General features: G+C 42.5%; 2 protein-coding genes across 3 annotated transcripts; both read right to left on the bottom strand.

Moving 5' to 3' along the window:
• Positions 1-56,965: 56,965 nt before the first annotated feature.
• LARP4B (La ribonucleoprotein 4B) lies at positions 56,966-121,002 on the bottom strand. 2 transcript variants are annotated; one of them, XM_063452246.1, is made up of 16 exons: positions 120,877-121,002; positions 101,152-101,299; positions 96,153-96,314; positions 92,932-93,013; positions 92,426-92,562; positions 92,163-92,266; positions 87,385-87,495; positions 86,814-86,867; positions 86,478-86,687; positions 85,732-85,838; positions 84,831-85,082; positions 78,250-78,295; positions 63,075-63,239; positions 61,325-61,449; positions 58,178-58,286; positions 56,966-58,042 (listed from the first exon to the last, which is right to left on the bottom strand). In XM_063452246.1, the coding sequence occupies exons 1-16, from the start codon at positions 120,955-120,957 to the stop codon at positions 57,752-57,754; spliced, it is 2,184 nt and encodes a 727-aa protein (XP_063308316.1). In that variant the 5' UTR covers positions 120,958-121,002; the 3' UTR covers positions 56,966-57,751. The 2 variants fall into 2 exon arrangements, with proteins under 2 accessions (XP_063308316.1, XP_063308315.1); XM_063452245.1 differs by lacking the exon at positions 120,877-121,002 and adding an exon at positions 103,231-103,787.
• On the bottom strand, positions 103,793-106,185 carry LOC134608218 (uncharacterized). The gene is made up of 3 exons (XM_063450882.1): positions 105,054-106,185; positions 103,859-104,978; positions 103,793-103,796 (listed from the first exon to the last, which is right to left on the bottom strand). Exons 1-3 carry the CDS (start codon positions 106,180-106,182, stop codon positions 103,793-103,795), a joined length of 2,253 nt encoding a protein of 750 aa, XP_063306952.1. The 5' UTR covers positions 106,183-106,185.
• Positions 121,003-144,179: the final 23,177 nt, after the last annotated feature.

Raw genomic sequence — 144,179 nt, 5'->3', positions numbered from 1 at the left:
AGCCGGTGTGTGTATTGCACAACATGTCTAATAAAATTACTGTAGTAAGGCATGAACAGTAACAGTAACATTTAGATTCAATTCACAACAGGTGATAGCAAGTAACTGACATTTCTATCATAGTGCGAGGCCGTACATCTAGCCGCCCCACCCCCAGCTCCCCCTTCCCCCGCTGGTTCGCTTATCTAGCGTGTGTAAACCTCGTCCCTTCGAGTTACCTGTCCTATCACTCTCTAGGTTTGGGGGTACCCTTATCCGGGGTCAGGATGAAGGCATTCGTGTCCCATGGTCGCCGGATTCGTTTTAGTCAATCTGGGTGTGCCCTCATGGGTGGTCTCTTACTTATCTGTGCCCCCCTGTCCTGTACCTATAGTGTGTAAGTGCTCTACGGGTGGTTATGGGCTGTGTGACCCGATTGCAACTTCCCCCCCCCTCTTTTTTCCTTTACCGATGCCCCCACCCCGGGATGCACCCCCCTTGTCCTAGACATAGATATGTGGACCAGATTTTTCTCAACTCTCATTCACCCCTTGCGTTATCATAAGAAGTTCATAATCAGTCCAGTAGGCTACAGGGCTCCGCAGGGCCGGGCTCCTGCGCCTTTGGTGCTCCCCCCGGTGCTTCTCTGCTATTGTGACTGGGTGTGTCTCCCGTGGGAGGTATACTTGCGGTTCAGAGGGGTCAGCGCGGTGTGTCCATTGTCTCTGGTCCCGATAGTCGGAGAGGGTAGTACGTATCTAGTTCACGGGTGGTTTGAGGCGGGACCCCAGGATGGTAGGTAGGCGGTGCACGGTCCTTTACATGTTGGCGCCCGTAGGGCGCGTGGTCTGCTGTCTTGTTCTTCTTGGTCTGGTGGGCTGCTGCGTCTGGCGGTGTGCTTCGGGTGAAAACTCGTGGAAGGCCAACGGGTCCGGCCATGTCAGCTGTATGTGCGGTAGTTGTAGTTCCCGTACAATGTCTTTCACATCGCCGTCGTTCTTCACTGTGAAGGAGCCAGTGCTTGTGGTAATTTGTATACCAGTGGGGAAGCTCCATCGATATCTGATCTTGTTGGTTTGTAGTATGCGTGTGAGCGGGCGCATGGCCCGGCGATATGCCAGTGTCGCTGGAGATAAGTCCGGATATAGTTGTATTTCCGCGCCGTTGTGGAGGATTTGTTTTTTATCCCTAGCGCTTTTCAGGATGTCTTCCTTCACTTGAAAGTGCAGTAGACAGCACACCACGTCCCTTGGGGGGGACTCCGGCGGGCCTTTGGGTCTGTGGGCCCTGTGTGCCCTAACGAAGTCAATAGGCGTCGTGTTCGGCCGCTGTAGGAGGGAATTGAAGATTTCCGTGAGGGAATCTCGTATTGGGGTGGTCTGGTCGAATTCCTCCGGCAGGCCCCGAATTCTGATATTCTGCCGCCTCCCCCTGTTGTCTAGGTCTTCCATATGGAGGGCCATTTGGCGCAATTGCACTTCTTGCCGCTGTATTACGTTTGCGGTGGCATTTTGTGCCGATGTCACATGGTCACAGTCTGCCTCCAACTGCGCTAGCTTGTGTTGGATCCCCTGCATGTCCTCCCTCAAGGCATGGAGTTCCCCCGCTATGGACTTCTGGAGGGCGGCATTTGCCTCTTTAAGGTCTGCTTTCGTGGGTAGGTTACTGAGTATGGATGCCCAGTCTAGCTGGGATGGGGGTAGGTCAGGTGTGGATTGTACCTGCTCGTGGTGCCGGCCGCGTGGTGAGGCTGGGCGGGTCAGGCCCGAGGTCTCAGAGTCACTGGAGGCCTGGGAAGCATGGTCTGCCTGTGTCAGGAGGAATTGTCGCATGCCCGATGCTTGAGACCCTCTCGGGGTGTTGGCGGTCGCTGCTGCCTGCTGTGGCTTGTTGTTTTTGCCCATGTTGTGCTGTTAGGGGCTGGTGAGGCGGGTAATGGTGCAGAGCCTGCAGGGAGCTCCTGGTTCACGCCGACAATTCCGTCCGGCGTCCAAGCCACGCCCGGAACATATATATTTTTAATTTCTTCTTATTTTTTTTATATGCAGTTATAGTGGTGAAAAGGCATACACATCACAAGAAGAACACATAAAAGTATTGAGCAATACTTGCTGGAGATGTAACTTACCAGGAAGCACATTCGCACATGTCTGTGCTCAGTAATTCAGACATACTGGGAACTGGTGGTGTCGATGATAAACGCCATTAAGAGAATCCACATTACCCATTGCCCAGAAATATTAATATTCCTGCTGCTTCCTAACCTCATCTCCAAGCCACAAACAATGCTACTCAATCACCTATTCACTGCTGCAAACTTTCTCATTACAGTTAAATGGAAAAATGCATAGCCACTGTGATCCTTGTTTGCAGATAGCACGGTCCTCTAGGGTAAACAACAGGCACAGTCCTTTGTTTTACATATAATCCAGGCAATTTTATTGGCAAGTCCACACAGCAACACAACTAAAAAACATAAATATAACAGGTTTCCCCTTTAAACAAAAACCTAGCTCGTCTGAGCACTGACTCACTTTTAATATCCCTCTCTATCAGGGTTAAACTAACAAAAACATACCGTTGGGTTGCACCAACCTTATTAGATAGCAACACTCTGCTCTCCTTTCTGCACTCCAGTGCTCTCAGCTAGCCTGCTGCTTTCCTTTCTGCGCTCCCAGTGCTCCAAGCCAGCCTTAACTGCTTTCCTTTCTGCACTCCCAGTGCTCCAAGCCAGCCTTACCTGCTTTCCTTTCTGCACTCCCAGTGCCCAGTCTCCTTGACTCTCTCACAGGAGAGAACAGTGTCTCTCCTACCTGCTTCCAGGGAGGAAGCCAGCAATCCCCCTTTACCTGCCTAGCAAGGAGGGGTTTATTCCCACTGCTGCAGCTGATTATCTGCAGCTGAGCAGTGGGTTGGAGACAGATTAAAACTCTGGCCTGGACCTTATTTCTCCCAGTTGTATGTAAACTGCGGAGTGGAGCATTGGCCCACCCTGCTCTCCAAATGCTCCACCCCAGGGGCCCATAACTAAACTTTGGTTTGTGTTGCCTACAACACAGGGCTGCCATCAGAAATTTTGGGGCCCCTGACAAAGCACAAGGTCTGGGCCCCCCCTCCCCCGCCCCCTCCCTCCCGGGCCCGCCCACGCCCTACCTAGTCTGCTGACAATGATGCGGGACTGAATGTGGTGTGTATAGTGGAAGTGAATTAGAATGTGTGTAATGGATGGAGTGTATGTTAGTGTAGTGAATGCAGAGTGTGTGCATAGTTTAGTGAATGCAGAGTGTGTGTTAGTGTGTAATAAATGCAGAGTGTGTGTTAGGGTGTAGTGAATGCAGAGTGTGTCATTGTAATGAATGTAGTGTGTGTGTGTAAATTTGTAGTGAATGCAGAGTGTGTGTTAATGTGTAGTGAATGCAGAGAGTGTGTTAATGTGTAGTGAATGCAGAGAGTGTTAATGTGTAGCGAATGCAGAGAGTGTGTTAGTGTAGTGAATGCAGAAAGTGTGTTAGTGTAGTGAATGCAGAGAGTGTGTTAATGTGTAGTGAATGCAGAGAGTGTGTTAGTGTGTAGCGGATGCAGAGTTTGTGTTAGTGTAGTGAATGCAGAGAGTGTGTTAGTGTGTAGCGGATGCAGAGTGTGTGTTAGTGTAGTGAATGCAGAGTGTTAATGTGTAGTGAATGCAGAGAGTGTGTTAGTGTGTAGCGGATGCAGAGTGTGTGTTAGTGTAGTGAATGCAGAGTGTGTTAATGTGTAGCGAATGCAGAGTGTGTGTCAGTATAGTGGATGCAGTGAGTGTGTTAGTGTGTAGTGTATGCAGAGTGCATGTTGTATTAGTGAATGCAGTGTGTGTATTGTATTAGTGTATGCAGTGTGTTTGTTGTGTTAGTGTATGCAGTATGTATGTTGTGTTAGTGTATGCAGTATGTATGTTGTGTTAGTGTATGCAGTGTGTGTGTTAGTGTATGCAGTGTGTGTTGTATTAGTGTATGCAGTGTGTGTTGTATTAGTGTATGCAGTGTGTGTTGTGTCAGTGTATGCAGAGTGTGTTGTGTCAGTGTATGCAGAGTGTGTTGTGTTGGTGTATGCAGAGTGTGTTGGTGTATGCAGAGTGTGTTGTGTTGGTGTATGCATAGTGGGTTGTGTTGGTGTATGCATAGTGTTTTGTGTCAGTGTATGCATAGTGTTTTGTGTCAGTGTATGCAGAGTGTGTGTTGTGTTAGTGCATGCAGTGTGTGTTGTGTTAGTGTATGCAGAATGTGTTGTGTCAGTGTATGCAGAGTGTGTGTGTTGTGTTAGTGTATGTAGTGTGTGTGTGTTGTGTTATTGTATATAGTGTGTGTGTGTGTGTTGTGTCAGTGTATGCAGTGTGTGTGTGTGTTGTGTCAGTGTATGCAGTGTGTGTGTGTGTGTGTTGTGTCAGTGTATGCAGTGTGTGTGTGTGTTGTGTCAGTGTATGCAGTGTGTGTGTGTGTGTGTGTTGTGTCAGTGTATGCAGTGTGTGTGTGTGTGTGTTGTGTCAGTGTATGCAGTGTGTGTGTGTGTGTGTTGTGTCAGTGTATGCAGTGTGTGTGTGTGTTGTGTCAGTGTATGCAGTGTGTGTGTGTAAATGTGCTGGGGTGTGGGGGAGGCGGGGGGCATTTTAACATAATAAAAAAAAAAAAATTAAATTGTTTCTCCCCCCTCCCTGCTTACCTGTGTCTAGGGAGGGGGGAGATTCCATCCCTGGTGGTCCGGTGGCATGGTGGGGCCCCCCGGCTTCCCAGTTACTGCAGAGGGGGCCCAGGCAGCACACAGCCTCTTCTCTCCTCCAATAACTCTCGCGAGACCCGCGGAGCATTGCCATGGCAACCGGGTCTCGCGAGAGTTATTAGCAGAAACGAGAAGAAGAGAAGCTGTGTGCTGCCTGGGCCCCCTCTGCGGTAACTGGGAAGCCGGGGGCCCGGGGCTGCACACATAGATAGCGATATTCGCTATCTATGTGTGCAGAGAGGGAAAGTGGGGCCCAGGACTGCCAGAGCAGTCCGGGCCCCCCAGGGCCGCCGGGCCCGTGACAACTGTCACGGTTGTCACCCCCTGATGGCGGCCCTGCTACAACACATACTACACATACTCCCCCTGGGGTTAAATGTTATAGGCCTATCTGCCTTCACTTTATCACACCACCCTCACCAAGGAAATGGCCACGAAGGGTTTAATTGATCAGGGTGATGGAAGAAATTACCCTACCTTCACCTCCACCTGGGACCTGATAGATAACACCACAGTAAGGTGGCCATAATTTTATCTCACACACTTGTACAGGCAAGCTGACCTGTCTTCCACCTTGTCCCCTACCCTGCGGGATTTGCCCCATTCACTCATAGGTACCTATATTAGTGGTACAAGAAATGTCTTCATACTCTACACCCTCCAAAGGACATGTCTAGTCCTCAGTTATGTTAGACTACGGTGTTAACTTATATTATAATGAAATACAGGTGGTTCAATACTGGTTATTATCCATTTAACCCCTTAAGGACACATGACATGTGACATGTCATGATTCCCTTTTATTCCAGAAGTTTGGCCATAGTTCATTAACATTAGGGAGCTTTCTGACATGTAGAACATGCATCATTGGGCTTACCGTGTAAGATCAATGATCAAGAGTTCATGACCTTACCTCCCCAACTTCATTACATTACAAGAAGCTTTCCCTTCATACACTGAACATGTTTCAATGGGATTGGATGTGATGTTGAATGTACAATTATGCTCAATGTATTTACTTTGTATTGCTCTGAACATTTGTACTGCAAATCTAAGTACACAATAAACTTTGAAACTTGAGGGAGAAAAAAAAGGTATTCAGCAATGCAGTAAATTATTATTATTATTATTGCAATTTATATAGCGCCAACAGATTCCGTAGCGCTTATTCAATCGTATGAATACAGTAACTACAAATTTTTAAATAAACTACAGAGTACACGCAGGGCCGTCTTAACAGTGTTATAGCCAGGGTTGGTGCAAGGATTTTTGGCTACACAGGCAAAGATGCATTTTGTTGCTTCCCCATCCCCCCCCGCTTTAAAAAAAAAAAAAAAAAGTATCTTCACCTGTGTGTCTCGGAGCCCCCCCCCCTTTGAATTTCTTAGCCTCTTTAGCATATTTTATGCCCCCTTTATTATGTCTCCAATGTGTCTTCACCTGTGTGTCTCTTACAACCCCACCTTGTGTATCTCTTACTTTCCTGAGCTCCTATGTGTGTCTCTTTCTTTCCCCCAGCCCTTTTGTGTGTCTCTTTCTCCCCCACCCCAGCCCCATTCTGTGGCTCTCTCCCCTCAGCCAGTTTTTTTGTCCCTCCACCCCAAGGCCCATTGTGTGTCTTTTTCCTCCCATGCCACATAGACATAGATATATAGCAACAGACAACCATACAGGCACACATAATTATTCAGGCACACATTCACAGAGATATGCAGGCACACAATCAAACAAACACAGTCATACAGGCACATAGTCATACAAGCTACACATACAGGTCCAATGTCTTATAAACAAAGACATAGAGACACACACAGAGACATTCAGACACTGTCATACAGAGACACTCCTACACTACAGGGGCTGTGGTGGGGGGAGAGGGGCTGTGGTGGGGGGGGGCAGGGGCTAAGAGGGGACACAAGAGCTAAGAGAGGGGGCACAGGGGCTGTGGTGGGGGGCACATGGGCTGAGAGAAGTGACAAGGGCTGAGAGAGGGGACAGGGGCTGTGGTGGGGGGCACATGGGCTGAGAGAAGTGACAAGGGCTGAGAGAGGGGACAGGGGCTGTGGTGGGGAGCACAGGGGCTGAGGCAGGAACTGTGGTGGGGGACAGAGAGGGCAGGGGCTGGGATGAGGAGCAGAGGGGGACAGAGGGTAAGAGGCATAAGACAGGTAAGAGGCATAAGACAGGCAGATAACCAGGAGGACATAAGGGCCATCCTGATACTGCTATTTAACAGCATTATGGGCCGGCCTAGGGAGGCCCACATCCACATAGACAGGGCTCACAGGGCCCTAAAGCCCAAACCACTTCCAGGCGCACCCCAAGAGACATAATCTGCTGCATACAAGACTTCCTGCTTAAGGAAGAAATCAGGAGGAAAGCCCGGTCCTGGAGGAACGAGGGGCAGGTAATCGAGCTCTATAATGACCTCTCTCATCTAACTATACAAGCTCGGAGAGCATTACGGCCCCTCACCACCGCCCTGCAAGACTTCCAAATCCGCTACTGGTGGCATTTCCCATTCGCTCTCACAGCCCGGCGAGGTACCACCGAAGCCACAATTCGGAAACCGCTGGATGTCCCAGACTTCCAAGAAGCCCTTGACCTCCCATATTTTCCCATTACGGACTGGACCAACTGCCCTGTAAACGAGCGCTCCATTGGGAGACCGGTCCGCCGCAACACTCAACAGGGACCAGAAACCGACACTCTCTTTGCCCCTCTCCCACAAGCTGAACTCGAGGAATAACAAGGGACTCCCCCAAACACAATCCAGGGACCTGCGCACAGTATGATACCACCTAGCCTATATCGCTAGCCAGGGGACCTCGGGACTCAAATAGCCACTGCCCGTGACACTGCTGGGGAGATACCCCACCCAGAAAAGCCTACTCTACTACACACGGAAAAGAAACACTACCCTGGACCACCACCACCTCTTTTATCTCCCAAAATGTAAAAGTGAGGACTAGCAATGTGGATTTTTTTTGTGACCGTATGTAACAGCAACTCTCCACCCCACATGAGCCACCGCCACCTTGCCCTTTCTGCTGGTTCTTGACAGTCTCTGCATTTGCCCACCTGAACGCTCGATATATGGCTACCACCACTATGGCTACCTGCCTGCCTACGACAACACTCTCCAACGGTTCACCACTGCATCAGTGATGACCTTCCAACAGACAGATATCTCTTTCTAAAAGGGACACTAGGCGACTCCCGAATCATGCTTGCAAACTTATACCTACCAAATAAGGGGCAAAAAACGTTCTTAGCCTCCGCCCTACGAACGCTGGAATCGTTCAGTGAAGGGACCGTAATCATTGGGGGAGACTTCAACGCTCCGCTAGACCCCAGGATGGACACATTGAAAGGAACCTCCACGATACCGGACCATATCCTCGGAGGCATGAGGACTCTCCTCTCAAATCACCAGTTCGCGGACTGCTGGAGCGTCCTCCATCACACAGACAAAGATTACACCTACTTCTCGACACCGCACGGATCCTACTCTTGGATTGATTATTTCTTTGTCAAACGCAGAGACCTGGACACACTGGTCTCTACCCATATAGTGCCAATGACCTGGTCGGACCACGCGCCAGTGATCCTTACCATTGAAAACCCGAGGCCTTTTCGGACACAATGGACGTGGAAACTAAATTAATCCCTATTAGATGACCCGCTAATACTGGTGGACGTTCGCTCTGCTCTGGAGCACTTTTTCATCACCAAAAAGACTCCGGATAGCACACCGTCAGACATCTGGGTAGCGCACAAATGCGTCATCAGAGGGATTCTTATCAAACACGGCAACCGACTGAAAAAATTGCGCACACAGGAAATTGCGCCCCTAATCACTTAGTTGACCCAAATGGAAACGCAACATAAGAACACCCTAAACGATGACACACACAAACAACTCCTAGAGACCAAACTCAACTCCTGCTTGATGTCAAAAATTCAATTCCAGTTTCAACTCACTAAAAAAAACTTCTATGAATTTGGAAACAAAAGTGGCATTAAGGGCATTAAGAGCATGGAGGCAAAAGAGCCACGTCCAGAAGATCTCCCTCACAGGGAAAGCCCTCCTAAACCCCATGACTATAGCAGAGGGCTTTTGACAATATTACTCCTCGCTGTACTGCCTGCCCCCACACACCTCATCACCGGATGAGGACGACAGGACCTTCCTCGAACACGAGAAGTCCTACATCGCACGTCATATGACATCCAAATTAGCAGCCCACTCCGCAACAGCACTAGAGGAAGTCATAACAAGCGAAGAACTGAACCTAGCCATTAAACTGGCCAAACCGGGGAAGAACCCGGGATTGGATGGGTACATGGCAAAGTACTACAAGATGTTGGCGGACACCCTGGCTCCACACCTGCTAGCCCTATACAATACTATCCAACACGGAGGCTCACTGGACCCTAACATGCTCCTGGCCCACGTCATGGTGCTACCAAAGGAAGAGAAAGACCCCACCTCCTGCGCCAGCTACTGACCGATCTACCTGTTGAACGCCGATCTCAAACTCTTCGCAAAGCTCCTGGCCCTACGCATTCAGCCCCTACTGCCGGATCTCATCCACCCTGACCAAATGTGCTTTGTTGAGTGACGGGAGGCCAGGGATCATACGATCAAAGCCCTTAACCTGATTCACGCGGCACAACAAGGACCCTCGCCCGCCTTATTGGTCTCGACAGACGCGGAGAAGGCATTCGACAGGGTTGATTGGTCCTTCTTACAGTCCACGCTTGAATACATAGGCATGGGGCCGCACATGATGGCATGGATCTCGGCCCTGTATACCTCCCCGGCCGCTCGAGTACAGGTCAACTGGATTCTCACAAGTCCATTTAAAATGACAAACGGCACCAGACAGGGATGCCCGCTGTCACCCCTGCTCTTTGTTATCAGCCTGGAGCCATAAGAGCTCACCCCCAAATAGCAGGAATTGGGGATCAATGGGGGGAAAAGCAAAGTCTCTGCACACGCGGATGACCTGTTCACCATCACAAAGCCGGAGTCCTCCCTGAGGGAGCTTGTGCACCAATTCGACACTTACAGAAGACTGTCCAACTTGAAAATCAGTTTCTCAAAATCCTAAATCCCCAACGTGGGATGCCCCCAAGCCCTGGTGATCCCGCCTAGGACCGAGCTCCCCTTCCAATGGTGTGGGGAGGCAATTAAATATCTGGGGGTTTGGCTATCGGACATCTACCGCATCAATTCCCATCCCTCCTTGACAGGATACAAAAGGACCTGAGATCATGACACTTCCCCATATTACGTGACTCGGTAGGATCAGTGTACTCAAAATGAACGTACTCCCACGACTCCTGTATCTCCTGCAAACCCTACCGATCCACATTCCCAAAACGTTTCTCTCACAGACCCGTAAAATGATTACAGATTACATCTGGCACCGCAAGAAGGCGAGGTTGAACTTCGCTACCCTCACCAAACCCAAGCAACATGGGGGATTGGGACTAACAGACCTGACAAAATATAGGCAAGCTGTGCACCTCCAGAGACTGATAGAATGGACACACAGCCCAAAAGCCAAACTCTGGGTCTCTATAGAGGCGAGCTTCTCACAGACGCCCCTACCCCTCCTCCCATGGCTACCGAAAAGCATGGCTGGTGGGCTACCGAGTAAACATCCAACTCTGAACGCAACTATTACTGTCTGGAGGAGAATGTCAACACACAAAGATATGGCTCCAAAGCTGTCACCACTGTGCCCCATATCGCACAACCCACGATTTCGCCCAGCAACGTCCACCCACTACACTACGGCCCTGGGGCTACCACCTCCCTGTAGATTGAAAGATGTATACAAACAGGGGACGATCACACCTCTGGGAGAGCTAGTCCCAAACACCTCACACAACCTGCTGCTCCGTTTCAGATACCATCAACTGACGAGATTCTTGAGGAGCATCCCAGACCTAGACTCTGCGTCGAGAGCACTCTCCACTTTTGAGGCCATTTGCGCAAGCCCCCACCCCACGCGCAATCTCGATTCTATACTGCTTACAAAACACCCCTAAATCTGATGCACCTCTCCCTTACTTCACTTAATACTGGGAAAGGGATCTGGGACGCCCACTCTCAGCCAAACAATGGACTACAGTGTTCACACTCCTACATAAATCCTTTATATGTACCAAATTCCAGGAAACTGGTTACAAAATGATCTCCCACTGGTACAGGACACCAGAAAAATTAACCATGATGAAGACTACCTGCGACCCGGAATGCTGGAGAAGTGGGAGAGTACTAGGCTCCCTCTTTCATATCTTGTTCACTTATCAAGCCCTTCTGGGAGGCAATACATAAAGTCCTAAAGTCCATAATGGATGTGAACCTGCAACTCACACCTGAAACATATCTGACCTATCATGACACGTGGTACCACTGGCTCCAATGGCTATCCTTTGCCGCCACTACGGGAGACACATAGCTTCTGGGAGAGGCCAGGGGGCTACTGGGCCCAACCGAACTGAGCAATGAGACCACGAACAACATGTCACCTGATTAGAAGACCCACAGCGATTCCGCAGACACTGCTCCGACACCCCCCCCCCCAAATGACAGGGACACGACCCCTACGGCCACCAGGAGACGCTAGACCTGGTCCGGGGGAGAGGGGAGAGGGGGGGGGGTAAAGGACCAAACTCCCCTCACCTAGCTTTACCCCCCTCACCCTACCCCAAATAGACCTGTCAATCCATTCCCTCTTCGTCTCGCATCTTCACTCTCCCGCCATATGCTTACACCCCCCCCTTAGGGTTCGAACTACCCTCAAAATTCACTCTCTACCCAACCCACTAACCACACAACTGTAATGGGATACAAGACTACATGGAGAAACCCACATAAGCATCTCCTCTCCCCCACTCAGGGAGGAAACCCATACAACGCTACACACACATATGACCTTATACATACCCTCGAGCAATGAGCAAAGCACAAACCACCCTAATCTGGCCACACCAGAGACTGACACACAGACCCGGACACCTCTTGTCACAAGAAACCCAACCTGCTAAGTAGTTAACTAGCCCCTTAATATTGGGCGCTCAAGCTCTGCACCGCTGACGCTAGCTACGTCGCACCACACAACACCACACGTTCTCAACTACACACTACTTACAGGACATACCAAACAGCCCACAGCTGTGTAATGTTACCCTAGTGCAGCTCAAACCAAATGTCTGCAGGCCTAGCAATATTTTGATACTCCTACTGATATACGTTAGTTACCGATACATGTCTGGGACATGTATTCCAGCCCCACACGATATCACCTGAACCATTATATTGTCACTCCCAAAGCCATGTCATGTCTATCCTTTCAGATGTTGTAATAATCTCTCTCTCCATATGCTTTCGCCGGTACATTGTATTTTCTTAATGTATGTGATTTCTATATCAATAAACCTTGAATAAAAAAAATAAAAACAAAGTGTATTCCTTACCTTGGGCCAGGTAGGAGTGGAACAGGAGCTGGAGGCAGCACACAGCAGCCTGGGAAGTCGGCCAGCCTCTTCTGATGAGTCAGAAGGAGGGGCCCTGACTTCCACTGCTCTTCTCCCAGACTCCCCAGCGGACTGGTAGACTGGCAGATTCCACTTGAATAATTCAGATTTTTGCACTCCCCTGCTCTGGCGCCCTAAGGCAGCCGCTTGTGCTGCCTTATGGACGTGCCAGGCAAAGCAGTGCAATGGGGCCCTGCCTACACACCCACTCACAGGAATAAAAATGTAACATCGTAAAATATTAAGTTTGCATTTATTGGTACCTCCAAGAAATTCAGTGTTTAAACATTAAAATACATGCTGTGTAGCAGAGACAGGACAATATAACATGAGCCTTGAAGGTAAAAAACAAGAAATTCAACATAAAAATGGTACTCAGTTGGTAAATCATATCTTGTACCTCACATTCCTTATTTCTCACATACTGGGGGCATTCAACGCAGGCCATTTCAAACAGTGTGGCACCTGTTCTCAGGACTCAGATCCTGCTGCCTTGCTTCCATTCCTTCTTTTATTTGTCCTGGTACAGCCACAGGGCAGAGGGCGGCAGCACGTGGATGCAACACCCTTGCGCTGTCCTGGTGTGTGCCTGTATACCAGACAGGTCATGGAAGTGGTTCGGTACTCCTGCTGCTGTAGGAGCCCCCTCTTAAAGCGTACCCCCAGTCCAGACTCTGATTGGCCTGACATTAGTGTCTTCTGCTTCCAAGTTCGGTGGAGGGGTGGGTGGGGGGGACCAGGTGCCTGAATTGCCAGGTATAACACACTGCCTCTTCCTGAGGGCAGGGTCAGTTCATTGACTCTGGTTCTGCTGTTTGGTTCTGTAATGCCTAGTTTCCACTGAGCGGATCAGTTCGGGTCGGTACAGTTTGGAAGGTTTAGAATGAAACCAGCCCATTCTGGTGAGCGTTTCCACTGCAAGTTAGACCTTTCAGGGCCATGCAGGGCTTAGAAAAAAATGCTCTTCCTGTCCACCAATCAATGGATTGTATAGTAGCTCCACCCTAACCGAACTGTTCCATTTCCTATGGCCCTACATCTGAAGCAGGACCCTGAATGGATCGGTACGGTTCGCTTGTATGGACTACTTTCATAATGGAAACACCCAAAATAGCAAACCATACCGAACCGAACCGAATCGGTCCGCTCAATGGAAACGAGGCATTATTGTGTATCTTGATCCAGTGTTCTCCAGACTGCTTCTGGCTTCCGACCTGCTTCTGGCTTTCTTTGTTTACTCTGACGTCTGGCATCCTCTGACTATGGCTATTCCTCGACTATTCTTCAGCTTGTGTCCTTGCCTGTACTGCGTATTGGAGCACCTTTCCTGCACAGCCCCCGTGCACAGATTCATTATTTATTATTTATTATTGCCATTTATATAGCGCCAACAGATTCCGTAGCGCTTTACAATATTATGAGAGGGGATTTAACTATAAATAGGACAATTACAAATAAACTTATAGGAACAATAGGTTGAAGAGGACCCTGCTCAATCGAGCTTACATTCTATAGGAGGTGGGGTGTAAAACACATTAGGACAGGAATTTGCAATCAAATAAGGTGGGCTGCCCTTTAGGAGAGGGCAAGAGATAGGTATGTGAGGTAAGGGTTAGTCTTGGAGGCCACAAGCTTTCCTAAAGAGATGGGTTTTAAGGCACTTCTTAAAAGATGCAAGACTAGGGGAGAGTCTGATGGCGGTAGGCAGGCTATTCCATAGGAAGGGAGCCGCCCGCGAGAAGTCCAGGTGGCTTCTTACCTGGTCACCTTGGACTGTGTTTATCTGCAAGGGTGAGCGAACATCTCTGCACTTCAGACTCCAACCTCAGGTAAAAGCTTGACATTAAGTACCAGATGATTTCAGAGATGCTTGTTGGTGTATCTGACCCCGAATCTTCTCACACAGGTTGTCAAATTTTGTCATGGTCCTCTAAGTGCAGGCCTTTTTCTATCAAATATAGACCTGCAACCCAGCATGCAGCAATCCATACCTTAAACAGCCAACAGTCTTCATTGTGGGGACTGGGATAACCCACACAGCTCCAAAGGGGGAGGGGCGGCAGGAGACAATGGAACAAATTCCAGGACTAGGGAACTCAAGCATATGGCAAGGAATTGGTTATTTCACTGCCTAGGCTCAGCCAGCTCGGTATATAAGCTTCCACATGGGAGCAGGTGACTTTAGTCATCAGTACTCACGTTTTATAAATTGGTCAATAATATGACAGTTATCAAATATCAGGAATTCTCTGAGGAGCTCACATAAAAAGCAGCCGGGGGCATGGCTTGGATACTGAATGGAGCGGACGCATTTCGGCTGAGCTCTGGCTGAGCTCCGGATACCCACAGCTCAAAAAGCCAGTTTTCACCGGCATTCTACCCTGCAATTACCTGAGCTAGTGACTGGCACACGACAGCAGCATGGGGAAGAGAGCAAAAAAGCTCTGAACCATTGCAGGGGAAGGCTCCCGCAACATCAGCGTCCTCCCGCAGCCGGACCCACACTATTCCTCTTCTGAGGAAGAGACCCTCAATGCCCCTGATCATATACCCCACACGGAGGGCCTAATCTCCCCACTACAGGGGGAAGTTCTGACAGCCCCAGCCACCAAGGGAGACATCAAGGCACTAATGAACAACATCCGTGCCTTTTTGAATGCTGACTTAGACATAATACGGGAAGATAAACAAAATAGAAAAGTCGAGGCACTCCAAGGTACAAATCAGGCAATTTGCCTGATTTGTACCTTGGAGTGCCTCGACTTTTCTATTTTGTTATTCAGCATTTTGGTCTCTGGTACTGAGACTGTCTGAGTTGCACCCAGCTACATACTGCTTAAAGGGATAGAGTGCAGTTCCACACCCTACCATAATACGGGAAGATATCACAGTGGTCACTGCCAGAGTACAGGCTACAGAGGACAACATCTATTCCACACACAACAGCAGACGAGCACCAAAGAGCTGATGCGGGGGGGCGGGGCCTGACCGCCGAGCTGCATGGCTGCATGAACCGTGTGCTCCGAGCGAGAACTCTCTAAAAGCTAATATATTGCTAACTTTTCCCCCGGCAAATACGTTGATCCTACACAGTAGAGAGCAGGCGACACCCTGGATCTCAACACTGGAGGATTTGGAGCCCGGTCGGACAAGCTGAACCCGACAGCGAAATTGCGGCCTAAAGTCGGAGGTGAGCGTGGGAGAAGCGGCCGATCTCCCTGCTCCCAGAAAAGCTGGAAAATGCCAAAACTGGTGGAAACCCCGCTCTCCCCCCAGCCGGTGGGGGTTATCCCGGCTCATATCAGTCACCAGCGGAACCACGACATCCATCAGACCCAAATGCAAGCACACAGCATACAAGGGGCCAAGATGGCGTCTGCTGACCCTGCTGCAGAGACACACAGCTTACTAAAGCCACTCGAACAGCGACTGGATGATCTCTTTCGCAGATTCTGGCGGAAGCTGCAGAGCAGAAAGGACCGAGCCTTAATGGAGAAACAGGGACAAGCAGAGCACAGACACCTACCTCCTGTCAAACTGCACCTAGCGGCTGACAACCGACGGAGACTACCAACAGCACCTGAGTGTGCGACACCAGCAAGAAAAAAGCCACGTCCTGCAAAACCCAAAGCCCACTGCCGCCTTCCTGGGCTGAGGAGCAGAAGGGGTAGCACCCGATTGCCTAACCCACATCCTTGGAAGGTACCAACGACCACCAAGACCACCCGGGATATCGCCTGCAGCACTGAGAGCAGCTGGAGCGGAGGGACAGGCACAAGGGCTCCCGCGAAGGCCTGGGGCTGGAGGGGCGACCAAATCTGGACTAACAGGACACTATCCTCTATCATGCAAGACAGCAAGGGTATAGGGTAGCGACATGGCGCACCAGCGCAGGAGGGACACGCTCAGACAAGCTCTCCCTTAGGCTATATTTTGTTTTGCCTATCATCTGCCTAACAGGTCTATGTCCCCTATGTTTTTTAATTGCTTACTGCTTATTCATGCCAGGACCTAGACAGACCTCCTCACTAACTGACGGTGCTGTATTGTCTCACACTAGTAAACTAATGCTTAACGACCTATTACTGTCCAGAGGGCAACCTATTACTTTAAATAAGCGGATAGAAATTGTTACTTTGCATAGCCTGCAAACATTTATGCATATCAGATACTACCTGTCAGTTTATAAGCAATGTCCTGTTATATGCATTTTTGATAACGTTAATTAACCTTGTTACTGCTCCTACTACAAAAAAAAAAATGTGCAGTACATGCCACAGTCTCCTGCCTCTCGAAATGTCTACATTCACTGTGGTGGCATGGCAAACCTGTCTTATCATACTGCCATATCTATAGTGTGTTGCTCATGTGCATAGGGGGCTGTCTGGGGTGGTATATTCCTCTAGTATATGCTACTGTATTCCTCATCAAAACATGTCTACAATTAGTAACTATTGTTTATCAGCAATATACTCATCTAGCTTTCTCCATGACAAGCGTAATATATTACCATAATTTAAAACAAAGAGCTGATGCAACAACTCCTGGCAACAAACAAAGCCATGTAGATCAGAATTGATACCTTGGATTATGCACGGAGACGCAAAAACCTCAAAATTAGAGGTATAGCTGAAACAATTGATGAGCAAGAACTGCCACATCTAATTAGGTGACTCCTGTCTACTTTGCTGCCCCAACACTCCACAAGGGGCATCCAAATTGATGGCAGCTTCCGCCTCGCAAAGTCTAGTAGGGCTCCGGCTGGGGCCCCCCGGGACGTCCTGGTATGCTTCCTTGCACTTCGGGACAAGCTAGCAACCCAAGAAGCTGTGAAAAACAAAACACTGCTTCAATTCGAAACAATGCAGCTCCAGTTTCTGCAAGATCTATGCTGATCCACCTTAAACTGGAGACAAGCCTTTCAACCAGTCACAAGGGTCCTATGAATGGCGAACATCTCCTATAAATGGGGTCAGTCTATCAACCTCATGGCTACCAGAAAAAAGCCGCACTTACCAGCTTCTTTCCGCGGAGGGCTCCTCAGCCTTCCTAAGGGACTTAGGCCTGACCTCACCTCCAGACGGCACTGCCAGGCCCAACCGCACCTGGGACGTGAACAAGATTGTACCCTTTACTTCTCGCCCCAATGCAGATACACACCTGAAGAGGGGATGGACTCCCCGTGGCTCCTACCGTACACAGAAGGAACCCCTGCAGCCACGCAGGGACGGACTGACACCTTAACCAATCCCATTTGCTTGATAATTATGTTTTTATTATTTTAGAGTATCGCTTAGCAGTGTTTAAGTTTCAGTTTTTAGTTTACACTGTTGTCACCAGATGCCTGCACACCCCTTTTTGGATTTTGTTTCTCACATTATATCAGAGATGTTGGTGTAATGGCTTCTATCCAGGGTACGACTATATGTGGACGAACAGTCATTAAAGATTTGATGCAGACTATTTGAGTAAGGATCTCACTGACGGTGGCACATTCGTACACAGGAAAAGGGAGATGCAAAGCTCCTAAAATAACATATGACATACACTATCTATTCTGTCTTTTTACATTATGCGTGGATACCTCCAGAAATTCCATCTCATAGTACTTTGTATATCTCTGCTCACTCAGAATGTGAAGGCCAATGTATGTTAAGGGTAATGTAATTTGTAACACTGTCTCTGAGTTATCTTGTGGCACAGAGGGTGATTCATAGCACTATTGACGCACATCTTTATGTGTCAGGAACTGATGAGAAGGAATCAGAGCATGCAATGACTCACATTTACAGAGCATAAGAATGTTCATATTAAATCAATTGGTAACACACATGCACCAATATGCTTTCAGGGCTAGGGTTTGCAAAACACCCTCTCAGTTTTGCTCCTGCAGTCCAAGATTCTGTTATGTTTATAGGCTTTTGGATTGAAGAGGAATGTATAAAATGAAGTTTCCCATCAACCCATGCTTATGCTTGTTCATTTTGTTACTTCACATGGGCAAATCATGTTTTCAAACATCACTATTTGGTGAGGAGATTAATTAATGGCAGCTGTCTAGTTTCAAAACTCCCACTAGTGTTGGGCAGACCAGGAACTTTGCTAAGATTAAAGGATGCGTAACCCTAGCATGAACATTAACTATAAAAAGTAATGTAATATAGAATATACAGTGAAAATGTATTGAAAGAAAATAAAGCCAAGCTGAGAGTTATGGAGATAATTATGTACCAGTGACCTTTGGTCATGGTTTATTATGTCTCCAGAAACCCTTTGAAATTATTTTCCCCTAACACATGCTTCACAGTTACCTTCCTTGTACATTTTTATAATGTAGACATTTTTAAAATTAACAACAGAAGAATGCAATTTAGGGTTAACTACATAGAGAGGAACAGTAACCATCAGGGTTTATTTGGCACATAGCACAGTGTCACGGGAGTCTTACCCCAACAGGCAGGATAGTGAAAACCCACAAAACGTGGATCCGTAAGACGTATTACCGAGCCGGGTCAGGATACCAGAGAATCACAAGTCAAATACGAAGCCGAGTCAGGATACACGAAATCACAAGTCAAATTCGAAGCCGAGTCAGGATACCAGAAATCACAAGTCAAATACAAAGCTGAGTCAGGATACCAGAAATCAAAGTCAAATACCAAGCCATGTCAAGATACGAGAAATCACAAGTCAAATACGAAGCCGTGTCAAAATACGAGAAATCACAAGTCAAATACGAAGCCGTGTCAAGATACGAGAAATCACAAGTCAAAATAAAAAGCCGAGGTCAGGATATGAGAAATCCCAAGTCAAATACAAACCAAGGTAAATAACAGGAAGACAACAAGACTATTGAGCAGTTAGACTTTTTCGATACAATGAGTGAAAATATTGTTAAGGCATAAACTACATTTCACATAACTTCTGCTGCAAAAGGGACTGGACTTGGACTAAAAGTTGTGAACTTTGAGTAATGCAGAGATATTCAAAAAATGTGTGTCTTGCCATTTTTTTTTGTCTAGTGTGTTGTTTGGTAAAATGATACAACTTCCAAGGGAATATAGGCTTTTGCAGCTTTATAAACTTTTTTTTGTTTTTGTAAATATAGTTTTTTATTGGTTTATCATATAATCATATATTATGGCAAGAAATTGAGACTCGCAGGTCTCGCGCATAACTTAAGTGATAAGATACTAACTTTAAATGCAAGAGGTTTAGACACGCAGGTCTGGTAACGTACAGCTTATAACCATACTAACATAGATTATCAAGCAGCCCTCTGATTATTATTATTGTCTCTATGAGTGTAAATTTATGAATTTGTTGTCTTGTTTGTTTTCATTATGGTGTATTGCAAACAGTTTGCGTATGCTAATATTGTGAGGTTGTTAGTTTGTTTTTGTTTTTTATGTTATAAAGTCTTTTCTCAGACCGAGCTGTTGTGAGGTCAGTGTGAAACCAACGTAGCACTAAGACATTGGTGAGTAATAGGTCTGAGGGCCTAGCATTCCTGGTGTGTGCACAAGTGGTAGTGTCTAGGAGAGGTATTCGGGTAACCTTTTACAAGGTTGTGGGACTGTTTGCCTCCCCTCTATCTCATCTATGTGTGGTTTGAGGATGTGGTATGCTCCCTATAATAACACTTAAACATTAAAACATGTTCCTAGAACCTACCATAATTTCTATTAATATAAAGGCACAGGCCAATCTCCTGTTGGAGCTCAATCCTAATCCAGGGCCACACTGGCCCAATGGGATACCCCCCCCCCCCCCCCAAAAAAAAAGATATTGCGACAGAGGCGGAGCTTAGCATGTGGTGGGTGTGGAGCTTAGCGTGAGGCGGGGTGGAGCTTATGTGCGGGCGGGGCCCTGGTAACTGCATCATGGGAAGCAGGAAGGAGTCCCTGCTTCCCCAACAACCAGTCTCCAGGAGTTCCAAGGGATATGGAGATAAGAAGCAAGTCAGTGTGTGTGTGTGTGTGTGTGACTGTGTGTGTGTGTGTGTGTGTGTGACTGTCTGCCTGTGAGTGTATGACTGTCTGCCTGTGTGTGTGTGTGTGTGTGTGTGTGTGACTGTCTGCCTGTGTGTGTGACTGTGTGTGACTGTCTGCCTTTGAGTGTGTGACTGCCTGTGAGTGTGTGACTGTCTGCCTGTGTGTGTGACTGTCTGCCTGTGTGTGTGTGACTGTCTGCCTGTGTGTGTGTGTGACTGTCTGCCTGTGTGTGTGTGTGTATGATTGTCTGTGTGTGTGTAACTGGCTGCCTGTGAGTGTGTGTGTGTGTGACTGTCTGCCTGTGTGTGTGTGTGTGTGACTGTGTTGTGTGTATGTGTGACTGCCTGTGATTGTGTGTGTGTATGTGTGACTGTCTGCCTGTGTGATTGCCTGCGTGTTTGACTGTCTGCCTGTAACTGTGTGTGAGTGACTGTGTGTGGCACTGTGTGCATCTGACTGTGTGTGACTGTCTGCCTGTGTGTGTGTGACTGTGTGCCTGTGTGTGTGTGACTGTCTGCCTGTGTGTGTGTGTGTGTGTGTGTGTGTGTGTGACTGTGTGTTTGTGTGTGACTGTCTGCCTGTGTGTGTGACTGTCTGCTTGTGTGTTTGTGTGTGAGTGTGACTGTCTGTCTGTGTGTGTAACTGTCTGCCTGTGTGTGTGACTGTCTGCGTGTGTGTGTGTGTGAGTGACTGTCTGCCTGTGTGTGTGACTGTCTGCCTGTGTGTGTGGCTGCATGCACGTGTGTGACTGTCTGCCTGTGTGTGTGTGGCTGTCTTTGTGTGTGTGTCTGTGGCTGTCTGTGTGTATGTGTGGCTGTCTGCCTGTCTGTGTGTGTGTGGATGTCTTCCTCTGTGTGTTTGGATGTCTGCCTCTGTGTCCTCTGCACTTTGCATCTGATTTGAGATGGAAGGATGGAGGGATGCAGAGCCCGTGGGGGGAACCTAATATTTTTTAACCTACTATTTTAGTTGTTTATTCTGTTTTTTCTCTTCTCTGTTCTATTTTTCTGTATGTTTATTAGGCTCTATGAGATGCTCTGACAAATATTATTTTTTTGGTAACCTCTGGAACTTACTGGTGATTATATTTCCCAGCCGTAGAAGTGGTAATGAACATTTAACATTTTAAAGTGGCTAAAACGTTAGTGTATGGAAACTGAATATTTTATTTAACTATATCCTAGCTATTACTATTGGAAATTATATGGAGGGTTACATTGCTTGGATAATAGGTTGTACCCCCAATCATACTAAAGTCTATATTTCGCACTTATTTTTTATACATATATACAAGCACTTATTTACACAAAGAAGAAAGGGAGGGGGAGAGAGAAGGAAGTAAAAAATGAAAAAGAGTGAATAGGGAAGAGGGGAAAAAAGAGTGAAAAGGGGAAGATTCTATGGTTAAAGTTAAAGGGGAAAGGAGATAGAAATAAAAAGGGGTTTGGTGGTTTAGGGAAGGGGTCACCATACAATCTAAGAATAAGGGTAGTTTTAGGTAGACATGTGCAATTCGTTTCGGTCCGAATTTAAATTTGGCCGAATTTTGGTAATTCGGATGCTTCGGATACCGAACAGAATTGCCTAAGGGCTGAATTGCTGAAGTCCCGAATTACCGAAGTGCCGAATTTCGGAAGTGCAGAATTGGGGTTTCCGAATATGCCGAACATGGGGTGGCGTTAGGGTAAGGGTTAGGGGTGGGGTTAGGGGGTAGGTTAGGGGTAGTAAGTCCCGAATTCCCAAATTGCCAAAGTCCCGAATTTCGGAAGTGCCAAACTGAAGTGCCGAAGTCCCCAATTTCGGAAGTCCAAGCCAAATTTTTGGCCCATGCACATCCCTAGTTTTAGGTGATACAGAGGGTTTTATATTGCCTGAGGGATAATCCACATACTTTTTTTCTAAATATTATTAAATATGAGATGCACATATCCTTGATATAGTATTTCTATGCACTTGTATACTTGACATATTCACAACAATGTCAACACTTCAATAATTAAGAAGGAAATTGCACTCTATCAATAGAATATACAACATTGGTGTCACGTATTCATCCGCTTATAAAAATGTGATTAATGGAATTTACTGTTCAGACAGGAAAAGTTGTGCCGAACAACATTACTGTCCTGACAGGAAAAGTTGTGCCGAGCAGCAATTCCACAGCAGGTTTGGGCTGAGCAGCAATTATGCAAAAGGGAACCTGGTAACTGCCTTTTACACCCTATCAGATCCAGAGGAGGGGTATTTAGGCCCAGTTCTCATCCTGCTCAGTGCCCTGTCGTGGTTTCCCTTGTGGTTGTCCGAGAGTGCTTTATTGATTCTGGTAATTCTGGTTATTTGACTTTGGCATTGTTTTTGACTTCCCTGTTTTCTGGCATTCCTGACCCCTGGCTTTTTCTTATCGTTGTGTCTCTTTCTGTATCCCTTGACCTCGGCTATTCCTAACTATTCTTTGGTACTTTAGTCCGGCCATTCTAAGGTCCGGTATATGTTACCTATCAGTCCTCTGTGTTACACAATTCTACGTGCTGGATCATACTGTAGTCCTGACAGTTGGCGAGAGAAAAACTCTCACAGAAGTTGTAGTGGTTGTAGGATAGAGAAGGGCATAACCCAGGGAAAGAATTATAGAAAAAAGCAGAAGAGCAGACCTGATGTCAGTCTTACTACCCTAATTGTAATCGTTATTAAAGAATATAGGTGTAGAGTGCCCTTATTTTTTAAAAACAAGAAAAACCTATAGAATAAAATAAAATAAATAACTTTATTCCCCTAAAAAGGTACACACATCTAAAAAACAACACCAAAGTGAAAAATAGGTGAAAAAAGATATTCAAAATATACCTAATAAAATTGGACCAACTCCTAAAGCTTGAATAGTACAGGTTGTAAAAAATCCTGTTTCAAAATAGCCAGTAGAGGGTACTGTTCTAGTCTGAACTTAGATACAGTATCCTCTGCAGAAGAATACTTGGGGCGATCCAAAACATACCCCAGGCAAAATAGTATAGACGTTGAATATGAATATGTAACCTTAATATGTAACAGTTGGTTTCACCTATTTATTTACATGGTGACATGAAGTTGCTACACATAGATACTCACTCCTTATTATCACTAGGGGAGTATTCTTTCTAAAGCACATGTCAAACTTAATATTTAGGTGAATGTAGAGGATACTCTAATAGGGGACCTACTGTACTCTTCCATCGTTATTTTTCCGACGTCTATACTATTTTGTCTGGGGTATGCTTTGGATCTCCCCAAGTATTCTTCTGCATCTATATCCTGTAATTAGAGCAATACAGGCAATGTTACCCTGAGCTTATTACTTACCTTAGGCTACCCATACTCTCACGCCATCCGGCATCTGTACTGAGAGGGTTTGCCTGAGCTCATCAACTCGAAGGATATAACATATTCATCTCAGAGGATACTGTATCTAAGTTCAGTCTAGAACAGTACCCTCTACTGGCTATTTTGTAACAGGGTTTTTTTACAACCTGTACTATTCAAGCTTTAGGAGTTGGTCCTATTTTATTAGGTATATTTTGAATGTCTTTTTTCACCTATTTTTCACTTTTGTGTTGTTTTTTAGATGTGTGTACCCTTTTAGGAGAATAAAGTTATTTATTTTATTTTATTCTATAGGTTTTTCGTGTTTTTAAGAATAAGGGCACTTCTATTCTATTCTAACGATTACAATTAGGGTAGTAAGACTGACATCAGGTCTGCTCTTCTGCAGATCCTGTCCCAGCCTTTTTCTTTCATACTGCACTCTATCAATAGGATGCATTTTTTTTCTCAACATCTCCTCTTTCCCTCTCTCCCACCCATTTGTTGGGTGGTGAGGGGTGGATAGGCGATCGATATATGGATTGGGTTAGATTAATAATTGTCAAGTTCGGATTTACTTTTTTATTACTGTACACTAGTGGCACTTTTGAATCCTTTTACATGAGATAAGATTTTTTTTTTTCTCTCGCCAATGATATGGTGTGCCTTTAAATGTACTATTAGAGGTCACCTAATCAAACTGGGTAGTCAAGAAAAACGATTAAATAATATGAATCTGTCTGAATTGTATATAAACTTAGACTGTTTGGAGAGGGAAAACAGGAGAAGTCCCTCAAAGGAAAAGAGCGACAGATTGATGGCCATTAGGAACCAGATTAATAATATTTTAATTCGGAAAGCAAATATTTACTCTTGAACACCTTAAGAGAACATGGTATTATAAAGGGAACAAAGCTGATAAACTACTCTCCAATACATTAAAAAATGACAGAGCAAAGAAAATAGTTTCTAAGATTATTCATGGCAGTAACAATCTCCTAAATCCAGAAAAAAAAATGGTGAAGTCTTGAAGGATTTCTATTTGGCCTTGTATAATTTACTGGAGAGACAATACCCTGTTCATTTCTCACAATGTTTATATAAACATAAGTTACCTAAAATTTCCGCAGAGCAACTGACCAAACTTAATATTACTCTAAATGAAGTCTATACCGCCATAAGAAATCTCAAAGCGAATAAATCACCTGGACCAGATGGCTTTAGTAATTCTTTTTATTCGTCATTAGCAAACAATATTAAAGGGATCCTTACTAAGGTATTTAATCAGAACAGTTTAACAGGAGATATACAGAGGGAAATGTTAAAAGCCCATACTATTCCCATACTTAAGCAGAATAAGAGCCCAGAAATTATTGGAAATTAAAGGCCTATTTCCCTTCTAAATGTATATTTGAAATTGTACGCTGCTATTTTAGCAGCTAGACTAAATAACATTATTCCTTCAATTATCCATAAAGACCAGACCGGTTTTATTAAGAGTAGATCTTTCGTACATAATATCAGAAGAATTATCGATATGTTGAATATGGTGCGGCAAGATGGGGTTTCCCTCCTGACTCTGTCATTGGATGCCAAAAAGGCATTTGACAGAGTCAGGTGGGATTATATGACCCAGGTCATTGAAGCATTTGTACTCTCTGGAATATATTTCATTCTAATATGACATTATACACTTTTCCCATGGTAAGAATATTAGGCGCTGGTTTTTCATTGGAGTGGTTTTCCCAGAAGATGGAACTAGGCAGGGCTGCCCACTCTTGCCTATACTTTATTTAATAACAGTTGAACCTCTAGCTGTGGCAATTAGGGCAGATAATCAGAGTAAAGGTTTCCCGGTGCTGATAGAAGACATTAAAGTCACAATGTATACTGATGATGTTGTGATGACATTATGTGAGTTGATTTCTTCTATGGATAGATTTATGATGATTATTAATGAGTTCTCAATACTTTCTGGGTATAAATTAAACTTTAAAAAATCTGTTGCTCTGCCCGTGAATTTATCTTGTGACAATAGGAAGGTACTATTTGACCTATTTGGTTTTGATTGCTTTAGTAAATCATTTAAATATTTAGGTGTGGAGATTACGAACGACCCAGTTAACATATTGGAGGTTAATTTCAAGTCTTTTTTGAGCTATACTAATAAAAAACTAAAAGGGTGGAAATTTATGGAAGTATCTTGGTTGGGGAAGAATCAACATAATTAAGTTTTACATACTTCCAAAATGGATTTATATTTTCCGTATGATTCCCGTGTGTTGTTCACAGAGCTGGCTTGATGTAGCTCAGTCCTCTTTTAACAAAATTAATTTTCCTAGGCAAACACCCCCATATTAGTGCAATTCATTTAGCACTGAAAGTAAATCAAGGCAGGCTAGGGGTACCTCAGCTAAAAGACTACTGAAAAAGCGTAGTACGTTGGCCCATATTATTTACGGTACACCCCAATTTGAAAACGCTAAGGATGAAGTATAGTATAAGATTGAAATGTGTCTGACCAAATTGGGTGGTTTCAGCCAAGAACTGGGGCCAATATTTTGGCGGACAAAGGATAAAAAAAATAAATAAAAAAAAACAAGATCGCACAGAGATTTCTTCTAGAAGTTTGTTTTTTAACAATCTCATGCACACATGGGAAAAAATTAAATCTTTATGGCATATCCAAGATAAAATTCTCCCATGCCTAACTATAAAACAAATTATGTATAATGTTGAAGACATAAACCTCTCCAGTTTGGATAAATCCCGGTCTTAACAAAATTGAGAAATTGCTTGAGAACAATAGGGTTAAAGATTTTACTTTATTAAAGGAGGATTTCGGTCTACACAATAGAGAGATTTTCAATTACATCATAATAAAAGGTTACCTCCAAGATCATCTAGTCACAGATAGATCCACCAAACAGACTAAACTACAGAAACTGATTAAAAACATGACATTGAATAAGTTGGTGGCTGGTTGCTTGGATGTGATTAAGGGTGGCCCCAACAAACCTATCCTACCTGTAATAAAAAAAGTGTGAGCAAGATTTAAAGATTCAGATTAGCTGTGAGGAGTGGACAGAATCTTTAACTAGGGTCCATAAAAAACTCCACTGTTTAAATTTGACTGAAATTCACTACAAATTGTTAGATAAATGGTACCTAGTTCCAAGCAGGTTGTCTAGGATTTATCCAACGACTTCAGTTAGATGCTGGAGATGCTTAGCTCATAGAGGAGATCTTTTGCACATATGGTGGGATTGTCCTCCTATTCAGTTATTTTGGAACATGATACATAATAAAATCCAAACTATACTCTCAAAAACAATTGAATATCATCCTCGTCTCTTTTTACTACAATTAAATATCAAAAAAATGTTTGATACATCGTCAACTATTATTATTCACATTTTAACTGCAGCCAAAATGTTGATCACCAGAAGCTGGAAGATGATTTTAGCTCCTACCTGGCTTGCATATAGAGAACAGCTCATTTTCCAAATGAAAAGGGGCATCTCTAGGTCCTCATATGCTCAGTTTAACCCCTTAAGGACACATGACATGTGTGACATGTCATTATTCCCTTTTATTCCAGAAGTTTGGTCCTTAAGGGGTTAAAGGTTGGCTGGAACACATTGAGAAATTGTGATTTGGGACTCTGGCCCCTGACGAATAGATGCATAATTTGTGCCTCAATCCTTTCTCTAATCTTAAATGGGCATTTCCTACTACTCCCCACTCATTCTTCCGCAGGAATTTGTTTGTTGCTGTTTGTCTTTTTTAACCATGAATATGGTTATGTTAGTTCATACATGCAAACTCTTTTTTTTTTCTGGTCATGTTTGTCATGTCTGTTATTTATGATATTAACTTGTTGTAATATTTGAAAATCAATAAAAAAAATTATACATTTAAAAAAATAATTACCCCAACCACCATGACAAGTTCTACTTTTAGCTTAGCTCCACAATTAATACCAGTAAACCATTCTACTAGTGCCAATGATTACAGTGCAAAAGGAGCCATGGGAGACAGAGGGGTGAGATAAGCATATACTGTACACCCTCTGGCACACAGATAATTGGAGTTGAAATCTTTCATAGGTGGTGGTGGTAGGTGTGTGTGTCTTAGAGTCGTGCCAGAGAATGCAAACTGTTTCGTTTATATATTTGGGTAAAGGTGTTTTAAAAATAAATAATAAAATGTCCTTCCTCCATGCAGCTCTCCCTCTCCTACACTCCCCCCCCCCCCCTTCATTTAGGTTTTAGATTATTCAGCCCTCCCTCCTTGCATTTGATTGGACTGAGGTCCAGCAAACGATTGTACCGTGTATCAAAAATGTAGTTGGTATAGCCACATGGACAACTTTGCCCTGAAGTGGATTGTAGGTAAGTTTTTGGCTTATATTATAGTTGTGTTTTGTTTTTTTCTGGGGCCAGTAAGGGCCTTCATAGATAATTACAGAAAGATTACAAATTATCACAGTCTTGAGAGAGCTTGGTGATTCAGTCCTGGAGAAAGCACTTTCAGGCTTGGTATGACTGGATCTGCCAAGCATTCTGGAAGTGCTTAGAACACAGACCTCCCCTGCATGCGTTACCTGCTACACCAGAGAATGCGGATGAAATGGCGGTTTGAGAGGATGGCACCAATAGGCAGGTCTATGGAGCCCTTTTGCTCAAAAAACAGCTAAGTCCAAGCCGAAGCACACATGGGCTAGAGTGGAGTGGATGAGGAAAGAAAGATGAAAACACTATTTCCTGTTCAATATGGAATATAGATACCACATTCGAAAAAAGTCATGCCTAGGAATTAAGATCCCCCGGTTTTAATGGAAGACTGTATATAGTTCTGTGGAGAATAAGGCTTGTAACTCAGAGACTTTCCTGGCTGAAGTAATTGCAATCAAAAAGAGGGTTTTAATCATCGGAATGTAAAATCTGATATCTTCCAATGGTTCAAACTGATCTTCATTAAGGCTTCCAAGACCAGCTTGTCTAATACAGCTACAACACCTTATATACACACAATGTAACCTCTATTTATTTATTTATTTATTTATTTCACTTTGGGTGTTAGTGGGGGCCTCATGTTTGACTAAGGCCTCACAAAGTCTAGAGCCGCCACTGATTCTAATATACAAAACCTCTGTCAAGAAGGCTATCCCAAGTTTAAAATATTACTGTGTTATTATTTAGTTTCTCTTTTCTTTTCCTCCATTTCCCCCCTCCTTTTATTTTATTTTCTCTTCCTTTCCACCTTCCTTCCCGTTCCTTTCAAATAAATATTGCATATATCAAAAACAATAAAATCATTTAAAAAAAAAAAAATACATTTACACATAAAATCATACCTAAGAAAGAATCTGGTACTCGATCCTTCCAAGAAGGGTTACCAATAATAGTTTTCATTCAGTCATGAGAGTCCCCAACTCTTCAATTGCCCTTTATATGTTATTTATCTATGAAACATGTATTAGCCATTTTTCCAATTTCCTTTTCCCATATATCCCATAAGTCTGAAGCTTCATTTGGATATTTCGTATAATTCTTTTCCATTCTCAGCTGAAAAATTAGTTGTGAGCTTATTTGAGGAAAAAAAGAAAAACTCTCTCATGGTCATTTTACCAATTTCTAGCCACAACAATTTTACTAGCAAATAGACTTTAAATTATTTAAAATTGTTCTGACCGTTTTAAATTGGGCCAGTTTAAATGTAGTAACGTGACCTCTGGAGTTATAGGAAGTTTAACTTTACATTAACTGAATATTATTTGAACCCATATCCAAATACTCTACACTCTTTTACAGGACCACCACATATGGATATAATTCCCATTTTGGGCCCCACATCTCCCCACAGTTTTCATTTACTGTGAATTTTGATAATCATGTTGGGGTCATATACCACAAATTTACAACTTCAAACTATGTTTCGATCAATGAAAGAGAATGTACATATTTATTGATCTTTTGACTAGAAAAAAAACCCAATCTTTTTAACATATATTAATCTTTAAATCTCTAGTTAATTGTTTTTATTGCGGGAGGTGTTATATATATTTTATTTTCTCCCATCAATCTTACACATCGGGAGAACAGATGTTTTGATCTATTACCTTTTAGTATACCTTTTATAATGTTCTATAAATTACCATTTGATACTATTGAGGTTTGATCCAATTTAAGAGGTTTCTATTGAGGTTTGATCCAATCTAATATAAGAGAAGGACTCATTGGTAACTGAAACTCTCTCATTAAACGATTTAAAGATGTTATCTTGTCGTTTAAGAATAGATCTTTTACAGTATCTATGTCTAAATTTCCAGAATTTTAAAGAAATATCATTTATTGCACTAATACATCAATATTCAAAAAATCTAATATTGTCTTTTCCAATCCCAGTCTCATATTCAGTTTTATCCATATAGGCATTATTTGATTTAATAAAAAAGAATTTGAGTAATCCCATTTTATTGTGTTCCATATTAAATCTAATGATTTTTTTTTATCTGAATGGCTTACATTTCTATACTATACCATGTCTCTAATTTGCTCTGCTGTAATTGAATTATCATTATATGCATGGCTATGCCCGCCTCATAGTATTTTATTATGCCCGGGAATCCCATTCCCCCTTCCCCAATTTTATTTGACAATATAAAGTTCTTAATTCTTGTTTTTGTCCCTCTCCAAACAAAGTTTGAGAAGGCGGACTTCAGTATTGTCAACCATGGTGTGGGAACGTCAGTGGCAACATCCTGAACATATATATCCATTTTAGGAGTTCATATGACTTCTGGATATTGATGCGCCGCACCATGAAACCTTCAAACAACGCCATTCTTTAAGAAGTTCTATAAAATTTATATACATTAATCTTTTTAAGTTTTTGCATATCTTTATCCCCAAATATGTAAATATCTTGAGGTGTAGAAAACCATATTGTTGTTGATAACCTTTTATATCATTTTTAGAAATATAAATATATAGAGTAGCAGTAGGATTTAGATTATTCACTTTATTAATTTGATACTTTACTATATGTGTCTAATTCTTCCATGGTATATGGAAGTGATGTTGAAGGATTATATTTAAAAGGATAACATAATCTGCATAAAGTGTTTTAACTTGCTTTGTGTTGTAGAATGACCCTTTATCATATTATTTTGTCTAAGTCTTAATGCTAATATTTCAATAGTTGGTATATGCAGGAGAGGAGATAGCCTTGTCTCATACCGTTTTTGAATTCAAACCAATTTGAACATATGTTGGGGCCTATTGTCCTTGCCTTTGGTGCTTTATATAATGATAAAATTGCAGTTGATATTAGACATGTGCAATTTGTTTCAGTCTGAGTTTACATTCAGATGAATTTTGGCCTTTCGGATGCTTCCGAATGTCCGAATTGCCGAACTCCAAAATTTCGGAAGTGCTTCGGATTTCTGAAAAGTGGCAAAACAGGAAAGGTAGGTAAAATTAAGGCAATGATGACAGGAATCTAACCCTAACACTACCCTTTACCCCAACCTTCCTTTAACCCTAACCATAGTAGGGTTAGGGGTAGGGTTAGAGGTAGGGTAAGAGGTAAGGTTATGGGGTAGGGTTAGAGGTAGGGTTAGGGTAAAGGGTAGAGGTAGGGTTAGGGAATGGTCAAAGTCTTGAATTTCCGAATCATCGAGCCGAAGTCCCGAATTTCGGAAGTGCCGAACTGAACCAAATTTTTTTGCCCATGCATATCCCTAGTTGGTATCCAGCCTGACAACCCAAATGCTTTAAGAGTAGATTCCATGAAATCCCAGCTAACCCTGTCGAACGCATTTTCGGCATCGAGGGACAGGATTAGCATGGGATCTCCATTTTTATCCGCTGAATCTATTACATCAATCAGACTTCTAATATTATTACTAACCATTCTTTCAGAGAGAAAACCTATCTGATCAGAATGAATTATGGAGTTTAGTACAGTTTTTAATCTCTGTGCTATCATAGAAGAAAACTATTTGGTATCCACATGACATGCGCACAGTCGTTATTCGGCTTGTGGCATTTTGATCCCCATAACCCACCAATAAACACAGACACCAATTTCTGTTGGAAAATAAAAGTCCACAGCTTTATTTAAATTTTTCAATAAACAAGATAACAAATTGGGGTCATTGCCAAATAAAACTAATTTACCCCCACCCCCATCCGTACAGCATTAACCCAGACAATGACCCCATACCATAAACAATATATAACAATATAAATAACACATAAATATAACACACGGCCTACCAAAGAGGCCCCATAATTATAACTTTATTAACTGTACGGGTGTACCGAGACACCCCTACACCACCAGGTTCGGAGCCACCGATGAGCTCGAACCAACAGACCACTTCCAACTCTGGCCTAATTCAACCTAAGCTTAGCCTAGCTACTTGCTAATCCACTTCCATCCCAATTACCCTAGCCCTATCCCGCCGCTGTGACCAAACGGGACCTGCTAAAAACCAGGGAGGGTGGGAGGGACAATTAACAGGTAAGTGCAGATTCTGATTAAAATGGCCACTTGCTAAAATGGCCGCTTAATATACTTGCACTATTCACACCCTTTAACATGCTCCACCCTAATTCCCCACCCCTAAATCTATAGCTCCACCTGCCTACTCCTTGGCTCTGTCAAGGCCCATTCCCCTGACTGCGCTGATCCATGGGCTTCATGACATGCGCACAGTCGTTATTCGGCTTGTGGCATTTTGATCCCCATAACCCACCTATAAACACAGACACCAATTTCTGTTGGAAAATAAAAGTCCACAGCTTTATTAAAATTTTTCAATAAACAAGATAACAAATTGGGGTCATTGCCATATAAAATTAATTTACCCCCACCCCCATCCGTACAGCATTAACCCAGACAATGACCCCATACCATAAACAATATATAACAATATAAATAACACATAAATATAACACACGGCCTACCAAAGAGGCCCCATAATTATAACTTTATTAACTGTAGGGGTGTACCGAGACACCCCTACACCACCAGGTTCGGAGCCACCGATGAGCTCGAACCAACAGACCACTTCCAACTCTGGCCTAATTCAACCTAAGCTTAGCCTAGCCACTTGCTAATACACTTCCATCCCAATTACCCTAGCCCTATCCCGCCACAGACCGAGACTTGATCCCTTAATGTCTCGAGCGCCGCCCACCACACAGAAATAGGGCCCGGGATATCCCCTCTTGAAAACCGAGGTTAAGCAAGTCACAACCAACCTCCGAAAGGTGCACCCCATCCTTACGATAATACCCAGGTAACATACCCTCTAGCTCCCAATGCCTGACCGGGACCCCACCTGACCTCCTAACGAAAACAGACATGGCCTTGTTAACTTTCCCCCGACATCTCGCCACCGCAGCTGTGTCCCTGGCGTGTCTCCAATTAAATCTAGGCACCATCTCAGACCATACTATAACCACTCCCGGCACCCGCTCCCGAAGGCGATCCAAATCCCGCTTCATCTTCCTAATTAACTCCCTCTGAGGGATAAGCCCCAAATCATTACCCCCACCATGTATCAGTATTACGTCCGGGGGATTTCCTTCCAACAATTCTTCAAAAATCACTCCACTAATGCTCTGCCAGCTGAAACCACGAAAACCAAACCATTGTAACTGCACAGTGTCCTGAAGAAAGCCCAGCTGTGATCCATTCCTCCGAACTGCGGCCCTCTTCTGCGCCCAATAAACGTAGGAGTGACCCACCAACCATACAACCCGACCTAGAAAGAAACACAAGTTATTAACTAGCAGAGCATTGACACCACACCTTCAAACCAACCAGACCCCCCCCTTCAAACCAACTTATCCGTTCGTACATATGTCCTAAAACGCGCGGACTCCCACCGACCTATCTGTTTAATCCGGTCATCCCCGAGTCCAAGCCGCGCTGCTTCCGTTGCTGCCCCTATGCGAAATGAATGAGTCCCAAATTGCATGGGATGCAAACCCAACTGCCGCAGCCCCATGCGAAAGACCCTGACAAATTGGAAGCGCGACAGCGCAAAACCATCCTTGTGAACGAGGAAGCACCCCAAGCCTTGAGGGCGAACGCCTAAGTATTTGTGCCCGCATGCTACTGGGCAGACTTCCGACCCTGGCAACGCAAACAAAATTATTGTCTTACCTCTCCCAAAGACATCCGTCTTGGAGCACCTCAGGCGTACCTCGACTTTGTCCTGCCCCAGCACCACATCCTCGAACCGGATCCCGTTCGCCCCAAACTTATTAGAGCTGACCAGTTCGCCGATGCGGAACGCCCCAAAGAACGCCCAAACAAAAGCTACGGTAAACAAAAGCACTTCAAACGGAGATGTACAAACGTCATGCAACCCTTCTGTCAAGCCCTGTAGAATGTTAAACGACACAGGCCGTCTCGAGTCTACAGTCCTTCGTCCTTTACGAAAGCCGCGTAACGCCTGCCTCACCAAAAAAGTTTTTGTAATATCCTCCTTACCCGTGAATTTAAACCAAAATGCCAATGCTGACATGTAACGGTCCACCTTCGCGGGAGAAGCCCCTCCCGCGAATAACCGACACAACAACCATAAGAGCGTGTCCAACCTACCTGCCGGCGAATTCGCCCCTCCAGACTGCCCCATCATCTCCTCCCATTCATACCATACCCTGGTGTACGCTGTCCACGTTCCGGGCGCCAGGGAACTTCTTATAAAGCCCCCAAGCAAGACGTCCCGAGCCGCCACATCTCCGCCGGGCATGCCTGACCCGTCTCCTGAGCTCCCGGCGCCGCTGCCCAAAAACGCTCCCACTGTGAACGAGATAAGGCGTCAGCGACAACATTCACCAATCCCGGGACATGTTTTGCCCTAAACACAATATTCCAAGACATGCACAGCAGCACCAAGCGCCTCAACAACCGTACCACAGGCAGAGAAGAGGCTGAGATATTATTAACTGCCTGCACCACCGCCATGTTATCGGAGTGAAAGATCACCTTCCTGTTCGCGAGCTCTTCGCCCCATAAAGATACCGCCACTACCACAGGAAAGAGCTCTAGAAAGGCCAGGTTCCTGATCAAGGCGCTTTCCTTCCATGCCTCCGGCCACTCTTCCGCGCACCACCTCCCTGCCAGGTAGGCACCGAAACCTACGCTCCCGGAAGCGTCCGTAAATAAGCTGATTTCTTCCGACGAGGCTGCCTCATCCCTAAAGTACACCCGACCATTGAACTCCTGCAGGAAACACAACCAAACATCCAGATCAGCCTTCATCGCAGCGGAGACTCTGATATAATGACCCGGTAATCGCACACCGCAAGTTGCTCGAGCCAACTGCCTGCAAAAAACCCTCCCCATAGGGATCACTTTACAAGCAAAGTTCAAGCTCCCCAGCAGGGACTGTAACTGCCTCAAGGTCACCTTCTTCGAACCCCTGACTACCCCCACCCGCTGGCGGAGCGCTGTCAGTTTATCCGATGGTAACCTACATTCACCCTTCACCGAATCTATCTCCAGCCCTAGGAAGCTCAAGCATACCGTCGGGCCCACCGTCTTCTCAGCCGCCAACGGGATCCCAAAGACCTGTGCCACCCTTTGCAACACCCCCAGTATTTGCCCACAACGATCGGACCCTGCCGGTCCTACACACAAAAAGTCGTCCAGATAGTGCACTACTGCACCCCCAGCCGACTCCTGACGCACCACCCATTCAAAGAAAGAGCTGAACTTTTCAAAGTATGAGCAAGAAATAGAGCAGCCCATGGGCAAACACAAATCCACGAAAAAACCCTCATCAAAGAAACATCCCAATAAATGGTGACATGTCGGGTGAATAGGAAGCAACCTGAAAGCTGCCTCCACGTCCACCTTCGCCATCAACGCTCCCGGCCCCGCTCTCCGTACCAACTCGACCGCTTGATCGAATGATGCGTATGAAACGGAGCTTAGGGCCGCGTCAATGTCGTCGTTAACAGAAGCCCCTTTTGGGTAAGACAAATGGTGTATCAACCGAAATTTGCCTGGCTCCTTCTTGGGGACGACCCCCAACGGAGACACCCTCAAGTTCGGCATAGGCGGGACCGCATAGGGTCCCGCCATCCTGCCAAGCCGTACCTCCGACATCAATTTTTCCCGCACCACCCCTGGGTGATCCCGAACGGATCGTAAATTCAAACATAAAGTCCCTGGCCCCTTCCCTTTGAACGGTATCATAAACCCCTCTGTGAATCCTTTCCTCAAAAATTCCGCGTCAGCCCGTTAGCGTAGCGCTTTAGCCACGGCAGCATCTCGCCTACCTTCACCGGAGTTGCCCCCAGTGGCAGCGGCAGGAGCCGTGGCGCTGCTGGGACCTCCCCCGCTAGCCGGTTTGCCTCTCTTGAAGCACCTATTAACTCCATGCGCACCGCCGCAACCGGAACACTCGTGTTTGAATCTACACGACGAGCCCCATTTACATTGGCCCTCGTTGAAGAGCCAGCAGAAACCCTTCTTTTGTCCGGCCGGCGCCGCTCCTCCAGGTGCTGCACCGGCCGCCCCGTGAAAGGGCGCAGCCTTCTGCGCCATCATGAGCCGCATCCACAGGGGCAGATCCATCTGATCCCATCCCATGCTTGGGTTCGCTGCTAAACGTTGGCGGAATTGCTCATCGTATTTCCACCATGCAATACCACCGTACGTCCGGTAAGCGTCCCCTATCCCGTCTAAGTAGCAAAAAAGCTGCGAACAGCGATCGGGAAACTTTTTCCCGATGACGCTGGCCAGTATGCAAAAAGCCCGCAGCCAGTTCGCAAACGTCTTGGGGATCTTCCGATACCTACGCTTCTTCTCTTCTTCCTCCTTCTTCGCATCCTTTTTATCCTCATCCTTTAGATCGAGGAACTCCTCCAGAGGAAGGAGAGAAAAAACCTCTACGAACTCACCTTTCCAAATCCTGTCCTTTACCTCAGACTTCAGGTGACATCCCAAGGGGCCCGCGAAAGAGACATGCACATTCTGCCGCGCCGCATCGGAAACCTCCCCTCCTCCGACCGAACCTAAGCCTGTCTTCTCACCTGGTTCAGACGTACTCCGTCCGGAGACACCGCTCACCGCCCCCTTAGCCTGTCCCGTTGTCCCGGAACCCGCTTCCGGAACCCATACCCTCGAAAATTGCGGTGAAGCCCCCTCCCCACAGACCCATGAATCTAACAACGATTTTAGGCAAGTTAACATGGAATCAGAATGTGATGTAACAGGCAACTCACCTCCAGAGCCTCCGGCCGCGGAGGGCCGCGGGGTCGTTTTCCTTCCAACCGCCGCGTGCGGCTCCGGAGTGTCCAGTTGACGCCGACTCCCTTCCGCCGGATCCCGCCGTGGGACCGTAGGTGAACCGCTCCGCGACCTGTAAGGAGAAGAACACCTGGGTAGTCTGTTCGAGTGCCCGTCTACCCGCCCTTCCTCCTTACGTTCCCTGCCGTCAACCCTGCGCCTCTCCCGCCTAGTAACCAGGCCCTCTAGGCCGTAAGAACTCCCCGGCCGTCCTTGGGTGCTCCCGTTGGAGGACCCAGACTCGCTGCGCCGTTCCCTTCTCCTCCTGGCCCTGCAGACTGATCCCCGCCTACTGTACCCGTCAGTAGACGGGCTCCTCTCCCTGACACACCCTGCCCGGTTTTGCCTGGCAGCCTGCCCCGCGCCGCCTCTTGTATTCCGCGGGCCTAGGGTTGTCTCTGTAATCCTGCCGTCCCCGGGAGCAACATTTATGGCCCTCCCGTCCACTCCTAACCCCGCTGTCAGAGTGTGTGTCATACCCCTGAGACAATCCCTCACTGTCCGCTCCTCTGTCCACCGGGGACGCGCTGCGCTGTCCCTGACAAGCGGAAGCCCCTTCCGTTGCCGTCCTGACTTGGTCCTGCTGCCCTAGCTGGGTGACCTGTCCTGCCGTCCCCCCGCTGCCTTGCCTGGGCCTTGTCTCGCCCGCATGATCAACTCCCCCTCCACTGGCGTCCCTTGCTGCCCTCTGAGGTAGTGTCAGCCCGTCCTCCCCAGTCCCCAGTGCCTTTCCTTGCCGCCCGGTATTTAAACCGGCGGCAGTATTACCGGGACGTGTCTGGGCTCCATCCACACCTCCGACATCCTCTGCGGTCCCGGTCTCCTCGGAGGCCGTCGCCAATTTTGCCGCCTTGCCGCCCGCCGTCCTGCGAGCAGCGCTCCTCGTGGTAGGCCGCGACACCATGCCAGGCCTAGTCACCGCCCTTGCCTTACCGGCGCCGCGTCGCACAGACGGGGCCGGCGGCGTTTGCGATAGCTCCGACCGGCCTGCCTCCACAACCGAAGAGCCGCTCGCCTCTCTGGATGGACTCCGTCTCCGACGCGCTGCGGGCATCACGCCCGGGCTCAGCCGCTGGGGCGGTCTCGCCCTCCGCACCGAGCGCCTCTCCACAGCCGCCGGGGGGTTACCGCTGGTCCCAGGAACCGCCAGTTGCTGTTGCAGCCATGCCATCCCCCTGTCTCTCACGGCTGCTCTCACACCGTCCAGGATCTCTTCAAGCGAAGCCATCTGAAAAACAGAAGAAAAGAAACCACACAACCTGCCAAAACAATTAACAGGTAAGTGCAGATTCTGATTAAAATGGCCACTTGCTAAAATGGCCGCTTAATATACTTGCACTTTTCACACCCTTTAACATGCTCCACCCGAATTCCCCACCCCTAAATCTATAGCTCCACCTGCCTACTCCTTGGCTCTGTCAAGGCCCATTCCCCTGACTGCGCTGATCCATGGGCTTCATTTATAAGAGATATGGGACGATAACTTTCTACGTTTGTTGGATCTTTCCCAGGTTTCAGTACTGGTAGGATGTTTGCTTTTAACATCTCACGTGTAAATCTGGCTTTGTCTACAGCGTTATTAAAAGTGTAGTTTAAATGTTATATGATTAAATATTTAATCTCTTTATAAAAGCCAGCTTAAAAAAAAGCTTCCTTTTTCATGATGTTATTAAAGGTTCTGGCGTCTTTTAGAATTTTTTATCATGTTGTACTTTATTATTTGGAAATTTATCTAGCAATAGATCATGAGTACAATTTAAATCTCCTGCAATTATATACAAGCCTACACCTACTTTTTCTAATCTTTTTAATACTTGTCTCAGGAGACTCAGAGGATTTTTATTGGGATGGTATAAATTTACTAGGGTGCATAGTTCATCATTAATAGTACATACAGTGATAATTAATCTACCTTCCGGGTCAAAGTCAATAAATTTAACATTAACTTTTAAATACTTTGAAAATTGAATTGCTAACCCACATTTTTTCCCTGTTATTCTAGATCAGGGGTAGGCAACCTACGGCACTAGTGCCATGCACGGCACTCGAGGTGTCTTTGCACGGCACTCAAGGCTGCTAGAGCCAAACAGGCTCTGGCCTATCAGGAGTCCCAGTAAAACTTCAGATATCTGCTAATCCGAAAAGGTGGTGAAGGACAATGCTCAATTTATGAATTGCAGCACGTAGAGGTAGTTATCTCAGATCACTTCCTCCCGGCACTTGTGAATAGGAATCCACACTGTAGTAGAGCAGCTCCCAGTTGCTGTTGCAGCTCCTGTCCTTGACCTGTACCTGGCTGCCCTAGTCCCCACTGGAAGCCACCCACACTGCTAGATATACACAGAAATGCAGAATAACCCTCCCCTGATACAAATAATACGGACAGCCCACACACAATCCGCACAAATGAAACACCACTAACAATCCACATACATGCACACAACCCAGGGCTCGAGTCCTGCAGGAACGCGTGGGAACGGCGTTCCTGCACTTTTTCCACAGCAGGAACGCCGTTCCCATTACTAGTCCTGCAGGACCCAGGGCTGGCACAAGCGGCTGCCAGAGCAGGGGGGAGCACAAATCCGAATCCCCTGCCTCTGACTGGGGACTCGGATTTTTAAACTCACCTCTCCCCCTGCAGTCAGTGGAGTCGTCCAGCCTCTCCTGATGATGTCAGTAGGAGGGGGCGTGACTTTCTCTGCTCTTCTCACAGGACCGCTGGGGAGCAGAGGAAGTCACGCCCCCTCCTACTGACATCATCAGGAGAGGCCGGCTTACTCCACTGACTGCAGGCTGCAGGTTCCAGATACAGTCCCACCCCTCCTGGCCCAAGGTAAGCCTCAGGGAGTGGGGAAGGCACTTTAGGTTTTTTTTGTTTGTTTTTTTATCCTTTTCCTCAGTCCCTGTCCCCCTATTTAAGGCCCTGTCCCCCTCCCCAGTCCCTGTCCCCCTCCCCAGTCCATGTCCCCCTCCTCACTCAGTCCCTGTCCCCCTCCTCAGTCCCTGTCCCCCTCCCCAGTCCCTGTCTCCCTCCCCAGTCCCTGTCCCCCTCCTCAGTCCCTGTCCCCCTCCTCAGTCCCTGTCTCCCTCCTCAGTCCCTGCCCTGTACCCCTCCTTAGTCCCTTTCCTCAGTTCCTGTCGCCCTCCTAAGTCCCTTTCCCCAGTCCCTGTCCCCCTCCTCAAGCCCTATCCCCTTACTCAGTCCCTGTCCCTCTCCTCAGTCCCTGTCCCCCTATTTAAGGCCCTGCCCCCCCTCCTCAGTCCCTGTCCCCCTCCTCAGTCCCTGTCCCCCTATTTAAGGCCCTGTCCCCCTATTTAAGGCCCTGTCCCCCTCGCCAGTCCCTGCCCCCCTGCCCAGTCCCTGTCCCCCTCCCCAGTCCCTGTCCCCCTCCTCAGTCCCTGTCCCCCTCCTCAGTCCCTGTCTCCCTCCTCCGTCCCTGTCTCCCTCCTCAGTCCCTGTCTCCCTCCTCAGTCCCTGTCTCCCTATTTAAGGCCCTGTCCCCCTCCCCAGTCCCTGTCCCCCTCCCCAGTCCCTGTCCCCCTCCCCAGTCCCTGTCCCCCTCCTCAGTCCCTGTCCCCCTCCTCAGTCCCTGTCCCCCTCCTCAGTCCCTGTCTCCCTCCTCAGTCCCTGTCCCCCTATTTAAGGCCCTGTCCCCCTCCTCAGTCCCTTTCCCCAGTCCCCCTCCTCAGTCCCTGTCCCCCTCCTCAGTCCCTGTCTCCCTCCTCAGGCCCTGTCCCCCTCCTCAGTCCCCCTCCTCAGTCCCTGTCCTCCTCCTCAGTCCCTGTCTCCCTCCTCAGGCCCTGTCCCCCTCCTTAGTCCCTTTCCCCAGTCCCTGTCCCCCTCCTCAAGCCCTATCCCCTTACTCAGTCCCTGTCCCCCTCCTCAGTCCCTGTCCCCCTATTTAAGGCCCTGCCCCCCCTCCTCAGTTCCTGCCCCCCTCCTCAGTTCCTGTCCCCCTCCTTAGTCCCTTTCCCCAGTCCCTGTCCCCCTCCTCAAGCCCTATCCCCTTACTCAGTCCCTGTCCCCCTCCCTAGTCCCTGTCCCCCTCCTAAGTCCCTGTCCCTGTCCCCCTATTTAAGGCCCTGTCTTCCTCCTCAAGCACTGTCCCATTACTCAGTCCCTGTCTCCCTCCTCAGTCCCTGTCCCCCTATTTAAGACCCTGTCCCCCTCCTCAGTCCCTGTCCCCCTATTTAAGGCCCTGTCCCCCTCCTCAGTCCCTGTCCCCCTATTTAAGGCCCTGTCCCCCCCTCCTCAGTTCCTGTCCCCCGCCTCAGTCCCTTTCCCCAGTCCCTGTCCCCCTCCTCAAGCCCTATCCCCTTACTCAGTCCCTGTCCCCCTCCTCAGTCCCTGCCCCCCTCCTCAGTCCCTGCCCCCCTCCTCAGTTCCTGTCCCCCTCCTCAGCCCCTCAGTTCCTGTCCCCCTCCTCAGCCCCTCAGTTCCTGTCCCTTTCCTCAGCCCCTCAGTCCCTGTCCCTTTCCTCAGCCCCTATCCCTTTCCTCAGCCCCTATCCCTTTCCTCAGCCCCTATCCCTTTCCTCAGCCCCTATCCCTTATCTCAGCCCCTATCCCTTATCTCAGCCCCTATCCCTTATCTCAGCCCCTATCCCTTACCTCAGCCCATGCCCCCTTCCTCAACCCATGCCCCCCCCCCTCCTAAGCTCCTGTCCCTCTTCCTCAGCTCCTGTCCCCCTCCTCAGCCCCGTACCCTTGCTCAGCCCCTGCATACAAGCGTATCATTTTTTGGGGGTGAGGGGGGGGTGGGTGAGGGGGCGGGGAGTGGATCTTGGGTGAGTTCCTGCACTTTTTTACCCAGGACTTGACCCCTGACACAACCCCAAATGCAATACCCCAAACAGCCCCCCCCACACACTGTGACATATCCATCCACACACACACAATTCCACAAGCAGCCCCCATACACTGCCCAAATTCATATGTATCATACACAATACCATAAACTACTCATGAACATATACAATATAATAGCTCATATACGCAGGGCCGTCTTTAACGCGGGGCAAACTGGCCAGCTGCACCAGGAGCCCTGCTGGCCTCAACTATTTCTAACCCTCTGGCCGGTAATCCACACACTAAGGAGGCCCACCGGGTGGCCCATGCACAAAGGACCACCCGGTGGGCTTCTGTCAGCAGGGGCCCGGTCGCACGCTGAGGTGCTTTAACAGCGCAAGCGGGCACCTTGCTTTTCGGCAGCAGGCTGGGAGGAAGTGACGGCCGCGCATCACTTCCTCCTACAAAGAGAGGAGCGCACGGGAAAGAAGAGTAGGCAGATTGGAGGGGGGCTTATGTCTTTGTGTGTCAGTATATCTGTGTGTGTGTCAGCATCTCTGTGTGTCAGTATGTGTGTCAGTATATCGGTGTCAGTATATCTGTGTGTGTGTCAGTATGTTTGTATGTCAACATGTCTGTGTGTGTCAGTATATCTGTGTGTGTGTGTCAGTATGTCTGTGTGTGTGTGTGTGTGTGCTCATTTCAGTGTGTATATATCTGTGTGTGTATATGTGCATACATCTCAGCATTCAGACACTAACACTACACACAAATACACCCCTGCATTCAAATTTCAACACTACGTACAAACACATGTCTGTGTTACACACCAAAATTATATGTAAATACACCCCTGCATTCAAAAACCAACACTACACAACTACATGCTTGCAATCACGCCAACACCACATACAAACATATTCCATACAAAAACCTGTTTACATTCAAACACACAAAAACTGCTTAGTGCTAAATACAGACCTGCAAACATGGGTAAATGGTAGAGCCCCAGCTGTCAATGCATTCTTGAGTTGCACGACAGATGGGGATCTACCTTTTAATCACCCGTGCAACAGGGAGACCCCAAAAAATTCTTGCACCTCTCTACTTTAGGTCCGCCACTGCGCTGAGGTGGAGGACGTGATTGCATGCCTGGGGAGGGGGAGGGGGGACAGGGTCCAGGGGGCCCCAAGCAAATGCTTTGCCCAGGGTCCAGTCACTATTAAAGAAGGCCCTGCAAATACGCACAAATACAACGATACAAAGCAATTACAGTAAAAATAACAAGCAGAATACAGCAGCATACACACCTCGATTTAAAAAAAAAAAAAAATAGGACCGGCATGCTACGGGACATCACAATCCTATATCAGCACAGTGTTGCTAAAAGGTTGCCTACCCCTGTTCTAGATGCACACATTTTTAAAGGGAATTCCTTACTATTTCATCTTTTCTCATCTATCTGCCTCCAATGAGTCTCCTGTATAAATGCCACTTGTATCCTTTCCATTCTCAGATAGTCTTGTGAGATATTGAGTCCTTGTATTTTTGTTGAAACTAATGTAACCATGTCTTATGATTCTAATTGTTTTTCCCCGAGCTAAGTAAGGGGCTCTCGGTGACTAAAACGCATAACAAAATCATAAATACCAAGTACATACATAGAAAACATACATTTAACAAGACTAAAACATTTTTACAATGGGCTCTAAAAAACGTCATTACACTATTCTTACTGTGTATCTTATATACACACTAAAATCCTATCAGGATTTATGGCGGGAGGGTGCAAGTCAACGACTAGAGAAGAGTAAGGGACTATCTCTTTACTATTTTTTTTGAAAGTATTCATTTTTTTTTTTTTATAAATTCTTCCTGATTTTAAAGGTTCTCATTAAAATTTATTTTCCTTTTTTGCTCTTTTTCTTTCCGTTTCTTTTACTCTCCTTCTTTCCTCCTCTTAACCCTCTTCTATATTTCAATATAATATTCTCTACTATATTTGAGAAGGCACAAATCCAAAGAAAGGAGAGGAAGAAAGACATTCCAAATCAATAACTAAAAAGTAAAATGAAAAAAAAATGATGGCATACATTAATATCATTAATTATATTTTAATTAACCCGTTCAAAAATGTAACCCTAGTTAATTAAGAGTGAATTCTCTCTTTGTGTTTATCTATTTTACTGTATAAAACTAACTAGTGATTTTCTTCAATTCCACCATATCAAAAGTGTCTTATATAGAATCTTGTTTAACTCTTTTCCCCTGTTTTCCTTCTCTTCCTCTTCATAATTTAACCCTTTACAGGTTTATATAGTGCTCTAAATTTCACATCCCTATCAATACATGGTGAATTTTCTTTCATAATTTTATATATTTACCATCCCTCCATATAAAGTCTACATGTTCTATTTTACAAGTGAAATACATAATACTTATTATATACTTATAGTGTCTCCTGAAAGACTCTCTTATCAACTATTTTTCTGGAAAAAAAAATATTCTTACATTATTAGTATCCTTATTTGTGTTTTAATTATCCTTTTCCACTTTAATGTGATTCTTCACACTGTATTTATCTCTTTAATTATATAAAGCAAGCTAGTGTTTTTCTTCTTTCAATCTTATCAAAAGTGACATTATATACTATCTTATTTAACATTATTCCTAATTTGACTCTTTACAAATATTACATAATATTCTAAATTTCCCATCTCAGTTGTTACATAGTGATTTATAGCCTTTTTTTTGGTGCCTTTACCATCTCTCCTCATAGTATCTGGGAAATGTTATACTAATTGCTTATAACCTAAAAAAAAAAAAAAAAAAAAAAAAAATCAACATTCTTCTCTTTCTTCAATCCTCTCTTTTCTTTTTCAGGAACCTTTAAGTTAAATCAATCAGAAAAGCTCCATGTTTAATCTTGATTGTAGATCTTTTAATCTTCCTTTTTTTTCTTTCTCACATGTTCGTCTTTTTATATTGTTTTTGGAAACCTCTACATCCATTGTAATCCATAGCTTTTCTAAGAAATCTGGAATCTTTTATTGCGTGATCTACTCTGGGACGTTGCGTATTCTTAAATTGTTGCGTCTTGTACGATCTTCTTTGATTCCATATTGCTTAATTGGCTTGCCAGATGTAAATTTTGTTCTCTCCACCAGTTTTCTTGATATTCTAAATTTTTCTCTTTGTTTAATTGTAGTCTTGAGGAGAGGTCTTTTAGTTGACTTTTAATTTCTATTGTGTTAATATTAATTTGGTTCATAATTGCTTCAATTGTGTCTCTTGGCAAGTTGTCAGGAAGTCAGCTGTGATGTAATTTTCATTTTGTTGAGGGAAATTTTGAGATGAATCTTCCACCCTTGTTGAGGAGAGAGATGTATTATCTGAGTTTTTGTCCTTTGAAGACTTGTTTATTGGAGAGAAAAAAAATTGAAGGGTTCTTTTTCCACTTTTTGTTCTTTTTTTCCTTTTTTGTAGGTATTTTCTGAGGATTTGGTTGACATTTTCAACTACTGTCTATCCGATTCCTAGGTCGGTAGTTTCTTTTTATTATCCACATAAAGATACATATATTTAACCTATTCAGATATTTCTTTAATTAGTGTAGTTTTTTTGTAAATATGTAAAATATCATTTTGAACCTTCAGGATTTTTCCCACTCTCATCTCCACTCCTCCAGAAATATATATATATATATATATATATATATATATATATATTTTAATTCTTTGTTTTATTGAGGCATTGAAAGGATACATGCATTACAGAGTCATAGTAGACAGGCATTACAGAGTCATAGTAAGTTTCATACAAGCTTTTTAAGAAGATAAACAAGAACAGTTGAGCATTGTATAGCAAACATAAGTTTAACCCCTTAAGGACTAAACTTCTGGCATAAAAGGGAATCATGACATGTCACATGTCATGTGTCCTTAAGGGGTTAAAGACATTTCACATGAGTTTGGTCAGCAATAACAGGTGTTAGCATTAAATAAAAAGTCAGGAAGGACTGCTCTTTTCTTTTTGGGGAGAAACAGGCATTACAGAGCTTAGCAAGTTAGTTACCCCAGGAGGTCCCATAGTAAAAAGAGTAAATGAGACATGTGAGCAAGAAATAACAGGCATAACTAAACTTTGGCAGCAGAAGGAGAATATGCCTCAAAATTGGGTAAATAATGGCTTCCCCACTAAAACCATGCTGTGATCCCCAGTCACCCTATGCCTTTACTTGGCAGAGCACTGTCCAGTTCCCCAAAGGAGTGCTTCAGGCGTTTGGTGCGGTATGAATGTCAGCTGATCAGGACATACATCAGGAACAGGGTTCTCCACTGCTTTTCAGGCTTGTCTCTGTGCTTGGGCTTGGTCTGAGTGGTCTTCAGCATATGTGCCCCTTTCAGTTTTGGTGAACTCCGCTGCTTGTGTTGCTTGCGCCTCCGCCGTACTTGGGCTTTCTTCACTGGTAAGAGTGATTCACGGTGGTGATCTGGAGCCTGCAGGTCTTGTGGGAGGTCCTTTGGCTGCGATGGTGCACGGTGGAGTTGTCTGCTTTCCAACCGCTGCCAGAATCTTTCAAAGAGGCTATCCAGCCTGGATTCCACGTCCAACCATAATGTGCTGGAGTTAGGTAAACACGCGGGTTCCGCCATTTAGCATGGTCGTAGTGGTGTCTGTCAGCTTGGCTGGCTTCACCCTGCGAGTCTTCCTGTGCTGGGTTACCTCCCAGGGGTGGACCAGGATCACCCCCACCGGTCCAAGGGCTGTTGCTGGCAAGTAGCGTCCTCTGGGCCCCTCCGCCTCTCCCGCCCGGCGAGCACTAGGCCGCATCCACCACTTGCAGGTACGAAAGCTCCCTGCGGCTCTTTATCCACTCCTACTCCTATCAGGTAGGTTGGAGGGCCACAGTGTTGCAGAATTTGCTTCTAATCAGGCTGATTAAGCTGGTCAGACGTGTGTTTAAGCTAGGTAATGGAGGAGCTCACTAGAGATGCATCTCACCTCCATGATGGTCAGGCCCCGCCCCCCAGAAATATTATTAGATATATAAAGATTCATTCAGAAAAAAATTGCTATTACGCAGTACAGGAAGAATAAAAGTAAATATACTCTGTCCGTTTAACCCCTTAAGGACACATAAAATGTGTGACATGTCATAATTCCCTTTTATTCCAGAAGTTTGGTCCTTAAGGGGTTAAGGACTTGATTGAAGGGAGGATAATAGTTTAGTTAACTTTCCCCCTTTCCTTTACTTCTGTTATCTTTTTTTAATTAATTCAAGGAGCATTCTTTATAGATGTAACGGATCCTAGTACTCCAGCTGAGTACATCCGTGAAGAATCTCCCAAGTGCCGTAGTGATTAGAAGTGTGATTATAGCTTCCAATCCCCCAAACATGAGCCAAGACTTCATGAAGGTGTAAGATGATCTGTCTCTTTCCCCGTGCAACATCTACAGCCCCTCTATCCCATGCACTCACTACAGCTCCTGTTTTTCTGAACCCACTACAGTCTCTGTTCCCCCAGCACCCTTTACAACCCCTACCCCCTGTCACCCTCTACAGTCCCTCCCTTCTGCACCCCCTTCCTCCATGCACTCTCTACAGCACCTTCCTCCTGGCACCCTCTGCATGCCCTACTCCTTTGCATGCACAAGCATAGAGGGACACTATAGTTATCAGAACTACAGCTTAATGTAGTTGTTCTGGTAAGTATAGCCTGCCCCTGCAGGATTTTTGCTATAAACACTGCCTTTTCTTTTCAAAAGAACACCTAGGTGCTCACTGTGTCAGTGTTGCAAAATGTGCAGCACTGACATTCAGCATCTCCACGCTCTGCATGGAGACGCTGATTGTTTGTAATAGAGAAGCAATGATTTAATGCATCTCTATGAGGAGTTGATGATTGGTGCAGTCTAGCGTTTTGCCACGCTTGCACAATTGCCTTCCAGTGCTTTCCTATGGTAAAGCATTGGATTGGCTGAGATCATCTAAACTGATGGAACTCCGCCGAAGAGGTGGAGCAGCTACAAGTTTGGTCAGCGCTAGAAAAAAAGGTGAGTAAATCACCTTTTAAATGGGGCCTATAAAACTATAGTGTCAGGAATACACGGTTGTATTCTTTTAAGGTGGCTCGTAACATTTAAAACTTGGTTTGTAATTTAAGATGCAAAATTTGAAGGCCTGCATACCTCATACAAACACGTTGCCAAAATTCACAAATACCCCCTTATACATATTGCCATGCTACATAAACACACGTAAAACAAATACAACACTATTTACAAAACTAAAAACATCTATTCAGATATACGCTGAATCCACATATCCTGACACTACATACAAAGACATACATATATTCACTTACAGCAGGGCTTACAGTGAATATACACACAGAAACATACATTCACTTTACATGTACATACAATCATATACACAGTACATCTACACTAGCATATATATTTGTCTGCTGGGGGTCCAGGCCACTGTCAGTCTGCCCCTGATTTGTAGTGATATACATTAGTTGCATATTCCTCCCATTAGTAAGAATATACAACAGAATGGAGTTTACCCATTGAGAGCAAAGAAAAGGGTCTTTGCTTAAAGGGAAACTCCAGTGCCAGGAAAATGATCCGTTTTCCTGGCACTGGAGGGTCCCTCTCCCTCCCACTCCCCAACCCCCGGTTACTGAAGGGGTGAAAACCCCTTCAGTCACTTACCTGAGGCAGAGGCGATGTCCCTCGGCGCTGCCTCCTCCTCCGCGCCGCTCCTCCTGTCCATTGCGTCGGCCGGTGGGCGAGACTGATCCCGCCCACCGGCCGAGGAGACCTAATGCGCATGCGCGGCAATGCCGCGCATGCGCATTACGTCTCCCCATAGGAAAGCATTGAAAACTCATTTCAATGCTTTCCTATGGGGTTTTGAGCGACGCTGGAGGTCCTCACACAGCGTGAGGACGTCCAGCGACGCTCTATCACAGGTTCCCTGTGCTATGGACCAGGAAGTGACCTCTAGTGGCTGTCTAGTAGACAGCCACTAGAGGTGGAGTTAACCCTGCAAGGTAATTATTGCAGTTTATGAAAAACTGCAATAATTACACTTGCAGGGTTAGGAGTAGTGGGAGTTGGCACCCAGACCAATCCAATGAGCAGAAGTGGTCTGGGTGCCTGGAGTGTCCCTTTAACCCCTTAAGGACACATGACATGTGTGACATGTCATGATTCCCTTTTATTCCAGAAGTTTGGTCCTTAAGGGGTTAAAGTGAATTTTTTTTTACAGTAGGAACAATAAAGATGTGGGATTCTCTATAGAAGTTGTTTTATGAGATTCTATAGATGTGTTTAAAAATAAAATGTTGAATGCTTTTTCGTAAAGACAAGGATATAATTGATATGTATGTGAACAGATTGTTGATCCAATGGGAATGATTGCCATTATGGAATTAAGAAGGATTTCACCCCCTTTTTTGTGGCATAATTGGAAATGGCTTTAGGGTTCTTTGCCTTCTTTTGAAACGACAGCATAAAAGAATGGGCATTAAAGTTGAACTTCATGGACCATTTTCAATCTAGACTACTATGTAAAAATTAGCGAGCTTGCTTGTTTCATAATCTCTGTGCAAAATGGCTTATGTAGAGGGCTCCCCATTCCCAGAAGCTCATATCGGTTATTCTAATTTCCCATGACGGATCTTCTTGTGGAAACCCGTTGTTCAAATTGGACTCCTTCATCCACTATTTTAGTTTGAATGCCTTGGGGATTATGATCCACTGATCCCAATTGGTGGAGGCTTTGTTGAAATGCCTTACAAAATTTAATGGGAGCTTGGCCTTGCTTTCCAATGTGACCTATTGTGATGACAGAGATCCTAATACACATTTACTGCCGGGTTCTTGTCCTTAGAAGAATTTCAGTTGTTAATGCAAATTTTGTGGTCCTAAGATATTGCAGAAACTCTGGTATTTATGCTTTCCCAAGAAGACTGTTTCTTGAAGGTATTAGGCTTCTTTTTTCGGTTTATTAGTTATTCAAATTGATGAAGAGTACAGATGACCTTTTTTTTGCCAGTGGCAGAATATTGTCCAAATATTGCAATATTTGGACTTCTCTCTTCCTCAAAACTGTAATTAGGATTTTCAACCAAATTCTGGGTGCTAGACTCAGAATCTGGGAGTAGGTATCTTTAAAGTTCATCGAAATGATCCACTCCCCTTGATTAAGGCCCGTTTTATGAATGAAACTGACTATGGTGAAGGGCATCTTCTTGAGAAAACCATCGTTTCTTTTTAAGTCTAGAATCAGAATCCACTTCCCCTGAGGCTTGCGAATGAGAAATACATTAGAATAAAATCATTTGTATCTTTTTTTTGACGGGTATATTCTATTATGACTTAGTTAAATACAGTCATGGCTTTTTGCTTTAATCCTGGACACTCTTGATCGGTGAAATCTGAAGGATCTTGGATACTCTAGTCTGTAACCATCGTTTAGAATACTTGGGAGCCCAATAAATTGAGATGAATTTGACCCAAAATGGACAGAACATTTTTGAAACAGCCTCTAATTACTCACATCTGAGCCTTCAAACCTCCATTTTTAGAGCGCTGTCTGTATTTTCTTGCGGAAGATGATGATTGCTGGTATCTCCATGGTGAGGATCGAGGAATGAACTCTACCTGGTTTGTAGTATTTGCTGCCACAAACTGCCTTTTCTCTCCATGACATATTAGATGGTTTCTTGATGACGTAGGGGAAAAAGGTCTTTTTCTCTCAGTTGCCTTCTGTATAACTTCATCTAGTATCTTACCAAAAAAGATGATCCCCTGAAATAGTAGGGCACATAAATTGGCTTTTGATGTGTAGTCCCAGGAATGGAGCCAGAGGGCTCTTCTGGAAGCCACAGACAGGAAAAAAATACAGGGGATTATAGAGGGAGGCCGCTTTTTAATTTTTAAAAAAAAATTTAATCAATTATGCTTAAAGGGATACTATAGGTGCCAGGAATACAAAGCTCTATTCCTGGCATGATAGCTTCCTCTGCCCATCCCCCACACCACGAGGGGGGTGGGGGTATTTAATTATGAATTAACGATTCCTGTCCTGCACAACGGGAAAGAGCAAACCCATAAATGAGGCCATGGGAAGCAGGAAATAAATAAATTATATATATATATATATATAAATCCATGTATTTAATTCAACTGTTCTTTTTCCCTGTATTTGTTACTTTTTCTCACTTGAGCAGTGAACCAAATATATATCTTATGTATATATTTTGCAGTACACTGATTGGCCCATTTTCATGCCATTGTTCGTTTGCCTGTTTTTTTTTCACAAATCTTTTCCATGATGAACATTTGCCAGTGACAAACCACCAAATAAAAAGAGATGAATGAATGAATGAAATTGCATTTTCGCAAAAGAGAAAAAAGAAAAAATTGTAATAAACCAATCTGAATCCCCCCCCCCCCACCACTTGCATGTCTTGTACAGACATGCCTACCTTCTAATTAATTAATTCCCTCATATTAAGACCTTTATTAACGGGATACTATAGGCATCAAAACAACTTTAGCTTAATGGAGTGGTTTTGAGGTTTAGAGTATGCCCCTGCAGTCTCACTGCTCTGTTCTCATCCATGTAGGAGTTAAATCACCTTAGCTCCAGTCCATGCAACTCTAGCCACAGCTTTCCTGGCTGTCACTCACACAGCCTGCATGGAAAAGAAATGGGTTCATTTTCAATCAGATGTTAACTTTCTTTGGAAGTTTAGGTCCCCTGCTGTAAATGTAACTTTAAAGGCACACTGTAGGCACCCAGATAACTTCAGCTAATTGAAGTTGTCTGGGTGCTGTAATGTAAAACAGACAGCCACTGGAGGAGCTTCCAGAATCCAAACAGACTTTTGGTCCGTTATCGGACGCTGGATGTCCTCATGCTCTGCACTAGGTCCTCCAGCGTCAGATTTTCCTCATAGGAAAGCATTGAATAATGCTTTCCTATGGGGAGGTCTAAAGCGTGCGGCCATTGCGTGGGCGGAGACTGACAGCCCCAAGAGACAGCTTTGTTTTCCTGGCACTATAAGATACTTTTAACAATACACCCCAAACCCCCCTCCTTTATTTAAATGTAGATAGCAAGACATACAACTCTATCATGTTATCTTATTTATCGACTTTATAGAAGGTATTTCATGGTTTATTCAAGACTGAGCAAAAGCCCTTCTTGCTGCCAATGTTGATTTGTCGAAAAGGTTTTTGCTCTGCCCTCTTACACCCGCCATAGGGTTTGATAAAATGTAGGCCTATGGGTTCAAATCTATTCGCCTGCCAAATATTTGTGATAAGCGGTCCCTAATTCCCCACCAAAAGTTGGCCACCTTGTGACAAAACCACCACGTATTTATAGAAACATAGAATGTGACAGCAGATAAGAACCATTCGGCCTATCTATTCTGCATAATTTTCTAAATACTTTTATTAGTCCCTGGCCTTATCTTATAGTTAGGATAGCCTTATGCCTATCCCACGCATGCTTAAACTCCTTTACTGTGTTAACCTCTACCATGTGCACCTGTCTGCACACTGATCACTATGGGTTTCGTCATGCGAAATCTCGACTGAGGTGGTGTAATATCTAAACCTAGAATGTGATGGCAGATAAGAACCAGTCAGCCCATCTAGTCTGCCCAATTTTATAAATACTTTCATTAATCCTTGACCTTATCTTAAGTCTAGGCCTTATGCCTCTACCACTTCAGCAGGAAGCCTATTCCATGTGTCCACTACCCTCTCTGTAAAAGTAATACTGACTGAAATTATTTTTAAACCTTTGCCTCTCTAATTGAACACTATGTCCTTTTGTTTTGCATGATTCCTCCCCTAGGAATGAGTTTTTTTGCTTCCCCATCAGTCTGTTCTAAGACCATCCCAAGCTCAGAATCCTATTGCTCTGTGTACTGTAGTCTTTCCCATACCATAAAACTGGAGCTTAGATGTCCGTATAATTTTATATGCCCTTTCGGGCTTGTTTCCACTAAACAAAGATTTTCAAAGAAAGTAATTGTTTTAGGAGTGGCTTCCTTTAACATCAGTTTTGTTAGTAAGTCCCAAATTTGTAAATGTCTGAACCAATAAGATATTAAAAAAAATAAGAATAATTGTTGAGAGGTTTCAGTAAGCCTTAAAAGAGGCTTACATAAGAAGGGCTACGAATCAAATAAACATGTGGAATCAAAAGATAACCAGTCAAGTATTTTAATTGTAATCATATTGGACAACAGAAAAAAAAAATCAGTTGTAAATTCACTAAATCAGTAGGTGTTGATTTTTGAAAACTACATAATCAGACCAAAGCATCCTAACTGGAAAAGGGAAAAAAAATGAACAATCAACTGCAATATGTTTCTAACTTTGCTATTTTTACCTGCATTGTGTAAGTTCAATGTCAATATTCTACACTCTGGTTCATGAATAAATTCAAAAGTGGAGTATAATAAAATGGATATGAGGCACGGATGCATCAACATCATTGCTGTTAATAGGTGTTCTACAAAACTAATTTCCCCCCACCCTGAAAATCGCATCTAAAAAGCAAATCGAAATTGAAAGCATTTGTTCCAAATTCAATGCTCATGGAACACCAAAGGAGCAAGATTTAGGCATTTAGAAATTCTGTTCATGTGATGATACAGACAACACCTGGATTATAATATGAACCACTTGTTTAGTGGCTATCCATACTAAAAACTTTTCAAGTGAAAGTAATGCACAATACATGCACATGGCCCCTTATAGCACATGTGCAAAGCTTTCTAGTATGCTGCAGTAACAAACGGTAAAATAAATACTATATACACACAAAATATTGAAAGTATAAAAAGGACATCACCAAAATGATAGCTTGTTTCTCTCATTGTTGACATACATTCTCTTTTACATGTATGTGCCCACTGCTAACGTGCATGTAGTAGGAATCAGCACAATCAAAATGAAGGTGAAAATGACAACAGTAATGCTAAGCTCACTAATATGGACTACTTGGAAACATTCAGAAAAAGTGGGAAGACTGGATTAGGTTGATAATGACCACAGTTTGGACTGCTACTGTAATTTCTAAATCAACTTGCAACAGCTGCAGACCTCTTTTATGAAACCTTTGCAAGCCCTCCCCTTCTAGTCCAGACTTTCTGTGGCTGCCCAATCACCAACTTTCCAATGCAGCTCAATGCGAAGTCTTTGCAGGGCAGGTACTCTGAGCAATTGCCTGCCCCACAAACCAAACCAGGAGGTAACCGGACCAGTTGTTTTTAGTAGACAACAGCTATTTCTATTGAAAGATGCACCTTTTTCCCCATCCCTAGGTTTGTGAACAAATTTCAACCATCTATTGTGCTGGACAAAGAAAATATGCTAGAAACACAATGAAATTTCAAAATGGGAATACAAAAAGAACCAAACACAAGCTTTATTAGGGAAAAATAAATGAAAAGGGGAAAAAGTGTAACAGTGCCTAAATCTTTATTTTTCATAACCTACATTGTTTTCCAAATTAGACTTTATATATAATTTTTTTTTTTTTACATTGTATGTCACAAAAAAAAAATTAAATTACCAATAGTTTACACATAAGCTTGATTCCAGTCTTAATGGAAGAAAGAACAGAATGAAAACCCTCAGTTGTTTCAGATTCACGACAGCTGCATAGTCTCTCATGTCTTCTACTGCCAGCAGCTTCTTAGTGTGAAAGATCCAGAACACAAGAACAGATATGTACCATTGCTTTCCGCTGTTGCTTCTTACTCCCAACCCAAGAACAGCAAGAAAGTATGTACACTTGCAGGAGTCCTTTGCTCTTAACCCTTCTGAGTGCCAGAAAAGCTAGCAATGCATATCAACTCTCTCTCTCCTTGTGGCACTTAAAGGGTCAAAATACCAAAACCATTTATAGTCTCCCATTTCTACATTTTTGGAGAAGTAATGTGAAATGTAGCCGTTTATGGAGAAGTTTAATATAATAAAAAAATACAATTAAAAAAAAGTAAAACAAAAAAATAATAAAGTTCAAACAACAATTTATATTTTTCTGTTATGTACACAGATTACACGTCATGCCCAGAAGTGACCTTTAGCATTCAGGAGTATTGCACACCGAATCTGTGTCTGAAGTTATTTTACAAGATGCAATGTGGTTTTAAAAAAAAAAAAAAAATATATATAACTTAAATTTAAAAGGGGGACTGATTCAAATTCTATAAATGGCTCTCCAGTTTACTAAAAAAAAGGAGTTTATATGTGTAGCTAGGAGGTACAAAAATTATAGCAGCAGAATATTTCTGGGCTGCAAGTTAATATAGTCAGTTTGTTAAAATATTGTGCTATTTCAGCTACAATAACACAGTGCACCCAGATGCAATTTTTACAATTATTGTGCGCAAAACTAAATGATAGTAGTTTTACCACAAAATAACACTTTAAATATTCAGGCTGTCTGCAACTTGGTAAGCTGCATTCTCCTGACACGCAGTTATACTTGTGTCAAATAAAAATGTGGTATATTTGACATAAAAATGCACTGCAGCATATGTGAAGGATTCATATACAATATGTAAAGCTACTTGCAGTAAGTATTATTCACTTTATTGAAGCCTGATAATTTAAAAAAAAAAAATCTGGGCTCAGACACTTTTTGGATCAGCCAATGTACTGTCTATAACAAATACAATTAAAATGTCTCCAGGATAAAAAAAAAAAAAAAAAAAAAAAAAAAAAAGAATAGCCATACTTAAAACAGCACTGCTCCTGTCTCTGGGTTAAAAAGAACTTACAAATTATTTTCAAACACAGAAAAAAAATCCAGTGCAGTACAAACCCTAAAAGAGGTTACAATTTCAAAAGATGAAAAAACAAAATATCTGTTTTGGCAGCAAAAAAAAAGAAAAAAAGAAAAAGTGTATGTGAAAATGTAAAATTTTAATTTAGGGTTCTTGTCAAGTGTATATAGGGACCCTGCTATTAAATACACACTGCTCTGTTAAATTAATTTCCGATAGTTAATAGTGTATATGCATCAAGACCATTATGAAAGAAGATTAGGGTTTTATTTCCAAGTAAGACTCTAGCAAACTCCCTTTTGCAGTGAATAGGCAAAGTCAACAACACACCAGGATTAAAAAAAATAAAAAGAAAACACAAAAAGAAAAAGAAAACAAAATAAGAAGGATGAAGTAATATGCAAACCACAACATTTAGTTTATCTACATCCAGCTTAACAGCAACATTTATAATATAACAATAATTTTTTAGCATTTTTCCGTAGGGTACCTTTTTTATATGTTCTGATTATTTACAACTGTACAAGCAAAGCACACACTTCCAAGTGCACATATTTAATACAGTATTGACTATTTGCATTTACATTTCAACAATTTGAAAGGAAAGAAAAAAAAAAGGGAAAAAAGGAAAATAAGAAGATCAAATGTCTGCGATCTTGAAGGTATATTACAAAAACTGTTGCTAGTTTCTGTACAACAGTGTTATTACTCAGGTCAGTCATAACAGAGATACACACTGAAACCAAGCAATTTTGTATTTCACTCATGCTAACCCATAAGGGGGTCAGACTTAATTAAATCTAAGCTGTCTTATACAAAAGTTAAGGCAAAGTCATTTTCAAGTTTAAATAAAATTCAAGTCTTTAAATATTGGATGGAAATTTAAAAAAAAAACAAAAAAAAAAAACAATTTTTTTTTTTTTTTTTTTACAAAAACCCCACAAAAAACAAAAACAAAAAACACAACCAAAGACAAAACAAAAACATGTATTCCCTTGCACTGATACTGGGCTAGCAACACATTGTGCATATGCCTTTCAGCAAAAAGGGATAAAATAAACCTCTTGTGGAATACACTGTATTCTACAAACGGCATGTTCCGTTGCACAGAATACTTTTTCTTGAATTTTTACATATTTGAAAACTAAAATAATTTAGATTCTTCTTTATTAGGAACGTGCTAAATTTAGTGCATCCTTGTCCTTAAAGTATTTTTATACAACTAGCAATTAACCCTATTAGGTGGTTATGGCATAAACATCTCCAAACAAACGTTTATTTAAAAAAAAAAAGAAAAAGAAAAAGGAAAACAAATATATATATATATATATATATATATATATATATATATATATAAAATACAAAAAACAAAAACACAAAATATGAGATTTCCAGAACTTAAAACATAAATGCCACTGGGAGATGTCACCTTCAAATGTTACCCTAGTGTGGGCACATCATTTAAGGATCTGCAGCCTCTCAGGGAATTCATATTTCCCCAAAAGACTTCTAGTTTTGAGCGCATATAAAAGGAAAACCTACATTGAGAAGAGATACAAAGCAGTAGGGCTTGTGTAATGCTCTTCTTGAAATTGTTTAAGAACAATGTGCTTTGAAAATACCGATTGCATCAGCTTGTGGTAATCAAATGTAAAGATGGATATGTGCTGGCAGCAGGTAGTAACTGGAGGCAAATAAAAAGAAGAAAAAAAAAATCAATAGAATTTTATCAAGACTTAACCTATCAAATATTTTGTTGAAAAACAAACTTTTTTGGAAAAACAAATTTTCAAAAACCAATTTGCCGAAATATGTTTAGTATTTAGTATCCAGTACCCTTCTGGCGATACTTTATACACCTCAGGAAGTGTACCAATTTAGCAAACTTAAGTTCTGGTTGAAATTTTAGGTTGCCAAAAGCTGGCTTGATATGAAGACCACTTGGACTAAAAAGTGTAAAGTATAAACCCCATTATGAAGCCAGATATATATCTAGTGGAACACAATGGTGTGAAAAATCTCTTAACCTGAAATACAGGTTCACATAGCAAAATGTGCATGAAAAAATAAAGAGAATTGCAAACTATATCTCATGCCCTGAACTACCTGCTCTTATCCAGCACCTCATTCACTGCACACGAGTAGAGCATGATAGTTAATGTAGGATAAGTAGGTCTCCTTTAGGCCATTTTCTTACTGAGGAGATTTTAGCGGACTGCCAGGTTCTTTATTAACACGTTTTCCAATGGCCAGAGGAGGTGGAGGAGACCTTCGCCCAGGCAGTCTCCTCTGGTCTTTGGGTCGCCCTGGATTTGATTTTGTTGGTGCGTTCTCCCTGGATTTCTCTATAGTCGTTTCTGTGACTTTACGTTCTTCTTTCACACAAACTGGTGAGTTTTGTTTCGGTTCTTTTGAAGGTTGTGAAGTTGGGGCATCCTTGCTTGTTCTCTGGCAAATTTCTGCATAACTAGGTTTTCTTAATTCCTGTTAAACAGAGAACATGCATATTTCAAAATTAAAATTCAGAGATTCCAATCTACAAACACAAAACTCCATCTTCGTAAAATCTACACATGTATTTTCACAATCACTACTTGGGCTAGTTGTATTTGTACTTACTGTAGCAGCTCCATTAACCTGAATAGATTTGCTAGCGGTGTTGAGTGTGGCAGAAATTCTTTCTATAGTCGGAGACTCTCTTTGCTGAGTATCCACCTGCTTTGATTCACTGTAGAAGGGGTGGGGAGCAAACATTATTATCCCTTGTAGACATCAAAGAGCAGTTATGTATTTAAATAAATCAAATAAATCTCTGTAATATTAATTTTACAAATAAGGAATTTCATGTGTTGTCCGGGACGAGGCTACAGGTGATACTTGAAAAATTAGAATATCATGCAAAAGTTCATTGATTTTAGTAATGCAACGTAAAATGGGAGACTAATATATGAGATAGACGCATTACATGCAAAGCAAGCTAGTTCAAGCCGTGATTTGTCATAAGTGCGATGATTATGGTTTACAGCTCATGAAAAGCCCAAATCCACAATCTCAGCAAATTAGAATATTGTGAAAAGGTGCAATATTCTAAGCTCACATTGTCCCACTCTAATCAGCTAAGTAATCCATAACACCTGCAAAGTGTTTCTGAGCCTTTAAATGGTCTCTCAGTCTGGTTCAGTAGGAATCACAATCACGGGGAAGACTGCTGACCTGACAGTTGTGCAGAAAACCATCATTGACACCCTCCATAAGGAGGGAAAGCCTCAAAAGGTAATTGTGAAGGAAGTTGGATGTTCCCAAAGTGCTGTATCAAGGAACATTAATAGAAAGTTATGTGGAAGGGAAAAGTGTGGAAGAAAAAGGTGCACAAGCAGCAGGGATGACCGCAGCCTGGAGAGGATTGTCAGGAAAAGGCCATTCAGAAGTGTTGGGGACTTTCACAAGGAGTGGACTGAGGCTGGAGTCAGTGCATCAAGAGCCACCACACACAGACTGATCGTGGACATAGGCTTCAGATGTCGTATTACTCTTGTCAAGCCGCTCCTGAACAACAAACAACGTCAGAAGAGTCTTACCTGGGCTAAAGATAAACAGACCTGGTCTGTTGCTGGGTGGTCCAAAGTCCTCTTTTCTGAAGAGAGCAACTTTTGCATCTCATTTGGAAACCAAGTACCCAGAGTCTGGAGAAAGAATGGAGAGGCACACACTGAAAGATGCTTGAAATCCAGTGTGAAGTTTCAACAGTCTGTGTGGATTTGGGGAGCCATGTCATCTGCTGGTGTTGGTCCACTGTGCTTATTAAGTCCAGGGTCAACGCAGCCGTCTACCAGGAGATTTTGGCGCACTTCATGCTTCCTTCCGCAGACGAGCTTTATAGGGATGCTGACTTCCTTTTCCAGCAGGACTTGGCACCTGCCCACACTGCCAAAAGCACCAATGCCTGGTTCAATGGCCGTGGAATTACTGTGATTGATTGGCCAGCAAAGTCGCCTGACCTGAACCCCATAGAAAATCTATGGGGCATTGCAAAGAGAAAGATGAGACATGAGACCGAACAATGCAGAAGAGCTGAAGACCGCTATTGAAGCATCCTGGTCTTCCATAACACCTCAGCAGTGCCACAGGCTGATAGCTTCCATGCCACGCCGCATTGAGGCGGTAATTGCTGCAAAAGGGGCCTAAACCAAGTACTGAGTCCATATGCATGCTTATACTTTTCAGAGGTCCGATATTGTTCTATGTACACGCCTTGTTTTATTGATTGCATGTAATATTCTAATTTACTGAGATTGTGTATTTGGGTTTTTCATGAGTTGTAAGCCATAATCGTTGCACTTATGACAAATCACGGCTTGAACTATCTTGCTTTGCATGTAATGCGTCTATCTCATATATTAGTTTCCCCTTTTACATTGCATTACTGAAATAAATGAACTTTTGCACGATATTCTAATTTTTCGAGAATCATCTGTATATCCCATCCATATGAGGAATCCCCATTAACTAAAATATCTAAGAGACTGCTCTAGTTTGGAATTTTAACATGAAATGGGAAAGAATATTTGCTAGCATGCAAAATGATGGAATATCTACTTGTGGTATTTGTAATCATATAAATACAATATTTTTACTCATGTAAATGTGACACTAGGAGAAAATAAAAATTGAATATATAAGCATTGATGTATATGCTCACTAGCCCAGAAATGATCCATGCAAATCAAATGATGCCACTCATTAAGGTAAATGACAACTACAAATGACTTTCCATTGAAGTGGTTGTCCTGCACATGCATGAGGAGATCCTTCCATGCGAGCAACTGTGCACAAATGTGTGCATGCCAAATCTTTGAGATACTTTTTAGTTGCTGCATAGGACACCGACAACCAGTAAAATTCCTGCATAAGACAATTTCCTAGGTAAGTATCTACGTACATCCATATTTAAAGCATCTGTTACCACAATTATATTTTTCAGCATTTCTTAATCCTAAAATCGTTCCTAAATACTCGGTTTTGGAAATAAATGAAATATCAGAGCTTTCAAATAATCAAAGACAAAGTAGGGATTTGTTTGTAAAAGTCTGAAGTTTAGAAAACTTAAATAAAGCAGGGCTTCTGCTCTTGTGCTTAGTTAATTTCCATAGACATCATTTGCTAATAATTTGGTAACTGGCATCTTCTTACAGCTTTTTTCCCTACATGTAATATTTTTTTCCCCTCACATTATTAGATATTGTGCTCTGTGAGCTTTTAATTTATTCAGTATTTTTAGTGGCATCTTCTTACTCCTCTTGATATTTGGTTTATGATGGACCCCAAGTTCTCATCAGATCCTGCATAGACCCCTGTGGATGGCAGATTATGTATTAGGAGCTGAATAAAGAAGATGGCAGCGCCATGAGTGAGTTTGTCAGGTAAGAACACCAACCTTTAGCTTTACCCCGTTGCCACTACACACAGAACAGGGATGTCACCATAAAGGTTCTTTGCAAAATATTTTCACCTAGAGGTGAAAGAACTACTTTAAATAGCAAAATTAACAATATTAAACTACCCACAATGTCAAGTTACATTTTAATGGGAGTCTCTTTACGTATATGCAACACACCAAGTTAGCATGGAAACAAATTCGCTTCTATTGCTAGATTTTCCTTATTTAGATTTCAGTTGCAGTTAAACTGCAATACCTGCTCACAGTCGCTGGCTGTGGTGGTATAGAAAATGCACAGTTTTGTAACACTGCAATAGAAATGATCTTACTCTGGAGAATGTGATGGGGACGGTGGGCTCTGGAAACTTATGGGCAGTGCTGTAGGGATGGGCAATAATGGTTCCCGTGGGATTCCAGATGGAACAGTGTTTGTACTTGCATCCACATTAACATTCTGAAAAAGAAAAAAAAAAGCAGACAATAGCAACAATAAAATGTTATAGGGTAACATTAAGAGTCCAAATCATTCACCTGAGAAAATAATGTATTCCTGGTCCTATAGTGTTAAAAATCACTATCTAGCCCCCTTGCTGCCCCTAAATATAGTATCATCTTACTTTTATTCCAGTCTGCTGGTGCTGGCTCTGCCCCTGATTTGTCCCGTTGGCTGACATCAGAAGTGATATTCTCAGTCAAGGAGGCGGCCGGGGGCAGAGCCAAATACCAGAATGGCCAAACAGCATCTCTTCATAGAGATGCATTGAATCAATGCATCTTTATGAGGAAAGTTCAGTGTCTTGATGCAGAGGATGGAGTCACTGAATGTCAGTGCTGCACACTGAAAAGTCAGCGTTTACCTCAAATAGCCTGCAGGGACGAACTATACTCATCAAAACAATTACATTAAGCTGTAGTTGTTTTGGTGACTGTAGTGTCTTTTTGAGAGAAAAAAAAAAAAAAAAAAAACTACATGAGGACACACACAGATTGAACACATTTTAGTTCAAGTCTATCCGAGGCAACATCTTATTATAAAAACCAAAAACAAAACCCTATTCTCTTGTTAATTGGAAAAAAAAGGCACTTGAATAACAGAAGAGAATGAAAAAGACAACTATAGTCACAACTATACTTGATAAAAACAAATAACGTGCTTGTAAACTGGTGTTTGAAAAGTAGATGAATACAAGGGGGATGGAGGTGATCAAACATTATAAAGAGAAGGCAGCAGAGGAGGGGATGGCATTTAATGGTTTTAAAAAGATAGGAACTAAATGAGAAGACAAATATCAAAACTACAACCTACAGACAGGTTTGATGTCCCTGTATTGGAATGTAAAATATTAGCAAGCTTTAGTTGAGTGTCTCTATTAGAAAATATTCATCTCAATGAAGTGGTCTGTGTGCCACGACTACCCACCCCTAACTAACCATGCAGAACAAAAATGCTATTTCAATCTGGTGGTCTCATAAAGAGCACCTGATTGACACAGCACAGTGTTTTGTTGTGCATGCACACTAGTCTGCCAATGCTTTCCAATGGTAAAAATTGGCTTGTCTGATATTATTGATCTTGATGATGTCAACCAAAGAGATCTAAAGAGATGAAAATGTAAGATTTCCCCCACACACACCCCTCAACTTCAGATTAGAGGCCTTGCATGAATAAACAAGATGCATTTGTCCATAAAAGTTTAACTACATACAGATTAGCCCCACCCCTCAGCTCCTTCCACGACAGGTACAAATTCTCTTAAACCCCAAACTCTCCAGTATTAGCAAGACTGGAAAAATAATGTAAAAATAAAATGACAAAGAAGGGAGAGAAACTCTTAATGCTGCAAGTTTTGTGAAATTGCATTTACAGCATGTAAGATGATCTTTTGTCCATTTATACTGCAGTTGGGCAGTAATAAGTTGAACTGCAGGGTGGGTCTTTATAAGACATGATTACTTAAAGTACCTAAGGCCAAACAATGTATCCTCAGAGGCTAGGTTATCTAACCTGCAGTGTAACAATATTGCGGATTATTTTTCTTTCTAGGCAGTTTAATGATCACTTTAGCCAAGTTAACTTACCTTTTCTTTTGATGTGCTTATAACCACATTTGCTAGTCTGTTTTCAAAGAAGTCGTCAGGTTTTAAATTTCCAGCAGCACCAGGTAAAGGAGGAAAACTCGAGAGTCCCAATTCAAAGCTAGGCGAGGGTGGCTTCATAGGTGGAGGAGATTGTGTTTGACCTCTCTGAAAATAGACATTCATGTTTCAAAACCCCCAAAAAAGTAAATAAATTTGACCAAGTTTGTGGATATTTTCTGGAGTAGTGTGAAATTAACAATTTTAAAACCACTGAAATATACTACTTATATACACACACATATATATACATATACATATACACACACACACACACACATTTTTTATTCTAATTCACCCTGCTATTCCTGTGTGCGAGGGAGCAGTGATCTCTTCCTGCAGCTCCTCTCTGCTCCCTCGCACTTTCTGCAGTGATGCTGGGTCCCGAATGACGTCATATTACTGCTCACGGCATCATTACAAAGCCCTCCCTCGCGCGCTGTCCCACCCTGCCACCTTCCTACAGCCTATGGCGGACGGCTCCATGCTCTCCAGGGCGTCCGACTTCATAAAGCCCAGGGGGCCGGTTATAAAGTTTTTCCTAAGCCGGTCGCCTCCATACAGCCAATGGCGGCCGGCTGTCTCCATGCTCCTGTGGGCGGGCAGATGGCCGTCTCCATTGTTTGCCCAGCGGCCACTTTAGGTAAAAGGCTGACAAATCCCAGGGCAATATTTCTAGTCACCATGGTGACCTGTGATTTTTCGAGCCCTGTTCTAGTGAGTATAACCAGTCCCTTCAGGCTTTTTGTAGTAAACAGTGTCTTTCCAGAGAAAATGCAGTGTTTACATTACAGCCTAGGGACCAGCCCCTAGAGGTGGTTCCTGCCATTCAGTGTCTCCTCCCTCTGCATGGCAACACTGAACTTTCCGCAGAGAGATGCATTGCATTGCTATGAGGAGATGCCGATTGGCCAGGGCTGTGTTTGGCTTGTGCTGGCTCTGCCCCTGATCTGCCTCCTTGACAGTCTCAGACAATCCAATGCTTCTCTATGGGAAAGTATTGAGATAGGCTTTGATCAACACTTCTGATGATGCAGTAGACTGGATTAAAAGTAAGATTTTACTATATTTAGGGGGGAGAGGGCAGATGGTGTTCTAAACATTATAGGGTCAGGAATACATGTTCCTGACCCTACAGTGTTCCTTTAAGTGCATTGTATAATAAAGAATCCGTAAAATAAGAAATACTTTGCATAGTTACATTCATGCATCCACAACATTTTATAGGAATAAAAAGCTTAATGAGCATAACAAAAGGGATGTAGAAAAATTCCCAAACTCTGGTTAGAAATAATTTTTACCGTCCGAGTTACCATTTGTAATTACACTTCTAAAGCAAGTGGCATCACACATTGAAGATGAGTCTTTAACTTATAAATACATTTGATTACTGTGCTTTGGCAGCCATCTTATTTGTCTAGGTTTTATCAAAATAAATTGATAAACGTAAGCAGGGCCGCCATCAGGGGTGACAACCGTGACAGTTGTCACAGGCCCGGCGGCCCTGGGGGGCCCGGACTGCTCTGGCAGTCCTGGGCCCCACTTTCTTTCTCTGCACACATAGATAGCGAATATCGCTATCTATGTGTGCAGCCGCGGGCCCCCCGGCTCCCTGTTACCGCAGGGGGGGCCCAGGCAGCACACAGCCTCTTCTCTTCTCCTCCCTGCTAATAACTCTCGCGAGACCCGGTTGCCATGGCAACGCTCCGCGGGTCTCGCGAGAGTTATTGGAGGAGAGAAGAGGAGAAGCTGTGTGCTGCCTGGGCCCCCTCTGCGGTATCAGGAAGCCGGGGGGCCCCACCATGCCACCGGACCACCAGGGATGGAATCTCCCCCCTCCCTAGACACAGGTAAGCAGGGAGGGGGGAGAAACAATTTAATTAATGAAATTATTTTTATTTTTTTTAAATAATGTTAAAATGCCCCCCCTCCCCCTCCTCATTGGACATTTACACACACTACACACACACACTGCATACACTGCATACACCGACACACACACACACTCTGCATACACCGACACACACACACACACTCTGCATACACCGACACACACACACACACTCTGCATACACCGACACACACACACACACTCTGCATACACCGACACACACACACACACTCTGCATACACCGACACACACACACACACTCTGCATACACCGACACACACACACACACTCTGCATACACCGACACACACACACACACTCTGCATACACCGACACACACACACACACTCTGCATACACCGACACACACACACACACTCTGCATACACCGACACACACACACACACTCTGCATACACCGACACACACACACACACTCTGCATACACCGACACACACACACACACTCTGCATACACCGACACACACACACACACTCTGCATACACCGACACACACACACACACACTCTGCATACACCGACACACACACACACACACTCTGCATACACCGACACACACACACACACACTCTGCATACACCGACACACACACACACACACTCTGCATACACCGACACACACACACACACTCTGCATACACCGACACACACACACACACTCTGCATACACCGACACACACACACACACTCTGCATACACCGACACACACACACACACTCTGCATACACCGACACACACACACACACTCTGCATACACCGACACACACACACACACTCTGCATACACCGACACACACACACACACTCTGCATACACCGACACACACACACACACTCTGCATACACCGACACACACACACACTCTGCATACACCGACACACACACACACTCTGCATACACCGACACACACACACACTCTGCATACACCGACACACACACACACTCTGCATACACCGACACACACACACACTCTGCATACACCGACACACACACACACTCTGCATACACCGACACACACACACACTCTGCATACACCGACACACACACACACTCTGCATACACCGACACACACACACACTCTGCATACACCGACACACACACACACTCTGCATACACCGACACACACACACACTCTGCATACACCGACACACACACACACTCTGCATACACCGACACACACACACACTCTGCATACACCGACACACACACACACTCTGCATACACCGACACACACACACACTCTGCATACACCGACACACACACACACTCTGCATACACCGACACACACACACACTCTGCATACACCGACACACACACACACTCTGCATACACCGACACACACACACACTCTGCATACACCGACACACACACACACTCTGCATACACCGACACACACACACACTCTGCATACACCGACACACACACACACTCTGCATACACCGACACACACACACACTCTGCATACACCGACACACACACACACTCTGCATACACCGACACACACACACACTCTGCATACACCGACACACACACACACTCTGCATACACCGACACACACACACACTCTGCATACACCGACACACACACACACTCTGCATACACCGACACACACACACACTCTGCATACACCGACACACACACACACTCTGCATACACCGACACACACACACACTCTGCATACACCGACACACACACACACTCTGCATACACCGACACACACACACACTCTGCATACACCGACACACACACACACTCTGCATACACCGACACACACACACACTCTGCATACACTGACACACACACACACTCTGCATACACTGACACACACACACACTCTGCATACACTGACACACACACACACTCTGCATACACTGACACACACACACACTCTGCATACACTGACACACACACACACTCTGCATACACTGACACACACACACACTCTGCATACACTGACACACACACACACTCTGCATACACTGACACACACACACACTCTGCATACACTGACACACACACACACTCTGCATACACTGACACACACACACACTCTGCATACACTGACACACACACACACTCTGCATACACTGACACACACACACACTCTGCATACACTGACACACACACACACTCTGCATACACTGACACACACACACACTCTGCATACACTGACACACACACACACTCTGCATACACTGACACACACACACACTCTGCATACACTGACACACACACACACTCTGCATACACTGACACACACACACACTCTGCATACACTGACACACACACACACTCTGCATACACTGACACACACACACACTCTGCATACACTGACACACACACACACTCTGCATACACTGACACACACACACACTCTGCATACACTGACACACACACACACTCTGCATACACTGACACACACACACACTCTGCATACACTGACACACACACACACTCTGCATACACTGACACACACACACACTCTGCATACACTGACACACACACACACTCTGCATACACTGACACACACACACACTCTGCATACACTGACACACACACACACTCTGCATACACTGACACACACACACACTCTGCATACACTGACACACACACACACTCTGCATACACTGACACACACACACACTCTGCATACACTGACACACACACACACTCTGCATACACTGACACACACACACACTCTGCATACACTGACACACACACACACTCTGCATACACTGACACACACACACACTCTGCATACACTGACACACACACACACTCTGCATACACTGACACACACACACACTCTGCATACACTGACACACACACACACTCTGCATACACTGACACACACACACACTCTGCATACACTGACACACACACACACTCTGCATACACTGACACACACACACACTCTGCATACACTGACACAACACACACTCTGCATACACTGACACAACACACACTCTGCATACACTGACACAACACACTCTGCATACACTGACACAACACACACTCTGCATACACTGACACAACACACTCTGCATACACTGACACAACACACTCTGCATACACTGACACAACACACTCTGCATACACTGACACAACACACTCTGCATACACTGACACAACACACTCTGCATACACTGACACAACACACTCTGCATACACTGACACAACACACTCTGCATACACTGACACAACACACTCTGCATACACTGACACAACACACTCTGCATACACTGACACAACACACTCTGCATACACTGACACAACACACTCTGCATACACTGACACAACACACTCTGCATACACTGACACAACACACTCTGCATACACTGACACAACACACTCTGCATACACTGACACAACACACTCTGCATACACTGACACAACACACTCTGCATACACTGACACAACACACTCTGCATACACTGACACAACACACTCTGCATACACTGACACAACACACTCTGCATACACTGACACAACACACTCTGCATACACTGACACAACACACTCTGCATACACTGACACAACACACTCTGCATACACTGACACAACACACTCTGCATACACTGACACAACACACTCTGCATACACTGACACAACACACTCTGCATACACTGACACAACACACTCTGCATACACTGACACAACACACTCTGCATACACTGACACAACACACTCTGCATACACTGACACAACACACTCTGCATACACTGACACAACACACTCTGCATACACTGACACAACACACTCTGCATACACTGACACAACACACTCTGCATACACTGACACAACACACTCTGCATACACTGACACAACACACTCTGCATACACTGACACAACACACTCTGCATACACTGACACAACACACTCTGCATACACTGACACAACACACTCTGCATACACTGACACAACACACTCTGCATACACTGACACAACACACTCTGCATACACTGACACAACACACTCTGCATACACTGACACAACACACTCTGCATACACTGACACAACACACTCTGCATACACTGACACAACACACTCTGCATACACTGACACAACACACTCTGCATACACTGACACAACACACTCTGCATACACTGACACAACACACTCTGCATACACTGACACAACACACTCTGCATACACTGACACAACACACTCTGCATACACTGACACAACACACTCTGCATACACTGACACAACACACTCTGCATACACTGACACAACACACTCTGCATACACTGACACAACACACTCTGCATACACTGACACAACACACTCTGCATACACTGACACAACACACTCTGCATACACTGACACAACACACTCTGCATACACTGACACAACACACTCTGCATACACTGACACAACACACTCTGCATACACTGACACAACACACTCTGCATACACTGACACAACACACTCTGCATACACTGACACAACACACTCTGCATACACTGACACAACACACTCTGCATACACTGACACAACACACTCTGCATACACTGACACAACACACTCTGCATACACTGACACAACACACTCTGCATACACTGACACAACACACTCTGCATACACTGACACAACACACTCTGCATACACTGACACAACACACTCTGCATACACTGACACAACACACTCTGCATACACTGACACAACACACTCTGCATACACTGACACAACACACTCTGCATACACTGACACAACACACTCTGCATACACTGACACAACACACTCTGCATACACTGACACAACACACTCTGCATACACTGACACAACACACTCTGCATACACTGACACAACACACTCTGCATACACTGACACAACACACTCTGCATACACTGACACAACACACTCTGCATACACTGACACAACACACTCTGCATACACTGACACAACACACTCTGCATACACTGACACAACACACTCTGCATACACTGACACAACACACTCTGCATACACTGACACAACACACTCTGCATACACTGACACAACACACTCTGCATACACTGACACAACACACTCTGCATACACTGACACAACACACTCTGCATACACTGACACAACACACTCTGCATACACTGACACAACACACTCTGCATACACTGACACAACACACTCTGCATACACTGACACAACACACTCTGCATACACTGACACAACACACTCTGCATACACTGACACAACACACTCTGCATACACTGACACAACACACTCTGCATACACTGACACAACACACTCTGCATACACTGACACAACACACTCTGCATACACTGACACAACACACTCTGCATACACTGACACAACACACTCTGCATACACTGACACAACACACTCTGCATACACTGACACAACACACTCTGCATACACTGACACAACACACTCTGCATACACTGACACAACACACTCTGCATACACTGACACAACACACTCTGCATACACTGACACAACACACTCTGCATACACTGACACAACACACTCTGCATACACTGACACAACACACTCTGCATACACTGACACAACACACTCTGCATACACTGACACAACACACTCTGCATACACTGACACAACACACTCTGCATACACTGACACAACACACTCTGCATACACTGACACAACACACTCTGCATACACTGACACAACACACTCTGCATACACTGACACAACACACTCTGCATACACTGACACAACACACTCTGCATACACTGACACAACACACTCTGCATACACTGACACAACACACTCTGCATACACTGACACAACACACTCTGCATACACTGACACAACACACTCTGCATACACTGACACAACACACTCTGCATACACTGACACAACACACTCTGCATACACTGACACAACACACTCTGCATACACTGACACAACACACTCTGCATACACTGACACAACACACTCTGCATACACTGACACAACACACTCTGCATACACTGACACAACACACTCTGCATACACTGACACAACACACTCTGCATACACTGACACAACACACTCTGCATACACTGACACAACACACTCTGCATACACTGACACAACACACTCTGCATACACTGACACAACACACACTGCATACACTGACACAACACACTCTGCATACACTGACACAACACACACTGCATACACTGACACAACACACACTGCATACACTGACACAACACACACTGCATACACTGACACAACACACACTGCATACACTGACACAACACACACTGCATACACTGACACAACACACACTGCATACACTGACACAACACACACTGCATACACTGACACAACACACACTGCATACACTAACACAACACACACTGCATACACTCTGCATACACTGACACAACACACACTGCCTACACTGACACAACACACACTGCATACATGTGACGAAACCAACCTCGCCACTGGGCCCTGGAGAAGCCTGTTTGCTAGCCTCCTACCTACTGACTATGGCCCCTGGGTTATTTGGGGCATATTGTACTGTATATGGCTGCTACTGGCCATTTAAAATCATCTATGAACAGATTGGGACTTTTGGGACTACTGTCCCTTTAAGACTATGAAGCATATTCCAGTATACTGCCTGTAATATTGTATATGTATTTATGTGTTAAGTTTAACCTGGGTGATTTGTATGCAGTATTCATCTGATTGTTCGGTAGAATCACTCCATTCATTATATTGAGTGAAACTACCGAACAACCAGACCACCCAGGAATAAGTGTGCCTCCAATTACCGTTTGCAACAATGTTGCAAACGGGTAATTGGCAATCTGTGCAGTGTGGTCTGTGTCCTCTGGGTGGCCGCCATTCGGGAAACGAACACGTGGCGGCGGCCATCTTAAACTACCGAACAGCGGTGTTTTGCCGTCGAGTGTCTGGAACTAAAATCGGACACTCAACTAGGCAAACACCGCTGAGACCTCCATACTTCCAGAAATTGGTATAGAAACTACCGAATGACCCGCCGTTCGGTAGAAAGAACCCCACAAACAAGGGAATTCATTCAAACCCTCTCCAGGCTCTATAACACAGGCAATTCGTCTGTTTTCATTCCCTTGTTTGTGACCGACCGCAGGGCCAAAATGCATGGAACTGTTTTCGGATACTTTACCCATGCGGTCGGTCAAATCTTTGGAACCGTTTATCCGAATGAACTGATTTTTGGATATGTTGTCCCCCTGAATAAGGGCTATCCAGCGATGCTGGATTTAAAGGTGTACCCCCTGTTTTTGGGGTACATCCAGAACTTGGTTAAAAATGTGTACTGTATAATTGGGTTTACTGTTATCTGAGGGGAGGGGATGTGTGGGCTGAACCATGTATGTGATTGGTTATTTTATGCCTCCCCCTGGGTGTGGCCTGTAAGTGTACCTGGGTGATTTGTATGCAGTATTCATCGGATTGTTCGGTAGAATCACTCCATTCATTATATTGAGTGAAACTACCGAACAACCAGACCACCCAGGAATAAGTGTGCCTCCAATTACCGTTTGCAACAATGTTGCAAACGGGTAATTGGCAATCTGTGCAGTGTGGTCTGTGTCCTCTGGGTGGCCGCCATTCGGGAAACGAACACGTGGCGGCGGCCATCTTAAACTACCGAACAGCGGTGTTTTGCCGTCGAGTGTCTGGAACTAAAATCGGACACTCAACTAGGCAAACACCGCTGAGACCTCCATACTTCCAGAAATTGGTATAGAAACTACCGAATGACCCGCCGTTCGGTAGAAAGAACCCCACAAACAAGGGAATTCATTCAAACCCTCTCCAGGCTCTATAACACAGGCAATTCGTCTGTTTTCATTCCCTTGTTTGTGACCGACCGCAGGGCCAAAATGCATGGAACTGTTTTCGGATACTTTACCCATGCGGTCGGTCAAATCTTTGGAACCCCATATCTCCCGAACCGTTTATCCGAATGAACTGATTTTTGGATATGTTGTCCCCCTGAATAAGGGCTATCCAGCGATGCTGGATTTAAAGGTGTACCCCCTGTTTTTGGGGTACATCCAGAACTTGGTTAAAAATGTGTACTGTATAATTGGGTTTACTGTTATCTGAGGGGAGGGGATGTGTGGGCTGAACCATGTATGTGATTGGTTATTTTATGCCTCCCCCTGGGTGTGGCCTGTAAGTGTACAAGTGTAATAAAAGCCAGGCTGGATGAGCCAGGCCAGAGTTCCTGTTTTACCCTCAAAGTGATGTGTCGTCTCATTATTGGGGGGAAGGATTCGTTGTATGCTGTTCCAGTTTGACTGCTAGGAGTGTAAACCTATTCGTATGGTTTTTCCTATTCGGCTGTATACAGCATTCATATGCTAGAGAGGATTCCTATGCTTCTCAGAGTCGGTGGTTGTGGTGTCTGCTGCAGTGCTTGAAGTCCTCAGGAGCGCTAGGAGCATCCTTCAACGGAGGTACCCAGTCGGGGTGCCAGGCGATCCGTTACAATACACAAACACACACAGTGCATACACTAATACAATACACACAGTGCATACACTAATACAATACACACAGTGCATACACTACACACTAACACACTCACTGCATCCACTATACTGACACACACTCTGCATCCGCCACACACACACACACACACACTCTGCATCCGCCACACACACACACACACACACACTCTGCATCCGCTACACACACACACACTCTGCATCCGCCACACACACACTCTGCATCCGCCACACACACACACACACACACACTCTGCATCCGCCACACACACACACACACTCTGCATCCGCCACACACACACACACACACACACACACACTGCATCCGCCACACACACACACACTCTCTGCATTCACTACACTAAGACACTCTCTGCATTCACTACACTAAGACACTCTCTGCATTCACTACACTAAGACACTCTCTGCATTCACTACACTAAGACACTCTCTGCATTCACTACACTAAGACACTCTCTGCATTCACTACACTAAGACACTCTCTGCATTCACTACACTAAGACACTCTCTGCATTCACTACACTAAGACACTCTCTGCATTCACTACACTAAGACACTCTCTGCATTCACTACACTAAGACACTCTCTGCATTCACTACACTAAGACACTCTCTGCATTCACTACACTAAGACACTCTCTGCATTCACTACACTAAGACACTCTCTGCATTCACTACACTAAGACACTCTCTGCATTCACTACACTAAGACACTCTCTGCATTCACTACACTAAGACACTCTCTGCATTCACTACACTAAGACACTCTCTGCATTCACTACACTAAGACACTCTCTGCATTCACTACACTAAGACACTCTCTGCATTCACTACACTAAGACACTCTCTGCATTCACTACACTAAGACACTCTCTGCATTCACTACACTAAGACACTCTCTGCATTCACTACACTAAGACACTCTCTGCATTCACTACACTAAGACACTCTCTGCATTCACTACACTAAGACACTCTCTGCATTCACTACACTAAGACACTCTCTGCATTCACTACACTAAGACACTCTCTGCATTCACTACACTAAGACACTCTCTGCATTCACTACACTAAGACACTCTCTGCATTCACTACACTAAGACACTCTCTGCATTCACTACACTAAGACACTCTCTGCATTCACTACACTAAGACACTCTCTGCATTCACTACACTAAGACACTCTCTGCATTCACTACACTAAGACACTCTCTGCATTCACTACACTAAGACACTCTCTGCATTCACTACACTAAGACACTCTCTGCATTCACTACACTAAGACACTCTCTGCATTCACTACACTAAGACACTCTCTGCATTCACTACACTAAGACACTCTCTGCATTCACTACACTAAGACACTCTCTGCATTCACTACACTAAGACACTCTCTGCATTCACTACACTAAGACACTCTCTGCATTCACTACACTAAGACACTCTCTGCATTCACTACACTAAGACACTCTCTGCATTCACTACACTAAGACACTCTCTGCATTCACTACACTAAGACACTCTCTGCATTCACTACACTAAGACACTCTCTGCATTCACTACACTAAGACACTCTCTGCATTCACTACACTAAGACACTCTCTGCATTCACTACACTAAGACACTCTCTGCATTCACTACACTAAGACACTCTCTGCATTCACTACACTAAGACACTCTCTGCATTCACTACACTAAGACACTCTCTGCATTCACTACACTAAGACACTCTCTGCATTCACTACACTAAGACACTCTCTGCATTCACTACACTAAGACACTCTCTGCATTCACTACACTAAGACACTCTCTGCATTCACTACACTAAGACACTCTCTGCATTCACTACACTAAGACACTCTCTGCATTCACTACACTAAGACACTCTCTGCATTCACTACACTAAGACACTCTCTGCATTCACTACACTAAGACACTCTCTGCATTCACTACACTAAGACACTCTCTGCATTCACTACACTAAGACACTCTCTGCATTCACTACACTAAGACACTCTCTGCATTCACTACACTAAGACACTCTCTGCATTCACTACACTAAGACACTCTCTGCATTCACTACACTAAGACACTCTCTGCATTCACTACACTAAGACACTCTCTGCATTCACTACACTAAGACACTCTCTGCATTCACTACACTAAGACACTCTCTGCATTCACTACACTAAGACACTCTCTGCATTCACTACACTAAGACACTCTCTGCATTCACTACACTAAGACACTCTCTGCATTCACTACACTAAGACACTCTCTGCATTCACTACACTAAGACACTCTCTGCATTCACTACACTAAGACACTCTCTGCATTCACTACACTAAGACACTCTCTGCATTCACTACACTAAGACACTCTCTGCATTCACTACACTAAGACACTCTCTGCATTCACTACACTAAGACACTCTCTGCATTCACTACACTAAGACACTCTCTGCATTCACTACACTAAGACACTCTCTGCATTCACTACACTAAGACACTCTCTGCATTCACTACACTAAGACACTCTCTGCATTCACTACACTAAGACACTCTCTGCATTCACTACACTAAGACACTCTCTGCATTCACTACACTAAGACACTCTCTGCATTCACTACACTAAGACACTCTCTGCATTCACTACACTAAGACACTCTCTGCATTCAGTACACATTAACACACTCTCTGCATTCACTACACATTAACACACACTCTGCATTCACTACAAATTTACACACACACACTACATTCATTACACTGACACACTCTGCATTTATTACACCCTAACACACACTCTGCATTCACTAAACTATGCACACACTCTGGATTCACTATACTGACACACACTCTGCATTCACTACACTAACATACACTCTGCATCAACTGTACACACAGCATCCACTACACAAACATCCTGTATTCACAGTACACACACTACATCCACCACAAATTGAAACACTCTGCATTCACTATACACAGACACTGTGTCTAATACACACACTACATCCACTACAGACACTGCATCCACTAAACACATTTCATCTAGTACATACAAACACTACATCCACTACACAAACACACACTACATCACTGTACACACACTACATCCACTACTCAAACACACTCTGCATCCGCTACACACTAACACACACTCTGCATCCGCTACACACTAACACACACTCTGCATCCGCTACACACTAACACACACTCTGCATCCGCTACACACTAACACACACTCTGCATCCGCTACACACTAACACACACTCTGCATCCGCTACACACTAACACACACTCTGCATCCGCTACACACTAACACACACTCTGCATCCGCTACACACTAACACACACTCTGCATCCGCTACACACTAACACACACTCTGCATCCGCTACACACTAACACACACTCTGCATCCGCTACACACTAACACACCCTCTGCATTCACTACACATTTACAAACACTCTGCATTCACTACACATTTACAAACACTCTGCATTCACTACACATTTACAAACACTCTGCATTCACTGCACTAACACACACACTCTGCATTCATTACACTGACACTCTGCATTCACTACACACTAACACACACTCTGCATTCACTACACACTAACACACACTCTGCATTCACTACACACTAACACACACTCTGCATTCACTACACACTAACACACACTCTGCATTCACTACACACTAACACACACTCTGCATTCACTACACACTAACACACACTCTGCATTCACTACACACTAACACACACTCTGCATTCACTACACACTAACACACACTCTGCATTCATTACACACTAACACACACTCTGCATTCATTACACACACTCTGCATTCATTACACCATTACACACTAACACACACTCTGCATTCACTAAACTATGCACACACTCTGGATTCACTATACTGACTCTGCATTAACTGTACACACAGCATCCACTACACAAACATCCTGTATTCACAGTACACACACTACATCCACCACAAATTGAAACACTCTGCATTCACTATACACAGACACTGTGTCTAATACACACACTACATCCACTACAGACACTGCATCCACTAAACACATTTCATCTAGTACATACAAACACTACATCCACTACATCACTGTACACACACTACATCCACTACTCAAACACACTCTGCGTTCACTATACACACTGCATCCGCTACACTAACACACTCTGCATTCACTGCACAAACAGTATCTAATACACACAAACACTACATCCATTACACACATTCTAATTCACTTCCACTATACACACCACATTCAGTCCCGCATCATTGTCAGCGGACTAGGTAGGGCGTGGGTGGGCCCGGGAGGGAGGGGTCGGGGTCGGGGGGGCCCGACCTTTAGCTTTGTCAGGGGCCCCAAAATTTCTGATGGCAGCCCTGAACGTAAGGCTTAGTAGTATTGATCAAACTGAAGTACAATAAAAAAAAAAAAAAAATTATACCATGCATTGTCAAGCTTCCTTAAGACACTTGCAAACCTTAACAACTCTTTTACAGCTGCTACATCAAATTATTTATTATTATTATTTATTTTTTTTTAATGCACCATTTACTTTCACATGCAGTGTAAGACCAGCTGCACAATGGTGCATTTACAAACAACTGCAACCAAGTGGAAACATAACAAGTCTGGAAGTTGTAATTTGTACAGAATTTAAGCAACTCACCGAATATTTATCATCTCTTTTCTTTCTGTAACCATAGGAATTTTTCCTGGAATAGAACAAATTAGATATGTAATTGCACAAAGCATACTCATGATTCCCATATTACTGAAAAGACTAAATGCAGTATAATAAAATTTAACAGCAATGCAGGACAATACTCTGCACAGCTGCAATAAATATCAAGGTGAATAAACTTGGCATGATGGCTTGCTCAAAAACATTTACTATGCATAAAACGGAAGCAAAGAAAACTGCTACTGCTACTTTGACACTTTCTGAACACCATACCCAGAGTACACGAATCAGCATTTGCAAGTGGCACAAGAGGGTTTCTGCAGCAGTTATTTATTGTGCTTAACCCCTTAAGGACCAAACTTCTGGAAAAAAAAGGTAATCATGACATGTCACACGTCATGTGTCCTTAAGGGGTTAAGCTGCGCTAAAAAAAGAAGTGCTTTGATTCTTAGCAATTTTGTGAGCAGCTTTCATTTTGAACTGTTAAATTTCACAGTTGATAAAATAATTAACTACAGAAGTTTTCCCTTTTGCCCTTTGTTGCAAATTTGTTTGATCAACAAAACTGATTTGGGGAGTGAAAGGTGCTCACCTATAATACAATCTAAAACAAGCACAGAGCTTCTGACAAGTATCAGTAAGACATTTAACCTACTGTTCCTTTAACATTTTGTAATTTTCTCATTTACTGTTAAATATCCCACTTTATAACACTGTAAATCACTGCACAACAAGCTGGCACTATATAAATGGCAATGATGATAATACATATAATAGAGTATGTTTATTTTGTCCCAAAAGGAATATGTGCCTTAAAAACAGGAAAAATTGGATGATTTAAGTTATTCCATTTATTGAAATTTATAGATTTATGCATTTAGTTCGTTGCATGGATTTTATTGAGTGCGTGGATTTTATTTTAATTGTATACAATTTGTGGTGATTCATGCACCACTATAAAAGTAGGAGGAGATGTGGATATTTGGAGTCATCCTGTTCTCTGGCATCGCTCCAATTTTAGTGATGTCCAAAAAAACAAAGGCTGACATTTTCTACACTGTAAATATACAGGCAATTTTCAGCTGCACAATAGCTAAACTGGGAGCAGTTATTCTCCAATATTTTGCTCCAGTGAGCATGGTAACAGCAGAAATCCAGAAAGGGAGTTTGACACCAAGGAAATCGATTCAGAGGATACGGTCTTTCAAGCAAAGCTGACCATGGTCCTAGTTTCAGTTTCCTTCTTACGGCTGCACCAATTTTTTGAATAACGGTTTACAAAAAAAAGCATTCGGAAGCATAAAGGAGAATGCGCTGGATACATAGGATGAGTTGAATTGGAGAAATGTATTAATGGTAAAAGGTATTAACTTTCCTTCCAAGAAATGCATATGGCTATCGCAGATGCGTTTTTGAAAATCGTAAACCAATCTTCCATTTTAAAAGAAGCTCGTAAATCAGTCCCTCACTTTAATATAAAGATGGGGTGGTTGAGATATGTCACACCTGGAAGGTGTGACTAGAAGATGGGCATCAAACTACAATTATGTGTTTTCTTATTGTTTATCCACATCATTATCCTCAATCAGATATTTGGTAAGAATAACCATAACACAATTTAAAAGTTGACTGCACCAATAGTACACCTCTACAGGGATGTAGTGGGATCCTTTCAAAGTCAAATTTTTCTTATAGAAAAATCCCTAACATTGTTGAAGACTTTTTCTTGTGGGTTTTACTATCGGAGGTCAGACAAAATGTCAAATCACAAGGTACATTAGCTTTTGCACTAGCACAGTGATAAGCCTCTGTGAACCTAGGACTTTGTCGAATGGGGGTGTAAAAGGCAACATCTCTTCCTTATGTGAAAGTGTATTACTATTACAAAACTATACTTCAGTTAATTAAATAGAGACAACTATCAACTGAAGGGGGCAGAGCCTGACTAGCAAGCGAGTAAGACGTGCTCTGCTCGAGCTCCCACCGGACGGCAACATAAACGCCAGAAATCGGGGGGTGCAACCCTGAAACACCCGCAAAACGAGTATACTCAGCTTGGGGAAACCAGTGCACACCCGCAGATACCCGACTTGCCACCCGGAATGCCCGGGATCTGAGGCGGAAGACTTTGGCCTATGAGAGAGGACGGGCTGGGAAGACGGCAGCTTCCCGCTTGCTGCTCAGAGCCGCAGACAAGCACAAATCATTCCCACCCCCCCCCCGGACCGGTGGGGGTTAACCCGGTCCCCGCCACACAGAACCGGCCCGGTCCCTACTCTGCTGATGCAGCCGGCAACCTCAGCCGACGGACTGGAGAAGCAGGCCTCCAAGATGGCGGCCACAAGCGATGACTACACTCCTGGAAAGCAGCAGCAGCCTGCATCACCAGACCTCAACCTACCGGTGAGAGACTCTCTGGACGCGATTTTTGCTAAATTTTGGACCCAGCTACTGGCCCACACACTACTAGCTGCTGCCATACCTCTCACTAGCCCACCTACAGCACCAGCAGGCAGCTCCAAGAGGATTGGTAAACCTCAGAAGGGCGCCAAAAAACGCCAAGCCCCAGCAACTCGCATGAATCGCCCACCTGGACAGAGGGCAATGAGAGGATTGACCCGCAGGTACCGGCCACACAAGCGGAGGGCCGCAGACACCACACGGAAACACGCGCCAGACCCATGCACAGCCCAACGCACCCGCTCGCCGGGAAAGACCCTGGACCTGAAAGTACCCCAGGTTCGTGGCAGGAAGGTACCAGCCCTCACACTGACCCAGGGCCGAAGAGGCACCATGTCCACAAAGGGCTGCTTAGCCGGCTTGCTGTATACCCTCGACTGCTCCTACACCCACCTGCGTGCAGGAATCGGATGATCTGTCTGGCTGGGAGAGGCAGCTGCACTGTGAGGTTGGAACTGCACACAGCGGGACTAGATTGTTTATAATATACCTGGACACTCCACGACCTAATTGAACTCTAGGTAATGTGTTGCCCTATGCGGGGGTAGGCGGACTACATCTCCTGGTACCTGGTACTGGTACCTAATAAGCATTATAGCCTACTTAATTCCTAGCCCTATATTTTATTTTATTTTATAATCCTGATTACCACCACTAGCATCTACACACGTTGGACCCAACACCTGTCTAATATCTCAGGCTCAACATACCTCACGCAACCCAGTACACCAGACCCACTAGACTAGCCTATCTTACTAAATATGTTTTCTTACCTTCATAACTTTATCAACATGCCTAGGATTCTGAACTGCCTAATCGAATCATCCTGTCAAATGTGTAACCTAGACATGCTTTGCTTAGCTTGTAATCTACCTTGCTTAACAAAAAATGAGCAGAATGCTAAAATGCCTTGTAACTTGTAAATGTCTAATCAACTGCCTGATCAGTGCTTTGCGTTTTCTGTTCTGTTCCACATAATATGCAGTTACTAAAATGTACACAACTTTTCTTTTTCCTAAAAATGTGCTATGACCTTACATGCCAGACATTTGTAATACCGATGTTTATGAGGCTAGCAATAGCTGTTGTGGCATTGCCATCCTGTTTGTACAACCTATGCACAAATAAAATAAAGAATTAAAAAAAAAAAAAAAATCAAACTGAACCCCCAAAATTTTCAGGATGAGAAAAAAAAATAAAATAATGGAGAGTTATGACTGAAAGACAGTGTCTTACCATCGACCCTCAGTTTAAAACTCATCTGTCATACCTTAGAGGAACACTATGGTCACCTAAATTACTTTAGCTAAATAAAGCAGTTTTAGTGTATAGATCATTCCCCTGCAATTTCACTGCTCAATTCACGGTCATTTAGGAGTTAAATCACTTTGTTTCTCTTTATGCAGCCCTAGCCACACCTCCCCTGGCTATGATTGACAGAGCCTGCATTAAAAAAAAACTGGTTTCACTTTCAAACAGATGTAATTTACCTTAAATAATTGTACCTCAATCTCTAAATTGAAATTGAATCACATACAGGAGACTTGCAGGGTCTAGCAAGCTATTAACATAGCAGGGGATAAGAAAATCTTAATTAAACAGAACTTGCAATAATGAAAGCCTAAATAGGGCTCTCTTTACAGGAAGTGTTTATGGAAGGCTGTGCAAGTCACATGCAGGGAGGTGTGACTAGGGTTCATAAACAAAGGGATTTAACTCCTAAATGGCAGAGGATTGAGCAGTGAGGCTGCAGGGGCATGTTCTATACACCAAAACTGCTTCATTAAGCTAAAGTTGTTCAGGTGACTATAGTGTCCCTTTAAAGACAGCACTCAATTCTGTTCATACATCTGATAGTTTTAACAGCCATGCTTGTATGCAATTTACTGTGATTTTAAAAATACTCATCCAACGATAATGCATTGTTTCTTATATAATGGTTACTTTTATAACAATAGCATGAGGCAAAGTTATTCTGCCATTGTAACTTTGACACCAATAGTTTATAAAATCTAGATCGCTTTTACAAACATGAATACAATGTTTTAAAGCTACAGTGCTTATAAAACCATTTGATAATGGCTCAATGTGGGTTTCTGATTAAAAATAAATCAGAAACCTGTTTGTTTATCAAACCAGTATAGAAACCAGTACAGAGTATAAAAGGTTTATATGAACAGATTCGTGTTAGTGAGCATATAGGACATTGGGGGCTGTTATAAAGTGCTGCTCAAAGCACCACAAGAACTTTAGCTTAATGAAATGGTATAAGTGAATTGATCAATGCTCTGCCACTTTGGAGATAGATCACTTTGTTAATGGAGCCATAGCACAACTCCCCTGGCTGTGATTTAACACCGCCCCCTACAAACCTTTCCTTTTAGCTGCACCCTAGATCCTGCAGCAGCCTTCTGTGTGTGATTAAAGTTCAATTCACAGAGCAAGCAATTATAAGGTCTTAAGTAAACACACATGCTGCAAGATTGGTTTCTCATGAAGGCTGTGTGAGTCTCAGTCAGGGAAGGGTTGGCATGTCTCCATAAACAAGTGATTTAACTCCTAAATGGCAGCTAACTGAGCAATGACACTACAGGGGCATGATTTGTACTCCACAACTGCTTCTTCTTGTTCTGGGGCTTAGACCATTTCTTTAACTGGTTTCTAAATGAGGGCAGATCATCATAGGAATAGTAATACATAACTACACAGCTAAGGATTAGCTTACAGTGACGTGGGCTATAAATATTGAACAGTGAACGAATTAATTAACGTTTTGGTGGGTTGTTTTGAGGAATTTAAATGTTATGCTATTTTTTGAGAATTGCAGGATTTGTGTGAAAATAAAGGTTTATCCTGCTTCAACATGGATCAAATGGATATAAACTCTTAAGATTGTAACTTATAGAAATACGTTTGACATTTTTGTAGGTTTATAGCGCCCACTGAAACTGCTACACATTACCTAGCATTAAAGGACCACTTTAGTGCCAGGAAAACATACTCGTTTTCCTGGCACTAGAGTGCCCTGAGGGTGCCCCCACCCTCAGGGACCCACTCCCGCCGGGCTCTGGGGGGAGGAAGGGGTTAAACTTACCTCTTTCTCCAGCGCCGGGCGGGGAGCTTTCCTCCTCCTCCTCCTCTTCTTCTTCCTCGCGATGTCATCGGCTGAATGCGCATGTGTGGCAGGAGCCGCGCTCGCATTCAGCCAGTCGCATAGGAAAGCATTCATAATGCTTTCCTATGGACGCTTGCGTGCTCTCACTGTGATTTTCACAGTGAGAAGCACGCAAGCGCCTCTAGCGGCTGTCAATGAGACAGCCACTAGAGGCTCTGGAGGCTGGCTTAACCCTCAGTATAAACATAGCAGTTTCTCTGAAACTGCTATGTTTATAAAAAAAAAGGGTAAAAGCTAGCTGGACCTGGCACCCAGACCACTTCATTAAGCTGAAGTGGTCTGGGTGCCTAGAGTGGTCCTTTAAAGGGACACTATAGTCAGAATTGAGCAGTGAGGCTGTAGGGCATGATCTATACACTTAAACGGCTTCATTAAGCTAAAGTTGTTTTGGTGACTATAGGGTCCATTTAATAATGTATGAAACCAACATACTAACACGATGGGATTCCAAATGTAAAAGCACACTCTGGGGAGAATTTATCACTCTTAATGTACACTACACCAGGCCTTCCAAACCCAGTCATCAAAACTGCAAAAATCGTCAGCATATATGTAGTATATATAGACATAAGAAAGTATGATTCTGTAACAAAGACAAATCCAGATGATGTCTCTTGAACGGTCACAGAATTTCCCAAACAAGCAGTTTGTGTATTACTCCATGTACGTTTTTTTTTTTTTTTTTTTAATTTAAAAAGAAGTTGATTTTGCAGACGTTTTTTCACCATTATCATTTATTTATACAGCTTCAAATTGAACAGTGTTCGATTCCTTGAGTATGTATCAAAACAGATTGAGACACAGAAAAACTACTATAGCAGGATTAAGTGCTCTGGTTGCAAACTCACAAATCATTAAACACAAATGAAAAATAACACCAAGTGAACACATAATAGACCGGTTTTAGTGTGATTTATTTCCTAAACCTTACCTCCCTCTGCCGAGACCAGGAGAGGTTTCAATACTAGTGGGTTCTACTCGACCAGTACCAATATCTCTCTTAACAAACGTAGATGCATTTTGCATTCGCGTTCTGGTTTGTCCAGGTTGCCGCGTTGGTGCCCCTCGGACACCATTGATAAGTCTGTCAGTAGTAAAGTTGAAGATAGTTGAACCATCAAGGAGTGCTGGCCCTCTGTCTGTAGTAGGTATCGTATGTCTCAGATGTGATTTGCCAGGGTTCCTGCAGACATTCATGAACAGTTGCAAAAGTATTAAAATTTATTATTTATAAAAAAAAAAAAAGTTGGTTTTAAGCAACTGGGCTCAAAACTTACTGTATTAAAGGAAGGACCTTTCCAGAGTTATATGTCCTATTCTTATTCTCTAGGAGAAGCATGTAATTGAACCATTTCACTAGCATGCATGCGTTCCGGGCCAGTGAGGGGGAGGAAGGGAGGGTTTCTTTATTTAGGAAAAAAAAAAAAAAAAGAGACCAATGCTCACGGAGGGAGCGCTATTTGGGATGGAGTGTAGAGCTAGCTTCACCTGGCAGGTGCTCTGCCTGGAAAGGAAAGATTTTAACGTCTGTTGTCAGCATGTAGTGCAGGCTAACAGACATAATTTATGCACAGAACTGACATTAGGCAGCCCGTGAATTAAGTCAACTAGCCCCCAGCAAACAACTAAACATCTTTATGTACGAGAAGCATTTCAAGCCAAAACACTGAAAATACAGACTTTACCCAATCTTGCGGTTATTAGGCATTGAAACTTTAATACATACATTCTTACTGGCCCATATGGGGTTAAAATAAGTTATAAGGAAAGACATTTTTGTATCCATTTCTTGACACACTTTCATTGCAATAGAAGAATATATTTTTACTTGCCTACTCCTAGGTGTATAAGGTCGCAGAGAGGATAATGGTGAAGCTGCTGGCTTGAAAGTAGGAGATGTAAACCCATTAATGAACCCAGCATTGGGGAATGGTGCCACCTAAATGATATAAAATGTATTAAAAATCTGGCTCACGACATAACTGATTAGACACCTATAAAACATTTTAGCCTGTGTATAGTGAATGTCTAAATTGATTTTATCTACCAACAAACAACTTTTATATTTTAAAGATAGATATAGGCACCAGGAACATAAAAAACAAGCAGCTGATTTAAGCCATATACAATACTTTTGGTCAATGATCTTACATAAGATTGACAAGGCATGCTTGCAATTTAAGGGGCACTAAACCATCTAACCAGAGGGACATTCATTAATTAACAGAGAATGGTTCACCAATCGCAACACTCTTAGGCAGTGAAATTACTATTGCTAAAGGTCCGTTAATTACGCATTATCAATGCAGCCAAGATGGGAACATCTTTTAATAACAAACACTTCATGGGTTTTATTTTAAAATGTGAGAAAATGCAGAGCACTCTAGGCAGCCGAATTACTATAGCATGCTTAGAGTGTTCCTTAAGGGGAATGTAACTCTGGGTTGCACAGTTTTCTACAAAAAAATATGTCAGCACCCTCGTTATCCATCAAAGTAACACATCACTACTAACCCATTCTTCAATTTGTGTGTTTAATATGCCTATTGAACTGAAAAACAATCCTAAAAATACATACCAGTGAAGGGTCCAAATAGCTGTGCGCAGTTGACCAGGTTTGCGGCGTAATTAGGCTGTAGAGTGGAAACTGTTGTTGTGGACTATACACTGGAGGTATGTAGAAAGATGTTGTATAGCGTTGTTGCGTGTACAGGTTCATGTCTAGTGGTCTATAACCATTCTTTGGCAAAAATGTATTGATAGCTATAGCCTTCGCCTTGATCCTTGCCTGAAATTCAAAAGACACATTAAATACAAATAATGCTTCAGTGACATGGGGGTGGGGGTGAAGAATAATACAAAATACAATTTTTTTTAATTAAAAGTAGTCATCTCTATATCTATGGAAACTTACTTTGATAGGTTTTCCTTGAAATGTTTTTACTTCTTCTCTAAGGTACTTGTAAGCCTAAAGTATAAGGAAATCGAATTTGTTAGTTATAAGAAAAGAATTCATAATCATATATAAAAATACACACACAACTAAATTAGATTAGCCAACACAAATCACAGGTTAACGGAGGAGATAAACTCAAGAAAATCTGTAGTTACACAAATACAAAACATATATTTAACTCAAACTATGCAGTATTTATGAAATTAAAGAGGAACATTAATTTCTTAATTTTTACCACAATCTTACAGCACTGAGGGTCGGGTCTTATAAATGCGATTACTTTTACAAAGCATTGTAGTTCTAAGCTAGAGAGTGAGGTGGATGCTCTGCGCCATATCAATCGTACAACCATGCAAATAGTTGGTGCTTAGACTAACCTCTAAGTCACAATGTACACTTCACAACAACTTCCAAGCACTACCTGCAACATAACATCTGACCATGGCAATAATTACATATCTGCATTTATGTAGTATATGTAAACAAAAGAACAGGTCCCCCTGAAATGAGGAAGCTGTAAACACTTTACCTGCTGTGCATCTGCTTCAGATTCAAACGTAATGAACCAATTGTCATTATAGGCAAATTCACAATTAATAAACTTAGGCAAGTTTTCTCCCTTGAAAAGGGCTTCCACCTCCTGAAAAAAAAACAAAAAAACAAAAAACAAAGCACGAGTCAAGCACCCAAAATAACATGATATGTAGAAACTGAGGATACTAAAGACAGATATTTGTGATTGATTAAATGGACAAAGAAAAAGTATAAACATCTCCTAAGTCACATTTCAATCAGTTTAACAGAAGTAAATCTATAAAGAAAGTTAAAACAATACTTCAAATATCGGCTTTAGTTATTATAGTGCCCAAAGCAGAGTAACTAGAGTAATTAACTGTTGAACGGTTTGACAAAATACCAGGGTCCGGGGGGTGGAGCCTGGCAGCCAAGATGGACAGACGTGCTGTCCTTTAGCATTAGCACAAAGAACCCTAAAACTACAAAACCCCACGCTGGTTACAGCGAACCAACCACGGAGGACTGGCCGGTAAAGAGTGGGAACAAAACGACACTGGGAAATCTGTGCCAACAGCAAAGAAACCGAGGCATATGGCTGTGAGGCCTAGCATGTGTGGTGACCTGATGCCTGGGGGAGGCGGCCGATCTCCCGACATGGGGGTCCCCACTGGGGAAGCCAGTGGGGCATCTCCCGATGCATCGACCGCCGCATGGCACGCCTAAGATGGCCGCCGAGCCTGAATGCACGAACCTCTCGGAGAGCCCTGAGATCCAAGCCTGGAGAGCAAACTTCGAGAACAGATTCGATATGGTGCCAAGCCTTCTGGGAACGCATCCGTCAACGTACCCAGGAAACCGTCCTGCCTAGGTCAAGTACTTGCAAGAAGGGGAAGCCCACCAACCGCATACGCAGCCTACAGTACCCTCACAACCCGAAGATACCTCGGGCGAGCAACCCTGAAAAAAGGAGACGAAAGCTCCCGACGCAAACAGGGAAGACTCTTCCTGGTGCACAGAAACCAGAGAGAGCCACGCTGCGGCCCATACCCAGCCACCAAACCGCAATACGATACCGGGCCCCACCAAGAAACCAGTGGACTCATGCCTTCCAAGGTCGACAGCCTGCCACAGATAGGTGTCGGTTAAACAGCCTCATGCAGGTCCCTTGGGGTCAAGCTTTATATTAAGGGCTTGGGATACATTGACTTGCTACTCCACCATAAGCAATAACTCTGCTAGCCTAGTTTCTCCCTCTGCTCGATTTATTGTGGGGGTGCAACCCAGTGGTTATTTTATTACATTTTATTCCATCCTGCATCTTATCTAACTGTATAATGCATTCATTTGTTATGTTTTACTTTATTTAGCATCCATGTGAGTAAAATCCATGGCATCCAAGCAAAGTTAATGTTCCTTACAGGTTATCTACGTTATACCTATCGTGCCTAATAACTTGCATGACTTTAAACTACTAATCCCATTTAAGCATCCTCAGGCATCAACCTGTTTACTTACAAAAATGTGCAGTACAATCCCATGAATACTCTAATGTTAAATGCAAATGTTTTAAAAAAGAAAAAAAGTGCTGTGAACCTGACATATTATGTACGCTATTAGATAATTGTTTGTGATGCCCAGCGCAATGTCTCTGTTAATGTGTATATCCTGTAAAGCACTACAAAAATAATAATAATAAAAAAAAAAAAAAATACCAGGGTCCCCTAGATACCTGCTGCCTCCCTGCTAACAGAAGCTCCTTGCAGGACATGCTAGCCATGCTGAGCAGTTATGAATTGCCAGACATAGCTCAGTGGCAAGAGATTCTGGCAGCAGGTGCCCGGCAGACACCAATTAACCCATCAAACGTACAAAGGTTTGAATACTAATCACGGGAGGCAACAGCAAGACCATGAAATCTAAAGTTTTTAAATTTCATGGACTTACACAAGCTGCAATTTACATCTACAGACATCAAAATAGGCTACAAGTTACAAATGTGCCACTACAGTGGGAACTGCACACATCGGATGTGTTCCAAGAAGCACATGCTAAATTGCCATATTGCTCAGCATTTTACAAACTATATACGGAAAGTGGGACATAATATAATGCTGCTAGTGTGTTCTATGCCATCTTAGATTAAGTGGGCTCTAGAGCCCACTTAATCTAAGATGGCATAGAATGCCCTACATATATTTGATGTGAGCATATTTCCCTGCTCATACCAGGAAAGCAAGGTATCCTAGTATCCCCGAACATAGACAAGCGCACCAGAGCAGGGAATCCCTCAAATTTATGTTTGGGAAAATTTCCCCCATTAGGATGTTGAAATCAGCAAGTGAATTCTTCTGCAGACATGACCATAGTTAACTTCTAACACTATTTGTAGTGTAAGGATTGGGATTAGAATTAAAGTTATTATTACGGTTTGGTATAGAATTAGGGTATGGGTTAGGATTAAGGTGAGGTTTATTACTAAATTTAGGGCTAGATTTGGTTTAGAATTAGGGTTTAGTTAAGGACGGACTAAAGGGACATTACACTCACAAGAACGAGTGCAGCTTAGTACAGTGGTTATGGTGTCTATAGGGGTCCATGCAGGCTTTTAAACGTAAACTCTGTCGCTTCAGAGAAAAGGCAGCATTTACATTGCTGCCTAGTAACACATCTAGTGGCACTCAGTCGGCCACAAGAGGCGCTTCCTACTCCAGTTTTGCAGCACCTACGTTCAGCATCTCCACACTCCGCATTGATCTGCTGAATGCTCTCCAATAGAGATGCATTGATTGCAGCACAGCATTTTGCAGCGCATGGACAATAGCATTCCAATGTTTTCCTATAGGAAAGATTGAGGATCTGAGACATTGAGGCGAAGCCAGCCACGGCAAGGGAGAAAAGGTAGGTAAATCATCTTTCAACTCCACAGAGAGGTGACGATCACCTAAACAGCCACTGCAGGACTATAGTGTAAGGAGTTTGTATTCCTAACACTATAGTGTTCGTTTAGGGATTTAGATTGGGATTAAGATAGTTACTTTGCAAAGATATACAAATGGGGTATCATTCTTCTCAGGAGATGTTGCAGAGTATAGTTTAGATAATTTTATTAGCAGAAAAATACAATGTGTGTGTAAAAATAAAAAGTAATACCACAAACTTGAAGAAAAAAAAAAAATCACCACAATAAAGATAGATTAAAAAAACCTTGTTATAAGGGTGTATGTTAAATATCACAAAATACAATTTTACTCCAATATTTAGCAGATATTGGCAGTTAAATGGCTTCATAACTGTTAAAATAACCTTGGGTAAATAACAGCGATGTCGACTTTATAAACATTTTTTTGTTACTGCTCTTCAAGCTTAAAATAGCTGTGCAATACAGGCAGACTACCGTATATACTCGTGTATAAGTCGAGAAATTTTAGTCGTAAACTTATTAAAACGCAGAGTCGACTTATCCATGGGTCAGTGTTGGTTTCGACAGAATTTTGTACATTGAATGCAGACAATGTCGACTCCCGAACACCGTTCCCCTAGCTGATCTGGAAGTTGAACGGGCACAAGTTTCAGCGGGATTCGAGGGGTTGCGTAGTCGACCATGTACCACTGCCTGCGTTCAGGAGACAAGTTTGTTTGAACATGTGCGTTCGTATATGCGAATGGCAGCCACCCAGGGAATGCTTGCTTGTGGTTAACAGCCAGGGGTGGTCAGTGATCACAAGGTGTTAACAAGGGGGACCATACAGAGTCTGTTCAGTAACAATTCCATTTGAATGCAGGGGGAGATCAGACGAAACGAGGTACAAATAAGGGAACACGTACCCTCGACTTATTCACGAGTCATCGCATATTTCACAATTGTTGGTCAAAAAACTGCATTCTACTGAGACGTAATCGACTAACACACGCGTATATAAGGTAGTCTAAAGTACGAGCGAATCTGATCTGGCAGAGGTATTCAGTGGGAGTACAGGAGCTCCGTGACAAGGACAAATAAAATTAGTTTGTTGTGCATTACTTTTCATATACTGCACTAATTATGTACATTATTGTCAAAACTAAAAAGAATTTGTTATAATGCATAATTTCTGCATTCTAAATTAAAATTTCTGCGATCATGTAACATCAAAGCCATTTCTGTCCTTTAAGTGCCCACATACATAATCTATATCATTAAAGAGAAACCATTAAATAACAGTGGAATAAATCTATAGCTCAAATTCAAGGTTTTGTTTTGGTTCAGAAAGATGACAACTGCCGCCATCCTTGAGTGGCTGACTAGCTGAGTTACCATTGAGAAAACACAAACTAAACTGCAAAGACTCTTCAATATAAAGTGGAAATTGCAATATTTAACAGTTCTTCACGTACATGTTGACCGATGACCTATTGGATAGAATTTTCCAGTAAAAAAGAAAGATGGAGTACAGATAAAAATTCACCTGCTGGGTCCATTACATATTAAACTTCTCACCCACAAGGACGGTCCAGATTAGAAATATCAAGCATCTCCTTTCTGCACAAAAGATTCAGAAACCCTAGGCCTACCATCTAAGGAGCAATAAATACCCTCTAGGCACAGTAAGGATTTACATCAGCATAATGCTGTAATTTGATACACAGGCATGGTGGGATAGAAATCACAATGAAGGGGGAGCACAAAACCAACTGCAGGTCTTATGATTAATTCCTAATCAAGTCTAAAATACATTTTGAGATTGAAAAAAAAAAAAAAATTCTGAAAATGACAAAATTTGCATCAACAAAAATGACAACATTGAGTCTTACTTCAATGGGTGTAGACTCAGGAACCTCTCGTAATATCACAATGCACCGATTCTGGTTTGGTCTGACCTTCTCGCCTTTCTCATCCACTTGTACCAAAGGCAAAGCTGTATTGAGTAATAAAACAGATGCTTAGAGTCTGACAAAAAATAAATAAAAAGATGAGCATGACATCAACTCTCATGAGTTCTCTGCAAGATGTCAGCCTGTTCTTTTATGCAGGTTTTATTTACAAGACTCAATAGGTGTTCATTTATTTTACTCACATCTCAACACATCCACTATTAGGTCCATATCCGTGCTGAGTTTCTTGACATGGTCAAGGTTAGCTACAGTCAAAATTGGCACATATTGATCACTGTCCATTTGTGATATAAGGTACATATCACTGGCAAGATTCTCTCTGCAAATAAAATCAAACATGCTTTTAAAAATGTAAATACAACAAACAAATGTGGCAATTTAGCATTACTTGGAATCGGTGTCTAGTCAGTTTCCTTATCTTGGATACGAAAAAGGTCACTTTTGTCAAGTGGATCTGCCAAAAATTAGATATTTTTATACCGAGATTGATAAAGTTAACCATAAAAATAAATAAAAAAATATATATATTTATTAACCCATTTAAGGCATGTGTGTGCATGGCCACTGCACAACAGTTTTTATAAGAAAATAAAAAGGGGCACTATCCAGAAAAACAACTAAACTCTTCTTTGTGAGAAACCCACATCAAATTCTGAGATAGTGAGGCTGACTTTACATTTGCACATACCGAGATAAACAAAATTCCAGTGTTTTCTTAAGAATATCACGCAGGTCCTCTTGACCTTCTAGCGGTGGTAGATCATTTGCTCCTGAATGACAAATAGGATACAAAAAAAAAATAATGTATTAACCATTTGCCTGATTTCAGCAATCAAGTTCCAGTGATATCAGCAGCCATCCAGCAGACCACTAGATTTAGTGAAATGCCTACTGTACATTGATATAATTTAATTACATAACTTGATCAAATTAGACAACTTCTGCACATGGTCAATCATTAGACAACCACAAATAAGTTTATTTTTTCTGCAAAACTAATCCAAAACTGTATTTATAGAATACATACAATGCCACCTTGTGTTCAATGGTGTGTACAGCAGGGGGGGGGGGATTAGATCAGGTATATTATAAACGTTCCCTTTCATATACATATATCACTCTCCATTTTTGGCAGAGTCTACACTAAAGCAAATCTAGTGTTCGCTCTTGCATGGGACATTATCATGAGGGCTGAGGAATTGGTTCGCAAAATCTTCACCTCCAACTTAAAAAATTATTACATTAGTAGGCAACATTGTAGAAACCTTTTGGAAAATATGTATTTCCAAAGTTTGATGGCTGAAAACATCAGTCTTTTTTAGAATAATGCCATAAAATTACATATCACTAGAAAGACACAGCATGGAATCATGTCCTTGAATTTGTTATTTATTTATTTTTAGACTATTTCAATAAATGTCAGGTTTTATTTTATCATGGACTGCATCTGCTTTTTACATGATTTGGGCGTTAGCCGATGTCTCCCTTGCGATTCTGCTGAACTAGTTCATGCTGGGATTGGCTACCCCTGCTCTGGATGCTGGGCTCCACTGTCCACTAAGTGGTAAGCGTTTATATTAATTTCAAATATGTTATGTGCATCATGATACATTTAGATTGTGGCTTTGTGGAGCGAATCTGGCTGGATTCTGGAATTATTTCTGGACTCCTTTTTTGTGTTTGTTAGTATGAGTCAGCTGCCATTTCCATTTAAGAGATTAGAACTCATTCAGGTCTCGAGTGTCAAGATAGCCACTGGATTTTTGTTGTGTACAATTTGTTGGCCACAGATTTTTCACTGTTATTTAATGGTTTCTCTTTAATGATATAGATTATGTATGTGGGCACTTAAAGGACAGAAATGGCTCTGATATTTTGAACGTGTTGGAATTTCACAGATAACTCAAAGAAAAGAGCAGAGCCTAAATATAGATATGAGGCACAATAGTGGTAGGAAAAAATGGGGGATAACCCCTAAATTGTTAACTTGTTTGAATAAAAAAAGAAGAAAAAACTACCATTAAGTGTCTCAACATCATGATAGATATTGTCACAAATGAAATGAAAGTTAAAAAATAACTTTTAATGGATATACTAAAATGAAAGAGTGTAAAAGATAAAACCAAAAAGCACAAGGCTAAATTAATGTCCTATAAACTGGCTAAGGCACCCTCCAATAGGAGAAATAGCAAGGAAAGTATCAATGCAAAGAAATAAGATACTTAATAGTAGGGATCGACCTATTATCGGTTTTACCGATATAATCGTCCGATATTCGGTATTTTCGGCACACACTGCATTATATACACACACACACACACTATACAAACACACTGCATTATATACACACACACTATACAAACACACTGTGTATATAATGCAGTGTGTTTGTGTAGTGTGTTTATATAATGCAGTGTGCAGCGTGTGTATATAATGCAGTGTTTGCATAGTGTGTGTGTGTATATAATGCAGTGTTTGTATAGTGTGTTTATATAATGCACACTACACAAACATGCTGCATTATATACACACACACTGCATTCATTATATACACACACTACACAAACACACACACACACACTTTGCATTTAGTATATACAGCATTCACTTCACGCACACTACCCACACACTCTGCTTTCACTATATACACACACACACACACACACAACCACAGCTCCCCTGTCTAAACACACTGCATCCACTACACGTGGCATGTATATTTTGTGCATTTACCTTTAGAACTAGTTTTTATTTTCCAAAATGGTAAATGTACAGAATATCGGCAAATTATATTGGCTATCGGCCTGAAAGTTCACAGAATATCGGTATCGGCTCGAAAAAAAAAATCAATATCGGTCGATCCCTACTTAATAGTATAGAAATGAAACACTTGCTATAAACAGTGTAGCTAACTTAATAGAGGGGAGAGTGCAGTGCTTGTATCCTCTAAACTCCTCCTGCAGAACAGAGTCTGCTGGATATGGAAGAAATGCCTCTTGTGCTCAAGTAGTTAAACAGCACACCAATATGGTTGCAAAACTGCTGCACTAGTGGTGAAGAGGCAGAGAATGCCTGTGAATAGGGAGGTGTAAGAGGCAGTAACAAGCGAGGATTTAATGTAGTAATCGATAGAAATAGAGAATTGAGAAAATCCTGACGCTGGATTAGATAACGAATTTAAGTGCCTTCGAGGGCACCCCTTAATAACTGCCTATACTGTTTCTCTTAACCCCCCATAGAGAAATAACAGACAGAGTATAGGACTAAGAAGGCATGCCTATTTATACGAGCAAGTTCGCTAGCGAGATCGCGGCTGTGTAAGTGCAGCAGCAGAGGTATATCTACCTTCCGGTTAGGAAAGATACTATTAAGATGCATAACCGAACACTAATCTTTGTACCAATGGATGTAACCTTTAACTATCCTCAGGTGTCTTTGTTATTGTTAAATCATTGCGCCTCTGTCAAAGGCATTATTGCATGTGTATTTTACTCGCACTGTTCGATTGACTTAAAAATAAATATTGTTAAAAAAAAAAAAAAAAGTTGAGTCTGTGTAACTCCCCCAAAAAGAAGGAAGAGATTAGAATGGGCTAAAACCATGTGTATTGGTCTGAGGAAAAGTGTTATAGTCATCTGAAGTAATGAGACCAGAATAGCGGAGAAATTTAAATAAATAAAAATATTGCTATTAAATGCCAACTAGAAACTGTAAGATCTGCAACTACTTCACTTCCAAAACTGAAATTCTGCTGCAGCCTCACTCTTCCTTTGAAAGAGACAAACAACCTGGGTCAAATGTGTTTGTACAGGTTGTATCCTTCGTTAAAAAAGGAAGCAAAGGATAGAAACAAGGACTTCAACATTTTGTCCATAAAGTACACAGAATGTTATCTGTATGAAGAGTTACCTGAATGGGTGGTTTCATGCATAGATTCATATTCTGAGTTTCCCAGAGATATAGTATTCATATCGGTTGGGTCTGACACAGAAATGGATTGAGATGGTTCATGTAAAACGGTTAACACTGCATTCTGACCCTTTTTGTTTCCGTCACTGTTGGCATCCAGTCCTGAAAAATAAAGAGAGACGGTTTTGCCAGGTAATTAACTTTTTAACTTAAGTAGTGCCAACTAGTAAGGTACTATTAACACTGGATTATATTTCACTGCTTAGAAGAATGGGGAAAGTTTAAAAGGTGTTCTAAACATGGTGTTTGAAGTTTGCCTAAAGAAAACCTTGACAACCACACATTTGTGCTGCACAATTCTATAAAGAATACAAATTGAGAAAAATACCTAAACAAATTCTTTTTTTTCGTCAATCTGTATTTTATTGAGGCATAATAGATGGGGTACAGAATAAAGAGTGAGGGAAGGTTGCAGTTCAAATACAGTGCAGGGATCAACAACAATGGCATCTAACATTCCCATAGCATCAATACCTCTTTTTTTTTTTAATATAATGATTTAGGGTCGCAGTTGTAAACAGGTTTAGGCTATATGCAATTGGAGTCGCTTAACGTTAACTAGTTGGATGAGAAGCATGCCACGTATGTCATATCTAAACAAATTCTGTACATTGCTAGTACAGAGGACCAAATAACCCTTCCCTTTGTTTATGTTATATTTTCTGCATAATTATTTAGCACAACTTAAGCACTGCATAGAAAAAAAAATTGCAACTTCTAAATGGCAGAGAACGGAGCAGTGAGACTGTAGGGGCATGATCTATACACCCAGACCTCTTCATTAAAGGGACACTGTAGGCACCCAGACCATTATCTGACGCTGGACGTCCTCACGCTCTGCATGAGGACCTCCTGTGTCAGATTTTCCCCATAGGAAAGCATTGATTCAATGCTTTCCTATGAGGAGGTCTAATACGCGCGCAGCATTTGCAGCACATGCACATTAGACCCTGCTCGTCGAGGGACATCAGCGCTGGGATCAGATAAATAAAGGGTTATTAACAGTTTATTTATCGGGGAGGGGAAGCACAAGGGAGGGTGGAGGCAGAGGGACCGGTACTGACAGGAATACAGCTTTATATTCCTGACATTACAGTATCCCATTAAGCTAAAGTTGGTTTGCCAACTATAGTGTCCCTTTAATTATCTTTAGTTTTTGTGGAAGCCTTTCCTTTTTATATTCTCCCTGGTATAAGATGACACATTAGTGCTTCAGTTGAAATAACCCAAAACTATGTTCCAATGTCACATGTAAGGAGAACGTGTGCAAACATGGCCTTCTAACAGCATCCTCTTCATTCTTATAAGTTATAAAAGTGGAATGAAAAAATTAAAAACAAAAAACAAACATTGAATTCTGCATGTTTGTGCAAAAAAATTCCAGTACAGAGGACCCCCAAATTTATAGTGGCTCCTTTTTTTCTTTTTTTTACAGAAAAGCAAACAGATTTAACCCCTTAACGCCATTACGGCGTTCTATGCCGTCCCGCATTAAATGGGCTTTAAAGCCGTTGCGGCGGCTTAGAACGCCGTAACTGCTTTTAGCCCCAGGAGCTGGGTACTTACCTCCGCCGCGAGCCTCTTCGGGAGGACTGCCTGACAGCCCAGGCAGTCCTCCCACGGCAAATCAGGCCCCCTATATCTGGCTGTGGATCTGCCAGCAGGGGGACCGTCTGAAATGTCAGACAGTTCCACTGCTGGTGGGTAGTGTAAAAAAATAAAAATAAAAATGTTTAAAATTAAAATGTGTGTGTGTGTATTATATTTATATATATACACACACACACCCCCCCACATTGTGTGTGTGTATATATATATATATATATATATATATATATATATATATATATATATATATATATATATATATATATATATATATATATATACACACACACACACACATATACCATATATATGTAACGTCACACGTAGTGTATTTTAATGTTAATATAAGTACATATATTATTAAAATACACTTAGAATGACGTTACATATATAATATATTTTGTTTATATATACACGTATAATTACAATAAAAAATAAAACTATTTTTAAATAAATTATATATACATATGTAATCTCATTCTAACTTATTTTGTTAATATATAAGTAACAAAATACACTTAGAATGACATTCTATATATAAAATACAAATAACTGCAAATATTTAAATATATAGAATTACATAAATAGCTACACAAGTATACACGTAGAATTTAAATACATATATGTATAAATATTAAAATTCTACGTGTTTATTTAAGTAATCTTTTAACATAATTATGTGATTTAATTAAATAAAATTTGATTGACGTGCCTGACAACCCAGGCAGAAAGTGCAGAGAATTTAATTTGCACGCACTATATTTAACCCTGTATCTTTCCAAGACACCATAAAATCTGTACATGGGGGTATTGTTTTACTCGGGAGACTTCGCTGAACACAAATATTAGTGTTTCAAAATGGTAACTTGTATTACAACGATGATATATTTAGTAAAAGTGAAGTTTTTTTGCATTTTTCACACATGAACGGAACTTTTACGGACGATATTATTGTTGTAATAGGTTTTACTGTTTTGAAACACTTATGTTTGTGTTCAGTGAAGTCTCCCAAGTATAACAGTACCCCCTATGTACAGGTTTTATGGTGTTTTGGAAAGTTACAGAGTCAAATATAAATATTTAGTAACCACAGTCAAAAACACTGGCCAAATATTGGTATTTTTCTTTTTTCACACAAAAACAAATATGAACGCTAACTTTGGCCACTGTTTGTTACTAGGTGGCTACTAAAAAAGACTGGACATACCCCACTTGCAATACCTTGGGTTGTCTACTTTTGCAAACGGTATGCCATCATGGGAGTAATTCTCATTCCTGGGCTACTACATAGTCTCAAAAGTAACATTACTTATCTAGCAAATTTCAATTTAAAAAAAAAAAACTGAAAAATGGAATGTGCTATATTTGACCATGTAACTTTCCAAAACACCGTAAAAACTGTTAATGGGGGTACTGTTTTACTTGTGAGACTTAGCTTTAACTGCAAAAACATTTGGATTCAGCAAACAGTATTATGACATTTACAGCTAAAACAGCTACATATTTTTTTTGAAAAAAATCTTAATTTCTCATTTATTTTAATTTTATTCATAATAAATTATGTATAAAATATGAATAGTTCATTAGAAATTAAAGCCCAGTTTCTACTGAACAAAATGATATATAAGTATGGGTGCACTTCATATGAAAGAGGTGAATTGCGGTTGAACAGACATAGCGCAAATTCCAGTTTTTGTTTACATTTTTTTTTTTTTTTTTATCAGAACGTGGACTATTGACTGTCCTGAAGGGATTAAGAAATTTTGCCAAAAATGAACATACAACACCACACACAAAAACCAAACAAAAAATAAAAACCCACCCCCCCCCCCCCCCCCCCCGCCCAATTTTTTTTTAATAAATATATAAATAATTATTTTCTTTATAGAATAGAACAAATTCCAGGTTGGAATATAGGAATGTCAAACTGATCCCCCTAAAAGATAGTGTACTGAAATGCATAATTATCTGCCCAGTTACAGCTAGCTAAGAATTATGCAAGCGGTTGTCCGACAGCTGAGATGGCAAGAGCTTAAGATCCTTCGAATAAGCTAGTTAACCAAGTTCAAAAGCTACCACCACAACTTCACATTATTACAAAGTTCACGGTGCAGAGAATGCTCTGCCCAGCACGGAGAGTAGCTTAGAACTACAGCTATTTGTAAGTGTACATGAAGTAGTGGGCTGCAGCTCCACTGATGAGTGAACATAGACATTGGGCTGTGTGTAAACAGATAACCGCAATGGTATGGCTCTTATGAGTTTATGGAATAAGAATAGACTCCATAGAACATAAAACGGTCCTGATTAACTGTCTCTTCCAGGTCAGGAAACTGTATACCTGCATCTGAAATCTGTCCCACTACATATTATGTTTACAGGGAAGTTCCATTGCATTTTTAATATTTTTAATTATTGTTTTATCTATAAGATGCATTAAAATAATTTTTTTGCCTTATAAACTAAATATGAGAACACCGGGACAAAAGGGCAAGCAACTTTCCCTTTGGTAGGTCCCCCTCAGGTCTCACATACATTTTAGTTCACTTGTCCCAAATCTAGTGGCATAGTGAATCCTAGCCAGTGAGACAGACAGATGCTAACCAAAAGGTCTGTCCTATCCCCATACCATCGGTGGTCCGCGATATTGGAGACCTTCTCCTTCGCCCCGCAAAGGCCGCAGAAGTTTCTGCGCTAAATTACAATGGCGACGCGACCAGAGGCAGACTCACAAGGCCTCACCGCACGCTGTATACAACTTGAGGCCCAAAACGCAGAGCTGCAACTCAACCAGACCCTGCTCACTAACCGTATGGACGTGATGGAGGATCGTCACAGGAACCGGAACATTAAGATAAGAGGTGTACCTGAGACTGTGTCTCAAGAAGACTTACCAAGCTACCTCAGTAGACACCTCGCCTCCTTACTCACACCACAGGAGGCGAAGGCAGTTTTAACAGATGGAGCCTACCATGTCCTGTAACTTTTGCACGCAAAAAAATTAAGAATTTAAATTAAAAAAGAAGCACACATAATCAATAAATTCAGGTTTATTTGTAACAGTTTGTTCTACCATTTAATTCGATTTTGGCCATCATATACTCCTATCTCAAAAAAAAAGTGGGCAGAGGGTGTCTCCCCACTGTGAGGATCTCCTAGGGCATATGCATGCATGCATGCATAATATATATATATATATATATATATATATATATATATAAAATTGACAACGCTACTTTTGGGTTTGAAGATGCATCAAATGACATTCCTAAAAGCAAATATCTCATTGTACTTGTGCGTTATATGAAAGATGTGGTAAGATACAACATACCTTCTTTAGAGGAATCTGGAGGTTCATCAGGCAACTCCTCCCAAGACTGGCCCACAGTCCCATCAGCAGTACCGCCTGCTTCCACATGCAACATGTGATTTCCCCATACTTTAGCATTGGGGTTCAACTCGGAAACCTTTGTTGATTCCTACAATCAAAAACAAATCATCCTAAGTAAGTGTGCTTTTATTTTACAATTACAAATAGCACCATTGGAAACAGCACTTTGAGGACACCAGATTTATTGGTCCCTTTTATAGATGCATGTAGAGCATAAAATATATGTCTCATGGTGAGCAATGGTAGTTGTCAACAGTTTAGAATTACACAACGTACATTTAATTCTAGGGATGCACCGAAATTGTCGGCCGAAAATGGGCCTCTCTCGTTTCAGACAAAAACGGGTCAAATTTGCCACAAAAAAAAAAAAAAAAAAAAAAAAAAAGGTATTTTCATATTTTTTTTGTTTTTGTAGTGCATAGTTTAACAGACATGCTTGCATTAACAATTCAGATTATATATCACAATGAAAGATCGTAATGAAAAGTCAAGAATACTGCACTTGGGACAGAACACAATGGGACATGGGAGGGGGAGAGCAAAGAACACCATGGGAGGGGGAGAGCAAAGAACACCATGGGAGGGGGAGAGCAAAGAACACCATGGGAGGGGGAGAGCAAAGAACACCATGGGAGGGGGAGAGCAAAGAACACCATGGGAGGGGGAGAGCAAAGAACACCATGGGAGGGGGAGAGCAAAGAACACCATGGGAGGGGGAGAGCAAAGAACACCATGGGAGGGGGAGTGCAAAGAACACTATGGGTGGGGGGAAGCAAAGAACCCTATGGGAGGGGGGAAGCAAAGAACCCTATGGGAGGGGGGAAGCAAAGAACCCTATGGGAGGGGGGAAGCAAAGAACCCTATGGGAGGGGGAAGCAAAGAACACTATGGGACGGGGAAGCAAAGAACCCTATGGGAGGGGGAAGAAAAGAATACTATGGGACGGGGTGGGGGGGACACTATTGGACTGGGGAGTAGGGGGAAGAACACTAAAAAAGACGGAGGGGAGGATCACTAAAAGAGAAGCGAGAAGGGAAGTTTTTCATATTTAATTAAATTAAAAAGTCTAATATTAAATATTACAATTATAGGAAAAAAATTTTTTTAAATCATTGGGGGGGGGGGGGGAGGAAGAGGGGATGTAATATTCGGTTTCGGCCCAGAAATTTCATTTTGGTGCATCCCTATTTAATTCACTTATTTCATTACAGTTATTACAATGATTACACACCCTATTCTGTCCTGTTTAATGACAGACCACACAAATGCCTCCAGAAAAACCCTCAGTATACATCAATCTGAGGACAGCTTGAGGACATACTATATATCTTCCTAGTCTGGGCATAAAATTGATGAAAGTCAAATTATTGGGCTGCAGCCAAAAGAAAAAGAAAAGAAAGGTGTGGTGGAGATACAAATGGTTCCTGCAATGTTACATTTTAATGGATAGCATAAACATGTTAAATGTTCTTAGAAAACAATTGTATTTGGAAAATGCAGATAATCAAATTAAACTTAAAATGGCTTCTAACCCATGCTCCACCAGTACAGTTAATGTTTTCAGACACCTTTGGCATAATATGATGTCAAAATGACACTGTGAATACCAGGTTCCTCAATCTTGCACTGCTGAGACAAACAAGACAACCCCAAATTACTCTCCAAACATCTAATCACATCAGTTTACTTTAATGTTATATACTGCCAGACCGAATCAATATCAGAAACAATGAGCAATAAATATGTCCACAAAGATACCAAAATGGAGAAAAGTGTATTTTAATTTATATATGTGTAATTATATCCACCCAGGAAATTATAGTAAAGGGTTAAAAACTTTGTTTTCCTATTATCATAGTTTCCCTTTAAAGTACTATACAGATTTTACCTCAAAATAGGCTAGTATTTAATATTTTAATTTTGATTCATTTGCCAGATTCACTCACACACAGATTAGACCTAACACACAACTTAGCCACAAGTTGTTAGAAATATGGGCGGGGAACATTAAAGACTCACAGATTCACTGCAGGTTTCAGGCCATCCCCAAATACTGTTATTTTCTGGAGCCATCATCTGAAAAGCATATTTTCCTGTTGTGATATCGGTGACGTGAATGTTTCCAGGATTGCAGTGGTATTGGCTGCTACCGTTTAAGTCTTCTGAAAGCTCATGCCATAAATAATCACCTTTGCAGTCAGGGTGAGTCATAAAATGTTCATCAGATATCACACAATACAAAGGCAAATCATTCCTGTCAGCGTCATACTGTATTTTTGACCTATTCTGAGACTCTTTGAGAACATCTTGCATTAGATCTAATACGCGTGTTTCACTGCTTGGCACACAATCATTGGTATCACTGAAGCAGTGAGACATTTGATGAATTTCATAAGATGGTGTTGCTGCATATTGATCAACCTGGTCTTGGTCATAATTTGAGCTGCTTGTGCAATATTCAACTTGCTCATTTAATTCATTGTTGTGGTCATTGCACGGATTTTCATACTCTGCATTGATTAATAGATCACCAGCCATTTCGGTTAGCATTTGTACAATGTCATATTTAGTCTGGAGTTTCTTATCTGGAAGTGAAAGGATTTCAGTGCAATCTGTTTCAACGGTACTCTGCAGCTGGTTTTCATACTTTATGGCTACATTTTCATAAACTGAGCAGCCTGCTTCTCTATGCTCACAGTTCAGGTCAGCATTACTGGAGAGATTAAAATATTCAATGTCGCCGACTGTGTCACCTCCTAGTATAGTAGGTGTGGTGTCTAAGAAATTCGGAATTTCAACACTGGAATTTGAGGAATCTTTTTTAATTCGGGCCTCAGATAGACTAGAACCAGATTCCAGAGATTTTAGGTTTTGTTGCAATAAAATGCTGGGAAGGACATCAGATTTTAAAGTCTCAGAATCATCTTTTGCGTGTGGGCATATTTCCTTTAAGGAGCAAGGTTCCTCAAGCAATAGACAAGTGTCTAAAGGTCTAATAATGCCAGTGCAGTCACCTGATTGCTCCCTTTCAAAATCTATTAACTCTGCGTTGTCACAGAGAACGTCACAGCTATTGTAAACTTGGTGCACTACAGAGAAGCCTGTATTTATTTTACATTCCTCTGTGTCTAAAGGATCAAACGTAAACGAGTTATTTAAATGAACAACCGAATCAAACTTCTCATACAATTCATTGAATTGCTGTAAAGATTTATCTGCAGTAATATCACTGCATGCGTCTGCATCTGATAATATGGTCCCCAGTTCAGTGGTTTGCTCAGGAAAACTATTTAACATCTCATCATTTTCAGTAAAGGCAGCTTTAAGGAAAAGCTGTCCTGTGCTGCCATGCACATTTTTTTGAATCAAGGTGTCTTCCTCTGTGTACTGGAAAATATGGTTTGCAAGTTTATTTACTGGATCCTCACTTTCTAAATCATTAAAAACAGGTGAACTGTCATTTTTCCCACATGTCTGCGGGTCCCAGTTTTCTTCTGGCAAATCATGGTCATCTCTGAGAACGTGTTGTGAAGATTTTTTGCTTGGGAGATCATTGTTGCACTGCATAGGATTATCTGGATAATTTCCCAGTCCCAGTGCATTATTGGTCAGATCTGAAACATGGCTAGTGCAAATATTTTCTGCTTCTTGATAAGGATTAGTCTGCGATGGTTCAATGAAAGGAGAGAATTGCTTTGACTCATTGTCTGTATGTTTATTTAGCTCATCTGATACAAGCTCGGCAGCAAGTTCCGTAACAGGTTCCTCTATTAGAACAGTTCTTTTTAAATCCCATGAATCACGTTTGTGCTCAACTTCTTGGAAACTAACACTTGACTTACCTTGGGTGCTAGTTGTACACACAGATGAAACAATGGACACATCTGTAGAATGTTCCAATAAATTTGTATAAGGCAACAAATTTGTTTGCTCCGTTTCACTGCCAGCAGGTGAACCTGACAATAAGCTGATGGAGTCTTTAAGTTGAGTGCCAGAGGAGGAAATATCTGTAAAGCAGGGTTGAGATAACACTTCTGGACAACCAGCAATTAATGATTCAATGTGATTAGCATGAGGGTCTTCCCTAAAGTCTAGTGTGTAATCTGCAGGAATAGCAGTGGAGTCTTTAAGACTTATATCATACTGTTTAATAGTAAGAGATAAAGCAGAGTTATCCTCTAAATTGATATCTTCATCATCTACTACACAAATACTGTAAAACTTGTTAGTCCGTGAGTGTCTCATTTCACTACCTTCTGCATCTCCTAGAAAGCATGAGGTTCTAACTGTGCATTCTCTTGGTGTACTCATGTTCAGCAGACTTTTGTCCTCGGTTAAAAGAGCTACAGACTTTTCCTGTATAGGTACTGATGAGTTTTCCAGTATGCTGTGGGTCCAGTTCAAATGTTTCCCTTTTAAAGAAGGAACATCAGGCAGGATTTGTTCTGTAACTGATGACACGTGAACTAAAGCAGCATGATCATATCCATGTTGCGAATCTGTAGCAGCCAAATTACAGCCACTCTGTGTCTGTATTTCTGCATCTTGGGCTTTCAATGAATCCACTGAACAGGGTTCTGGTTTAATAACATTGTCAGAGTCTTCTTCCACTTCAGTCGTTTTCAGATTTTCATAATTGGCCAAGACTTTGCATGCATAATTTATAGGATTGAAAAAGTTAATTGACCTGCTTCGGTTTGATTTTTGTACACAGTTTGTATCATCCATACTGTGGTAGGAAGGATATTTTGGTCTTTCAAAAAACACATGAGTAGGTTCTGGCCTTGCACAGCAAATGGATTGCTTCGTAGCAAAAGTATTCTCTGGGTTTGAGATTTTTTCACCCACGTGGATATCTGGGATATTTTCTGAAGAGGATGTTTTCTTTGTTTCTTCATCTGATGTAGTGCCTTTTGTACTGGTCTTAATGTTTTTGTGTGGACAGAGTTCTTTACTAAAACAACAACCCATGGTTTAATCATGCCCAGCTCTTGGTTTCTCTGATACTTTGATAGTAGCAATACAGCATCCAGTATAGTTGATGCAGGCCACTACCCACAAGACAAATATAGTATCTGCAGACATTCAAATTAACCACATGCTTTTGTCACTCAAACTACAATCCAAGACACGTCAGTCTCTCACATTCAAAATCTTTGCCAAGATACTGGTGAGCAGCTGGCAATGTGAGAGGGTCCACTTAACCCTTAAGTTGCAGATTTATGTTTTAGATTTTATTGCAGGATGTAGGCAAATTGCAGTATGACAGTGTATAAACTTCCTAAATGAGCAATGAGTGCCTACACCAGGGGTAGTCAACCTCTTTCTACCTACCGCCCACTAATGCATCTTTCTTGATGGAAAAAATTCCTTACTGCCCACCAGTTTTCGCGCAAGTGCAGAATATTTTTTAGAAAGGAGGGTGTTTTTAAAAATAAAATAAATGTACGTACATTTATCTTTTTATTTCTACTTTATCCATGTTTATAATGTTTTTAACTTTATAAAGTTTAATGAGAAAAACAAAGTAAATTGAAATTACCTTTACTAGTGATTAATGAGGTCCTTGAGGTTGATGCTGCGAGACTAAATATTATCTGGTTCGATTTTCGTAAGGTGGATGGGGGGGCTGTGAGGTGGGTAGGTGTTCTGTATGGTGGGTAGGGGGACTGCGAGTTGGTATAGGGGCCGTATGGTGGGTAGGGGGACTGTGAGTTGGTATGGGGGCCGTATGGTGGGTAGGGGGGCTCTATAGCGGGTAGGGGGGCTCTATAGCGGGTAGGGGCCTGTGAGGCGGGTAGGGGCCTGTATAGTGGGTAGGGGGGCTGTGAGGTGGGTAGGGGGGCTGTGAGGTGGGTAGGGGGGCTGTGAGGTGGGTAGGGGGGCTGTGAGGTGGGTAGGGGGGCTGTGAGGTGGGTAGGGGGGCTGTGAGGTGGGTAGGGGTGCTGTGAGGTGGGTAGGGGGGCTGTGAGGTGGGTAGGGGGGCTGTGAGGTGGGTAGAGGGACTGTGAGGTGGGTAGAGGGACTGTCTGTGAGGTGGGGGGAGTTTGAATGGTGGGTAGGGGGCTGAAAAAGGTAAATACCTTTCAGTATCCTCTTGGTCCGGTGGGCAGCTTCCCAGTAACGTGCATGGGGGCAGAGCTTGTGGGCGAGAGGTGGGGCTTCCGTTTGGGCGGTGGGGCATGCGGACGGAATGATTTCAAAGTGTGCAGGGAGACAGAGGATTCCCTGCAGCTGCTGGCAGTCACACCAGCCCCCAGCTCCTTCCTCCTCCCTCCCCTCGGACAGAAAGGCTGGCACAGTCCAAGGGGAGGATTAATCATCATAATCATTAGGGCTGTCAGCCCGGCCCCAGCCACACTAGCCCAGCCACCCACTCTCTCAAACAAACAGAGGGTTTAGCAGCTGAAATCCCTACCGCCCACCTGGAATCCTGAAACGCTCACTAGTGGGCGGTAGGGACCAGGTTGATGACCCATGGCCTACACAATAAATGTTTAAGAATGGAGACAAGCAAATATAGTTTCAGATCTTGGCACAGAAGAACCACACATTCATAGAGAATAGTTTCTACAACAATATATACCGCTACCTCCGCCTTTGTGCAAGGAGGAACAAGAGGAGCACTGCCAGAGCCCTGCAAAAGGACCTCCAGCAGGCCACAAATGTGCATGTGTCTGCTCAAACAGTCAGAAAACAGACTCCATGAGCGTGGTATGAGGGCCCAACGTCCACAGGTGTGGGTTGTGCTTACAGTCCAACACCGTGCAGGACGTTTGGCATTTGCCAGAGAACACCAAGATTGGCAAATTCGCCACTGGCGCCCTGTGCTCTTCACAGATGAAAGCAGGTTCACACTGAGCACATGTGACAGATGTGACAGAGTCTGGAGACGCCGTGGAGAACGTTCTGCTGCCTGCAACATCCTCCAGAATGACCGGTTTGGCAGTGGGTCAGGAATGGTGTGGGTGGCATTTCTTTGGGGGGGCCGCACAGCCCTCCATGTGCTCGCCAGAGGTAGCCTGACTGCCATTAGGTACCGAGATGAGAACCTCAGACCCCTTGTGAGACCATATGCTGGTGCGGTTGGCCCTGGGTTCCTCCTAATGCAAGACAATGCTAGACCTCATGTGGCTGGAGTGTGTCAGCCGTTCCTGCAAGACGAAGGCATTGATGCTATAGACTGGCCCGTCCGTTCCCCAGACCTGAATCCAATTGAGCACATCTGGGACATGTCTTGCTCCATCCACCAACTTCACGTTGCACCACAGACTGTCCAGGAGTTGGCAGATGCTTTAGTCCAGGTCTGGGAGGAGATCCCTCAGGAGACCATCCGCCACCTCATCCGGAGCATGCACAGGCGTTGTAGGGAGGTCATACAGGCACGTCGAGGCCACACACACACTACGGAGTCTCATTTCGACTTGTTTTAAGGACATTACATCAAAGTTGGATCAGCCTGTAGTGTGATTTTCCACTTTAATTTTGAGTGTGACTCCAAATTCAGACCTCCATTGGTTGAAAAAATGTAATTTCCATTTTTTATTTTTGTGCGATTTTGTTGTCACAACTATGTAAAGAACAAAGTATTTCAGAAGAATAATTCATTTAGATCTAGGATGTGTTATTTGTGTTCCCTTTGTTTTTTTGAGCAAAATAAAAATAAAAAAAACATATATATACACACAGCAAGTGCCAGTGAGGATTTTTAGAGCATGTAAACCATGTGTTGATAAGATTCCACTTAAATGGACGCTCCAAAGCCAAAATAAATTAGAGGACCCCCTTCAGCCCGGCACCACTGCTGCTCCACCACACCAAAATCCGAACTTCAAACCACAAGATGTCCTTGACAATCAGAATCCTTAACGTAACCAAGAGTCTGATCCCCCTCTTCTGGAAACAGGAGAGCACCCCACCCCTCACCCTCTGGTTCCAAAAAAAAATAAAAATGGAGCTCTATGGAGGATCTCACTTACCAAGCGAGTGGCAGATTACAGACGTACTATGATATCTGGGCTCACTGGCTTTTTACTACAGAGTCTGCTGACTTACAAGCACTCATACAATAGACGCCGACTTACACCTGTAGGCAGTACAACATGCCACTATAGGGGGTTCAGTCCATACTGGGAGGGACAGAGGCGGTGGGGAACAAAGACTACACCTTACTCCCCTCTACCCCTTTACCTAGTTGAGAAGGAACCAGGGTACACACCCAATAAATAGGGAACCCCAGGACACAATGCCTTACATACACAGCATACCACCAGAAGAAAAAAGTGAGATGCACACCAAGTATTTGTCAGGCTGGAAATATCGCACCTAACAGAGTGCCATTTGACACACGATCAATGTTACTTTGTTTGAGGCCTGCGAGCCATACTGTTATGCACCAAATCATGGACCTGAGAGTCCACTATATGTTGCATCAGCACATTCATTGGGGATTTATCTAAAAAAACGCTCGCAAAACCTGCAAATCTCTTGCCTGCAGCCTTCTACATGCTCTCCACTTCAGTCTCTCTCTGGCTGTCCAATCACAGACTTCTCAATACAATTACTGAAGTCCTTCTGAGACAGGACTGGGCAATATGATAACTTTTATAGTTTGTGGTTATTGAAAGAAGAAAACTACTGAAAACAGATTACCATTAAGACATTTATGCTCCACTCACTTTATAACACTGCACTATATAATACTCACATTCTGGCTCCCTCTAAATAGATACCTGGGCTCCCCTATGTCAGCTGTGACCATTTTTAATTTCCCCAGACTGACCTATGCGCTGTACTCTGCTCTCAAAGTGAGCACTGTTGCAGCCATTTAAATGCATATTGCAGCAACATTGTTAGCATGGTTTAATCCCTGCTCATATGAGGCAGTTCCAGGTATTTATCGATAACTGGGGTTGCCCTATGTCACGTAGGGCCAGAATTTAGTAGCCCCAGGCTGACCAATACATTGTATGCCGTGCTCAACATTCATTGAGTACATTGTGGCTGAATGCAATCTTCTCAGTCGCAGTGTTCTCAATAGATTTAAAGAGCTGTATACAGCACTTACATTGAGTACTGCATACAGCTTATCGGTTGATATTAGAGGGTCGTTTGAGGTTTAGGCTTGGGTTAAGGAGTGCGCCAGGGTTTGTGTAAGGTTAAAGACAGTTTTGTTTTTTTAGGGTTAGCATAGGGTTGAGGTTAAGACAGGTATACAGTTCGAATCTATTTTGATGCTTTATTTAGTTGCATTCCATCCGTCCTTTAAAAAACCCAATATAGAACCCTTATATTACGCACAAACAAACATCGCAAATTCTACGTTTTGTTTTGGTTCAGAACTTGCACAATTGCCTCTGTCTTTAAGGGGTTTATAATTTAGGCTAAGCTTATATAAATAATAAAATAATGCATCTGCCAGCAGGCTACGGTGAGTATCAGGGAAGCAAAAACTGCTGTGATCCCTTAAGCAGTCCAATATTTTTAGAAACGAATAAGACACACCCTTTTCAAAAGGCAATTCACTGCACCAGCATTCAAGCAGCAACATTTGGCAACAGCACGATAAAGATAACACAGTAATGAGCCAGTGCATCATGTAACCTTAAAGGGACACTGCATTGAAAACTTTATGTTTACAAAACTAATTTTTTTTTTTTTTTTATTCTTTATTTTTGCAGTGCGTATATTAGTCACAGGCATACATATGGTACCCCAACGGCATTCCATATGCAGGTTTCAAGACATTAGTTACAGTGGGGGGTAGATAGACAATGCACTTTTTTTGCATGTATACATATGGTTTGACATCGGGTTGAACATAAACATGGCTTGTAGATAACTTGCACATTTTTGCAATATGACATGCTAAAGTAATTATGCATATAACTTCGAAAATCATAGATGAGCACACTGTTTCTTATATTGAAATATGCAGGTCTCTTGTTATACATAGGAGGAGAAAATATGAATAAAAAGGAAAATAGATTAGTCAAACTTTTTACGCTTGTTATAGATTGAGGCTTAAAACATTAGCAGAGAGAACACATTAGCAGTACAAGTATGCATATAACAGAGTATCGTAGAATAATATGACCTGCTAAGTTGAGCATGCATAGAACCATTGGGTCTGCCTGTTAATGGAGTGTAACAACTGACATAACTGGGCGATAAGTAATTACGTGATAAGCATAGTCCAGACAGCAACTGCTGATAGCGGGCCTCCAGGATGCTAGGGTGGTATGTCCACTGGGAGTTAAGGTAGCGGGTGCTTTAGCCGATGCCCAGGACAGGGAAGTCTCTCTCATAGTTGCGGTGTCTTTTCGATGGTGCCCCTGTGTTGGGGGTCAGCTCCAGCGTTGACCTGTAGTATGTGCAGCCGCACAGCTACCAGGTGAGCAGCGTTGATCGTAGAGGGTAGGGTCATTCTTTGCTGCCTGACGATTTTAGGGTAGAGTGGGGTGTTTGCGTGTGACGCTTGTTTGGTGGTCCATCACCTGTGCTGTGGTGAGTGGGAGCGTGCACCCGAATAATATGGCGCCACTTCCCGCCTTGAGGATCGCTGATGCCTGCTTTTCCTGATGGCCGCTCTGGAGGCTTGAGGTAGGCGCCTGTAGTGGCGAGGTAGTGTTGCCGGGCATATCCATGCAGCCACGTTTTTTATCGCCATGTGATAAGCCATTCCGCGGCTGTACAGCATGTCCCAGAAGCTTGTACAGAGCCTGTCAAAAGATCCCAGAGGGTGTGTGAGTGGCTGAGTGTTTGTGCACAGTGTTTTGGGCCTGTGCTGGGCGGCCATCTTGTCTGTGCCGTGTTGATTTGGTGCCCCTGTGTGCTGTGTAGCCGGTGAGTCTGCCCTCCTGCCTTAGCCTCATCAGTGTGTCCAGTGAGGACCAGGATATCCCCCACCGGTCCAAAGGGGGGGGGGGAGCAGGATGGTATGAGGTAGCTTGAAGGCTCTGGCTTCAGGGAGAGTGGCCGCCTCTCCCGAGCTCTTACCCCAGTAGGCCGCATGTGGATTACTGCTTCCCTAGCTCCGACGGGCTCCGGGGTGGTATCAGTCGGTTCAGTGGTGCACCCCCGACATGGACGGTGCACCCCAGAGGGTCATTGGGCTGTGTAGCCGCTGCTTTTTGCCCCAGTTTCTGCCCGCTGTGCAGGAGCTCGTGCTATACACGTTTGCACGGCTCGGTGGTCAGGCTCCGCCCCCTATGTTTACAAATTTAGTATATACCCCCCCAAAGGAAACAGGCATGTATTTTTCTGCATGCTTTCTTTGGGGCATATGCAAAATATTTATCGACTGACTCCTGGGACATGTAATGCTGTGTGCCAGTCCAGCAGTTTTACCGTTTTAGACCTGCCAGAGGCAAGTAGCAGCACAGCCAGTGAGGTAGTATTAGTGCTGCCCACCATAGTCTGGGACCGCAGTACACTGCCATACATGAAGAGGTGCGAGGAGCAGCAGCCGCTCCTTGTGATGCACAGGTCTAATGGCCGCCGGGATACAGCATGAGATCATATCCCAGCAGCCCGCACTCCGTGCATTGAGGGAAGGGGACAAACTGCAGACCAACTGCTGTACCATGAAGGCTGCTGGTAATGAGAAGGATGGAAGGGCTTATAGGGACTATATACCTGCTGTGTACAGGCTGAAGAGCGCGCGCACAATTTTGGTTTTCTTATGCTTCTCAATGAGCTGTATAACACCTAAACCCAGCATGCCTGCCACTTCCGTTAGCACTGTGGATCTAAATCAAGCAGAAGAAAATCTGCCTGTATGTCTGACAGCTGAGGACGCATCTCAGCAGTTTTTGCACTTTTATAATGGATCACGAGTATGACAGACTTTGAGCAAGCTATAGTGCTGTTTGTGTCTGTAGTGTTCCTTTCATACACCAGAATTTTAGTATCAACATACAAGTGCTTCAGTTTTTAAATAAGGCAGACAAACCATAGCACATATTTAAATCAGGACTGTTTATATAAAATGCTGTATCCATTACAACCCAGAGACATTACTTACTTACTGAAGCTATCCATATTAGAAAGCAAGATACAAACTAAATAAAATATTAATACGGGTTGCTCCAGGCAGTCAAAAATTAAGTCAAAAATAGGGTGTAAGTTATATACAGAAACGCCAATAGATTGCAATTGACAGGTGCATTTTGTATTTAGCCAGAAATAGACTGTCAGACAGGAGATCCCTATGGAGAATCATCCACCTGTCAAGACAACTTGTGTTCAAAACTAATGGCACATGCATAAACACTGAGCTACATATAGAACACTGCTTGACAAAACTCAATAAATTTAGGAGCCAAGGCCAAAAATGTATTTGGCAACACAGAAATACCCTCATAGGGTCACTTTAACATATGCTTAAAGGGACCCTATAGGCACACATACCAAGTCATCTTTTTGAGGTGGTCTGGGTGTCATGTCTCTATTCCCTTAAATCTGCAATGTAAAATATTGCAGTTTTAGAAAATGGATTGCATTGCAGGGTTAAGACAGCAAGACTGAGTCGCTTCCTGCAGTTTGAGTTTGACTCAATGAAACAAAGCTTCAAACTTTCCATGTTGAAAACCCCATAGGAAAGAACTGAATCATGCATTCCTGTAGGGAAGGCCTAACGCATGTGCGGCGCTTGCCACTTATGCGGTTCCCCATTGGCTGACATTGGAAGAGGAGGAGCTAGACCCAGCAGCAAGGGACATCATGCTGGAATAACGCAAGTTAATAAAGTTAGTGTAGCAAAGCAGTCCATAAGCGCAACTTTCAGACTTTTATTTATTTTAAATTCATTTTTTGGGGCGCAGAGGGTTCCTATCGTGTTTGGAATACAGCTTTGTATTTCTAACACTATAGTGTTCCCTTAAAGAAAAAAAAAAAAAAAAGAAAGAAAGAAAAAAAAAAACAACACACTCACGCTTTTCATAACATTCTATCGTGCAAAATGTTTAAGCAGGAGTGAAAACAAAACTGCTGTAAACTAAAAATGCTTTCAGAAGTTAATAACACCAGTTAAAATTCAAAGTGAGTTAACAGAAGGAAAATCATAGTGGTTATTGTGTTATTAGCATTGGAGTTTTCATTTAATACAGCGGCACAGTCTTTATTGCCGTGGCATCTAGTGTACAAGTATTATGGAAATATGAAAAAACACTCTCTCCGCCCCTTCCTACCCCCCCTCCCTAAAGTAAAGCGGAGAGAATTTTGAAAATGGCTAAACAGCTGAAAGAAACTGTAAAGAAAGCTTATCTAGCTAAATTTTGTCTTTTACTTGCTGAGCTAAGGTAGGCTTGGCAAATAAGAGCAGACAAAATGTATTAATTACATAACACACAGAGCATTGCAGACTAACCATTAGCCAATACCAGTTAACCACAGTAGTAGTAGTAACTGTGCGGAGTCAAGTTGGTCAGAATTTTTGTTTGTTTTTTTAAACCAAAGTAATTAAAAGAAAATTAGATGTTTAAATGAGAAAACACAAGTCATATTGCCATACACAGCTGCAAGAATGGCAGGAATATGTTTACAATTAACCTATTCATAACAAGAATTAACCCCTAAAAAAAAAAAAAAAAAAAAAAAAAAAAAAAAAAAAAAAAAAAGATTGTGCCCCTTTTCTCCACCCTTTGTTTAAAAGTAATAAGTGCACTTTTTTTAAAGCAGAAGAAATTTATTTTAATATATTTCTATATAAAACTTAATATTTAATAAACATAAGTATAAATGAACAAAATTTACCACAGTTTGCAGAGGACAACTGAACACAAATTGTATACTTTGTGACATTGTTATTTAGCTCAAACGCACTACTGAATTTCAGAAATCTCACATAAAACCTTTTGTGGTGAAACATGTTGTGAAAGTTTTTTTAAATCTTTTAATAAAACCTTGTGGATTGGGGGGGCGGGGCCTGACCGCCAAAGGGATCAGACGTGCTCTGAGCTCCCGCTTCAGGGACGGAAAATCGGCGCAAAATGGAGGCTAAACCTACCCAGCAACCCACACCGGAGACCAAACAGATACCCTTTAAGACTCTGCCTGGCACCTACAGTAATCCGACAAGGGCATGAGGTGCGCGGGAGCTTGAGCCGGGACGAGACGGCCGCTCTCCCAGGTCTCTGGTCGGCTCCCCTCTCCTCTCCCGGACCGGAGGATGGGGGGGGGGGGTCATCCCGGTCTGCACAGACAACTACTATTGCGCCAAACTAGACCGAAAACAACCACCCTGCTGTGGAACACTCTCCGGCCGCACCCCTCAAGATGGCCACCGCACGCCAGTCACATGTGCGACCTACCAGCAGGATTGAGCTGATCGCAGAGGAGACCATCCAGCGCCATCTGACCATCACAATAGCCGGCTGACTACAAAGGGCAAACCAAGGTGTTGCTTACAACATTTTTAAAAAAAAAAAATTAAAAAATCCTTTCTGCCAGTAGAAAGCACCATCACTCTCCTGAGGCCCATCTTATCCTTCCTGAAGGCGACTACTATGGCTGCACCTGCATCCAGGCTTCTCCTGAGAGGCCCAACGCAACACCTCGAGGGGAATCTTTTCCCAGATGGACACGCATCCTCCAGAGCAAGCAGCCTACCAGCACTGGGTACAGGTCCTCTAATGTGTTGCAGCTTGCTATATGCAATGACTAAGAACTCTGCCATGATCTTGAACATTCAGGACTCTATAAGATCTAATCCAGAGGAATAACCCAGTAGCTACACAACACAATTGTATTCCATCTTGCAATAATCAATCTCATGTTTTCAGTTATCCTGGCTAAGTTCCTTTCTGCCTCTCAAAACACACCTCTTATACTATTGATCCCAGCATGCTCAGATAGTAACGCTTTGTTTTGATTACATGTACAGTGCTATACAAGTCTACTTAACCCTTGTCAAATGCAGATAGCATAGCCAATAGCCAGTAGTTACTGTCACGAGAAATTTGCCCAGTTTAATTATTTACTGCTTAACTCCCTTACGGTCATGCCATATTTGTTCCTCCTGACTACTTAATTTAAAACTGTGCAACGCTACCAATGCCATAATGATGCCTTTCGATGTATACTGTTCAGTTTGCTCCAGCTGTTGTGGCATAGCAAACATGCTTGTTAATCACATGCACAAACAAAATAAAGAATTTAAAAAAAAAAAAAAACACACAAAAAAACCTTGTGGATTTCCACTATTTTTGGTACTGCACTCTGTTTTCCTGGTTCATCTGGCTACATTGGACAAGATAACACCATCATATCTTGGATTTGGATACATATCCCTGGAGGGGATTGTACACCCCAAAATGTACAAAATACAAAAAAATGTCACACGAGGTCTGTCTGGAAACTATCCAGTTATGTAATTTGAAAAATAGAGACATTTAGGATACAAGAAACCTTGTACATAGGGAAATTCAGTCCTCTTCAAAGTAGGTACACCTTGGGGCCTCACAGAGTTCTTCCAGTGTCTCTTCCACTGTTCAAAACACTATCCATAATCCTTTGTTGGAGTTTCCTTTAACTGCCTCATCTTATTAACATGAATCTTAGACTGTCTGAAATCTCTTCTCTTTAAAAGGTGAATTTAGTTTTGAAAAAACAAGTCGCAGGGAGCCAAATCATGGAGATTTTATTTGTGCTGAAATCCTGCAGCGTCCGCAAGGTCCCCCTGCTCAAGAAAGCACATGTACAGGCCTGTCTGAAGTTTGCCAATGAACATCTGAATGACTCAGAGAAGAACTGGGTGAAAATGTTGTGGTCAGATGAGACCAAAATAGAGTTCTTTGGCATCAACTCAACTCGCCGTGTTTGGAGGAGGAGGAATGTCGCCTATGACCCCAAGAACATCATCCCCACTGTCAAACATAGAGGTGGAAACATTATGCTTTGGGGGCGTCTTTCTGCTAAGGGGACAGGACAACAGCACCGCATCAAAGGGACGATTCATGGGCCATGTACCTTCAAATCTTGGGTAAGAACATCCTTCCCTCAAACAGGGTATTGAAAATAGGTCGTGGATGGGTATTCCAGCATGACAATGACCCAAAACAGACAGCCAAGGCAACAAAGGAGTGGCTCAAGAAGAAGCACATGAAGGTCCTGGAGTGGCCTAGCCAGTCTATGTGGAGGGACCTGAAGGTTCGAGTTGCCAAACACCAGCCTCAAAACCTTAATGACTTGGAGAGGATCTGCAAAGAGATATGTGCAAACCTGGTGGCCAACTACAAGAAACGCCTGACCTCTGATTGTCAACAAGTGTTTTGCCACCAAGTACTAAATCAATGTATAACTTTCACATGAGTTTTTCTGGATTTTTTTTTTTATTCTGTCTGTTAAAATACACCTACCATTAAAAATTATAGACTAATCATTTCGTTGTCAGTGAGCGACGTTCAAATACTCTTTCCTCACTGTATATCCTCATTATACCGCTACACACACACACACACACACACACACACACACACACACACACACACACACACACACACACACATATACATATACATATACACACACACATACCCATGGGAGGAGGGGGTGTGTGGGTATATATTCTACAATATCTGCAACCTATTTAGAGCTAAGACCAGATAACTATATGTTGGCTGCACTGCATCTGTACAAGGAAACGTCCAATTCTGCTGCGGGGATTATATAGCAACATAATGTTTGTCATGAGCTTTTCGTTAGCGTCACATTTGTGAGTGTTTCTTTTGTTACACCATACCATTAGTGTGAGAATTACTACACTATCCGTGCTTTTGTTGTGTTTGTTTGTTTTCTTCTTTCCCACTGTGAAAAAAATCCAGGACCATTATCATTAATGGAATTTCATCGCCATATGCCGGTCATACTACAGCTTGTATGAAGCTCTTCTAAATGTGACTGGCATTTTTTTACCTTTTCTTTCTTCCTCTATTTATAGACACGCTGCATTACTGTGTTTGTTTCCTTTCTATATGGCACAAATGAGGATATTGAAAACCAAAGATCAAAACCGATAAAGATTTGATCTCGGCAGATAATTCACTGCTCAAAAAAAATAAAGGGAACACTTAAACAATACAATGTAACTCCAAGTCAATCACATTTCTGTGAAATCAAACTGTCCACTTAGGAAGCAACCCTGAGTGACAATCAATTTCACATGCTGTTGTGCAAATGGGATAGACAACAGGTGGAAATTATAGGCAATTCGCAAGACACCCCCAATAAAGGAGTGGTTCTGCAGGTGGTGACCACAGACCACTTCTCAGTTCCTATGCTTCCTGGCTGATGTTTTGGTCACTTTTGAATGCTGGCCGTGCTTTCACTCTAGTGGTAGCATGAGACGGGGTTTACAACCCACACAAGTGGCTCAGGTAGTGCAGCTCATCCAGGATGGCACATCAATGCGAGCTGTGGCAAGGTGGTTTGCTGTGTCTGTCAGTAGTGTATGGAGGCGCTACTAGGAGACAGGCCAGTACATCAGGCGGAGGCCGTAGGGGGGCAAAAACCCAGCAGCAGGACCGCTACCTCCGCCTTTGTGCAAGGAGAAACAGGAGGAGCACTGCCAGAGCCCTGCAAAATGACCTCCAGCAGGCCACAAATGTGCATGTGTCTGCTCAAACAGTCAGAAAACAGACTCCATGAGGGTGGTATGAGGGCCCAACGTCCACAGGTGTGGGTTGTGCTTACAGTCCAACACCGTGCAGGACGTTTGGCATTTGCCAGAGAACACCAAGATTGGCAAATTCGCCACTGGCGCCCTGTGCTCTTCACAGATGAAAGCAGGTTCACACTGAGCACATGTGACAGACGTGACAGAGTCTGGAGACGCCGTGGAGAACTTTCGGCTGCCTGCAACATCCTCCAGCATGACCGGTTTGGCAGTGGGTCAGTAATGGTGAGGGGTGGCATTTCTTTGGGGGGCCGCACAGCCCTCCATGTTCACGCCAGAGGTAGCCTGACTGCCATTAGGTACCGAGATGAGAACCTCAGACCCCTTGTGAGACCATATGCTGGTGCGGTTGGCCCTGGGTTCCTCCTAATGCAAGACAATGCTAGACCTCATGTGGCTGGAGTGTGTCAGCCGTTCCTGCAAGACGAAGGCATTGATGCTATAGACTGGCCCGTCCGTTCCCCAGACCTGAATCCAATTGAGCACATCTGGGACATGTCTTGCTCCATCCACCAACTTCACGTTGCACCACAGACAGTCCAGGAGTTGGCAGATGCTTTAGTCCAGGTCTGGGAGGAGATCCCTCAGGAGACCATCCGCCACCTCATCCGGAGCATGCACAGGCGTTGTAGGGAGGTCATACAGGCACGTCGAGGCCACACACACTACTGAGCCTCATTTTGACTTGTTTTAAGGACATTACATCAAAGTTGGATCAGCTTGTAGTGTGTTTTTCCACTTTAATTTTGAGTGTGACTCCAGATCCAGACCTCCATTTTGATTTCAATTTGTGTGTGATTTTGTTGTCAGCACATTCAACTATGTAAAGAACAAAGTATTTCAGAAGAATATTTAATTCATTCAGATGTGTGGTATTTTTGTGTTGACTATTTTTTTTGAGCAGTGTATATAATTTTATACAGATATTTGGTACATATTCGATGTTTGGTGCAATCTGTTTTTCTTTTGTTATATTTTGGTTTTCTGCGATAGAACTTGGGGAGAAACCCCGAATCCCTGTATCTAACATTTTACTACTTCTGTACTAGATATTAGCACTACACTCGTGTGACGGCTGGTGCTGTATTAGAACAACCCCATATGAAAGCATTGATTCAATGCTTGCCTATAAGGTTTTAGCGGAGACTGGATGTCCTCATGCATAGAGTGAGGACATCCAGTGTCAGTTAGGCGACGACCCAGAAGCATTTCTAGTGGCTGTCGGGTGGAGTTAACCCTGCAATGTAATTATTGCAGCTTCTCAAGGTGTCAAACAAGGAGAATATTTTAATACCTTTAATGCTGGTATGTTTAATTTGTACAATTTAGACACAATGCAGCCCTGAATTTCACACAGGCATCAGTTTATACAGCAATCTCCAAAGCTTTTGTATAGTTACAAGCACAAAATTGGGAGATACCAAGTTTAGATGTACAATTTTAACTGGAAGCAGGAAATTGTGACTTCCCACCCATTATTTTGGGGGTGGATATAGGCCCATTCCTCCTCTAAAAAATATACAGAGGGTGGCGCTACCATAAGGCAACACATGCCTTAAATTTTCCGAGCACGGGGCACAAAATCACCAAGAAATCATGAGTCTAACTGCTATTTTACAATCTTGTTGCCGTTTTACACTGACAAGGTCATGGTGGTTCAAATAACCCTTTAACACCAGCCTAGCACAAAGGCAGCAAAACCAACTTTACATGCATCCTACAGGAAAAATTAGTGTAGGGAATTACCGCAGGCAGGAGTAGGCAACCTTCAGCACTCCAGATGTCGGCGACTTAAGTCTGGAGACATCTTGAGTTCTGTAGGTTGCCTACCCCTGACCTAAAGGGAAGATGGGTGAGAAAAAAGAGTGTGTGTGTGTGTGTGTGTGTGTGTGTGTGTGTGTGTGTGTGTGTGTGTGTGTGTGTGTGTGTGTGGGGGGAAGGAAAAAGGACATCAACATTCTTAATATAGTGCATCTATAATCACTGCTTACAAGATGAGAGGTGTCTTTGGCTTCTTGGACTTGCTGCACCTGCGGTTCAGCCACAACTTTAGTATCCTGATCAGAAGTCATGAGCCGTCTGCTTCTTGGCTCTTAAGAGAAAACAGGTCACCCCAGATAGCTAAAACCAGATTAGAAAACAGGAGTTAGTATTACAGAAACATTCCATGTTAAAACAAATCTCAAACAAATGCATTTCTGATGAAGTGCTTGTAAGCTCAAAAAAACATTTTGGAGGAAGAAGTAATTTTAATATTTGTTTGTTCTCCACTGTTCTTTGTGGGTGGGCTATTTTTCTAACATCATCCTTTGGGGGATATATATCTCCACATGAAGGAGAACTCATGCCAGACTCCCAAGATCCAGGACACATACAATCACAAAATGTGCAACAAATTTTAAGTTGTGCATTCATGTAATGTTTGAGTGCTGTCACTTTGAACTTAAAAAAAACAAAAAAAACCTGCTTTAACCCCCTAAGGACTGAGTCAATTGTACAAGTTGTGATCAAAACAAAAACTGGAATTTGCACTATATGTGGTTCAAATATAATATAAAATATTATATAAAATAATATATATATATATAAAATTTGTTCTGGAGAAACGGGTTTCATTTCAGAAGGAGAGTTTGGTATATAGTTAACATATACCTTAAGTGGAGCGCTATGGGTGTTGATGGGTTGTCTTATAAAATCTTGCTGGATCACAGCATGGATCCTGCTACCTGTCAGACCCGACTTAGAGGGACACCCTGGAATTGTGAGAGTACAACGTGGCAGGACAGACGGCAGCTCCCAGAGGAGTAGTCACCGTGAAACCAGATGACCGTTACCAATGTTAACTATATACCAAACTCACCTTCTGTATTAATTGCATGTGAAATAAAGGTTAATCCACATTAGTGTTGCTATACACAAATTTCACCACAAGAGGATATTTTCATTGTAGGGGTTTCATTTCATATCACATTTATATATGAAACAATTTAATATGACTAAAATCTAAAAAGGTATGAGAAATTTAGAAATGTTATTTTTCAAGTTCTGCATGGCATTTTAACTGAATTTCCCAATACTGTTAGATTTTACTGAAATAAAATATACATGTACAAGTTTTATAGGTTTTTTTGGAAAATTACAGGGTCAGATATAGGGTTATCCCTTTTCCATTTCTGTACATTGAAATTTGCCAGATTGGTTTGCTGGGCCTATGTTGCCTTTGAGACCATATGGTAGCCCAGGAATGAAAATAAACCCATCTTGGCATAACATTTGTAAATGTAGAAAACTGAGTGTATTCAAAATCGGATATGTCCAGTCTTTTTTAGTAGCCACTTAGTCACAAACACATGCAAAGTTAGCATTTATATATTTTTTTTGTGTTTTTCACAAATAAACTGCCATTTCACCGATGATATTAGTATAATACGTTTTACTGCTCTAAAACACAAGTAAAACAGTACCCATCATGTACAGGTTTTAGGGTGTTTTGGAAAGTTACAGGGTCAAACATAAGATTTGCCAAATTCTGTTTTTGCTATTTGACAGATTGGCTATGTTGCCTTTGAGACGGTATGGCAGCACAGACATAAAAATTAACCCCACCACGACATACCAGTTGAAAAAGTAGGCAGCCCAGGTTATTCAAAATGGGGTATGTCCAGTCTTTTGTAGTAGCCACCTAGTCACGAACGCTTGCCAAAGTTAGCGTTCATATTGTGTTTTTTTTGCATTTAAATTTTATTATCGTCGTGATAAGTTTTACGGTTTTGAAACACTCATTTGTGTTTAGCAAGTCTCCCAAGTATAACAATATCCCCCCCCCCAAGTATAACAATATCCCCCCCCCCCAAGTATAACAATATCAATATCCCCCCCCCCAAGTATAACAATATCCCCCAAGTATAACAATATCCCCCAAGTATAACAATATCCCCCAAGTATAACAATATCCCCCAAGTATAACAATATCCCCCAAGTATAACAATATCCCCCAAGTATAACAATATCCCCCAAGTATAACAATATCCCCCAAGTATAACAATATCCCCCAAGTATAACAATATCCCCCAAGTATAACAATATCCCCCAAGTATAACAATATCCCCCAAGTACAGGTTTTATGGTGTTTTGGAAAGTTACAAGGTCAATATAAGGCTTGCCCATTTCAGTTTGCCAGATTGGTTTGCAGGGTCTGTGTTGCCTTTTGAGACCATATGGTAGCCCAGGAATGTGAATTAACCCCCATCATGACATACCATTTGCAAATGTAGACAACCCAGGGAGTTCAAAATGTAAGTAGCCACAAACACTGGCCAACGTTAGTGTTATTAGCTCCCCCCCCCCCCCCCTTTTTTTTTTACTACACACAAAAACTGCACTTTTACTGTTGATATCTTTGTCGTGATAAGTGTTACTTTTTAAAACACTCATATTTGTGTTCAGCGAAGTCTCCTAAGTGTAACAATTTTATTATTTTTTTTCATTTTACATTATGGTTTGATTTTATTAATTATAATTTGAGGGACCTGTCTGACAGTCCAGAGAATATAGAAAGTTACCCATATAGAGAAGTGCGGGCGGATGATAGCAAAAAGAGGGAAGAACAGGACAGAAGGAGTTGAAGTTCCAGAAGGCCAAATAGAAGATGTAGAGAACAGCTACAAGTACCTGGGGGTACCACAAACACATGGCAACCATGAGGAAGACGCAAGGAGGATAGCAACATCCAAGTACCTCCAAATAGTCAGACAGGTTCTGAAGTCCCAGCTCAATTGCAAGAACAATATCCAAGCCATCAACACATATGCCCTACCGGTCATCAGATACCCAGCTGGAATACTAACCTGGCCAAGAGAAGAACTGGTCACCATGGATGTCAAGACCAGAAAACTACTCACTATGAATGGAGGATTCCACATGAAATCCAGGACGCAGAGACTATACACCTGCCAGAAGGAAAGAGGTCAGGACCTGACTACTGTCAAGGCCACAGTCCTGGATGAAACACAGAGCATCCAAAAGTACATCACAAAGATGGCTCCCAAAGATGAACTACTAAGGGAATGCCTGAGACTTCCACAGATCGAGGATGCAGAAAAAGAGGAGGTTCCATGGTAAGACATCTCTCCATAGGGTGTACCAAAGGAAAATAATGGATATGGTTCACATGACAAAATCCTACTAGTGGTTGGTTAAAGACAGGACTGAAAGACAGCACATGAACAGGCACTCAGCACAAGATCAATAGACGCTGGAGTCTACCACACCAAGCAAGTAGCCGGTTGCAAGGTGTTAGCAGGAACAGCAAGCATACACTGAGAGACACAACCAAACAGAACGGAACGGAAGACTGCAGTCATGGTGGATGTGGCAATACCCAGTGACTATAACATCAGGAAGAAGGAATATGAGATGGTGAAGGACTGAAAGAAGAACTAGAAAGGATGTAGAAAGTGAAAGCAGTAGTAATCCCAGTTGTGATAGGAGCACTCGAGGCTGTGACTCCCAAGTTGGGGGGATTGGCTTCAACAGATTCCGGGTGGGACATCTGAGATCGCTGTCCAGAAAAGTGCAGTTCTAGGAACAGCTAAGATACTGTGCAGAGCCCTCAAACTCCAAGGTCTCTGGTGGAGGACCCGAGAATGAGGAATAAAACCATACCACCCATATTATTAGAATATTATAGCCTGACAACTCAGACAGTCCCCCTACAGGCAGCTCCATAGACTCCTATTGCAGCCATGTGATCCTAGTGATCACATGGCCCTGGAGGGCCAGAGCTGCTGCAGGGGGACTGCCTCGGTCTCAGGCTGTCCTCCTAGTCCGGGATTTATGATCCACACGCTGCTACTATCTAGGCAGCTTTCGTGATATTTAACTAGCTAATCGCTGTCTGTCAGCAGCATATTTCAGCTGAACACTGCTGACAGCATTGGTTTGACAGTCTTTGATTCTCTCCTCCCTTTTGTTACAGTTATTAGGGATACATTAAAAAGTATCACCTTTACAGTTCATATTAGTAGACACTGAGTTTTACTTGCTGTATAGTCTCCACGTACTTACTCCTGTTCTTATAATTTTTCCTTTTCTATATTTATTAAAAGTTACTTTTTAAGTTTACAATTCTCTTCAGCAAATTATACACAGGTAGAATGGTATTTTTTTTTCTCTCTTTGGTTTATTCCCTATGATATTCACCATTGAAGGGTTACCCCCCTTTTTTGTGCATTGTACCTGGTGTTATTCAATATTAGGCTCTAGGTTGACTTTTTTAGTTTTTTTTTATTATTACATTTTAACACGACAGGAGATTTCATATTTGCTTATCTTTAACCAATAGCAGCACAAGAAAACATAAAACAAAGAGGTAATATAGGAATAGTTAATACCTAAAGTTAAGAAAGTGCAAGGGACCTCCAGGCACTATAACTTCATTTTGATGTAGTTGTTATGGTGCCCTTACTGTTCCTTTAAGCCACTTAAATCGTATATTGTTTTAAAATATTAACACTAATATCCATGTGTTAAATCAACAAAAATGTATTCTGGTTTCTCTAGAATGCAGTTTTGTGCTATTGTGGCCATACAGGAAATTGATTATTTGTAGGTTGAGAATATTTTGAACTATATTTTTTTCCCCTAAGTCTGGACACAGACTACACTTTAGCCCAATACCAAGAATGTACTGTGCTGTTTAAGCAGCTTTATACTGTGATTAGTCACAGTAAGTCGTAGAATATATTCAAAGCAATTGTTTGTACACCTGAGGCTAAGGCAACACAAGAAATTCTACAGACACTCAAGGTGTTCAAGCTGCAGGCAGTTTTAATAGAACAAAAGGAGCAGCAACGTTTAGACCTGCTATGAGGTCTTTTGAGAATCTCTTGTGTTGCCTTATCGTTGTGAGATTGTTGTACCTGCTCAGTAACACCGGGTGGTGCGGAGATTGAGTGTGGCTCCTATGATCATTTGTACACCTGAGACTGACACATTCTAAAAGCAAGAGTCATTCACCTTTTGCTAAACTGCAAAGGTAATTTGAGAGAGAAAAAAAAAGAAAATTGTGAATGCACCGCCTTTTGTCAACTTGGCAGTCCTCTTCTCATGCATCATGAAAGTTGGTCCTGCAGTCTTACGCAAGTGTATTTGATTGAGCAAATCGCATTTTGCTCTAAAGCATGCGAGTAGGTTTATCTTTTTACTGTGTTTTACACTCCATATTTTATGGTGTACACTATTGTGGTCTTTATTTTTGTTTCTTTCTTTATACACACACACACACACACACACACACACACACACTGAGGGATACTGACTACATCTATAAGCTTGTGTGGGGATTATACCACTTCACATGCTATTTTTGGAGCCAATCTAAGGGCTCCATTACATGTGAGTGCACACTTTATACCTACCCCTGCTTCAAAGTTCAACATACTACATTATACTATGATTATTTTTTTTATATTTTTTTTTAATGAGGATACCTTCTACAATTACAACCTTACGAATAATGCACTGCACTTTATCCTCAGGCAGGCATTCTGCCCAGGTGCAAAAGTTGGAGCTGCATTATAATTTTTAAAAGCTGGAGTGTTCCTTTAACAAGGTGAGAGCGAGAAAAAGCTGAAAAACATTCATTACGAAGTTCCTAGCGGTGTAATAAAATAATTTCTTACATATTGTGCAACAAAAGGATAAATAGAACTAAGCTCCATAGAAGCTTTGTTCTGAATACAAGTTTTAAAAATAAACCACTTTGGTTTGGGTACACTGAAAAATATAAAATTGCAATAAGTATATGCATACATAATGTAATAACCTAATGCTAAGGTAGATTTGTGTGTGCACGCGTGTGTAATAAATATTATATATAATATTTATTACACACAAACACAAAACAAAAAAACTACAAAAAGACAAACACTACATGCCCAGTTACTATGTCAAAGTCACAACACCTCATCTGACCTGAAAAAAAAAAAAACAACCAAACAATACTTCATATCCTGAGACGTAAAACAAAGTTAATATCTTGATCCTCCTTATTTAGGACCCTGCTGATAGCCCAGCCTATGGAACGAACAACTATTCTTTTGCACTAACACTTTTATGATTATTTACTAAAGTGAGAAGTTCCAATGCCGCAAAGTGAATCTGAAATCTAAGGCCAAAATAGCCAAACTGAAAGCTTAGCAGACTTTATTTTTTTCAAATTCAGATATTTTAGCTGTAATTTGCAATTTACTTTGAATTATTGATAATTCTGACATTGGTTTTAAAAAAAAAAAAAAAAAAAACACGCTTTCTGATCTATTCCAGTGGAGAACTAAAGCAGCCTTCATGTTGGTGGCACACCATATCTCTACATCCAGGCTCCAGTGTAAAAATAATTTAATGAGGCAAGTCATTCAACAACTTCCAGATAAACAGAATCAATTATATACAAAAATAAATGAACGGTTTGTTTAAACATTTCATTATAGGTCAGAAAAACGCGTTCATACATTCCTCATTCTGAACTGTTGGCACACTTTCAGTTCCACCACCTACCTCAAGCTACTTGATTAATAGACTTTACCTAATACCTTGCCTTATTACAGTTTCAATAAGGATATGGATGGAATCAGGACAGAAGAATGGTCAGTTTAGTGTTTACTGTCAGATCAGATACAGTCAAAACCTAGTACTTCAGGTTTTCTAAATCTTCCCACAATATTTTCACAGTTTACACTGAAACCAACAGATTATCTGGCATTTCAAAGTGTTGTGGCTTAAGGAGGTAAGTTGATAAAAAAGTATTAACATTTGTGGAATTCCTAGGGATATAAAAAATATATATAAAATAATATTTTATCTAAATGCCTTTTTAAATAGCAACAAAAATGTGAGGGGTGTACTCACTATTGTGAGATACTGTATAGAACACAGGTTTGCCTGGGGTACTCTACTGAACGAAGCTGGCATTTAGATAATTCTGGGTGTTTTACACAGTACTCTGTATCACAGGTCCAATCTATTTACATGGCAGTAATTCTTGTACCTTGCAGTGCACCATGAAAATACATTTTAAAAAAATTATAATCCTTATAAATGCTACAATTTTGTGCATAAGAGTAGATACTTAAAGACTTGAGAAATATAATTTTACCTAGAGTCTTAATCTACGGAATAATGTATTAAATAACCCCAAGCACACTTCAGTCATGATGCTCACAGGAAAGCAACTGTCAAACAATAACGCCAGCTTCGTTCAGTAGAGTACCCCAGGCGAACCTGTTTTATATACAGTATCTCACAATAGTGAGTACACCCCTCACATTTTTGTTAATATTTTATTATATCTTTTCATGTGACAACACTGAAGAAATGACACTCTGCTACAATGTAAAGTAGTAAGGGTAAAGCCTGTATAACAGTGTAAATTTGCTGTCCCCTCAAAATAACAACACAGCCATTAAAGGATTACTATAGGGTCAGGAACACAAACATGTATTCCTGACCCGAATATATATTATATAATCCCTTTGTGTCCTTGCACACACACTTTAATTTGCAGTGATGCCTGGTGCACTTTAGCCAATGCCATAAATTGATATATAGATATTGAAAAAGGCTTGCACTCACTGTCTTTCTTTCTTTAAAAAAGGTTCCTTTTATTTAATTCCTTTAAAATATGATTGACGTTTCAGCCAACGTCCGTGACTTTCATCAGGATCTTTACAGCTCCTTTACGAGCTGTAAAGATCCTGATGAAAGCCACGGACGTTGGCTGAAACGTCAATCATATTTTAAAGGAATGAAATAAAAGGAACCTTTTTAAAGAAAGAAAGAAAGACCGTGAGTGCAAGCCTATCTATCTCTCATATATATATATATATATATATATATATATATATATATATATATATATATATATATATATATATATATATATATATCTATATATATATATATATATCTATATATCTATATATATATATATATCTATATATATATCTATATATATATCTATATCTATATCTATATCTATATCTATATCTATATCTATATCTATATCTATATCTATCTATATATATCTATCTATATATATCTATATCATCTCACAAGTCTGCCAATGCTGGCTCCACCCCCTTTGTGAAGGATTTTAGCCAATCCAATCAATGCTTTCAGATAGGGAAAGCATTGGATTGGCTAAAATCGGCACGGGGACAAATGCAGGTTTGGCCAATCAGGACCTCCTCATAGAGATGCATCTCTATGAGGAAAATTCAGCATCTCCATGCAGAACGTGGGGAAGCTGAACGGTAGGGCTGCTTACTGTGCAGCCCTGAGTCAGGAAGCCCCTCCAAGGAGTGGCCACTTGGAGGTGTCCCTAGGGGCAATGTAAAGTAGTGTTTGCAAGAAAATGTCTGAAGGGACATATACTCATCAGAACAACTACATTAAGCTGTAGTTCTGGTGACTATAGTGTCCCTTTAATGTCTAAACCGTTGGCAACAAAAGTGAGTACAGTCCTAAGTGGAAATGTCCAAATTGTGCCCAATTAGCCATTTTCCCTCCTTGGTGTCATGTGACTCAGTGTTACAAGGTCTCAGGTGTGAATGGGGAAGCAGGTGTGTTAAATTTGGTGTTATCGCTCTCTCACACTCATACTGGTCACTGGAAGTCCAACATGGCACCTCATGGCAAAGAACTCTGATGATCTGAAAACCAGACCCCGAAATTGAGCTGCAGCACAGTGGGCAAGACCATACAGTGGTTTCACAGGACAGGTTCCACTCAGAACAGGCCTCGCCATGTTCGACCAAAGAATTGAGTGCACATGCTCAGCGTCATATCCAGAGGTTGTCTTTGGGAAATAGACATATGAGTGCTGCCAGCATTGCTGCAGAGATTGATGGGGTGGGGGGTGGGGGGGGTGCGGGTCCTCCTTTCAGTGCTCAGACCATACCCCGCACACTGCATCACATTGGTCTGCATGGCTGTCGTTCCAGAAGAATGCCTCTTCTAAAGATGATGTACAAGAAAGCCTGCAAACAGTTTGCAGAAGACAAGCAGACTAAGGACATGCATTACTGGAACCATGTCCTGTGGTCCGATGAGACCAAGATAAACATATTTGGTTCAGATGGTGTGAAGCGTGTGTAGCGGCAACCAGGTGAGGAGTACAAAGACAAGTGTGTCTTGCCTACAGTCATGCGTGGTGGTGGGAGTGTCTTGGCCTGCATGAGTGCTGCCGGCATTGTGGAGCTACAGTTCATTGAAGGAACCATGTACTGTGACATACTGAAGCAGACCATAATCCCCTACCTTCGGAGACTGGGCTGCAGGGCAACATTCCAACTTAACGACCCCAAACACACCTCCAAGACTGCTAGAAGCTGAAGGTAAAGGTGATGGACTGGCCACGCATGTCTCCAGACCGGAACCCTATTGAGCATCTGTGGGGCATCCTCAAACGGAAGGTGGGGGAGCACGAGGTCTCCAACATCCACCAGCTCAGTGAAGTCATGGAGGAGTGGAAGAGGACTCCAGTGGCAACCTGTGAAGCTCTGGTGAACTCCATGCCCATGAGGATTAAGGCAGTGCTGGAAAATAATGGTGGCCACACAAAATATTGACAACTTTGGGCCCAATTTGGACATTTTCACTTAAGGGTTTAATCACTTTTGTTGCCAACAGTTTAGACATTAATGGCTGTGTGTGGAGTTATTTTGAGGGGACAGCAAATTTACACTGTTATACAGGCTGTACACTTACTACTTTACATTGTAGCAGAGTGTCATTTCTTCAGTGTTACAAAACAGTAACAGACTAACACCTCTTCCTACATTGGGAAGTGATATGCCTTCAATCAATTGGTGTTTGTGAGTGCATTAGAGTTTATTTCCCTCTAATCTTGTACAATATTACTCTATGTTCTGTCTGCTCTTTTTGTATTGTAGATAAACCTTTTTTGGGTATTGGCTAGATTTCTTCTGTGTTTTCACAAGAAAACATATAACAAAATATTTACAGAAATGTGAGGGGTGTACTCACTTTTGTGAGATACTGTATAACCTTCCAGTGAAGGGAGTGTCAAAATGTTTGACACTATTAGAATCAATTTAAAAAAAAAAAAAAGATTTTTTACAAATGGATTTTAAGAACATTAACCCCTTAAGGACCAAACTTCTGGAATAAAAGGGAATCATGACATGTTACACATGTCATGTGTCCTTAAGGGGTTAAACTATTTAGTTAAACTGGGTTAGTTAACACCTGGGTCCCTGCTGGGCTTTCAACGCTCCCTGGTGGTCCAGTTATGCAATTCTGACTTCTGTAGAAGCCATGGCAGTCCTCATTCATTGGCTGACCGCTCTCAGCCAATGACTCATTCTGTGCAACTAAAGTTGACATTAGACAGCCTTGAACTCTAGTTTAAAAAGTCCTATGGCACTGCTGAAGAGGGCAGTTAGAACTACGGCAGCAAAAGAGACATGTTCTATATGTGTAGCATTTCAAAGTGAAACACTGCACATACAGACTCCAAGCACACTGACCACTTCAAATCACCAAAGGAACCCTTTGAAGGTTCCAGGTTTGCTTGTTTTAGGTGTTTTTTCCTTCCTCATTTACTTTAGAAGGATAAAAGACTGAAGTCACTCATCGCTAACCAACTAAACTCTCACTGGCTACAAGATTGTTACAAGTAACAGGGCAGTTTCTAGTTTGTTTGCTCATAAAATGGCAAAAAGAGTTGCTGCCTCCCTTTGATTGTAAGCAATGAAATTATGTTGGTAAATACAGCTTTCCTGCAAATAAAAATCAAATTAATTTTGTTACATTTTAAATTATATATGTGCTCATTCGTTGTCTCCTACAAAGTGCAGGGTGTATATATATATATATATATATATATATATATATATAGGTAAATGTAGAAACTGAATTTCCCTTCTCATTTAGTAATCCTTAGAATCTAATTGCAGGCAATCACACTGAAAGGAATGGCTGACAGAATCCGTTCAGGTCTTCAGTCAATTAACAGAGGCTGATGGCAAGACTAAGTATAATGTTTTAATCTATACATTTGCAAATAGTTGTAATAGCTCAAGGTACAGTCTAAATAGTTACTTGAAACCAGACCATGTTTTCATCAACGGTAGAGGATGGGCCTACTTAAAAGCCTGTTGGCTCTGAGTTTTGTGTGGTGCTAATGGTCTGGTAAGTTGTAATACACAAGACATATTGCAAGAAACAAGCAAGAAGAAAGGAATTATGTGAGGTATTATAAGCAAGGTTAAACAGACAACGTGCAAGCAGTCATGTTGAAGCACCCTTTCATTAAATGACAGGATCCAAAGTGACAATCCAATTTCCCCAGAAGGTAAACAATTTTGACAGGAAGACCATGAGTACAGAAAATGCAATTCGCCATCTCGTCTTCCTATGCTGAAGTCTAAGAATGTATCCTGATGGCATATTATCTACCTAAAGGGTGCTTACTCATAAAAGCTTATCACCGGCTGCAGAGAGATATAGATTTATATTTAATGAATGTTTACCAGTTCTGATCACATTCAATTTCCCTAAGTTTCATTCTCTCCACCCTCCCCTCCCCCCCTAAATAGGGTTTGCTAATGGGTTGTTTGTGGAATTACTTTTTACAAAGGTTCAACCAAATTACAAACTGGGTGGTAATGAATAAAAATCATATATGAATAAAAAAACTACTTGGCCTGTAGTTATGGGAAGGGCTTGATTTCCTTTTTAAGGATGCCAGACTGCCCTCCATTATGGTTTCAGTCTAGTGATTTGCATACCGCAACTTCTGGTCAGTGAAATTTTTTTTTTTACAAAAAATAAAAAAAAAAATCGCCATTTACTTACCTTCTACCTGTGGGAATGCTTACCTGTGGCGTATTCTCAAAGTGGTGATCCACTTCCGGTTTAAATCGGTAAGGTAGTTGACCTCTGGAGAAGTTCCCGCAGATAATTGGAATCTAACAATCTGACTGCTGTTAGTATCGTCATTAGTCCCGCAAACGGACATCCAGAGCTCGCCAGCAGGAGTCTGACAATCGTGAGTAACCTAGCCTTTCGGGCCTACTGCGCTTTGTTCGGCATGATATTTTCATGAGCACATATCGCTTTTTACATTATCTAAATCTCACCAAATACATCATTCTCACAAACTAAAGCACACATTTTTAAACGAAAGCCGCAAAAACAGTTTGTTAATGGATTTAACAATCGGTTGAAGTAGATGCTTTTGAATAGAATTTTAATAAATGATTTATGGCTATTATAGTGGTAAGGATTTATAGGGTATTAAGTATGAATGTATTCCTGCTTTATTATACGTACATATACGGTTTACAATTTAGATTGTAATGGTTAAGGCATATCGGGTCATGATTATACAGTTTGACCGCTTAGTGATCCTTTGTATAAAATTCATGTGTTATTGCTTCTGGTGGTCGCTGCGTTGGAGTATTCTGTTACTCCTTAGACTTGTTCTCAATTCAATTTCAGTACTTCATATTTAGTGTCGAACTCTACTGGTCAATTTTGATATTGTACGGGCTATATTTGCAGTTTTGTCTGATATTTTAAGTTATAATTAACTCAGGTCAAACAAGCGCTTGCTTGTTAATTATGTTCACACTCTTGCCGTGCATGAGCGTTTGGCTCAACTCGGGAGCTGACGTTGGCGGGGGAGGAGAGGTCACCAGCGCCGAGTGAGCTCGGCGCTGGATTAAGGTAAGCTGCTGAAGGGGTTTTAACACCTTCAGCGCCACGGGAGGGGGACCCTGAGGGTGAGGGTCCCTCAAGGATGACAGTGTCAGGAAAACGGGTTTGTTTTCCTGACACTATAGTGATCCTTTAAGTTACATGAAAGTGTTGGTCTTTCGGTCATGACTCTATAGTTTTGCTCTCCAGAACAATTAGGTGGGTTATAGGTGTATATATTCTATTCATATCATAGCGGTCGGATGCTCAATTGCATGCATTATGTATGTTTCAGATCTTCAGAGCATTCAGCATTTGAGCTCCATCATTGCTACTATTCACTGTGCGTTTGGTTAGTGGTTACAGTTATTCTGGCCCATATATGGCCCTCAGTTTTTTCTAGTCCATAATGTTTCTTTTCTACACATAATCTTACGGTATGTTTAAAATTCTTTGTTTCAGTTCATACTGAGTGTTATATGACGGCCTCTAGTGGTCAGTATTGATATTGCACGGGTCTATTTTAAGTTAGTCTCATGTTTATTGTGGAGATAGTTTTTAGGCAAAGCCAACGCTTTGGCTGTTAATCGTTTTCAGTTGATGCTGACGATACGCTGGTTCGCCTAAATTAACACTATTTGGTTTCACTCAACTAAGCATCTACGTTCACCTGGTGCATTCCTATACTCCTTTCACTAAGGCTCAATTCCTTAACCTATATCCAACATCAACACCATATAACCTACACCTAGGTTTCTACTATTCCTTTTCTAATGTGGGACTACGTTTCTTGTATCTGTTTCTATATTCAAGAGAGACCGGGTGTTTGCCACTTAACTGGGTATTAGATGTTATCACTAGTGCTGTTTTTCATAAATTACCTAAATATTGCCTTGGTGTATAATTATTTTACTAAGTTTAGAATCCTTATCCTAATTCACCTGTTTTGGTGGCTTCCTTCACAGCTTATCTCAATTCTACTCAAGTGTATAGTATACTCTCTTGACTATATTAGCACACTTTATGTCCATTAACAGCACTACCGTTTTCGCTTAAGTTTGTTTTCTACCATCCAGGAGGTCCCAGGCAGGGCAACACAAATACTCCGCACATATTTCATTATATATTTAGGTCCATTAATTTAGACTGCTGCCTTCACTTGTACCAGTTTCTTCTTCCATATGGATCAGGGGTTAGAGGATATTCGTATCAATCACTATGGCTAATATGTTTATTACAGGTTACAAAGTACTCAGGATTTTAGAGCAACAGTACTCATCATACCCATTATACTATTTGCGTTATGTATGTTTTTTTTTCATAGATTATCTGGTGGCATTCAGAAGCTGGCCTTGCATCTCACTCATGTACCTTACATTATCAAATCTTTAGGTGCTAGGTATCTACGATTTACTGCACAAGCTCCTACTTTTGGTTGAACATTACTTCGCTATGTAGCCTGTTGGGCAGACCAGGATATCTACTTTTACATAACATATCACAATTCCTACAATATCTCGTTCCCTGTAGGTCTGCGCCACTCCACCTTCTGTGTCATACCACATTTCTGACTACTCATTCACGGATACGTCAAATTACACGTACGTAGTTGATAACTTACGTTGTCTCCCTTGGTGAGTGGCTGATAGGGCACCAGGAGCCAGATAGCTTATACTTTCTCGGGCCTCTATACCTTACGTTAGTGATCCGGCGATCCCAACACCCATCCTCATGTATTACGCCCATCGGTCCAACTCATAGTCGCCTCCCATGGTGGAATAGTGAGGGCCTCACCTTTCACTCCCATTCTATCTTATGTTTTAATAGTCACCGAGAGGTCGACACAAAATCCCCTGGCGCCAACACATAGATAGAGCCTCTCATGCAACTGACTGGATCAGGGATATGCCTTGCTTGAATCTGTAGATAAGCACGATATTCACAGATATATAGATATTCATATACACTTGTGCTCGAGTGTATTCACACATGCTGGTTCATTCTAGTTCGAGATATTGTTTTCACTGTCATGTTGGTAATATGCGATTAGTAATCCTCGGTTCCTATTTCATAACTCAAGGGTCGTTCAATTATTCAGGCTTACCTATATCATAACCTATGTGTCTACATGTGCCTCGAGCAGATCTTGACGTGCACTTCATGAGAATACGGACTTGGTCATAACTTTGTTATAGGACCATATCCCAGAAATTGAAAACTGTCACTGATCACGTATCTGGTTCTCCATTACAAGCTTTCCGCAGAGTCTACATTTTCCCCCGTTATGGCTGGAATTTAATATTGTTAAACTTATTGAGTACTCCGGTCGATTTTACTTTTTGCCATTTTTTCAACACTACTAAATGATATTTAACAATTATCTGCCATCTTATATTTTAGAATCATGTTGTTGAGGGTTAATCAAATACTTCTCCTCCACCCATAACTTGACATCGTCGGTCGCGGTCTTATCTCAAACCACACACATTCATGACAAATACCTCCAGTTATTTAGCTTTCTTTGTTCCTCAGTTCAAGAGAACTTACTTCCATACACGTCACTTCACTAGACAATATTAAGATATCTCAACACAAGAAACCCTACCTATAACCAACGGTGCCCAGTAATCCTGAATAACGACCTAAGCTCTGTTCAAGGTTCCCCTTGACTGCTCCTACTTTATCTCAGGATATTACGGCATGGTCAGATAAGATCTTAATTCAGGTAATTAAGCAGGTCACTCCTTCCACACCAGTGCTGACAACCATACCTCCAGGAATATTTCGGCATATATTCTTTGACACGATGAAGGCCCTCCACATACTCCAGAAACACACATGTTCTTAAACAGCCAAGTCGTCCGTAACAGATATATGTATTAAAGAGTAACATGATTAATTTGTAGGCTGTATAATCCTGGATGGTATACTCTTTTTGCCCTCTTATTTCAGGCTCATTGCATCGTCTGTTCCGGCACACCACAACAGACTTTTCTTATACGTATAGGGACCTTACATACCTACTTATAATATGCTCATTACGGCTTTTAAAACTCCGACAAAATATACACACACTTTTATTTCCTATATGTATAATATATTGTAAAATAATTAAAGCATTTTAGAATAAATTATACATATTTAATAAATGTATATAATTTCATTAGAAGTGAATTTTGAAATTGTGATATATATATATATATATATATACACACACACACACACACACATAATGAAATCATATATTCTTATTATAATATGCTTTTATTATATTATATACATATCTAAATATATTTATTATTCCATTTGAATTTTTAAAGATTTTTAGGAGTCCGGGGACTACCTGACAGCCCCCCTGCAGGCAGCTCCCTAGACTCCCATTGCGGCCATGTGATCACATGGCCCTGGAGGACCGGAGAGGCTGCAGGGGGACTGCTGGGCTCTCAGGCAGTGCCCCTTCAACCGGAATCCATGCAGATCACAGGTCCAGGTAAGGCAGCAGAACGGCTGGGCATACTATGCCGCCCTCCGGTGTTTAGATCAACCCCTTCAAGGACGGCATAGTATGCGAGCCATCCTTAAAGGGAAACTCCAGTGCCAGAAAAACTATCCGTTTTTCTGGCACTGGAGGGTCCCTCTCCCTCCCACCCACTCATCCCCGGTTACTGAAGGGGTGAAAACCCCTTCAGTCACTTACCTGAGGCAGCGGCGATGTCCCTCGCCGCTGTCTCCTCCTCCGCGACGCTCCTCCTTGTGATTGCGTCGGCCGGTGGGCGAGACTGATCTTGCCTACCGGCCGAGGAGAGCTAATGCGCATGCGCGGAAATGCCGCGCATGCGCATTACGTCTCCCCATAGGAAAGCATTGAAAAATCATTTGAATGCTTTCCTATGGGGTTTTGAGCGGCGCTGGAGGTCCTCACACAGCGTGAGGACGTCCAGCGACGCTCTAGCACAGGTTTCCTGTGCTAGAAACTAGGAAGTGACCTCTAGTGGCTGTCTAGTAGACAGCCACTAGAGGTGGAGTTAACCCTGCAATGTAATTATTGCAGTTTATGAAAAACTGCAATAATTACACTTGCAGGGTTAAGGGTAGTGGGAGTTGGCACCCAGACCACTCCAATGGGCAGAAGTGGTCTGGGTGCCTGGAGTGTCCCTTTAAGGGATAAAAAAAAAAAAAAAGTGGCCATGGTGGTAGGAGACTGTAAATGTGCAGTGTTTCTGCTTGAAGACACTTGTGAGCATGGGGCTAGTCAGACAGATGGCACATGTCACTTAGGCATCGCAGTACTCGGTTCAGAGATGTGGGGACTGGTGGGTCCAGAGTCTCCAAGTAATCGTAACATTATGAAACACTCAGGAGAAAGACTAGGAAGACTTGGGTGTATTAGTGCGCTTATTTTGAGTTCTCTTGTGGAGAGCTCACGCCTTCCAAAGCAAGAGGTTTTTTTTTTTTTTTTTTTTTTTTTTAAATGTGGCATAGATCAATAGTATTGCTGATGAATGAATGCTATTGGCACCTCCCTGCTTTATCTTACATCTGGACAACTGTTATATTTGAAGACCTGGCAACAGATTCCCTCGCGGGGGGGACGAGACGACTTCATTATTGTGCAATTTCACCCAGAGCCAGGCAGAATTGGCTCTGCTTAATGAGAGTGTCGCTTAAAGAGGGAAATATGAGATATTACACATTACTGGACAATAGGTCCCCCGTGTCCCCCCTTCCCCCCCCCTCCTTTTTAGGGCCCCCACCTGACGCTCGGGGAAGGAAAATAGAGCACTCTTGGCTCCTCTGCTGGTCAGAGATGGCTTTAAGGAAACCGTGCATCAGAAATTTTATTTTTTTCCATTGTAATCTGTGTATACAGGTAGTTTATGCAGTTAGTAGAATTTAAGCAAGTGATTCGTATATTTTTATTACTCGTTTGCGATATTTCTAATTATACCTCAAAAAAAAAAAGCATAAATAAATGCTACTAAATTATTTTCAAAAAAGTGAATAATCATGTATCTATTAAAAGGATTGCAGGGCAGTGGCATAAAAAACAGCACATGTCCATTCTTGAAGGCATATTTATTAATATTGTTAGAAGCTTTCCACATAAGGAGTACTAGGAAACGGATCCCTATACACAAGTGCAAATATAACTTTGTGCATTAATGAAATGCATTAATAGCTAAAGTCATGTAAAACAAATAACAATGTGAATTCTAATCAGTAGGTAGGATGAAAACAATAATGAGAACAATTCCCAGTAGAGAAATCTCATGGAATTTCCACATAATGTCATCACTGAATTAAAAAAAAAAAAAAAAAAAAAAAAAAAGGAATAAATAATAGCACATTAAGGAGTCTGCATTATGTATATTTATGTTAAGTTTAAAAAAAAAAAAAAAAAAAATAACTTAATTAAAGGACCACCATATTGCTAGGAAAACACTCGTTTTCCTGGCACTATAGTGCCCTGAGGGTGCCCCCACCCTCAGGGACCCCCTCCCGCCGGGCTCTGGGGAGAGGAAAGGGTTAAAACTTACCTTTCTCCAGCGCCGGGCGGGGAGCTCTCCTCCTCCGATCCTCCCTTTCGGCGGAATGCGCATGCGCAGCAAGAGCTGCGCGCGCATTCAGCTGGTCTCATAGGAAAGCATTTACAATGCTTTCCTATGGACGCTTGCGTGCGCTCACTGTGATTTTCACAGTGAGAATCACGCAAGGGCCTCTAGCATCTGTCAGTGAGACAGCCACTAGAGGATTTGGAGGCTGGATTAACCCTATTATAAACATAGCAGTTTCTCTGAAACTGCTAGGTTAGCTGGACCTGGCACCCAGACCACTTCATTAACCCCTTAAGGACCAAACTTCTGGAATAAAATGGAATCATGACATGTCACACATGTCATGTGTCCTTAAGGGGTTAAGGTAAAGAAGCATTTTATAGTCATTTGAAGAAACAATATTACTATTAAATACATTTTCTTTTTAAAACTTGCCTGTGTTTACAGCTGCTAGAAGTGTTCTAAATGAGTCAGTAAAACAGTATGGAACATGCGTCACACATCAATCGACCAATGATCAAGCAACCTACAAAGATAAAATTTTAAAAGGTTAAAGGTGGAACACAATATGCTAATCGAGGCTTGCAAGTCACACTAAAGAATTCACTCGCACTTTCTGGGATTTTTCACTAAAGTGTGAACTGCAAGTCAATTCAAAGTGAATTCAAAAAGGTCAAGACAAAATAACCAGCGTGAAACCAAAACTAGCTTTCCAATTTAGCTATTCTGTGCTAAAACTTGTAATTCAGTCTCAAATCCAAACAATTCACACACTTGGAACAACCCTGCTATGTGTCTTGTAGTACCAAATATTATGAAAGCCATATAATAAAGATTTAAGGCATGATTGTGTGGATATTCCTGATTAGAAAGGGATATTAAAAAGATAAGAAATTATCACTGCTACAAAAATATATATAAAATTTAAAAACCACCATGCTAAACAGAGAGGTTATCTAAAATGGAAATAGCAGGAATCAGCTGACTTGCTTTAGTTTCACATTATTTCTAGATTTCCTTTTGCTGACTCACACTATTATTAGCCAATACTAGAACAATGTCCTGAAGTTTAATCTCCATGAAAATTGTAAACCATATAGCACAATATGTTTAATTTTACAATGGGGGGGGGTGGAAAGGGATTGGATTTGTGTAAACAAGATACTGCGCCCAAGGCACACTTTTTCCAAAGCCCTACCCGACTTATGCTTGCATAAATCAGTAGTGAGTTTGGTACTTGCTTAGTACTTCCACACACTTCTAACCTCTGAGTGTTACTGGTATAGTAGTGTGAAATCAGCCTACATTTCCTGACAATGTCTGGATGGTGAAAATACAATGCTGCATTTATGAATTCTAACTTTTTTTTTTTTTTTTTTTTAAATAGAAAATTACAGGAACATTCAAAATCTCTAAAGCACTTCAGCTAAAAAATCTTGTCACAGTGATGATTTTAAGAGAAATTGGCAAACTGATAAGTGGACATGGTTGCATCCTCCCAGCAGTCATACAATGCCCCAGTCCCAAGTGGAAAGTTGTGATTCAAATAAAGGGGCAGTCTAATCAATAAGTATTGCAGGCTGTGCTTTGATTGCGTGCAAGCGCCCCCAAAGCTTTTACAGATTATGAACTGATTATTTACAGATCTGGAGGTGGGCAGACCCTCTCTCTACTGTATTACAGGTCAATTAACCTTTTATTTCAGCAATGGGGAAGTGGCATCCAGGAGACTCTCCAACACTACAGTGTTACAAATAATTAGTAACAGTGAAGTATTCCTTTAAATACCTTTAACCAGTACACCGAAAAGGAGGGAAAGGGCACCATAAAATGTAATTTCTTCATTGATGCAGGACGAGCAAAAGAGTATCTTAAAAACAGTATGCAGTGGTTGGGCTCTGAAGCCCAACACCACTGCAACCTGGCTTTCTTCCTTTATGTCTCCACAGTAGCAGCAAAGTTTAGCAGTGATAGGTTCAGAGCATCAGCTGAAACACTCAGCCCATTATGAGCCCATTGAGACAAACAGTACATACAATGAGCGGACATTGTTATGGGAAAGGGAGTGTTTCTTAAATTAATACAGAATTCTGAAGAATGCAGACTATCCAGTTGCTGACGGTCACTCACGATAACCTGCCGTAAACGACTAGGTTTTATGTGGAAACCGATTATGGGGAACAATTAGATTTAAAAAAAACAAAACTTAAAAGGCAAAGTCTAAAAGCATTTATTATAGTGGTGGAGGGGCATGCTTCCAGGTGTACCTCAACAACTCATTTAGTAAATGGATTTTTAATATTTTTATCCTGCAACTGCAGTTCAACACATCAGAGTGGATGAGCACTAACAGATCAGTAAGCGGAGAGCAGCACAGTAGTCTAAGCAGACATGTCTGGTATCACCTGTACCTTCTGTAGCAATTTCTAAATTCCTAGACCGCAACAGGTTATCTGGATTAAAAGTCCTGAACAAGCTGTAGAAGTGACACTACAGGCACACAGATCACTCATTGTCTACCAGACAGCCACTAGAGACGCTTCCTTTAGTTTATTACACTCTAGGTCAGCGTTCTGCAACCTTTCAGCACCTGTGGACTGGCGAAAAGAGTAGGGATCGACCGATATTGATTTTTTAGAGCAGATACTGATAATCTGTTAACTTTCAGGCCGATAGCCGATAACCTGTACATTTACCATTTTGAAAAATTAAACTATTTCTAAAGGTAAATGCACAAAATATACAAGCCACATGCACTGGATGCAGTTTGTTTAGACAGTGGAGCTGTGTATATTTGTGTAGTGTGCGTACAGTGAATGCAGTGTGCGTATATAATGAATACAGTGTACTGTGTGTGTATATATAATGCAGTGTGTGCATTATACACACTACACTATATACACACTCTGCATTATATACAGTGTGTAGTGTGTGTATATAATGCAGTGTGTGTGTGTGTGTGTGTGTGTGTGTGTGTGTGTGTGTGTGTGTGTGTGTGTTTTCCTGAAGGGATGTGATTTGTGTAAAATGGGGGTGGGGGGGAATGCATTTTTTTATTTAAATTTTTAATGTTTGTTTTATTTAAATTTTTTAGATTTATGTTTATTTTTAATATTTGTTAATTTGCTCTGACGGCCGCGGGTCTAGCGAGATTTACACTGGGGAGCTGGAGGAGCTGCAGGGAAGGTAAGTAAACGCTATTTGCGGGCACCCCCAGGACCGCCTGGCTTGTAATGAGCCCGGCGGTCCTAGGAGGTATTATCGGCAATATCGGTATCTATATTGGCCGATACCGATATTGCCGTAAATACCGAATATCGGCCGATTATATCGGTAAAACTGATAATCGGTCGATCCCTAGAAGAGAGGAGAAATATTTTGCTGACTGGCGTCAGCCAGAATTAAAACCCAATTTGGGGACACACACAGTGAGACCTCTGTTTACGAATTTAATGCGTTCTCAGGGACGTTTCTTATTGCAAAACCAGGAATGCATTGAAAACCAATTAATCCATTCTGGAGGTCAGAAAAAAGTCAAAATTCGCTGGCATGGAAACCAACCCACAATGCAGAACATAAAAAAAGGCATGCCAACGACGAAGCTCAGCTCCCTACCTTTCCATGGCTTGAGAAATGCACCAAGAAGTCCCCAAACAACTGCAAACAATTTACAGAATGGCTCCAAAAACTCAATGCAAAAGCCGCTCCAACACCTCCACACTCAACGCCACGTGCTACCCACAGGCTCCAGCATGCAGGGGGCAGTGCTATAAATCTCCCAGGTGCAATGCATCCTGGGGTAACTTGCTTTGTATTGGAAAAAAAATCTTTGTAAACCGAGGCCTTATTTTTAATGGATTTTCATTTGTAAACCAAAAATTATGTTAACCGAGTCGTTTGTAAACCGAGGTCCCACTGTACTTACCTTTGCCTGGGAGGGGGGACACTTCCTGCAATCCCTGGTGGTCCGATGGGGAAGCCCTGGAGCTGCTAGAATTCACTCTCGCGGGAGGAGAACCCAGAGGAGCTGCAGGTTAGAGCTCCCCAGGTCCTCTCCCTCGCCAGCTGCCAGCAGTACACTGCGAGCGGGCCGGAGATCTCTGATCTTCCCTCCAGTCCTGCAGAGTCGTCAGGGGAGAGTGAGGCACATTTCCCGGTGCTATGATCATAAGACAGTATATTTGGGTGAAAGCTTTTGCGGACCGGCAATAAATTCTTGTTGACTGGCGCCGGTCCGCAGCTTGGGGACCCCTGCTCTACATCGCCTAAATAACGCTGGACGTCCTTACGCTCTGCATGAGGGCATCCAGAGTCCGTGAAATCCACCACAGGAAGGAATTGATTTAATGCTTTCCTATGGGGAGGGCATAATGCACATTAGGTCCCCCTGTCGTTTAACATCGGAGGAGGACATTATGAGGGAATTATAAAGTAATAATAAATAAGTGTGAAAGTAACCCTTTAAGATTAGCTTGAGTTAGAACAGAATCCAAGTGGGGTGGGGGAGGATTCATTTAATTACTATGACCTAGTTTTAACTTTAGAATTTGTTCTTGGATCACAAGATTGTTTCCTGTTGAATACTGGAAATGCAATAACCCATGTAACTGCAGTACACTCTTCTACTTTAAAAAAAAAAAAAAAAATTAGTGCTATAATGACGGCTTTATAAAAAGCTGTATACAAAATAACTAATGACCCACACACCTGCCATGACCAACGTGAATTGATGTGACTTTAAAAAGGATAAAATGTAATTTATACTATGTTAGCCACATTGCTTGAAAGTGTAGAGCTGAAAAGTTATTAAAGTATAAAAATAATTATGGTCATTAGTATAATTGCCTGTTTTGTTTTTTTTCCCCTCAAACCACTATAAAAAAAATAAAAAATATTCAAATACTGGAAGGGACTTTATCAATAGCCAAAATAAACTGTAGTTATCAGTTTCAGGACACAAGGAATGAATGCGGTTCACCTACTAAACAAAGTTAAAGAGATAACACCAATTCATAGGA

Source organism: Pelobates fuscus, chromosome 4, assembly GCF_036172605.1.
Source record: "Pelobates fuscus isolate aPelFus1 chromosome 4, aPelFus1.pri, whole genome shotgun sequence".
NCBI classification, from domain to species: Eukaryota; Metazoa; Chordata; class Amphibia; order Anura; family Pelobatidae; genus Pelobates; species Pelobates fuscus.
This window is presented reverse-complemented; position numbering and strand designations above follow the sequence as displayed.

Excerpts from the sequence above, each read along its gene's own strand:
- LARP4B (XM_063452245.1), bottom strand. The coding sequence starts at position 103,761 with ATGCTAACCGAAATGGCTGGTGATCTATTAATCAATGCAGAGTATGAA. Across the intron at positions 101,300-103,230 it reads CTGAAACCTGCAGTGAATCT|GAATCAACAAAGGTTTCCGA; the intron begins GTGAGTCTTTAA and ends TTTTGATTGTAG. Across the intron at positions 87,496-92,162 it reads CTGAGTCTACACCCATTGAA|GAGGTGGAAGCCCTTTTCAA; the intron begins GTAAGACTCAAT and ends TTTTTTTTTCAG.
- LOC134608218 (XM_063450882.1), bottom strand. The coding sequence starts at position 106,182 with ATGGGTTGTTGTTTTAGTAAAGAACTCTGTCCACACAAAAACATTAAG. Across the intron at positions 104,979-105,053 it reads GTGTACAACTAGCACCCAAG|AGGAACCTGTTACGGAACTT; the intron begins GTAAGTCAAGTG and ends CTGTTCTAATAG.